General features: G+C 45.3%; 2 protein-coding genes across 2 annotated transcripts; both read left to right on the top strand.

Moving 5' to 3' along the window:
* Positions 1-31,297: 31,297 nt before the first annotated feature.
* On the top strand, positions 31,298-47,092 carry DYNLT1 (dynein light chain Tctex-type 1). Its single transcript, XM_068279504.1, has 5 exons — positions 31,298-31,415; positions 36,001-36,042; positions 36,177-36,300; positions 44,495-44,572; positions 46,737-47,092. The coding sequence occupies exons 1-5, from the start codon at positions 31,389-31,391 to the stop codon at positions 46,805-46,807; spliced, it is 342 nt and encodes a 113-aa protein (XP_068135605.1). The 5' UTR covers positions 31,298-31,388; the 3' UTR covers positions 46,808-47,092.
* Positions 47,093-80,954: 33,862 nt separating this feature from the next.
* Positions 80,955-143,664, top strand: LOC137503938 (low-density lipoprotein receptor-related protein 11-like). Its single transcript, XM_068231689.1, has 8 exons — positions 80,955-82,100; positions 83,830-83,987; positions 89,754-89,895; positions 101,175-101,309; positions 112,098-112,295; positions 118,407-118,463; positions 122,448-122,546; positions 143,405-143,664. Exons 1-8 carry the CDS (start codon positions 81,377-81,379, stop codon positions 143,557-143,559), a joined length of 1,668 nt encoding a protein of 555 aa, XP_068087790.1. The 5' UTR covers positions 80,955-81,376; the 3' UTR covers positions 143,560-143,664.
* The last annotated feature ends 515 nt before the right edge of the window (positions 143,665-144,179 follow it).

Genomic DNA, 144,179 nt, shown 5'->3' with positions numbered 1-144,179 from the left:
GCAGCATCTGCCAGTACCACCACCAGCCGCACCCAACCTCCCCCCCCCCAACCACCACAGGGAGACAGGCAGCAGCGGCTCCAGGCCGTAGGGGGTTGTTCTTGTCACCAATCTGGCGATTTTTCACAATGCCCACAGTGTACAGCAAGTACGCCACTTGCAACCACTGTCAGCGGAAGTTGAGCCGAGGTGCAGACCCCTTAAAGTTCAGCACCAGCTCGCTCATCAACCACCTTGCTGCTAAACATTTCCACCAGCATGAGGAGTTCCAGAGGCTGAAGGCATCTGGTGCTGGCAGTGGCACCACACCCATCACTGCACAGCCTTCAGCAGCAGCAGCAGCAACAGCAACAGCAGCCACCCGCCCTCCTGCTCCTCCAGCAGCACCAGCAGGAGTGCGGAAACGCACTGCTCCTCCCCCCTCTGCAACTCCTGCCGCCGACACTGAGGCCTGTTCTGGCAGCCAGTCCTCAGTGTCCTCTTCTGCTGTGTCCCCTGATTCCCGTGCTAGCAAAAGGCCACGCCAGAGCCTTTTGAGCGAGTACTTCCAGGGGGTGGTTAGGGCTCTGCCTCCCAGCAGCCGTTGCGTGCGGCAGCTGAACGGCTTGCTGGCACGGGCCATGTGCTCCCAACTCCTGCCGTACACGCTCGTGCAGGAGGGGAGCGACATGCGTGCGCTGCTTGCTTGTGCAGCCCCAGACTGGCAGCTCCCCAGCAGACACTTCTTTGCCCGCAAGGCCATTCCTGCACTGCACCGCTTTGTGATGGCCAATGTGGAGCGAGGGCTGGAGCACGTGGTTGGTGAAAGGGTCCACGTCACCATGGACTCCTGGAGCAGCCGCTTCGGGACAGGCCGCTACCTGTCCTTCACTGTCCACTGGGTCAGCTTGGTGGAAGGGGGTGAGGATGGGAGAGCAGCAACGGGTACAGCAGCAGCAGCAACACAGTGGGTGGTGCCACCCCGCAGGGTCAGGGAACTGCAGCAGGTTCCTCCGATCCTCTGCATCCTCCGGCACACCTGGCCAAACCCCCCGCCTCAGCAGCAGCGTGAAGGCCCGCCACTGCCAAGCGCTGCTGCAGTTGGTCAGCCTTGGGAAGACCAAACTGACGGCAACCCATGTGTTGGCCAAACTCCAGGAGCAGGAGAGGATTTGGCTGACTCCAGAGGCCTCAGAGTCGGAGAGGTGGTGGCCGACAATGGGGCCAATCTGGTTGCCGCAATTGACAGGGGAAACCTGACCCACATCCCCTGTCTTGCCCACGTGCTGAACCTGGTGGTGCAGAAGTTCTTGCGCACCTACCAGGGGATGGGCGAACTGCTGGAAACGGCAAGGAACGTTGTGCGTCACTTCCGGCGCTCGGCTGCAGCCTGTGCGAGCCTGGAAGACGTGCAAAAGGAGCTGGAGCTGCCACGCCATCGGCTGATCCTTGACGTTCCAACTCGCTGGAACTCCACCCCCGCGATGTTGGAGCATCTGGTTGAACAGAAGCACGCTGTCAACCAGTACCTTGCCCTGGCCACTGTTTCCGCCGCTCAGAAAAGGGACAAGACCAGCAACATCCCGTCCATTGTCCCCGATGACGACTGGAGGCACATGCAGCAGGTGTGCTTAGTGCTGGCTCCCTTTCTGCAGGCCACTAACATGGTTAGCAGGGACCATGCTATGGTCTGCGAGTGGGTGCCCCTGGTTTGTCTGCTGAACAGGGCCCTCGATGCTTTGCTGGAACAGGGAGCAGCAGCCTTGGACCAGCAGGAGCGGCAAGCAGCTGCACAGTCCACCTCTGAGGGGGAGGAGGAGGAGGACTTGGTGGAGGTCCCTGACCTTGCTGCTGATGAGGGGGATCAGCACAGCGCAGCTGAGTTGGTGCAGGGGTGGAGAGAGGATGAGGCTGAGGAGGCAGAGGAGGAGGATGAGGACAGCACTGCCGTCGATGTGCCAGCACACGTGGCCCACCTCTTCCCAATGGCAGCGCACATGCTGACGTGCCTGCGCAAGGACCCCAGGGTGATCCAGATGAAGCAGAGGGAGGACATCTGGATCAGCATGATGTTGGACCCACGCCTCAAGGGGAAGTTGAGCCAGTTCCTGCCGCCTGCAGCAGGAGACCCAGCGCAACAAATAAGGAGCTTGCAGCAGGCCCTTGTTGAGCGCTTGGAGGAAGCCTTCCCCCAGCCTTCCACCCCCACTGTCCAGCCACAGCCAACACAGAGGCAGCAGCAGGTGCCTGCATCCAGCAGCAAGCGCCCCACAGACCTGCTGTCTCTCAGCAACGAGCTCTACAGGACTGTAGAGGCTCCGGCAGCAGTGACTAGAGAGGAGGTGCATGCAGCAGCATCCTCCTCCGGTCACAGCCAGCGCCTGACCCGCATGGTGGCTGACTACATGGGGTCCTACAGCGGGCTTGACAGCGATGCCCCTGTTGATCCCATGGAGTATTGGGTCAAGCGCCTGGAGATCTGGAACGAGCTGGCGCAGTACGCCCTGGAAGTGCTGTCCTGCCCCCCTTCCAGCGTGCTGTCCGAGCGCTGCTTCAGTGCAGCTGGTGGCGTGGTCACCGAGAAACGCTCACGTCTGTCTCACAAGTCTGTGGACAGACTGACGTTTCTCAAGATGAACCAGGCGTGGGTGGAAGGCGAGTTCCTGGCCCCTGTTGTCGGCGAGAGGGGGACATGAACTGGCTGCCGGAAGAACCATCGTTAATGTGCGTTACCACCCTTTACCACCTCCTGGCTCCTGCTCACTAAGCCAGCCTGGTTCACTTTGACTATTACGTCGCCTGCAGCCACACATTTTACATCTACAGTGGGCTGCTGTGTACTGCCCTTCTGCTGTCTGTCTGTCTGTCTGTGTTTCCCACTGCCAGGGTACACAGATTTACCTTCTGCTGCCGCTCTGCCACCAGCTATTACGTCAAACAATAGCTGCCCCTGCTGCCTGTATTTACCTTTAAAAAAAAAAAAAAAAAAAAAAAAGGTTTAATTTTTCTGAGGTGCCCGGGTTGAAAACTGTGTTGTCCCAGTTGTGTATTGGACACGATGTGGGCTGCACGACCGCTGTCTGGGACCTCCTGTTGTGTTTATTTACATCCCTGGTATCAACGCTAGGTACCAGGGCTATTATGTCACGCTGCCTACCTACCTGCTGCCACACTCACACTACTCCTCCATTCCTCCTGCTGCTGCTGCTGCTGTCTGTCTGTGTTTCCCACTGCCAGGGTACACAGAATTACCTTCTGCTGCCACTCTGCCACCAGCTATTACGTCCAACAATAGCTACTCTCATTACTCCTCCATTCCTCCTGCTGCTGCTGCTGTTTGTCTGTGTTTCCCACTGCCAGGGTACACAGAATTACCTTCTGCTGCCACTCTGCCACCAGCTATTACGTCAAACAATAGCTATATCTGTGTAATTTGCTGTGAAAACAAAACAAAAAAAACATTAAAAAAAAAAAGGTTTAATTTTTCTGAGGTGCCCGGGTTGAAAACTGTGTTGTCCCAGTTGTGTATTGGACATGATGTGGGCTTCACGACCGCTGTCTGGAACCTCATGCTGTGTATTTACGGCCTGGTACCACCGCTAGGTACCACACAGCCTATTATGTCTCGCTGCCTGCCTCATTGACTGCCTGCTGCCACACAATCATCCTCCTCCTCCTGCTGCTGCTGCTGCTGAATTTACCTCCTGCTGTCTGTGTGTTTCCACTGCCAGGGAGCACATACAATGGCGCTTCCAACATGCGTGCGCCACCAGCTATTTATTACGCTCAAAAATAGCTGCATTTCTTTAAAAAAAAATATATAAAAGAGAAATAAGTGAAGAAGAAGAAGACGATATAGAAGAAGAAGACGAAATAGAAAAATAATAAGAAGAAGATGAAGAAAAAGAAGATGAAAAAGAAGATGAAGAAGATGAAGAAGAAGAAGATGAAGAAAAAGAAGATGAAAAAGAAGATGAAGAAGATGAAAAAGAAGATGAAGAAGATGAAAAAGAAGATGAAGAAGATGAAGAAGATGAAGATGAAGAAGATGAAGATGAAGAAGATGAAGAAGAAGAAGAAGAAGAAGAAGACGATATAGAAGAAGAAGAAGAAGATATAGAAGAAGAAGATATAGAAGAAGAAGAAGAAGAAAATATAGAAGAAGAAGATATAGAAGAAGAAGAAGAAGATAAAGAAGAAGAAGAAGTATATACACTACTGAACAGAATTTTGGACACAACTTCTCTTCTCCTTCCACCTTTTTTTTTTTTTTAAAGGAACATCCCCACATAATCACTTGCTTGTTGTTACTTGGAAAAAAAGATGTTTCTTGCATCATTCACCCTCAAAACAAGTGTTGGAAGCTATTTAAGGCCAATTCGAATAGTCAGCTCGAATAATGAGCTCGAATACCGACTCGAATAGTGAGCTCGAAGTCCGAGGTCGAATCGAATAGTAAAAAATATTCGACTCGAATATTCGACCGAATTCGAATAATTTACTATTCGAATTCGACCAAACTCGAATAATAAAAAGGGGTATCCGAGCATCACTGAAGCTAGTATGAACCGGGCTTAAGCTTGCTTATCTGTAGTTATTGGCAAAGGCAATCATTGCGGTCTGCCATTTTCTAGTCACTAAAGCTGAAATAGAGCAGGACAGACTGAAGGCATAGGGAGATTCTTGACTTTGCCAATGTCCATAGATAAATACATTTCTAATGCTATCTGTATTTAAAATGAACTATTTTAACTCGGAATACTGAGTCAAGTTTAAAATTTTTTTTTTCCTTACACGAGTATTTACTGAAGTGGTAATTTGTGTACTACAATCCCTCTTCAACTGCATTTTATATAGTACTGTTCACTTGAAGTCTACATTTACAGGTAGTCTTCGGTTAACGAACGAGATAGGGACTGTAGGTTCGTTCTTAACCTGAATCCGTACTTAAGTCGGGACGCTGTGCCAGCCACCTTTGCCCCATTCTTTAAGCAGAGTAGGTGCATCAGAAGCCATATAGGGGACATCTCACCTGTTCCATGGTGGTAGAATTTCCCAGCGTGCTGCCCAGAAGCTGCTCGGCCCGTCCTCTCTCTTCGTTCAATGTCCCTCTGGCGGCTTCTCATGCGTCGCATAAGGACGCAATCAGGAGAAGCCCCCTAGTGGCGGCTCCTCCTGACGAGTCATTATGCGACGCATGAGTAGCCGCCTGGGGCCAGTGAACAAAGAGAGGACGGGCCACGCAGCTTCCGGGCAGCGCGAAGGGACGTTACACCGGCATGGAACAGGTGAGATGTCTTCTATCTACCTTCCGCTGCGCCTATTATGCTTAAAGAAACGGCAGCAGAAGAGGTAGTCCCCGGTTGTGTGGCGTCATCGTGGCGGGTCGGGGGGGCCTTCGTATCGGCTTTTCGTTCGTAAGTCGGGCGTTCGTAAACCGGCTGCTACCTGTACTGTCAAATTTGTAAACATGTAATGAATTGACTACCTATCATTTTCAATAATACAGGAAAATTGTCGTAAACACCTTTTGTAACAGACAGTGATTGACTGGCAACCCCTCTTTAAAAAAAAATGTTGGGTGGCAGTGGTGCACCCCCCACTATGCAGCCACCAATTAGGCCAGGGATGATGAGTAAGAAGTGGGCAGTGGACACACAGGTGGCCATGGCCAGAGGCTTGAAAACTCATTGGGTATATTTACAGGGACAATTCTGCAAGTGGTCAAAGCAATCGCCTGCCTGAAGCGAGGAGGTTAGAATAGGGTGTATCCCCCCCCCCCCCCCCCACACCATATCTTCTAGCGTGTAGACATATCCTGTTGTGACAGGTATGAATTTTTTGTGCTCAAGGAACTCCATTGTTTTCTTCTTTATGATATTAGTAGTATTTTTAATTTTTTATGTTGAGCTATGAACTTTGTATATATTTTTCCTTTTTCTATTTTCTCTCTAGTTTGCAGAACATTATCTGAAAAAAAAAATTGATGGACATTCACACTGACGGTGCCAATATAGCAAAAGAGCGATTGACTATTGCCTGTTCACTGCTAAACTATGGAGGTAAGAGAGTTTTTAATGTGATTAATGCTATATGGATTCTGTGCATGTATTGTTAGGGAAGCATATCAAAACTTCAATATTAAAGTATTTGTGTTTCTTCCAGACGGAGCAACTGACTATTGTGTTGTGTGCAATTACTTGAAAGCAAAAAGGTCACGTGGCCCCATAAAGATGGTAAATGTATATAACATGGAAGCAGAATATTTTTTAATAATGATTTAATTTACTAAACACAGCGACAGTTTGCATGATATTGCATTTTATATTAAAAATGCACTATTAGATATAGTAAGCCCTGTTATGCCTTTTCCAATTTATTTAAATTGGTTTACTGTTGGACATTAGTATAATTAATCAAATCCATTTGCAACACTTTCACAATTGTTGAAAATGTATTTATATATGTCACATGGTTCTATGAACTTACATTTATAGGTAGGTTTATCACAGGGTTGAAAATTTGCTTTAACCATAAATGCTGTCCAAAAAATTATACAAAATTACTATTTGATGTTGGTCTTGTCAAAGAGCTGTAGGCCATGTTAAATACATTAAAAACATATTGGACTATATTTACTTTTCAATAACCCTTTTGAAGAACATGTATTAATATCCTGCACTCGGTAGCATCAATAACTAATTTTTGATTAAAGCAAGAAGTTTTAAATCAGGATGATACCATTTTTGGTTAATCACCATCTGATGTACAGAAGAATGTTTTAGACGTGGTCTAAAAATGTCCAGTAATTATGGGGTAATTAACTGCATTGAGTTCATGAGAGTGGCAGTGTTTGATCAGTATTTTCTTGCAAAGATTACAACAGCGGATCCCTGCCTGGAAGTCAGCAAGCTTGCAAGTATGGCACACAGGCACAGATAGTTTACTAAAGCAGAGGTAATTCCAGCTATTTACATCTGCCAAACCTTCATGCTACTACAAAGGGAGCTTCAGCAAAATGGTATTTGGTGTATAAAAAGCAGATGGTGAGTAAGAGTTGAAGATTTTGTAATTCAACTTAAGCTCCTTAGAGTAGATGGCAGCTGCTCAATCTTGTGTTTTGGGGATTTTTTTTTTCCTTTTCTTTTTGCACTTTGCTTGATAACGGCAAATGCCCCTCTTGATACTCGCAAAGTTTGGAAGGAGTGCCACCAGTTTCTTTGCTTCTTGAAGTACCCATCCTCTTACTAGAACACCCTTTATTGAATAGTTGATATTGTACTTCGATGCTTTGCCAACCCTGTTTGCCAACCCTGTACATAGGTGTGGATAATGAAAAGTGAGATTTTACAAATGAATATGCTATATTTAGTGTCGTAAATTAAATAGGAATACATTTCTTTTAATATATATATATATATATATATATATATATATATGTATATATATGTATATATATATATATGTATATATATATATATATATATATATATATATATATATATATATATATATATATATATATATAAATGTTCCCTACATTTCAGGTGCAATGTGATGGCTGCAACAGGTGGACACATTATCAGTGTGCAAAACTTTTCAAGGAAAATGAAGACTTTTTATGTGCGAAATGCATCAATAGTCAAATCAACATTTCCGGTGGCAAATCCTCCACTCCAAAAAAATGAACATCTTTGCTTGAAAACCCGATTAAGGCATACTTACTACTGTCGGCAGCACTGCACCAATTTTTGTTTCTACTGCTACTACGTGGGGTATCTCGCTCACAGAGATCAACCGGGCGGCCCACACAGGTAAAAGGCTCTGGGAAGAACACTGTTACTACTTTTTGGCTCCATTCTTAATCTGAAGCTCACTGTTGAGATATATATGTACATGTTCTGCTGTCTGCATTTACAGCTTGGAGATATATATATAATTGTTTTTTGAGTTTTATACTCTGTATGCTACCTGCTTACGTTCCTTTTCACAATAAAAAGCCTTTTGTAAACTAAAGTGTACCTGAGATGGTACACTGGCCCATATTACACTTACCTGGGGCTTCCTCATTACACTTACCTGGGGCTTCCTCCAGCACCATGAGCACTGTGGCATCCTCGTCTTCTTCAGCCTATCCATTCTGGCTCTACGACTCCTGGTATTCGTGCAAGTCTCTGACAGTCGTGTGCTTCTAAGCATGCGCAGCTAATCTGCTTGCACACCACCGCAACACTTCAGTCTCCTGGAGGGTGACGGGAGCGCAACAAAGGGTCTACGCGTGTCCAAGTTTCGCATGTGCAGAAGCTCTAGACTGGCCAGATTACCAAAAGTTGTAGCGTCAGAACGGAAACGCTGAAGAGGGAAATGAGGGAAGCCACAGTACTCATGGGGCTGGAGGAAGCCCCAGGCAAGTGTAAATATGGGCCAGTGTACTAACTCAGGCACATTTTTTAAGATATTCATACTGTCTTTAAAAAACATTTCTTATCCACTGTTTCTATGAAGAAGATAATGTAAAAGAATGTTAAGTGTTCAAATTTGTCTCAGTTTGTTATGTGTTTAAACTGTATATTTAATGCATTATGCCTTACATTCCAGTATACCAGACGCAGTTATTACAATTTTTTACTTTGTTAAAATAAAAAAAAATGTTGGCACATAGCCTAAACATTACATGTAACATTTGTACATTTATTTTTTAATTTACAGAAATATATTTTAAGAACTAAAAAGTATGAAGTTTCACTTATGTGACATTTCATTGTTGTGATTTATTTATTTAGTTTCAGTCTCTGGGTAAAGTGTGTTCATGTCTAACTCCCAAAAACCGTAAATATTAAAAAGATATCTAAAAGTAAGTAAAGATCATGCTACCATAATGCGAGCATGCTGCGCTTGCAAAATTAGTGGAAAGATGTCATGGTGACCAAAAGGTGGCACGAGGAACAGAGAGGGACAAAAGAGGCACGGGACAGAACAGGAACAGGAAACAGATGAGACCAAAAGAGGCACAAGAAACACAGGAGAACACAGGAGACATGATGAACAGAGGTGAGAGAGGGGGATAAGAGACACAGGTGTGACACTGTTCAGACTTAAGAACAGATTCAGACTAAGAACGGATCTACAGTCCCTATCTCATTTGTTAACCAGGGAATCCCTGTATTTCGCTAGTCGCTTTATTAGGTGTGTCTTGCTAGTATTGAATATGACCTTTTTTGCCATCAGAACTGCCTTAGTACATCATGGCATTCTTTAGAGATTTTTAGTCCATATAGACATGATAGCATTGCCCTTCTGAGAAGGTGCAGAATTATGTGCCGCTTGGGGGTCACAAAAATCCTAGCTGCGCCCCTGGGTTAGTTCACACGTTAGGCTTGATTCACTATACTGCGCTACTTTAAAGCAGCACAGCTTTGTTTGAGCAGAGTGGCTTACAATTCTCACCGCACGCTACAGGCTGTGTAACGTGCACTGCTAACTTACGCACTCTTCCTTTGAATTTATAGCCCGCTCCTTTACTCCCTCTCTTAGCTCTATTACGCTCTCTCGTTGTATAGGATGTGATCCCTGTACTTAGATTGGCCCAATAGGCTGCCTGATCTTGTCCCAAAAAACTACAGGATGCTATAGGGCTAAGGGCTGAAGTAAAAGAGAGGCCTTGTAATGATCTGCTCAGCTGCCTGTGCAGGCAGGCAGCTTTTTGGCCATTGTTTAGGTTTGCATGCTGCAGGACTCTGGAAAGAAGAGCTTCTGTCAGTTTTGCAGCTTGTGCTTGCTGAGGAATTTGCATACGTTGTCATGCAAATTGCCTGGCCACATTCATTGGAGGCGTGTACTATAAGTACTATGTGTTTCCCACAATGCTTGGCTGATCATAAGGATTTAGTCCTGTGTAACACTCCTGGAGGAGTGTCAGCCTTACTCTCTGTTTGAAGATCAGCTTAGAGTAATTCCTGGAAAACTGCACTAGGCAGGTTTCCTTAGTGCAGTTAAGATTGCTTATCTGTTTGTTTGTTCTGTTGCTGTTGTCCTGTCCCAGCGGTGGTCGACAGGAAATGGTTCTGATCTCTGTTCTTGGAGTGTAGCTGGTGCAGCGGTTGCTACCAGCTATCCCTTCTGTTCTGTCTCCTTGGATCGCGCTAGCCACTTTCCGCTAGTGCTGTGAATCCTTCTGTTCTGCTACTCTGTACCTGGATCGCGCTAGCTACTTTCACTAGTGCTGTGGATCCTTCTGTTCTGCTACTCTGTCTGCCTGGATCGCACTCGCCTAGCGCTAGTGCTGTGGATCCTTCTGTTCTGTCTTCCCGGATCGCGCTAGCCACTTTCGCTAGTGCTGTGGATCCTATCTCTCGCTTGTCCCTGTTTTCGTGTGTCTGTCTTGTCTGATACGAACACTTGCTGGAGGCTCGGTGAGGTAACCGTTAAGCAAGCGCTCGCGTCCTCTGTTACATGTTTGTCTGTCGGTGGTTAGTTAGGCGTGCTTGTCTCTATTGTGCTTATCACGTGGAGACCGCGTATGAACGCGTGCACTGTTGCGAATGAGTGCGGTGTTCGCGTTCAGTTAGCGTTTGTTATTTTCCGTATCTCCTCATTGTATGATTTGCTGTGCCTTTGCTATCCTCGTACTCTGTTCTGATCTGCCTTGTGTCACTTTTGGCAATCGCCTTTCTTGCGGTTGCGTTTCTGTTTCGTATCTGCTGTTGTGTGTGCGCTGTCGCGGGGTGGCGACTAGATTGGCGCACACACATACAACCTGTCCCTTTGCTCGTTCTCATTCGCAATTGCTTCTCTTGCGATTGCGTTCTGCGCTTCGTACAATTCCTGTCTGGCATTTGTGGAGGTACAGAGGATTGGTTCCTCTGCACTCCTCAGCGCCATCTGCCGACAGGGATTTCCCTCTACGGGTGCGTAGCACCTTTTGCTGGGTTCCTGCAATTATACGCTTGTGGAGGATTTCCGCCGTATCAGCGCATGCGTTGTGCGCTGATCACGGAGAAAGTTCCACAATCATTACAGGGCTCGAAATTGAAAGGGGATGTGTGTAAGGTAGCAGGCTGTGTAGCATGCGGTGAGGATTTTAAATCGCACTGCTCAAACTAAGCAGCTTCGTGAGTCAAGCGCTATATGCATTGTACCTAAAAGCTTCTCACTATGCACCAATATGTAAGAAGTGACCTGTTAAAACACATCCATCTTTCTGGATTTAGTGTGAAAGGGACCTTAATAATAAGGTAATCTGCCAGAAAAGAAGGCTACAAATTGAGTAATGTATGTCCACGTTAAAGGGAATCAGAGGTACCTGAGCCTGGAAAATGAAAAAGATGGTATGCATACCTGGGGCTTCCTCCAGCCCCATATGCTCTGATCGATCCCAAGCCGCCGTCCTCTGCTGCATGGATCTACAAGAACCGGGTCCCGTCACTGACGTAATTGGAGCCAGCCACGCAGGAGAAGTGCGCCCACTATGTATCTCTCCAGCGGCTGCTGCAGAGATATGCAAATAGCGCACTTCCCTTACGCTTAGACTGGCTCCGACTGACAGAACAACGGGGAGCCGTTTATCATAGCTGCGGGCAGAGGAGGATGGTGTTGTGGGATCGATTAGAGCGTATGGGACTGGAGGAAGCCCCAGGTATGTATAAAATCTGTATTTTCATCTCTGGTTCCCATTTAAATATGAGAGGTCATTTTGATAATCTAAACATCTATCTTGAACTGTGATAATGCACTAAAAGGGGAGGACACTGAAGGGAAATGGCAAGCTTTTAAACTTATTCTCAATCAATATTGTGGTATGTATATCCCATATGGAAACAAAATGTCTAGGAATAAAAAAAGGCCTCTATGGATGATTCGAAAGGTTAGAGGTAAAAAGGAGGGGGAAAATAATGCCTATAAGGTTCTAAAACAGGAGGGGACCGAGGCTGCATTAAGCAATTATAAGGATTGCAATAAAAGTAGTAAAAAAGAAATTAGGCTGGCAAAGATTAAAGCTGAAAATCAAATCGCTAGAGATATCAAATCTAACCCAAAGAAGTTTTACAAGTACATCAACTCTAAAAAAAATCAAGGTTGACTGAATTGGACTCCTAAAGGATGAGAGTCGGAACTCAATGGTGGATGACCAAGGTAAGGCAGAGTTATTAAATGCTTTCTTTGCTTCTCTCTTCACAAGGGAAACATCACTGTTGCAAATTACAGATGCAGAAGAGTCTGACTTCTGACTGTAATATTAAACAATTAACGCAGGAAGACGTGAAGGCAAGACTAAATAAATTAAAAATAGACAAGGCACCTGGCCCGGATGGCATGCATCCTCGGGTCCTAAGGGAATTAAGTTCAGTTATAGATAAACCCCTTTATCTTATATTTTGTAACTCTCTTTCAACTGGCATAGTCCCAGTGGATTGGCGTACAGCCAACGTTTTCCCATTATTTAAGAAGGGCTAAAAATCAGATCCAGGAAATTATAGACCTGTAAGCTTAACATCAGTGGTAGGCAAATTATTTGAGGGGTTACTAAGAGATACTATACATGACTTCATAGTAGAAAATAATCTTATTTCTCAGCATCAACATGGGTTTACTAAAGACAGGTCCTGTTTGACTAACATGCTCAGCTTTTATGAGGTAGTTAACGCTAATGTGGATATTGGGAATGCTGTAGATGTGATATACTTGGACTTTCCAAAGGCCTTTGACACTGTTCCCCATAAAACTCTGGTGCAAAAGTTGAGGTTTCAAGAACTGGGGAAGAGTCTGTGTGCATGGATTGGGAACTGGCTAATGGACAGAAAACAAAGAGTTGTGGTCAATGGATCATACTCAAAATGGGTGACTGTTAGCAGTGGGGTCCCACAGGGGTCTGTACTGGGTCCAGTGCTCTTCAATTTATTTATTAATGACCTAGTAGATGCAGTAGTGAGCAATGTTGCTATTTTTAAAGATGATACAAAATTGTGCATAATCATCAACTCTCAGGAAGATAACGGAAAATTGAATACTCACCTATCGGTAATGTTCCTTTCCTGATGCATCCATGCCAGCACCTACGGTTAGCTGCTCCGCCCCTACCTCCCATAGGACACGTAACTAGATAAATCTAAAGCACGCATCCCCCCCCCCCCCCCCCCCCACACACCTAGCCTACTCCTTTCGGACTTGCCGAAGCATGGGTGGGTGCTATGTGCTGCCATGGATGCATCAGGAAAAGAAAATTACCGATAGGTGAGTATTCAATTTTCCGTTTTCCTAATGCCTCCATGGCAGCACCTACGGGATCTAACTAGTAATATAAATAAAAGGGAGGGACCAGATTTACTGCTGCACACAAAAACAGAAATTTATTTACAATAAGCCAAAAAAGTTTATTCAATCGATTGTACGCTGGATAGTTAACACTGCCTTGCCGAATGCCACCGTTGAATTCATGGCTGGGTCGACCTTATAGTGTTGCATGAAGGTATGGTGACACAAAGGTGACAGCCCTGTATGCTGCGACGATGGCCTTTACTATCCATGTCGAGATAGTTCTGGATGAAGCCGCCTCCCCTTTCATATACCCTGCCGGTATTAAAAATAGTCTGTCGGACTTCCAGAACGCTTTTGTAACAGTGTGATACTGTTTCAGAGGCCTTCCAACATCTCATTTGTGTGGACCCTGTGATTCCGCCTCATGGAAAGTTGGCAGCGTCCAGTCCTGGTTAAAGTGGTACACTGACGCCACTTTTTGTATGAAATGTTGTATAGGTCTTATTACCACTCTATCAGGAAAAAACGTGAGAGAGGGTTCCTTGATTCCGATTGCCTGTAGCTCCAAAACTCTTAGAGCCAAAGCAACCGCGGTGATACAAATTGTCTTCAAGGTAAGTTCCCATATGGAACATGATTCCAATGGCTCGAATGGGGGACCTTGTACAGCATTGAGTACCGTTGGTAAGTCCCAAGTGGGGAACACTGACTTTGTTGGTGGTCCAAGCTTCATTACACGCTTCATAAATTGCGCTACCAGCGGATTGTGTGCCCAGCTGACCTCTGTCAATGCTGATATGGCCTTAACTTGGACCTTTAATGAAGAGTAGCTGAGCTGCTTATCCAGTCCTGTGTGGAGGAAACCTAGGATGTGACAAGGCTGAGGTTTACTAGAATTAAAGTTTTCTATTTTTGCGAATTCCATGTATCTGTTCCATATTCTGTGAGATGTTTTATTTGTTGACGTTTTCCTATACTGTAACAGCGTCTTAATCACCTCTTCTGAACATCCCACTTGTCTGAACCTTTCCCCCTCAACAGCCATGCCGTCAAATTCAGTCTGTCTGGGTTCGTATGAAATCTGGGCCCTTGTTGCAACCTGTTCTGTGACTTCGTGAGCGTCCACGGCGGTTGTATCTTCATCTCCCATAGAAGTGGAAACCAAGGACTGTGTGCCCAGAAAGGGATTATTGCTATCATCGTAACAGACTTTCTACGTAGTCGCCTCAATAGTCTGGTAATCATCGGTATAGGGGGAAAAACATACCCCAGGCTGAAGTTCCAGGGGGGACGTAATCGCGTCCACTGTTTCCGCCAGATGGTGCGGATATCTGGATATTAATCTTGTGCATTTGCTGTTGTGGAGAGATGCCATCACATCTATCTCTGGAACTCCCCATCTCCTGCAAATCTCGAGATAGGTGTTCTGGTTGAGTGTCCACCCGTTGTTGTCTATCGATTGTCATCTTAGGAAGTCCGCTGTCATGTTCTGTTTCCCTGGTATATAACAGGTTGTCAGGCTCTGTAAATGTGTCTCCGCCAAAGCCATGATCTGGGCTGTTTCCTGAAGAAGTGTCAAACGCCTTGTTCCGCCCTGCCTGTTTATGTACACCACTGCCGTCCGGTTGTCCAGTCTTATCACTATGGACCTGTTCTTTAATTCAGGTACTAACTCTCTCAACGCCATGTAAACTGCTCTTATTTCCAACCGGTTTGTGGGTAAATGGCTGTATTTGTTCTCCCAAATACCCTGCACTACTTGTGTCCACATCTGAGCTCCCCAGCCCCTGTGGCTGGCATCCGTCGTGATGACCACTTCCTTGTGTTCCACTATAGGTAAGTATCTGTTCAACTTGACTGGATCTGTCCACCATGTAAGGCTGTCCCTCATGCGCTCTGAGATGTAAATTTTCTGTTGTAGATTGCAGTTGTTGTATTGGTTTTGGAACCCCCACTAAAACGCTCTTGTGTGCCACTGAGCCCATTTCACCATGGGTATGGTGGATGTTAGGGTAACTAATAGGCTCATGCAATCCCTGGCTATCATATATTCCTTCGGAATCACTTCCTGTACTGTTCTGATAATATTCTCTATTTTCTCCTCTGGAAGTCTTACTGCATTCAACTTAGTTTGGAATCTTGCACCCAGAAATACCATGTCTTGAGATGGCTGTAGTTGGGAGTTTTTCCAGCTTTTCCGCCAAACGAAATCTTGCAATCTTTGTAGGAGAATCTTCTTCTGATGCTGTATCACTTGACGACTCTGTGCTAGAAGGATAAAGTCGTCCAGATAGTGATGAAGTCTTAGGCCTTGTAGGCGAAGCAAAGCTACTATCTGAACCAGACCCTTGGTAAACGTTCTGGGGGCGGTATTTATGCCGAAAGGTAGACAGGTAAATTGGAGGTGTAAGTCTCCTATTGCAAAGCGAAGGAATTGCTGGAAACTTTCTGTGGATAGGAATATGTAAATATGCGTCTTCCAGATCTATGGATAACATCCAGTCCGACAACTGTGTGGCTAAAATCACTGTTTGTAGGGATTCCATTTTGAAGTGTTGGAGCTTTATGTGTCGATTCAGTTTCTCTGAGATCCAGTACTGGCCTTAATTCTGCTGTCTTCTTCTTTACAAAGAAAAGGGGTGAGCAAACTCCATTTCTCTCTTCCGCCTTGGGTACCCTTATTACTGCCTTCTTCAGTATTAGGTCTTGCACATAATTTACTAAGATCTGCTGTTTTTCCAAAGAGCGTGGTATTGTTGTTGGCACAAAGTGATTGTGCGGAGGATGATCCCGAAAGCTACAGCGATGTCCCTTGGTGACTGTCCGCAGCACCCAGGGATTGTGGATGTGTTCCGCCCAAATATGTCTGAAAAAACGTAATCTTCCTCCCACCGGACACACCTGGGCAGACGCACCCTCAAAAGCCCTTAGGCGCATTGGAAGTAGCGGATGTGGATCTTTGTTTAGTTTCTGCAGTGTAGCCTGACTACCCTGCCAGTTCTTTCTGAAATCCTTTGCAGGTCTATAGCTTGTTGTGTTGCGGAATCTATTTTGTTGGAATCTTGGTTGTTGACTATTGTACTTTTTTTGGTTCTTCTGTCCTGGGGGATGAGGCCAGATATACTGCCCGTAACCCTAGAAACGGCAGAATCCATTTTTTCTCCAAATATTTTTTTTCCGTCAAACGGTATTTTACACCAGGTTTGTTTTGATGTGGGATCAGCAGACCATGATTTCAGCCATAATGTGCGACGAGTTGTAACTAAGTGTAGCATTGCTCTTGATGTAGACCTGAGGATATCGACGGCTGCTTCCCCTACAAAGTCTGCTGATAGTTTAAACTCCTGTAGGGATTTGATTAGTGTTTTTTATTGGTATCCGCTGTAATGGCGTTCTCGAGATTTTCCGTCCAGGCCTGTATTGCCCTACTTACTGAAGTTAGGGCTATGGCTGGTTTTAGAGCGCTTCCGGATAGTGTATAGTTCTTTTTAAGATCTTGATCCATTGTCCTCTCGATTGGATCCCTGAAGGCTACCGCATCCTCCAGCGGTAATGTCACATGCTTCGCCAGTCTCATGACTGACGCGTCCACTACAGGTACCGTATCAAATGGCCTCGCCTTTTCCTCTGTTAGTGGGTACAGCTTCGCAATGCGATTGTTGAGAGTCAGTAGTAAGGCCACATCTGGAATATGGAATTCAGTTCTGGCCACCACATTATAGGAAAGATATTGAAGTTTTAGAGCAGGTGCAGAGACGAACAAAAAAATTGATACGTGGAAGGTATCACTTACAAAGAAAGGTTAGATAAACTAGGTTTATTTAGTCTACAGAAATGACGCCTTAGAGGGTATCTAATTAACATGTATAAATACATCAGAGGGAAATATAATAGCTTGGCGGATGAGCTTTTTGTCCCTAGGCTTTCTCAAAGGACTAGAGGACATGATCTGCGCATTGAAGAAAAATGTTTTAGCCATTTATTTAGGAAAAGGTTCTTTACAGTAAGAGTGGAATGCATTGCCAAAGGAAGTAGTTATGGAAAATTCGATAACTGCATTTAAAGGGGGCTTAGATGCTTTCCTTGCGTTGAGGGACATCCATGGCTACAATTACTAGGTAATGCCCAATGATGTTGATCCAGGGATTTTATTTGATTGCCATCTGGAGTCGGGAAGGAATTTTTTCCCTTTTGGGGCTAATTGGACAATGCCTTGTAAGGCTTTTTCGCCTTCCTCTGAATCAACAGGGATATGTGAGGGAGCAGGCTGGTGTTGTACTTTGTTCTCTGGTTGAACTCGATGGACGTATGTCTTTTTTTCAACCCAAATAACTATGTGACTATGTAACATAGCCGTGCATAGTTAATGCACTGACCCACGGCAGCTAGTAGATTCCTCTGCATTTTGGAGACATAAGTGTGGAGAAGAAAATAAAAGCATTTTTCTTCCAAAGTGGGGAGCCAGGGTCTGTCCATTACACCCCCCACACACCTCCAAAGTGCAGAGTGAATCTAGCATATGCACTCCAAGTCCTCCATCACCAGCTGGATCACTCTTTCCTCGCCTTATGTCCCTTGCTGGTTTACTGATGCAAAATCACTGTCTACCCCCAACGTGCCAGGAAGAGACAGAGGAGGAGATGGTGATTCAAAGCGCAATGGCTGCATAGGTGCTGGTTTCCACTGCACTTTGCACTTGTAGTTACAGTAGCGGTTGGGGGGTGGTTATTGTAGCTGTGGAAAGTAGTCTAGCTAGTGAAGCCAGTAGGGGTTAGTGTAGCTAGGCAGTGTAGCTTTGATAGACAAGCCTGCACCATGGACACATAAAGTGTTTTATATATATATATATATATATATATATATATAGCCGGATTTACCATAAGGCACTGTGTTCACGTGCCTACAGGCGCCTGATGATGGAAAGGCAGCTCTCTCCTCTCCCCGAGTGCCTCCCTCCTTCCATATGCAGAGTCCTGATGAGAGTGTAAATGAGAAATTACTCAACCTGCTCTCATCATTCCACTGAAGAAGACTTCAGTCAGGGGCACCTCTAGCTACCTAATATTGAGGTTCCTCTAGCAACCTTCTTGGGGGGCACCTCTAGCTACTTAATACTGAGGGTACTTCTGGCTACCTAATGCTAAGGGGCACCTGTAGCTGCCTATGATGGGCAAATGAAGAAGTGACAGCCAGGGCAGCCAGCACTCTTGTGGTGCGGTTTGGTGGGGGTTATTATTATTATTTAGTATATATATGTAGCACCGACATCTTCCGCAGCGCTGTACAGAGTACGTTGTCTTGTCACTAACTGCCCCTCAGAGGGGATCACAATCTAATCCTACCATAGTCACATGTCTAGTGTAGTGTATGTATCGTAGTCTAGGGACAATTTTTTGGGAGAAGCCAATTAACCTATCTGTATGTTTTTGGGGATGTGTGAGGAAACCGGAGTACCTGGAGGAAACCAACGAAGACACGGGGATAACATACAAACTCCTTGCAGATGTTGACCTGGCAGGGATTCAAACCGGGGACCCAGCGCTTGCAAGGCAAGAGCGCTAACCACTACGCCACTGTGCTGCCCGGGTTTGTAGGTTCATGGAGGGTGAAGTCTAAGGTGCCAGGATATCTGTGCCTATAGGCTCCTGTTAATATGTGTGTATGTATATATAGTGGGTTGCAAAAGTATTTGGCCCCCTTGAAGTTTTCCACATTTTGTCACATTACTGCCACAAACATGCATCAATTTTATTGGAATTCCACGTAAAAGACCAATACAAAGTGGTGTACATGTGAGAAGTGGATCGAAAATCATACATCATTCCAAACATTTTTTTTACAAATAATTAACTGCAAAGTGGGGTGTGCGTAATTATTCGGCCCCGAGTCAATACTTTGTAGAACCACCTTTTTGCTGCAATTACAGCTGCCAGTCTTTTAGGGTATGTCTCTACCAGTTTTGCACATCTAGAGACTGAAATCCTTGCCCATTCTTCTTTGCAAAACAGCTCCAGCTCAGTCAGATTAGATGGACAGCGTTTGTGAACAGCAGTTTTCAGATCTTGCCACAGATTCTCGATTGGATTTAGATCTGGACTTTGACTGGGCCATTCTAATACAAAGATATGTTTTGTTTTAAACCATTCCATTGTTGCCCTAGCTTTATGTTTAGGGTCATTGTCCTGCTGGAAGGTGAACCTCCACCCCAGTCTCAAGTCTTTTGCAGTCTCCAAGAGGTTTTCTTCCAAGTTTGCCCTGTATTTGGCTCCATCCATCTTCCCATCAACTCTGACCAGCTTCCCTGTCCCTGCTGAAGAGATGCACCCCCTGAGCATGATGCTGCCACCATCATATTTGACAGTGGGGATGGTGTGTTCAGAGTGATGTGCAGTGTTAGTTTTCCGCCACACATAGCGTTTTGCATTTTGGCCAAAAAGTTCCATTTTGGTCTCATCTGACCAGAGCACCTTCTTCCACATGGTTGCTGTGTCCCCCACATGGCTTGAGGCAAACTGAAAACGGGACTTCTTATGCTTTCTGTTAACAATGCCTTTCTTCTTGCCACTCTTCCATAAAGGCCAACTTTGTACAGTGCATGACTAATAGTTGTCCTATGGACAGAGTCTCCCATCTGAGCTGTAGATCTCTGCAGCTCGTCCAGAGTCACCATGGGCCTCTTGACTGCATTTCTGATCAGCGCTCTCCTTGTTCGGCTTGTGAGTTTAGGTGGATGGCTTTGTCTTGGTAGGTTTACAGTTGTGCCATACTCCTTCCATTTCTGAATGATCGCTTGAACAGTGCTCAGTGGGATGTTCAAGGCTTTGGAAATCTTTTTGTAGCCTACGTCTGCTTTAAATTTCTCAATAACTCGATCCCTGACCTGTCTTGTGTGTTCTTTGGACTTCACGGTGTTGTTGCTCCCAATATTCTCTTAGACAACCTCTGAGGCCCTCACAGAGCAGCTGTATTTGTACTGACATTAGATTACACACAGGTGCACTCTATTTAGTCATTAGCACTCATCAGGCAATGTCTATAGGCAACTGACTGCACTCAGATCAAAGGGGGCCGAATAATTATGCACACACCACTTTGCAGTTATTTATGTGTAAAAATGTTTGGAATCATGTATGATTTTCGTTCCACTTCTCACATGTACACCACTTTGTGTTGGTCTTTCTTGTGGAATTCCAATAAAATTGATTCATGTTTGTGGCAGTAATGTGACAAAATGTGGAAAACTTCAAGGGGGCCGAATACTTTTGCAACCCACTGTATGTATATATATATATATAGAGAGAGAGAGAGAGAGAGAGAGAGAGAGAGAGAGAGAGAGAGAGAGAGAGATAGATAGAGAGAGAGAGAGAGTTAATGTGCTCACCCGATGCTCAGGCATTCAAATTTCCTCTGTGGTGACTGTCCAGCTGCTCCTGGCCTCAAACGCAGCTTTATAATGAGCCCCACCCTCACACGCAGCCACTATGTAATGGATGGCGGAGACACCGCCGCGCGGTCTGACAGTGAGGTGGCTGTTTCCGCGTTCAGACCGGCGGTTTCTCCGCAACAGCATGCGTCTGGTTTGTCTGAACCTAGTAGTGCACACAGATGGAGAGCTACACGCGCGCGCACTGCAAGACAGGCTCTTTATGCCAATAGGAGAGGGGTCAGCTGATCGGGACGATCAGCTGATCCCAGCATGGCAGAGGATTGGCTGAAGGGAACTGGGCGGCGCTGAGGAGCGCTTTGCTATATATACTCCTTGCCTGTCAGTTGCTAGTTGTCTGGCGTTGCGAATGCTTATTTGTTAGCACTCAGACCTTAGTCAGATCTTTCAGTGTGGTTGAACCAGGAGGACCTGGGAATCCACACTTAGCCAGATTACGGTGTTACTATTGTGTTATACTTCAGACTAGTTCCAGGGTGTTGAGACCACGGACCTCACACCCAAGACTAGGCCTTGTTTGATATCTGTTATGACCTATCGCTTTCCTGACTCTCCTTCTGCTTTCTGATTCGGTACCTACGCCTTTCTGATTACCTGTTGCCAACCTTGCTTGTCCCTGGTTACGAATCAGCCTTCTGTCTCTGTACTTTATCTGCTCATGTGTTGCCGACCCGATCTGGCCGACCCTTCTGGCTGTCACCCACCCCCTGGGTGTTCAGTCCATCTGCAGGGACCCCCTGTCTCTCAGAGGGACCTCTCTGCAAACCAGTTAGGGACTCATCCTCTAGGAGTCCTTTGACTGCAGTAGAGTCTGACTCTCCTGGGTCAGAGTCATCTGCTCCTCAGGTGATTCTACTCATTACTGTTGCACCAAACACTTACACGTTTTCAGGTGTCCAGAGGTTAGCTATACTTGTATTATCGGTGATTCTGCAGATCATCAATAATCAGGTATATATCTGTATTGTTGGTGATACTGCAGATCACCAATAATCAGATTCTCTCTGTGTGCTGACACCGATCGTTACAGAACGCCAGACCACAAAACAAAATGGACGCACTTAACAGTCGTCTTGATACACTCACCACTTCGGTGGAAAATCTCATCAGAGTGATGGAAGGTCAGCAGGCACAGATCTCTGCTTTATCTGGGTCTCTACAGGTCCTTCAGACGACTGTAAATTCAGTGCGATCTCCTCCAGTTACAGACCTGCGGATGTCTGTACCCGAAAGGTTTTCTGGTCATAGATCTGACTTTCAGAATTTTAAGAATCGTGTAATGTCATATTTTGAACTGAGACCTAACTTGTCAGGAACAGAGGCACAGAGGATTACATTTATTAAGACCCTACTCTCAGGAGATGCTCAAACCTGGGCATATAGCGGTAGACAGGTCATGTGTGTGCTCAGTGTGTACTTTATCCCATTAGTGGGGCTTGCACACTTTTGCAGGTAAGCATATATCTGTTTTTAAGTAGCGCTGCTCAGCTCTTTACCATGTTTTAATTTATTTCCGGCCAGCTGCTCCCACTTAACAGTTTTGCTTTTGGTGTATATGCAGAGCTTCTGTTTGGTTCAAGGTGCGTTTGCAGTCTCTGGGGGGGCTCAGCGCATCTCTGAGTTGAGGCCAATCGGTGGCGGCCTGGTGATGCGCTGATCCCACTTTTTTTACGCAATTTTCAATTTTACTTGGTAGTGCGCCCAGGCTATGCATATGCATAGGTATAATTTAGTTAGTGTTAGGTCCCCTCCCATGGAGGAAAGACTTCTACGACAGTGGGAGGGACGAGTACCTAACAAGTTGCATGCAAGCTGTTAGAGGAAACCAACATCCTCCAAGCGGTAGACAGGTCATGTGTGTGCTCAGTGTGTACTTTATCCCATTAGTGGGGCTTGCACACTTTTGCAGGTAAGCATATATCTGTTTTTAAGTAGCGCTGCTCAGCTCTTTACCATGTTTTAATTTATTTCCGGCCAGCTGCTCCCACTTAACAGTTTTGCTTTTGGTGTATATGCAGAGCTTCTGTTTGGTTCAAGGTGCGTTTGCAGTCTCTGGGGGGGCTCAGCGCATCTCTGAGTTGAGGCCAATCGGTGGCGGCCTGGTGATGCGCTGATCCCACTTTTTTTACGCAATTTTCAATTTTACTTGGTAGCGCGCCCAGGCTATGCATATGCATAGGTATAATTTAGTTAGTGTTAGGTCCCCTCCCATGGAGGAAAGACTTCTACGACAGTGGGAGGGACGAGTACCTAACAAGTTGCATGCAAGCTGTTAGAGGAAACCAACATCCTCCAAGCGGTAGACAGGTCATGTGTGTGCTCAGTGTGTACTTTATCCCATTAGTGGGGCTTGCACACTTTTGCAGGTAAGCATATATCTGTTTTTAAGTAGCGCTGCTCAGCTCTTTACCATGTTTTAATTTATTTCCGGCCAGCTGCTTCCACTTAACAGTTTTGCTTTTGGTGTATATGCAGAGCTTCTGTTTGGTTCAAGGTGCGTTTGCAGTCTCTGGGGGGGCTCAGCGCATCTCTGAGTTGAGGCCAATCGGTGGCGGCCTGGTGATGCGCTGATCCCACTTTTTTTACGCAATTTTCAATTTTACTTGGTAGCGCGCCCAGGCTATGCATATGCATAGGTATAATTTAGTTAGTGTTAGGTCCCCTCCCATGGAGGAAAGACTTCTACGACAGTGGGAGGGACGAGTACCTAACAAGTTGCATGCAAGCTGTTAGAGGAAACCAACATCCTCCAAGCGGTAGACAGGTCATGTGTGTGCTCAGTGTGTACTTTGTCCCATTAGTGGGGCTTGCACACTTTTGCAGGTAAGCATATATCTGTTTTTAAGTAGCGCTGCTCAGCTCTTTACCATGTTTTAATTTATTTCCGGCCAGCTGCTCCCACTTAACAGTTTTGCTTTTGGTGTATATGCAGAGCTTCTGTTTGGTTCAAGGTGCGTTTGCAGTCTCTGGGGGGGCTCAGCGCATCTCTGAGTTGAGGCCAATCGGTGGCGGCCTGGTGATGCGCTGATCCCACTTTTTTTACGCAATTTTCAATTTTACTTGGTAGCGCGCCCAGGCTATGCATATGCATAGGTATAATTTAGTTAGTGTTAGGTCCCCTCCCATGGAGGAAAGACTTCTACGACAGTGGGAGGGACGAGTACCTAACAAGTTGCATGCAAGCTGTTAGAGGAAACCAACATCCTCCAAGCGGTAGACAGGTCATGTGTGTGCTCAGTGTGTACTTTATCCCATTAGTGGGGCTTGCACACTTTTGCAGGTAAGCATATATCTGTTTTTAAGTAGCGCTGCTCAGCTCTTTACCATGGGCATATAGCCTGCAGACAGGGCACGAAGCGCTAACATCAGTAGAGGAATTTTTTAAGTCCATGGCCATAATTTATGATGATCCGGACATTGCCTCTACTGCTGAGCGGAAGTTAAAGACCTTGCGTCAAGGCAAGGATCCAGTAAAAGTCTATGCAGCTGAATTCAGAAAGTGGTCAGTGTCAGCTAGGTGGGGGGCTTTTGCATTGCTAGATTGTTTTTTATCAGGGCTGTCAGACGCAGTTTCAGAATTGATGTTGGGACACCCTGAACCAAAAACCATTGAGGAGGCAATCTCTTTAGCAGTACGGGTTGATCGCCGGTTGCGGTATCAAAAGCAAACCCGTGGTAGAAACATGGTCAAATATGTCTCTTATGCCTCTCCTCCACCCGCCTCGCCTCCGCCAGAACTAATGCAAATTGGTCAGTCCAAGTTGACACGGATAGAGAGAAATCGCAGGAAAACAGAACAGCTCTGTTTATACTGTGCAGAGGAGGGCCATAGAGTGCAGAATTGCCCCAGGAAATCGGGAAACGCTGCCGCCTAGGTGTAGTCAGAGGTAATACCCTAGGCGCGCAGTCTTTACCTCTAGATAACAATCGTCTGCTCCTTCCCTGTTCTGTCACATGGGAGGGTCAGACTGTTCCAAAAAAAGAAATGATCCCGGCAGAACTCGACCCTTTAAAGTACATATCAGTTATTTATTGCATCTTAGTAGCAGCTGTACAACAGCAATGCAACAGCATGACGTTTCGGGCAAGAGCCCTTTATCAAATGCTCTTGCCCGAAACGTCATGCTGTTGCATTGCTGTTGTACAGCTGCTACTAAGATGCAATAAATAACTGATATGTACTTTAAAGGGTCGAGTTCTGCCGGGATCATTTCTTTTTTTGGATCATTCAGCTGAGGAGTGATGGACCTCTAACCTGGATAGGACTCCCCAAAAAATATACACTAGTATATCCAGAGGCGGGCAGATATTATACAGATTGCGATAGGGTCAGACTGTTACCACTGAAGCTTTCATTGACTCTGGTTCAGCGGCTAATTTTATAGATTACGAGTTTGCAAAGAGATTAGAAATTCCCATGCTCACATTGGATCAGCCGATTCTTGTCACTGCTGTAGATGACTCTCCTCTGCAGAGTAGACATCCCTTGTCCCGTACTCCAAATTAGAGATTCAGTGTTGGGGTACTGCATGGGGAAGATCTGCAATTTCTGGTCTTGCATATGGCAACCTCTACCATCATTCTTGGTATGCCCTGGTTACAACTCCACTCCCCTCAGATAGACTGGGTTTCAGGTCAGCTAACGAGCTGGTCATCCCATTGTTATCATCATTGTTTGGCGAAGGTAACCATGGGTCATACCAACATTCAGGTTGAAGGGGTGCCAAGACAATACTCAGAATTTGCTGACGTTTTCTGTCCCAAGACAGCAGATAAACTCCCCCCCCCCACCATGCCTTCAATTGTCCCATCGATTTGAGATCTGGTTGTATGCCACCCAGGGATCACCTCTATAACCTGTCTGGGCCTGAGAAAACTTGGCTAAAGGGTTCATCCGTCCCTCCCGTTCTTTACTTTTTTGTAAAGAAAAAAGACGGAGGCCTCCGTCCTTGCATTGATTATCGAGGCCTAAATAAGATCACAGTGAAAAATCGTTACCCTTTACCCTTGATTGACGATTTATTCACACAGGTGACCAACGCCAAGATTTTCTCAAAGCTAGATCTAAGAGGTGCATACAACCTAGTGCGTATTAGGGATGGTGCCGAATGGAAGACGGCCTCCAACACGCCCGACGGGCATTATGAGTACCTGGTGATGCCCTTCGGGTTGTGTAATGCTCCGGCCGTCTTCCAGGAGTTAATTAACGAGGTGTTCAGGGAAGTGTTGGGGAAGTTTGTCCTGGTCTATTTGGACGATATACTGATCTTTTCGTCCAATCTCACTGAACATCGCAGGCATGTCAGGTTTGTGCTAGAAAAGCTAAGACAGAATCAGCTTTATGCCAAACTGGAGAAATGCCTCTTCGAAGTAACCTCGGTTGCCTTCTTGGGGTAAATCATCTCCACCTCTGGTCTTTCAATGGACCCAGGGAAGGTTTCTGCTGTCCTGGAGTGGCCTCAGTCTTTTGGACTGAAAGCACTCCAGAGATTTCTGGGGTTTGCCAACTATTACAGAAGGTTCATTAAGGGGTACTCTACCATCATCTCTCCCCTCACCAGTCTCACCAAAAAAGGGGCTGACACTCATCACTGGTCAGCAGAGGCTCATGCAGCCTTTTCCACCCTAAAGAAACTGTTCTTTTCTGCACCTATACTGAGACATGTTGACGTCACCTTTCCCTCTATTGTAGAAGTTGATGCTTAAGAGGTGGGGGTGGGAGCTGTATTATCTCAGAGATCAGGCTTGCAGTTCAAGCTCCACCCATGTGCCTACTTTTCCCGTAGATTTTCACCCGCAGAGAAAAACTACGACATAGGCAACCGGGAGCTCTTAGCCATTAAGTTAGCTTTTGAGGAATAGCGACACTGGCTAGAGGGTGCAGAACACACTATCACAGTTTATACAGATCATAAGATTTGGGAGTATATAGAGGGTGCTAAGAGACTTAGCCCTCGCCAGGCCCGGTGGTCCCTGTTCTTTGCAAAATTTAGATTTATAATTACATATACTCCTGGTAGTTAGAACATCAAGGCCGATGCCTTAGCCAGGTGTTTCGAACCTGAGACAGTGCATCCTGCAGCCCCTGAGACCATCCTACCTCAGAAGGTAGTTCTGGCAGCCACTGAGACCTGGAAGGATTGGACAGTCACTTTGAGTCCTTACCAACAAGATATCCCAGAGGGGATGCCTGATGGGGTCATGTTTGTGCCACTGCCTTTCCATTTACAACTCCTACAACTGTTTCATTCACACAAAAATGCTGGTCATCCTGGGGCCACCAGAACTCAGGATCTACTGGCTAGATGTGCCTGGTGGCCTACATTGGCAACAGATTGTAAGGAGTTTGTAAGAGAGTGTGCCGTGTGTGCAAGGAGTAAACCCTCTCGTCAGGCCCCTGTTGGCACTTTACAGTCCTTGCCAGTTCCCAGCGAACCATGGACCCATATCTCCATGGATTTCATGGGTGAGCTCCCTCGGTCTGAGGGCAAGCCGGTCATTTGGGTGGTAGTGGACAGATTCAGTAAGATGGCTCATTTTGTCCCTCTGAAAGGACTCCCCTCGGCCCAGGAATTGGCTGATCTCTTCATCCAGCACATTTTCCGGCTGCATGGCATTCCGGAGAATGTAGTGTCAGATCGGGGAGTCCAATTTGTTTCAAAGTTTTGGAGGGCCTTCTGCCATCAATTAGACATGGATCTCGCATCTTCATTAGGCTACCACCCACAGACCAACGGCCAGACCGAGAGAGTTAACCAATCCTTGGAACAGTTCCTCAGGTGTTATGTTGCAGATGCGCAATCCGAATGGGTAAAATTTTTGCCGTTTGCGGAATTTGCGCACAACAACCTAAAAAGCCCCTCTTCTGGGTTTTCCCCATTTCAGGTGGTGTCGGGAAGATCACCCAAGTTTGCTCCCTTGCCGGTCGCATCTACACCCTTTTTGGCTCTGGAGAATTGGCAAAGGGCCCTGAGGGAGATTTGGGGAATGGTTAAGAGGAACCTGGGGAAAGCTTTTCAAACCCAGAAAAGACAGGCAGATAAAAGACGGTCTGTAGAGTGGAAATTCTCTCCAGGAGATTTGGAATGGGTGTCCACTCGTTATTTGGCCCTGAAGCAACTGTCACCCAAGCTGGGCCCTAGATTGGTGGCTGATCAACCAGAGTATGAGATTGAAAAGATCCTGGATTCTCGTCTGGTGCAGAATTCTGTGCAATACCTGGTCCACTGGAAGGGATATGGCATAGAGGAGAGATCTTGGGTGCCAGATTGTCGCATGCATGCGGAGGAATTAAAGAAGGAGTTTCATGACTTACATCCTGGGAAGCCTGGTGGAAAGTGTCCGGAGTCCACTCCTCGGGGGGGGGGGGGGGGGGTACTGTAATGGATGGCGGAGACACCGCCACGAGGTCTGACAGTGAGGCGGCTGTTTCCGCGTTCAGACCGGCGGTTTCTCTGCAGCAGCATGCGTCTGATTTGTCTGAACCTAGTAGTGCACACAGATGGAGAGCTATGCGCGCGTGCGCTGCAAGACAGGCTCTTTATGCCAATAGGAGAGGGGTCAGCTGATCGGGATGATCAGCTGATCCCAGCGTGGCAGAGGATTGGCTGAAGGGAACTGGGCGGCGCTGAGGAGCGCTTTGCTATATATACTCCTTGCCTGTCAGTTGCTAGTTGTCTGGCGTTGCGAATGCTTATGTGTTAGCACTCAGACCTTAGTCAGATCTTTCAGTGTGGTTGAACCAGGAGGACTTGGGAATCCACACTTAGCCAGATTACTGTGTTACTATTTTGTTATACTTCAGACTAGTTCCAGGGTGTTGAGACCACAGACCTCACACCCAAGATTAGGGATTACGGTGTTACTATTGTGTTATACTTCAGACTAGTTCCAGGGTGTTGAGACCACGGACCTCACACCCAAGACTAGGGATACTGTGTTATACTTCAGACTAGTTCCAGGGTGTTGAGACCACGGACCTCACACCCAAGACTAGGCCTTGTTTGATATCTGTTATGACCTATCGCTTTCCTGACTCTCCTTCTGCTTTCTGATTCGGTACCTACGCATATCTGATTACCTGTTGCCAACCTTGCTTGTCCCTGGTTACCGAATCAGCCTTCTGTCTCTGTACTTTATCTGCTCGTGTGTTGCCCACCCGATCTGGCCGACCCTTCTGGCTGTCACCCACCCCCTGGGTGTTCAGTCCATCTGCAGGGACCCCCTGTCTCTCAGAGGGACCTCTCTGCAAACCAGTCAGGGACACATCCTCTAGGAGTCCTTTGACTGCAGTAGAGTCTGACTCTCCTGGGTCAGAGTCATCTGCTCCTCAGGTGATTCTACTCATTACTGTTGCACCAAACACTTACACGTTTTCAGGTGTCCAGAGGTTAGCTATACTTGTATTATCGGTGATTCTGCAGATCATTAATAATCAGGTATATATCTGTATTGTTGGTGATACTGCAGATCACCAATAATCAGATTCTCTCTGTGTGCTGACACCGATCGTTACACACTACATGGTAGTGCCTGTATAGCACGTAGCGTGTGTGATGTCCAAAACATGTTCCTGATGACTGAGAAGCAGTGAATGAGAACAGTTCAGCAGGTGAGATTTGTAGAAAGTGGTGGTGGGGGGTGGGGGGGGGGGGAGGGGGGGAGGGAGGGAATCATTACTGATTGGGCATTCTTGTTGTAATACCTATTTTCAAAAGATTTGATAAAATACTACAATTTGATGGTCAAATAAGACTGGTCACACTAAGTGCTAACAAAAAGAAAGCAGATCTGATGATGTATGCCAATTAGTTGGTACAGGTCATCAGGCTATAGAGTCTGATAATATTACAAACACAATGCTGCTGTCGTATGCAATTCTGTCAGCATACCTACATCATTGGTGTTGACCAACATAATAGCATACCTCAACACATTTTCATATTATTTTTTTTATGTATTATTTGTGTGTTTGTGTGTGTGTGTATGTATGTTTACATCTATCTATAGAGTCTTGCACACTGACACAATGTTATAGGAAATTCATGAAAAGCTGTCGGCATACCTACATTGTTGGCAGGGACTAACATTATGGCACTCCTCAACACAATGGCCTCGATTCATAAAGCATTTCCGCATGAGGAAATGCTGAAAACTGCTCACTTTACCGACCACACAGCCAAATCTGTATTCATAAAGGCTTTTTCCGCATGAAAAGCCGACATCCACGAGCAGAGTGATCAATCACCGCCTTGCGCGGTGATTATCACAGCAAAAGTAACAAATGTCAATTCATAAAGATTAGAGGTAGCGGTATGCGGACGGGTATTACCGCTACCTCTGATGTGGCAAGAAGCGTGCGGAATCCGTTGCAGTGAATGGGACAGACCTCCCAAGCAGCTGCAGAGAGAACACCGCACGGAGGGATTCCGCCTGCTTCTCCTGTTTCCGCATGCGTAGGACAGCCTAACGCCTGCCTACAGCGGAATATCTCCGCACGCCTGTCACAACTAGCTAAATTTTTATGAATTACCTCCCTGAAGGCGGAAATACCGACAGCGGTGTTTCCCCGCTCGACTTTCCCCACTCGCAGGCACTTTTATGAATCGAGGCCAATGGCTATCATTCATAAAGGGGTTGTCGGTAAAGTAAATACATGCGGGAAAACACCGCTGGCGGTATTTTAGACTTCTGGCTGCTGATTCATAAAAATGTATCCATTTGCGATAGCAGTGCGGAGATTCCCCGAACTAGGCTGGCGGTAGGCAGGCGGTAGGCTTGCGGAAGCACAGGAAGCTGCCGAGTTGATACATTTCTCCGTGTTCCGCTCTACTGCAGCTGCCTGGGAGGTCTGTGTCTCCATTCACTTAACATTGCTATCGCCACATGCAAGGGAGCGGTACTTCCCGACCTCACACCACTTGCGGTAATCTTTATGAATTAACATTTTGTTACATTTTTTACGATAATCACCGCACAAGGCGGTGATTTATCGTTCTGCTCGTTAATGTCAGCTTTTCATGCGGAAAGAGCCTTTATGAATGCAGATTTTGCCAAGTGGTTGGTAAAGTCAGCTGTTTTAAGCATTTCCGCATGCGGAAATGCTTTATGAATGATAGCCATTGACATACATTGAATTGAGCTTTAATAAGTTATGGTGTTATTTATGTTTTTATATAGATATATTTATAAATGTATGTATATCATTAGTAAATGAGGTATGCCATTGTGTTGGTCTCTGCCAACAATGAAGGTATGCCGACAAATCTTCATACTGTTGCTTTCCCATTGTGTTGTCCGTTAGAAAATGTTAACTGGAGTATATGACTACAATATTATATACATGTAATCATATACACATATACACGCACACGTGTGTGAGTGTATGCATGTGTTGATATGTATATAATATTAACGTAGTCTACCACTCCAGTTTGCATTTTCATTCGTTCGTTCGTCACTGTATGCTGATTTGTTAGGTATCCTTTATCGTTGGTCCAATGGTCTGAACTGACGCTAGCATACTATGTCACTTCCGTATGTTAGATTGTCGAGACATCCTATCTAGTTGGAGCAGGGTTATCACGTGACAGGGAAGGAGCGCATTGGGCGTGGTCGCTCGCGCGTCTGTGGCAACCGGCGGTAGGCGGGGCTAGCAGTGTTCGGAGTGCGCAGGGTTGCCGGTGTGCGGACGGACGCAGCTTGGGAGAACATGGACGACTTCCAGACGGCGGAGGAGGTGAGGGGGGCCCACAGTCACAGGACACACAGCTTCCGCTCATGTGGCGCTTGCCCCTTATTGGCTGTCTGCATGTGGGACAATTGTGCTGCCTGTCAAGGGCTCGGTGTGCTCCTTTCACTGGTACTATGGACCTAGGCTGAAAGATAACTGCAGCTGTTAAGGTGCCCATACATCAGGTGACTTGGCAGCCAACCGACCATCCAATTCGATTATTATAATTGAATTGGATGAAAATCAACAAAGCGACTAATTTGGGGACAGAAATTCGTCGCTTTGTCTATTGCTCATGCTGCAAGATGTCGGCCCGAAGTTGGTTGGTTGGGTGTACGTCGGCGATTTCCGAGTGAGTGATGAGACGAAACCCCCGCTGCAATGTATAAATGCGCTCCAGTGTGCATTTATATGTTACCTGTTCTGTTGCAGCCTCCGCGCGGCGTCCCGTAACCTCTGGGCGGCTCTCTGTACACGCTACTGGCACATATTGTCTGACGTCAGATGCTATGTGCCAGTAACGCATACAGAATACCACCCGGGGGTTACGCAATGCCGCAACAGGACAGGTAACGTATAAATGCACACGGGGGCACATTTATACATTGGCGGGGAGGGTGGGCAGTGGACTCAGGCGATTCCCTGAAGTGTATGGTCAGAATTGACAAGAGACAAATTTATCTCTAATCGGATTCGATTAAGAGATAAATTTGTCTCTTTGTCGAATCTGCCTATAATCTTAAGGTCTATGGGCACCTTAACCCCTTTGTCTTTTTATAGCTGAAACCGATGACCCCTTTGTCTTTTTATAGCTGAAACCGATATGGTTGCTCTGGGCAACTGCTGCAGTTTTCTCTGCAGGATGAGATGGCAGCTACCTATAGTAGCCTGTCCTTGTGGTTCTATGTGATTGCTTGAATATACTGTATATTATGCTAAATACACAGGATGCAATTTCCAGTCTGATTTGATGGGAATCAGGTGATTATTCCCCACATGTCTGACCTGCTCCTGTTTGATTACAGAATTGATTTTGCAAAGTTAACATGGGAAAAACGATCCCATTATTGAGTTCCTGTCAGATTACTTGTCAATTGGATGGGAAATCGTGTGTACCCAGCATTAGGAATAATCACTAGAGGCAGCTAAGTAGTCTGTTCTGCTCTGTGGTAAGGAGGGAGAACAAAGTGGTAAGTATATGCACTTCCTAATCATTTAAGGTTGCCACACACGATACAATAAAAATTTCAGATTTTACGGCAATTCGGCAAATATGATCAGACCCCCCTCCCCATCCCCCCCCCCCCCCCCCTGAAAAATCCAATCAGATTTCCCGGTTTTCCCCATTTTTATCGATCCGGAATAATGGAAATTTTTCTTAAATTTTTTTTTTAAACTGTCAATTTTTTGATGTACACACCTTAGCAATTTTCTCAGTTTCCAATCATTTTTAACATAATTGGGGAAAAATTGAACATAGGTGTGTGGTACATTGGTCATATTTTCGAAATGTTACAATCAGTCAGAAAAATTGATTGCAATTCTTAAATTGAACGGATATTTAAAAATAAATTGTATGGTGTGTGGCCACTTTACTGTATGTGATGATGGATTGCTAAATGTTGTGGGAGTGATATACAGACACTTCATGCTAGACAATCACAAATTGTCTCGCCTCATACAGAAAAACGAGGCGCCCAATCCCTTGGGTGACAAAGATGAGTTGCTAGCCTGCAGGCTTATGATGTTTTGTTCCTATACTAGAAACAAAATGGCGTGGGAGTGAAGTCAGATGGACGGAGGTTTGAGTGGGTAGAATAGTGCTCTTGGCTGTCACAAGCAAAGTGATCCCACAGGTGAATCGCTGGCCAAGAGGGGTCAGGCTTCTGTGCACACACTGGATTTTTGGGAGAGGCTGTCATTATCGCCCACCTCGTCTGAGTTTCGAGTGTGAACCTGAGATGGGTAGTGGGGAAAAAAATATACATACGTGGGGCTTCCAACAGCCTGCTTCAGGCTAATTGCTCCCTTTAAGCTGTCCTTTGCCATCTGGATCTTTGGCAATTTGCCCCGGTCAGTCCTCAGGTCTGGGGTGTACTGCGCATGGGTGGCCTGGCCACGCGCCCCTATCGTGCTCCCATAGCTGTGAGTGTTCTTCGCTTGCGCAGTATTACTGTGCAAGCCCTGACCACTCGCAGCCATGGGAGCATGTGCAGTAGCACAGATCTGACATGCTTGGTTTTTCTGCCAAATCCCGAGCGGGTCTTTGCTTCCATTTCCCAAGCTACATATCAAACTTTTTCATTTGAAACCCGGAGCTTTGCCAAGCACAAGAGTTGGAGGACAGACAGCGTTGGACTCGTGCGGATGTCCTATGCTGCGGGCCTCAAGCGCCGGGACTTTTGGGTAAGTTTGAAGCCGCTTCTTCAAACTTCCCCATGTGGAAATGACGTGATCACGATAATTGCCGCTTTGACGATTCCGAAATTGTGATCTTGGTGATCACGATTTCGGTTTAAATTCGATTTATCTTTCAGGCCTACCGTGTACTCTGTAAAGTAATGCACACTTGTAATAATAGTGATATTCCACTCCCCTGAGTAGGAATTTTGCACAGGATTAATCAGTTCTGTAATTCTGATTTGTATCAGCTTGACTGATGAATTAACTGCCAGATAATTAATTATTCAATTGTTTTTTAACCTGATTAGTCCCGTGGAAAGGTTAAGTTTGCACCACAGGAACCGTGCTTCCTTTGGAGCAAGAAAATTACATCAATTTGAATTTTACAAATAAAAAAATAACATTCAGTCAGGTTTTCTGGGCACCAAATATCAGGCTCACTATTTCTCCTGGCTGAGAGATACGCATATTGAAGGACTGCATCTTCCAGAATGCATTGTGGCAGCCATGAATACGAGCCATGGTCACGGGCAATTCAGACTGCAGCACCTGCAGTAATGCTAGGTACACACTGAGATTTTCTGGCAGACTTGCTGTCAGATCGATTATTTCCAATATGTCCGATCTGATTTCTGATCATTTTTTGACTGTTTTCTGCTTGCTCCTATCGAAACACGGTCGGAAATCAGATCGAACATGTTAGAAATAATCGATCTGACAGAAAATCTCAGTGTGTATCTAGCATAAAGTAAGTAATGCTTGTCATGTGCAAGAGCATGGCTATATTGCGTATCAGTTTCAATAAGGTGGAAATATGTCAGAGCAGGAAACTTTTACCTGGAGGGAACCACAAGGACTGGGAAAATTGATGAGCTGGCTGAAAAACTGACTGTAGTAAACTTTTCTGGCCTCCAACATTGTAAACCAAGTGGTTGGAGATATTACTTCAGCCACATGCCATTTATCTTACTATTGCTGTGTTTCTTTCTCTCTCCTTATTGCCTTTCTGGATAAGAGAAATTAAGTGACCCGATTTCATAAGATAGATTTGTATTAATTCACAAAGTTAATCATCCAAAACACAGCACAAGAGTTTCTCAGATTATAGTCCTCTTCATAAGATGAAGTGTTAGAAAAGGTGAAGCGTCATACGTTTATATTACGGTCGATGCCAACAAATTTGTGTTTCAAATCATTTAAATGCCAAGTATGTGAGGTGCTGGCATTAAACGAACTCCGAGCACCTCTCATGGGCATGCCTTTAAGACTCAGACCAGTACTGCAAAGTACTTAAAGATTCATACCTTTATGTAGCTTGTGCTCTCCTCTTTCATTTGAAGCCTGAATCGCCATTCTACATCAAATAGTTTTCGTTCAATTTCAATTTAAAATCGTGGCTGCCTTCTTGGCTATGTTATAACTTCCAGGTCACCCCTGTCTTTTCAGTTATGCTGGGTACACACTATGAGATTTTCTGGTCGATTTACTGTCAGATGGATTATTTCCAACATGTCCGATTTGCTTTTCGATCGTTTTCCGAGCATTTTCCGATCGATTTCCGTGCACTTTAATAGGACTCGATCGGAAAGCAAATCGAACATGTTGGAAATAATCCATCTGACAGTAAATCGACCAGAAAATCTCATAGTGTGTACCCAGCATTAGAGAAGTGCATCACTGAATGAAGCAGGAAGAGGAAGTGACACGCATGGCCATTGCAAGAGGCTCCTCCAGAGGGGTCATGGCACGACTGGAAGTCGTCTGTCTTTAAGTCTGTCTTTATGAGAGGTGCTCAGAGTCCCTTTAAGAAGTCACAAATTGTTGGCAGCAATTTGTTATCAAACTCCCCAGTCTGATTGCACAACGTTGTCCCCCACATGGGGGTTGAAGGAATTTGGAATTCACCTCCCTTTCAGTGCTAGTATCATCTGTCATTTGTACAGAAGCAAAAGCTTCCCAACCCAGTATACACACACAGCATGAAGTCGGTAGAAAATTAGTATGCACTGTCTGCCAGGTCTCGTAAGCGCTGTTTGCTGCATTGATTTCTAGCAGCTTCAAATAAATGATCAATTTGGCTGGATATCGTCGAAAAATGACTAGTGTATGGCCTCCTTTAAAACTTAGACAAAGAAAGATAGGTGTTTTTTTTTTTAACTGTATTTAATGTTTTGCTTTATTCTTGCAGTCATCGTTTGTTGTAGATGAAGTAAGCAACATCATCAAAGAGGTGAGCATTACTACTAAATACTACATTACAATGAACTGTATTTAAAGTAAGATTTGTAATACTGTACATATATTGTGTAATTGTGAACTTAATCTAAAACCATTGGCCACAATTTTCTTTCTTTCTTGTTTTAGTCAATAGAAAGTGCGATTGGTGGTAATGCTTATCAGCACAACAAAGTCAACCAGTGGACAACAAATGTTGTGGAACAGACTCTGAGCCAACTGACCAAACTTGGCAAACCATTCAAGTACATTGGTATGCAGCCTTATTGAATCCATTTTATTTGGTTACATTTTCAAAGTAGACTCCAGAAGTAACTTTGGCTTGTAATGTTGCTTAGGTTTCTAGTGTTGGCTGTCATGACACTCTTACCCTGAGATGTCATACTGTGAGGCAGCAGAGAGTCTAAAGAATTATTAGCACACCTCTGTCCTGTGTTGGAGGATTCTGTACTGCATTAGCACAAAGAAAGATCTATTGGTAATAAAGGCTTAGCTACTAGATGGAGGTACCTCCTCCCATAGGTGGTTGTTTACAACAGGGTATCAGTGTGTGCGCAGCAATTGTAATCTATTTCTTCAGTAGTGCCTGGATTCTATACAGTTATTGCAACAAGTATGTAGCAGTCAGAGTCAAGACCTATTAGAATGAGGACCAGCACAACAGGCATTATTAAAGGAATCCATCTCCATTCAAGTTTATTTAATGTAAAACAAAAAGAACAATCGAACAGCCAATAGTGTATTACTGATGGTGACACTTAGATAATTTAGTAGCAAAGGGTGTATACTCACAAGTATGGGTTGCCGAGATTAGGCAACCACTATTTGCGCTTGGGGGAAATTAGACCTGTCCTGACTCAGGCTAAGAAGTCGCTCTCCGTAGTATGAGGGAAAAAAGGGTGGTCACAACCATTCACCAGGTGGATAACCATTATTATTACTATACAGAGGTGTCAAAAAGGATTAAATACTCTAAACACATAAAATGGGGGGCAAGGGTGGGTTACCTCCCCAGGAACACACACAAAACTTGTGTATTATCAAAACATTTATTCCTACTCCACATGACGGCAACGTGTTTCACGGGTACCAAGCCTGCTTCCTCAGGCAAAAATATAGCAAGGAGTAACTGAAAAGTTGTGTACGGCGCGTACAAAACTTTAGTTACACCTTGCTATATTTTTGCCTGAGGAAGCTGGCTTGGGACTCAGAAAACACGTTGCCGTCATTTGGAGTAGGAATAAATGTTTTTTGATAATACACAAGTGTTGTGTGTGTGTGTGTGTGTGTGTGTGTGTGTGTTCCTGGGGAGGTAAGCCCACCCTTGCCCCCCATTTTATGTTGTTTTTAGAGTATTTTATCCTTTTTGGCGCCTCTGTATTGTAATAACAAGCTTATTTAATATCTGTGATCTTTAAAGGGGTTATTTCGCGGAAAAAGTAGCCAGTTAAAAAATGTGACAGATGACAGGTTTTGGGCCAGTCCATCTTTTTAAGGGGGATTCTTTAGGGCTTTCTTTGTTTTCAACAGCATTTCCTCAACAACAGTTGCAAAATCTAACTGACAAAATAGTGTGCAAGTGATTAGGAGGAGGCTGGCTGGTATCTTGCTATTTTGGCAGTTAAACTGTTGTTCAGGAAATGCTGTTGAAAACAAAGAAAGCCCTGAGAATCCCCCTTAAAGAGAACCTGTACTGAGTAAAATTATTTAAAATAAACACATGAGGTAACTTCAAATGAACATTACATAGTTACCTTGCCATCAGTTCCTCTCAGAAACTCACCATTTTCTACTGACCGTGATCCCTTCCAGTTCTGACAACATTTTGTCAGAACTGAAATATATCAGTTGCTGTCGGTTATATATCAGTTGCTGTCAGTTACAGCTGAGAGGAGAACTGATGTGTCCATGTTTCCCTATGGCTCAAGTGGGCGATGTTACAGTTTAACTGTGTGCTGACCAGAAAGCTGTTATTGTGTAATGGCCATTTTCCAAATGGAGGACGGAGAAATCCATTGATCACAGTGGACAAACAGGATGCAGGAGAGGAAAAAGAGATTGAGGAGTAGACTACACAGGAGGTAAGTATGACTTGTGTATGCTTATTTTGACTTTTAATTTTCAGTTCAGGTTTTCTTTAAAAAGATGGACTGGCCCAAAACCTGTCATCTGTCACATTTTTTAACTGCCTACTTTTTTCGCGAAAGAACCCCTTTAAGTGGAAGAGTAATGTTGAGGGTGAGTGGGTTGTGTTATGGATCTGCTTAAAGGGACCCCGAGCAGTAAAAATAAACAAAATTGGTACTTTACCTGGGGCTTTCTCTAGCCCACCGTAGGTCTGTAGGTCCTCCAGCGTCCTCCTGACTCCTCTCCCGGTCCCTCCGCCGTATACCGCATCGGCGACACCTGGGTCGGGCGTCGGGCTCCCACTTCCTTATTGGTGACGCTCTTCGTCATCACGCCGGTCGACGTGGCTACTGCGCATGCGCAATTAAAACGCGCATGTGCAGTACTGTCACGCCGGCCGGCGTGATGACGAAGAGCGTCACCGATAAGAAAGTGGGAGCCTGGGTGTCGCCGGTGTGGTATGCGGTGGAGGGACCGGGAGAGGATCCAGGAGGACGCCGGGGGACCTCTGACCTACGGTGGGCTGGAGAAAGCCCCAGGTAAGTACCGATTTCATTTATTTTTACTGCTCAGTGTCCCTTTAAAGGACTACTGTACGGGGAAAAATAGTCTAACTTACCTGGGGCTTCTAACAGTCCCCCGCAGGCGTCCTGTGCCCGCACAGCCACTCACCGATGCGGGGGACCATTAGAAGCCCCAGGTAAGTTCTTATACCTGCAGTGGATTTTGAAATAAAAAAATACTTACCTTGGGTAGAGGGAAGGCTCTGTATAAACCAGATGCTTCCCAGATCATCTGTGAGACCACTGGTCCCACAAAGGGCCCTCGGAACATATCCAACAAGAGCTTGTGGTCCTGTCCATGTACTGCGCATGTTCCAGTACAGTCTGCGCTGTAGCATGAAGCTGCTCCTGCTACTGTGCAGGCACAAGCTGTACTGTACATGCTGTATATTTGCACGGATGGGAGTGTTCAAACAAGAGGGTTCCTGGCAGCAGAAATTTGGAGGACGATATGTGAAGCCCTTGGAGTATTCAGAGGCTTCCCACTAGGTTTTTTCTTTTTTTTATTTCCCTTAGGCAGGGAACAAAGTTGGCTTTTTTTGTGCGCGTTTTCTGCACAGAAAAACTGAGAACTCATGTTAAGCAATGGGCTAGTTCACACTTAATATGTTGTTCGCGCAGAGAAAAAATACTGACATTCTGCATAATGGTTCTGCACTTTTTGTCACTTTTCTTTATCAGTTACATTAGCTGCTGTGAAAAAACGCGCATTTTACTGCATAGAAACACACTTGGTGTGCAGAAAAAGTACGCAGAAAAACGCGCGCAGAAAACTGAAAGACAAGTGTGTTCCCTGCCTTACAGGTTTCTTAAAACTGGCAAAATGTGGTGCCTTAAAGAAAAAATTAGAGAATGTAATTTTCTGTCATTGAGCAAATCTGCCAGAAGCATTTCAGTACATTCAGCATGTACTGTATATTTAATGTTTTATGAGCAAGTTACATTTCTTTGGTGTTTTATGCAGACGATCATTGTAATTCACATCAGTAATTAGGAATATGAATACTAAGGCGTTAGTCAGTAACTGGTTAGGTTAAATAGCTGGCTTGGCATAAGACAAACTGCACACTGTTGTAAAAGCATTTTTCCCACAGTGAAGCAGCATGGTGGCAGCATTATGCTTTTGGGGTACTATTGAATAAATGTATTCGTTTGATTCGATGACAGACCTTGGTGTCTTATTGAGGGGAAGTCCACCACTTTCCCTCCCGGCAATTCTTAATAATTTTATATTAATTTTATTCTGCTGGCGCCTCTGATCACCTACCAGTATATTATGCTTTAGGGATTCTTCTCAGGAGAAGGCCCTGAAAGCCTTGTAAGGATAGATAGTAAAATGTAAATCCTGGAAGAAAACCTAATGCAAGAAATCTGACAATTGGTAAAAGATTTATGGTCCAGCAAGAAAATACCTAGTGGAAACAAGTTTAATTAGATACAGCATTGTTAATCACCTTGGTGGTATGATTATTTCTGGATTTTAGAGTCTAAAAGTGGTTATTTACAGGTTCACGTTAAACAAGACAGCATTTATATTACGCTTTTCTCCTGGCGGACGCAAAGCACTTGAGCTACAGCCACTAGGGTACGCTCAGTAGTCAGCTGGGGAGTCTAGCCCAAAGACTCCTTGCTGAATAGGTGCTGGATTACTGAACAGGACGATCCAAGATTTGAACCCAGCCCTCCTGTGCCAGAGGCAGAGCCCTTAACCATTACACTGTCTAACAGTGGCTGGATAGTGTAATAATAATGGTTAAGGGCTCTGCCTCTGACACCGGAGACCAGGGTTCGAATCTCCTCTCCTCCTTCCTGTTCAGTAAGCCAGCACCTATTCAGTAGGAGACCTTGGGCAAGTCTCCCTAACACTGCTACTGCCTACAGAGCGCGTCCTAGTGGCTGCAGTTCTGGCACTTTGAGTCCACCAGAAGAAGAACACAGTATAAATGTTATTTGTCTTATTTGCGTTTGTAGCCACTGCCTATAACCTACCTGCGGTATGATTCTTTCCTGATTTTAGGGTCTAAAAGCGGTACAATAAAAAAGGAAAAACATACTGTAGAGAGATCTGCAGCAGCCTCTGCACAGACTCGCCTCCCCGGGATTACCGCTCCCAGCAACGTTTTTTCTTTTATGCTCCGTCTACACGGAGTGATGTGACTTATCAATCGAAAAGCTGATGCGGCTCGATTGATAAGATCCGACAGGTCGGATCTCGCCACCGCCGATTCCCTGCTCGTTCCCCACGAGGGGACAATGGCAGAGAATCGAGCGGAAGATGAGCGGCGCCGCGCGGGGATGAGGGGGGATCAAATCCGACGCGCGGTCGAGCGGGGCCACTGCGGGTACACGGCAGAGGCGATCCGGCGGCTAATCGAGCCGCTGGATCGCTTCGTGTAGACTGGGCTTTATTCCAAGCCTGACTAAGGTTACTGCTAAGGACCAGCTGACATAATCAGCAGATTGGCTCAGTTTCTTCCTCTCCCTGCCTGGAAATTTGCAGGAGAGTGTTCATGTTGCTGGGGATCGTGAGAACTGTATTCCTGAGACCATGAACCGTTTACCTTGAAGGCAGCAACACTCACCCTCTTTAAGAAAATGCAGTTGGGCTATAATGATGATGATATGAAGTATCTGCTAAATTATTTTGTAAAAATATGAACCCAATTGGAGGATGAGATAAGTGTACAGGAGTAAGGTGTATATAATTATATTTTGGAGACTGTAGTTCATATTCCTTACATAAAAGGCTGACTAGAGTTGTCCTTTCCCTTTTGTACACAGTGATTACTGTGATTGGCTCACAGTAATCACCAGGTCATGACCGAGACACAGAAGCTCTGCTGTCACTGTGACAGCAGAGAAAGCGGACGGCAGTGTCGTTGGATCGGCAAGAACGACTGTAACAGCGGGAGTGCCCTAACAGGCTTAAAGAGAATCTGTACTCTAAAATTCTTACAATAAAAAGCATACCATTCTATTCATTATGTTCTCCTGGGCCCCTCTGTGCTGTTTCTGCCACTCCCTGCTGCAATCCTGGCTTGTAATTGCCAGTTTTAGGCCGTGTTTACAAACAAAAAACATGGCTGCTAACCAGCATGTGATAGGCTGAGAGAAGCTCAGTCTGTGACTCATACAGAGCCTGGAGGGGGCGTGGAGAGGGTGTGTATAGCTTCTGCCTATCACAAGCTGAGCAGCACATTCCTGCCTGAGTGCCTGAGCTGACAAAGGAAAGACAATTAGATTCTATAACAGCAGGGGAGGACTGGGACCTTTTAGGCCTGGGGGGAAACACAAACCAGAGGCCCATTATCATGGCAGCCCCAGCCCAAATGATGTCACACACGCACCCCACGTCGTATATGCCAGTAGTCACGTGGAGCACCAATAGTAGAAATACAGGCAACGGGTGCACATAATACATTTTGAGGGAAAACAGCCGGGGTTTACGTCGTGTCTATCATTCGTGGTTATTGCATGCCGTGATTATCGCACCTGACAACCAGATTGGCCTGAGATTTCCCAACATCTCAGATTGATACATTCAACCAATTTCCAACCAAAATTGTTATCTGATAACATCAAATGGATGGTCGATCGGCTGTCAAATCAACAGATGTATGGCCACTTTAATTACCCAAAGCTCATTCCCCGACCCCCCCCACCACCCCACACACTTATGTCCTCCCCTTCGCCACCATCTCTACTTATCCCTCAAATATGCCCCTCTTCCACTTTGGATATCCCCTTTACCAGACACATCCTTACTAACCTTCCTGCTGGCACCATGATCCTTGCCTCCTTAATGCTAATTTCCAAAGTTTTCACTCCACATCATCCATGCCTTGGTTACCTGCTTTTTATTGGTGGTCAGTGGCAGTGAATCACTGCCTGCCCACGACCCACTTTACTATAGTATGAAACCCTATAGGCCACATCCATACTCAGTACTGACAGGTGGAAAAGCCATTATGATTCGATCATAGTGAAAGAATCTGTCCGTAACAATTGATGCAAGTATGGCCAGCTTTAGATTATGGTTTCTAATAACAAGATTGGAGAGAGAGGAGAGAGAAGGCAAAGCAGGTGGTTTTGGGGCACGGCGCTCAGCTCCGGTTACCCAAACTAGGAGACCCATAGCAGCAATAATATGCTGCGCGGGGCGCGTAAGGGAAATTCGGGGCTCCGGTGATCCCGTACCCCAAATTACACCTCCCTCAGAGTTGCAACGACTCGGAGGGGGGATAGTATTTAACACCGCCAGGGAGTTTAGTGGCAGCAAGTAGAGCCATCATTCAGCGCTCCTGGCGCCCAACTTACCCGCAGCATACAAATACTAAGGGCTCAGACACACTATAAGTGCCATTGACTTACATTAAAATCATTATAGCGGTAAAATCGCTCAGAAAAGCGCTTATAGTGTGTCTGAGACCTTATGCAGAGAAGGGGAGAAACATTGAGGAGAGAAAAGCTGAAAGAGAAGGAAGAAGATAGTTAAGTGACAAGACAATATGTTCTGTACAGCGCTGCAGAAGATGGCGGTACTATATAAATACTAAATAATATCAATAAATTGCCTCACCAGGATTGCACTTTTATTTAGCTTTCCTGTATAAGAAGACACAGCCAGCCAGCACTAGGGGAAGAGGGTAACAAAGGTGAATGAGGGAGGGCTGGTGCACACCAAGAGTGCTTCTGAGCGTTTTTCAAATCGACAGTGATTTGAAAAGCACTTGGCTAATGTTACCCTATGACGTTGTTCTCACAGCAGCGTTGTGATTTTTTTAAAAATCGCAAACACGTTGCATGTAGCATTTTTTGGAGTGATTCATTCAAAAATCGCTTCACAAAATCGCACTCGCAAATTGCTAGTGATTGCTATTGTGATTTTGGTGTTGCACTAGCCCAGAGAGAGGAGGAGTGGAGAGAGACTGAGAATAGCCTGAGATAGAGCAGAGCTGTATTGCAGTCCCACATCACACAGAGGCTACTTGCTTGTAATTTGACTTCTGTCCCTGCCAGCCTCTCATACAAGTCAGAAAGCAGCCCTCCTGGAGTCTAGGGACTGTCGAAAACTTTCAACTTGTTTAACGCCTTATCCACACATGCAGTCATTATAACAATGAGGAGAGACAAGACAGATGTTTGCCCACAGACTCTCCAGGCAAGCTCTGCATCATGCTGTGTATATTTAGGAGCTTGCCTGCCCTCTAATTGCACTTTTATCAGCTAGCCTAGTGTTTCACATTCATTGCCTTACAACAACAAACCTGAATACACCAGACACTGGACCGGCCCTAAATCACTGAATGAAAGGCGGCCTGGGGGGAGATTGCCCCCCTTCCCCCCTGGCCAGTACGCCCCTGTATAACAGAGATAATACAGCCACTGTTCAACTAGAAAAGGCTGCAGTAAGACAGACCACATTAGAACAGGTATAGGAACTTATAGGATAGAAGAAATAAGGCTGAAAATTTTGTTAGAGAGTCTCTTTAAGAAGATATAAACGGGCATAGATTTCTGCAGTGGCTGTCCAAAATTAGTTAATGACCTTCATATCTAGGGGCATATAAGTTGCACCTGGCTGTTGACATAAAAAAATAATGTGTGTGTGTGTAAAGTCCTAGTATTTTAGCATTGCTAAAATTGCATTCATTTCATTTATAGGAACAGCAAATCTTGTTGTTTCTACTACTAGAATGTTTGCTTTATCTGTGTATACCGGTAATCTTTTATTTAATGAATACCTATTATTGGCAGTTACCTGTGTTATCATGCAAAAGAATGGTGCAGGCCTCCATACAGCAAGCTCTTGTTTCTGGGACAACTCGACGGATGGTAAGAGCTAATTTTGTAATGTACTGTAACTTCAAAGAATTTGTTGTTGTTTGAAAGCTGCCTAGTTGAAGGAGTAAATGGCAAGCCCTATGGGTGTTGCTCCATTTTTTTTTTTTGGGGGGGGGGATTGCAGCTTAGCAGATCAGCAGATCAGGGCTGCATCACATGGTTAGCGAAGGGACTTCCGACTGTGTACTTTAAACATTTATTTTCCATCAACAAACTGTGGTGTCATACTTGGATAAAAATAAGTTCTTTCTTTACGTGCTGCAGAGGACTAATAAAATGGGTCAAGTGTCAGGCTTTAAAGGATCATTTCCCTGCCCTTCCTGGGTTAAGTATTTAACAGCACCTTGCAATGGAGCTAGTTGATAAAACCAGATACTTAACTATAGAGAGGGAAGCCTCAGGATGCTATTGAGGCTTCCCTCTCTATCCTAATGTCCCCCGTCGCTGAGCACAGCCCCCCAGAAGACAAGCAACAATGCTTTGTCACTAATCTGATTGGGGCTGCGCAGCTCCTTTTCCTTGTACATGGCTGCACAATAAATGACTGAGCCCGCCTGCGTATGCACAGTAAGCCAGAGCGCGGGTTAGCAAGGCTACAGCGCGGCCATTAATACAGAAGTGAAGCTGCCCGGCCCTGATTTGGAGGGGGGCCATGCTCTGCAACGCGGGGCTGTGGACTAGAGGGAAGCCTCAATAGGATCCTGAGGCTTCTCTCTCTGCAGGGTAAGAGCTTGTTTTAAACCTGAGCTTTGGCTCGGGTTCACTTTAAGGGGGAACGGGTTGTTCGCCAATAAATGCAGGTATTTTTTTCCTTAAGTCGCAACATTTTTTTTATTTTTTTTTAAATGTTTTGTCATATTTATAAAAGTGCCAATCAGCTGAAAAGATTGTCCCTTTCCGTGGCGTCACTACTTTTATTACACTTTTGTGCCGATCACCTCATTTATATGTTTGTGAACCCACCTGATTACTACTTTAGTACCTAAAATTTTCATAGTGTTGAGCCAAAAAATGACAAAACCATATAGACCTTAAAGTAAATGGATTACAGCATCCACAAACCTGCACACATCAAGGTTACACTGACGCCTATAATAAGGACAAACCATTGCATAGTCTTTATAATAGGATAAGAAATGAAGAAAAGATAAGGGGAGAAAGATTTATATAGCAATGTAAAATAATACAGTAGCGGCCGCGAGTGACGTATCGCGGTGGTGATACTTCACAGAAGCAGGGCCACCCGCAGTTAATGTTATGCGCATTGCTGAGGAAAAAAAATCTACTTACCTGGGGCTTCCTCCAGTCCCTGGCAGCCTATCTGTCCCTCGCTGCAGCTCTGCTCCCACCCACCTCCGTCACAGATGGCGCAGTAGCTCCAGGCTTTGTGAGCGCTCGCGCAGGCGCATGTGGTGATGCAGACTCAGTGTTCTCCCCAGGAATTTTTTTCCAGCCTGGTGGCATGAGAAAATAGCCGGGTGGGGTGAGATGAGAGAATGGAAGGCCAGCGCTTCTCTGCACAACTCTGCTTACAGCAGAGGAGGAGATGAGCCGATGACAGCCGGGTGCTCATCAAAACTCGCCAGGTGGAGCACCCGGCTAAAAGAGCCTGGGGAGAACACTGCCGACTTGGCGAGGTCGGCATCTGCAACGGAGGGGACTCTGGGACACGGGCTGGAAGTGCAGCTGCGTCGAGGGACAGATAGGCTGCCGGGGGCTGGAGGAAGCCCCAGATAAGTAGATTCGTCGTCGTCGTCTTCGTCTTCTTCTTCTCTCTTTTTTTTTTTTTTTTCCCCTCGGATCTGTCCTTTAACTTTTTGTACGAAGAGGAAATTATCCCCTTCTTAGTGGATCAAAACTTGCTCTCACTTTTACAAATTGAGTGGTAATAAGGATTTTACTCGGAGAACAAAAGACAAGACATTTTCTATTGGATTGCTTTTTTTTTTTAAAAGGATACCTGAAGATTTGTAAGTTGAAGGACTGAAATAAATTTGTAATTGTACTCATCGCATACATTCTGTTATTATTGCAGTCTATGCTTTTTAAACTGATTGGATCAGCTCCTGATTGATATAAGTAAACCTAATGCATATAAATTGATTGGCAAATGTCATGCAATGCTGATGGTGCCATTTTATTGTTGTCTTTGCAGGGAGCTGTACTGTAAGATGGGAGAACAAGACCATGTACTGTATAGTTAGTGCCTTTGGACTTGCAATATAGTCACATCACTCTCTGCCTTTCCAAAGCTTCATTGCTGTAATGTTTTCATTCTTAGTTTTGTAGGCATCTTTCAACACTTGAAGTTTTTAATTTACTGCACAAAATGTACTGCACTCCCTGTGCGGAGTATCGGTCTTCTGACTTTCCAGAGGCTGTGTATAAATACAAGGTGCTGTAACCTATAAGTGCCACCATAAACTTTATTTTCTGTTCATACATTTGATACACTAATGATATCTTTTCATATTTTAGCTAGAACAAAATAAATTATTGTTTGGAAACTTATTACATTTATTTTTTTCTATATCTTTTCTGCAAAGTTTTATTTTCCTTCATTGCTTTTAACTTTTTCAAATGCATATCTTAGTTATATTTACCCCATTCATTTGGCGGCAGCATTCGCATCAGTCAGTCCAAGCTAGAATTAAAAATGATTATGCTAGTATGAGGTTCATAAATATTTTTGCAGAATTTTTTTCTAAAGGATAAAGTCCATATGGATATTATCCTACATTTTAAAGGGAATGTATAGTTTCATATATTTGTGTTCATTATGTTTAATAATGAAAAATATTAAGGCCATTCAAAAATTTAAAATTTAAAATTCAAAAATTCAAAAATTTAAAATTTAGCTTTTTCGCTACATCTGCTGGTTTGTCTGCTGTTTTGTTAGAAGGGGTGTTTGTAAAGCTGTTCTTGCGAATTAGCTCTCCTTATCCATTTTTCACCTTATCTGTGGGCCATATGCAATTCACTTTTTCTCCTAAGTTTTCTCCTAGGAGATCATTTTTCATCTATGGTTTAAAATAACTTTTAAACACTTTGGAATGGAAAAAGCACCAAAAAGTAAGTGAAAATGTACTGCCAAAATTATTTTGAGTATTTGTTTGCTTGCTGGTGGTTTAAAAAGTATGTTATTTACAAGTTGTGAGAATATCGCCTAGGAGAAAGCTCAGGTGAAAAGGTGAATTGCATATGGCCCTGTATTATCCAACAAGCAAAAAAAAAAATAAAACCAAAACATAAGATGGAAAAGTATTAGCAAAGTGAAATCAATTAGGATCAACTTACATTGATTGCACAACCTTATATTTTTTTTTTTTGTTTATATATTTTTTATTTTTTTTTTTGCAGTTGGGTCCCGATGTTTCAGCATCTGTAACATTTATGTGTTGCTGAAAAGTGGCCACAGCTGCATTAGGACAGGTTCAGACGGACGTCTTCCAATGTCCCATTCTGTGGCGTCTCCTTCGGGGGCTTGCGCAGGCTTTCAGCGGTGTCCCGTCACGATCAGCGTTTTTGTCCCCGCAAGAGGACATGAAGACGCAGTGGTTAATCGACCCTGGGTCGCTTAGAGCAACGGGGATAATCTGGATCGGAACGCTGTGTCAGCGACGTTAAACAGCTGATATAAACGTTACCATTTCACGTGAACGGGAGCGTTTATATCGTCTGTTTACCGTCACGTGAACGCGGCGTTCCGATCCCGATTTTCCCCCGTCATTCTAGCCAAGAGCAACGTGGAAAATTGGGATCGGAGTGCTGCGTTAGCGAGGGTAAACAGCTGATATAAACGCTCCCATTCAAGTTCCTATCCCGATTTTTTTTTATTTTCTATTCCCCCCCCCCCCCCCCCCCCGTCTTTCTAGGCGACCCTGGAATCGGACACCCACGCTAATCGCCGCCAAGCATCCGTGTGAACTGGCCCTACGTGGGCTCTGGCCCCAAAGATTGTGCTTGGTCCTCAAGGTGGCCATACACTTATATATTTACAGCAGATTCGACCATCTATGTGATGAATGCCACACACTGGGAGCAGATTTCCAATAGATTTAAGAATGAAATTATTGAAAATCGATCGAAATGCATTATTGTACCATTCGATCCAATGCAACTCTATGGGCCAACGATCTGCTGCCAGCAGATGATCGACCTAGATTTTCCACCTGGACCGATCAAGCAAATCAATCACGAAACAAATCGATCACGCTTCCTGCTGCATTGATTTCTAGACGATTCAATCAGAGCGGTCGAATCGATCTTCGATCGATGGCTGAAATCCACCAGTGTATGGGCAACTTAAGTGAGAGACTGCAGGCAACAAGTTTTATACAGACAAATCACTTGAATGTAGATGAGCGACTTCGACTGTTTCTATGGAGAGGGGAGTATAGGAAGTAGGGCAGTGCATGATAAAGTGGCATCTGGCATGCAAGGTAAGTTTGAGAACAATGCCCGCAGCAGAAGGGGATGATTTCCTCTTGGTACAAGAGGTTAAAGTGCATTGTCTCAGCATGAAAAATATTGGCCAATCAAAGAGGAGCAGAGGTGTGGGAGAGAAAAATAGGAGGGAAAGAGGCTGAAGCCTATCAGGTTGCATTAGTTAAGTCTGAGGGGAAATAAAGAAGCAAAAAAAGACAACCCACCATGCCCTGCAACTTCCTTTTGTGTTCGGCAATGTACCAAATAAGAATCAGGTAAACTGGGGAATGATCATTTATCAACAAGAAAAGTAATAGTGAGTTTTAACTTTTTGGATTGCCTGGTTAGCATTATTACTTTTTTACCAAATAAAAATAATTGATTTTTGATTTTATGCCCGACAGTTACACTTTAAATGGTTAACTCCATCACTTGCTATTAAACAGGAGCTACATTTGCAGTTCTTTGCAAGTTAAAAAAAAAAAAAACATGAGTTGTCAGCTACAAAAGTTTTACTATTCTTTAAACTCCTTCTGTAGCCACTTGTTGGGTTTGTGCCATTTGACTGAGTTTGAGAGATGTCAAAAAACAGGTTGCTTAGTTACCAGCTCCAGGAATTAGTCACTGTCACAGACCGCGAGCCGGTCTGCGGGTGGGGTAAATCGATCAGCGTCAGAAATCCTCTTACACGGTCATTTGTTCATCACGAAGGGTAACCCGCATTCGCAATTTGATGAACTGACTCGCGAAGGGAGCGTTCTGATACCAACCGAATCACTCCACACACATATACAATTCAAAGATCTGCCACCAAGCGAGTTACACAGCCCGCTACTGTAATTTTACTAGGACTTCGAGAACGCTATATTAACCCTTAGCAGTATACAAGAATCTGGGCCAGATCGTTATGTCTGGGCCGGGTTCTCGCATACGGGTTATAAATGTATACTTCTATTAAACACAGGGTAGCGAGTTCAGGAGAATAGGTACGATTGTGTATGTTCAGCAACAGGTCATAACCGCTAAACGATTTTTAAACGTTTAATAACACAAATGCATTACATACAGTTATATACACCTATTAACATATAAAACACAGAGCTTAAAAATAAAAGGAATAAAACAGAAAGTTCTTACTTAGTTAGCTGAGCAGTCCATTTGAAGCATGAAGAAAATAGTCCAGTTTAAACGTAGGCATTCAGCTTAAAAGTCCTTTGTACACAACATGCGCCCGGTTCTTCCGTGAGCACATGTCTGGACTTCCCTAGTCGATGTAAATTGAAGAACTGGGTGGAGTTCCTTGCAAACGCTTTTTACTGACCAGAGTTTTGGGGCGGTCACTACCTGGAAAATAGGTGTGTTTGAGGCAGGGTTACCTCCTAGCAGTCCGGTTACCACCCACAGACTTGGAGCAAGGAATGTACCAATTATTAATAATTTGTGTAATTCCGCCCCAGATGGGTGCATCGCAGATCCGAGACCATATTCATAAGCAGCATGCGACTCTGTATTAAATGAGACTATACACGCCTAGTCTAACGAATTTGCTCTACGCATGCCGGATAAAGCGGTTTCTCAATTGATTCCTGATAGCTAGAGAATTATAAATCATGTGAGTGATAGAACTGATTTCTGGGTATCAGGAAATGTGTTTGTTGTCTTTCTGTGCCAAACCCATCTTGAATTATTAATAAAGTAAAGGTTCTCATTGTGTGAAGCTATGAGCTTGGAGGGAAATGTGAGTCTCAACCAGTTTGAGCTGGTTTGGTGGAACATGAGCTATGTGACCAAATGTCTGCTGTCCAGGTGGTCTGGCCACGTGTGAATTCTTTCCTGACCTGAACAGGATGTGGGGGGAAGGTTACTGTACTCAGTAAGAGAGAGAGAAATTGACATCTGTTGTGCACTTACCCAAGACTGACAGGAACTGTGCACGATTATGCGAAAGTCGATGGCGCTAGCGCACGGCTTTTCCGTAATGTTCGTCACATCTCCCTCCTACCAGCCGGACGCACAGAGTGGGTCTGCATGACCCGCTCTACGCGGCGCTTAGCTACTGACCGGGTTCTCGACTTCTTATCTGACTGCCCGTTAGACAACTCACCAGAAGCATAAGGCCTCATGGTCCGGTGTGTCCCAGTGTCCGCTTTGCGGACGGTGCGATGCACACCAACAGGCTTACCTCTAAAGGCCTGGCTGGGTTTGCATAGCGCTTCCTGTAAGGGAGAGAGTCGTTGGCTGACATCCGGGTCACTTCCTGACTCTCGGGTGTCAGCCTGCGAATCTGGAAGCAGCGTAGCATACCCCTGCTCTAACTGACTACACCTTGGCACAACATTTTGGTCAGCACAACCTAGGTGAACATTAGAGCACAATTTTAAAAACGAATTTGCCTTCACCTGGGTGGCGAGGCTTGCCCCTTCTCCAGGAAGGATAGAGGGTGGACCTGTGGGCAGTTTTGCACTGGGTTGCTTCTGCAAGGGGAAGACATGCAAGGGTGAGACAAGGAAGGAACGGCCTGTCTCCACCAGCTGTTTGTTAACAGCAGACAATGGTGGAGCACTCTGGCTGTCATAGCAGGAGGGGAGGTCTAGGCCCCCAGCTGCCTGCTCTGACACCTGGCCTGCTTCCACTGCCCTGGACGGATATGACCCAGGCAAAACAAGACTGTTACCTCTTAGATTAGAGACTGTCACATTTAAACATACATCATTTTTAGCACTGTGAGATTCAGCATGAAAGCTATTAGCAACATCTGGTACAACATTAACATCACAGTTACGTTCATTTTTCACATGTACACAGGTATCTGGAACAACAGTGACAGGTTTAGAGTCAGACAAACCGTGACTAGACAGCTGTCCATTAGAAACCGGTACCGCTTCCTTCCCTCCTTCCCTAGGAGGGCTAGGTACCATTACCCTGGCTGCCTCCCTCTGTCCCACCCCAAGCTTGTACAGTACCTGAGTGGGTCCAGACTGGCAATCCGGGGTGTTGATCACAGGTTCATAAAAGGATCGTAGGGTGCCAAGATCGGTGCCCAACAGCACAGGCACTGGGATGTCATCTGTCACCCCCACAACTTTTGACTGGCGGCCCCTTCCCCAATCGAGAACAACACGAGCTTTGGCGATGCGTGCGTGTGTGCCACCAACTCCCAAAAGTGTGACACGCTCATTAGGCAGGAAATTCTCCCTGGCTACAAGATGAGAGCGAACCAAGGTAAGCTCTGCGCCTGTGTCGCGGAAACCAACAGCGATCTGGTCGTTAACTTCCACGACTTGATGATTTCCGGAAAGTCGAGGATTTGCTGCTCCCATGACGAGGTAGGCGTGTGCAGTAGAGGATGCGCTAGCCACTTCTGCGCTAGGCTCTGGAGACGGCGTCCTCACCTCGGGGCAGGCAGACTTGAGGTGTCCTCGCTGTCCACAGTGGTAACACTTCGGAACATATGTGGCATCAGGCGGATGAGTAGCAGGTGCAGCATCCGGCCTCTGTGGCTGTGGGACCCGATTCCCACGGTTAGCAGGGGGAGGAGAGCTGGGTTGCATAGGTCTCCCCCCTCTCCAGCTCTGGGCTGGAGGTTTGCGGCTGTCCGGCACACGGGTGGCCACAAAAGTGTCTGCAAGTTCTGCGGCAGCTTTGGCGGATTCAGGCTTCCGCTCCAAGACAAACTGCCGGACATCTGGAGTGCAGCAGTTCAGCAACTGCTCCTGCACGATGAGGTCCTCCAGACCTTGGTGAGAGTCTTTTTTGAGGCCCCGTGACCACTGCCTGAACACAGTCAGCAGGCGACTCTCCAGGTCGGTGTAAGAGTCGGTGGGGCCTTTCTGCAGGGAGCGAAACTTTTTGCGATAGACCTCTGGGGTCAACTGGTATTTGGCGATAATTGCAGCTTTTATCGCCTCATAGTCATTGTCTTTCTCAGCGGGTAAGTCCACAAACGCCTCAAGCGCTTTGTCCCGCAAGTTGGGTGTTAGATATCTCGCCCACTGCTCCTGGGGCAGATGATGCTGACGACAAGTCTTTTCAAATGAGTGTAAATAAGTGTCCGGGTCGGTTCCCTTCTCCATTTCTGGGAATTTAAACTTTGGAGTCCCAAACGGGCCTGCTGTGGGCCGGGGTTCCGGAGCACTTTGTGAGGGATTTTGGCCTTGCCCTCGCAGTTTGGCCATGTTAAGGTCGTGTCGGCGGGCGGATTCTCTCTCTGCCGCCTCTTTCTCAGCAAGCCACCGGCGCTCTGCACGGTCCGCTTCCCGTTCCGCCTGGCGTTCTGCGCGGTCAGCATTCTCTCTGACAATCTGCATGTACAGCTCAGGATTTGTCTCCAACAGCCTTTGTAATCCAGGTTGCATTCCAGCATCAGGAACACAGAAAGGGTTTGCATGGACGGGCTCCTGCCGGCCACCATGCTCCTCAGCAGTTACAGCGACCGGTTCAGACGCGGTCCCGTTTTCCTCTGGGTCTGGAAGTGGGTTGCTTTGCTCCAACCGCTCACTTTCCTCTGCCCCAGTTACAGCACCGTCTGAACCAGGAGTGTGCTCTCCCAGCATCTGCTCCGGCTGGGTATTCAGTCGCAACAAGTCCTCAATCAATTGCGCTTTCTTTTTTCTATAAGTCACAATGCCTTTTTCTTCACACAAGTTCACTAGGTCTGCCACTGCCATTTTCTTGTATCTTGCTGCAGCCATTTTTGCTAAATAAAAGATAGGATAGGAAAAGAGATTGGGGGGGAACTCTGTGCTACACGTTTAGTCTATATAAATGGTAATGCACCGGTTATCAACCACAGATTTTTGATCTGTTCTGGCAGGTTAATCAAATAACGTTGCCGTTGATGTTCTTAACATACACAAATCCCAAAAAGCTGCCAAACAAATGTCACAGACCGCGAGCCGGTCTGCGGGTGGGGTAAATCGATCAGCGTCAGAAATCCTCTTACACGGTCATTTGTTCATCACGAAGGGTAACCCGCATTCGCAATTTGATGAACTGACTCGCGAAGGGAGCGTTCTGATACCAACCGAATCACTCCACACACATATACAATTCAAAGATCTGCCACCAAGCGAGTTACACAGCCCGCTACTGTAATTTTACTAGGACTTCGAGAACGCTATATTAACCCTTAGCAGTATACAAGAATCTGGGCCAGATCGTTATGTCTGGGCCGGGTTCTCGCATACGGGTTATAAATGTATACTTCTATTAAACACAGGGTAGCGAGTTCAGGAGAATAGGTACGATTGTGTATGTTCAGCAACAGGTCATAACCGCTAAACGATTTTTAAACGTTTAATAACACAAATGCATTACATACAGTTATATACACCTATTAACATATAAAACACAGAGCTTAAAAATAAAAGGAATAAAACAGAAAGTTCTTACTTAGTTAGCTGAGCAGTCCATTTGAAGCATGAAGAAAATAGTCCAGTTTAAACGTAGGCATTCAGCTTAAAAGTCCTTTGTACACAACATGCGCCCGGTTCTTCCGTGAGCACATGTCTGGACTTCCCTAGTCGATGTAAATTGAAGAACTGGGTGGAGTTCCTTGCAAACGCTTTTTACTGACCAGAGTTTTGGGGCGGTCACTACCTGGAAAATAGGTGTGTTTGAGGCAGGGTTACCTCCTAGCAGTCCGGTTACCACCCACAGACTTGGAGCAAGGAATGTACCAATTATTAATAATTTGTGTAATTCCGCCCCAGATGGGTGCATCGCAGATCCGAGACCATATTCATAAGCAGCATGCGACTCTGTATTAAATGAGACTATACACGCCTAGTCTAACGAATTTGCTCTACGCATGCCGGATAAAGCGGTTTCTCAATTGATTCCTGATAGCTAGAGAATTATAAATCATGTGAGTGATAGAACTGATTTCTGGGTATCAGGAAATGTGTTTGTTGTCTTTCTGTGCCAAACCCATCTTGAATTATTAATAAAGTAAAGGTTCTCATTGTGTGAAGCTATGAGCTTGGAGGGAAATGTGAGTCTCAACCAGTTTGAGCTGGTTTGGTGGAACATGAGCTATGTGACCAAATGTCTGCTGTCCAGGTGGTCTGGCCACGTGTGAATTCTTTCCTGACCTGAACAGGATGTGGGGGGAAGGTTACTGTACTCAGTAAGAGAGAGAGAAATTGACATCTGTTGTGCACTTACCCAAGACTGACAGGAACTGTGCACGATTATGCGAAAGTCGATGGCGCTAGCGCACGGCTTTTCCGTAATGTTCGTCACAGTCACCTATAAAGACAAGAGTATCTGGAATCTCAAGCGGGAACACAGTGGCTAAAAGGCTTGTTTGTTTAGGCCCTGTCATTTAATACCTATGTAAATTAATACCAAGCAGTAAAACAAGATTTTAATTTTTTTTTTAGATACATTTGCCAGTGAAACCATCTGGTGTAGTATAGTATAGTTTAATCAAGTTTAAAGCACACCTGAAATGTACTAAAACTTTCAATGTAAAGACATGTTGGGCTGTAGTACTCCCTACTTCATCGTCCAGCTAGTTGATGTCTTTGGGGTTCCTGCAGTCCCCTGTTTCAGGACCTCCTCCAGCTTCCTACCCTACCCTTCCTACCCTACTTCCTACTTTCCAATGTGCACAAGCACATTTTTACGAGGCATGCATGTTTTGGAACTCTCTTATGCCCAGTTCACATTCACTTGTGCAAGGGCACTTATGCCACTGAAGAGCCAGTTGAATATTAAACATATGGGAAACAGAAGGGACCCTGAAGACCATGAACAGCATGAGAAATGTCACCAGCAGGTAATCTAGCACACCATGGGCTTAAAGCGGATCCGAGATGAAAAACTAACTATAACAAGTAACTTGTCTATATATCTTATCTAAAGTTTAGATGGTTTACACAGCAAATCTAGCTGCAAACAGCTTCAATCAAATATGATTATTTCTTCCTGTGATACAATGACAGCAGCCATGTTGTTTTGTAAATATTACAAACAGGCAAGCTTATCTGCATCTTGAGCACTCAGCCTGTGAAAAAAAAAAAAACGAATCCCCCCCCCCTCCCCCTTGCCTCTGAAATCTCTGGCTAGTAATACCTCCCCCTGCCCAGACTGAGCTCCCATGAGCCCTTACTACTGTCTGAAAATGCCTTGGCTCTCTGAAAACCTGTGGGCGTGGCTTGTTTAGTTTATGGGGAATTAGAGTATTAAAAAAAAAAAAAAGTATTTGGCTTAAGGAATGCCCTATAAACAATAGGAAAGGAACACAATTATGCAATGAATAAAAGTTCATCTCTGATCCACTTTAATTCACTTTTTTTTTTCCACTTCGGTGCTACTTTACACACTAAACTTAATAAAACAAAAATGAGTGTAGAACTATAGATTCCCTTTATGCTTCTTTTGCTAGTCTAAAATTAAAGGACTACCTATGTGCCTGATAGATTAAAGGACTGTTATCATGAATCTACTATGTTAGACCTTCCATTTTTCTCATATTCTGTGCTGCAGTGCATCAAAGGGACCTCTGCAGCAATAAAGGCTAAAGTTCACAGGCCTTTAAAGGACAGCTGAAGCTAGGGGGATATGGAGACTGCCATATTTACTTCCTTATAAGCAATACCAGTTTCCTGACTGCCCTGCTGATCCTCTCCCTCTAATACTTTTAGCCATAGACCCTGAACAAGCATGCAGATTAGGTGTTTCTGACTGGCAGATCTGACAGGGCTGCCAGGCAACTTGTATTGTTTAAGAGGAAATAAATATGGCAGCCTCCATATTCTTCTCTATACAGTTGTCCTTTAACTTTAGTCCATCTTTCATTATGACGTTAGTTTTTACGCAGGCCAGCTGTACTTTGTGGTTAGTTGCTCAATTTCCTGGTGTACATGCACCTTTTTTTTTCTTTGAGTTTAGGATGATGAGAAAAAGTAGGATGAACTGTATGTTAAAGGCTACCTGAACTGATGCAACGTGAGATAAACCTCTATGTAAAATGCCATACCTTCATAGAACTAGGGTGTGTCCCTTATTCTCCCTGTAAGGGTTAACATTAAAGTATGTAAATGAGTGTATCTCCAGTTGCACCTAGCTGGACAATACTGACTGATTAATTACAGCCATAAAAATCTATTTAAGGGTGGCCATACATGGCACAATTTTTCATTTTTTTTCGATTAGATAATTTGGTTTGATTATTCGAATATACAGATTTTTCCAGCATGTCCGATCTGATTTTTCTCGAAAAAACGGGATAATTGTTTGAATTTCTTGATCGGAAAAAAAAAAAATATTTTCAACTTTCATTCGATTTGAACATTTAGATCGAATAAACGGGATAATGAAACGTTTTTATTGTACCATGTATGGCCACCATAACTTTTGAGTGCTTTGAATAGATGAGTCAATAGTTCCTAGGTTGTGGCTTGTCAGAATGCAGTACAGCTTCCGTAATTTCCTGCTCTCTGAAGATTTATCTGGTGGGTGGGGCAATCAATGTGACCAAAGTAACTCCAAAAGAAGGAAGATCTCTGGAGGCCAGAATACATTTTCCAGCATTATGGGAGGAAATCTGGCTGGAGGAGGTGGCATAGAATGGTGACATGGGCAAATGACTAGGGTAGAACAAGGAAATAAATTGCACATTTGTTTCTTTTGCTGCACAGTTCAGTTCACAGCATACCTCATCTATATTCAGTTTAAAAAGGACCATTATCGCAAAAATCGTAAAATTTCAAATACACGTAACATATGAATTGTGTTTCTTCCATGGTCAAAATGAGCTATAAATTACTTTTCTTCTATGTTGTCTCTTACAGTATGTAGTAGAAATCTGACAGGTCTTGGACTAGCCCATATCCTTATGGGGGTTCTCGGGTTTTCTTTATTTTCAAAAGCACATAGTAAATGGCAGTTACTCTTTCCAAAAAAAAGTGACCAGCTTTTTTAAAATCCTTTTTAGGGAGTGTCTTTATAAAGAATAAAGGCCATGCTGAGAATGTCCATGAAGAGATGGACTAGCCCAAATCCTGCCCGTTTTGTCAAATTTTTACTACCTACTGTAAGGGACAGCAGCATTGGAGAAAAGTAATTTATTGTTCATTTTACTCTGGAAGAAATCTACTTCTTATTTGTATGTGTTCACATATTTTACAATTATTTGCTTTAAATGCATTACAGTGGCTCCAAAAATGCAGGTAGGTTGCTGACCTCATGTCTTTGTTGATGCTACAGCAACTGAACTGGTCGGAAAGTCTGCCTGCCCTGCTCCCCCAGGGAGGGACGATGCCTGCTAGTTTTGTTTAGTAGATTTTTGTTATATTTGTTTAGAAAAAAAAATTGAATGCATGATCTATTAAATATGCCCTATTTTATTGTCCCCCCTCCTTATCACAGTTACCTTGTGATTTCCAGGAGCGAGCTTTCTTTGTTTTATGGGCCCTTTCCTAATTTACTATGGCAGTAGGGTTGACAAGTGTTTGTTTTTAACTTTTTGTGTTTGTGCCTTGGACAGAATAAGTTAATTATATCTAAGGCCTGTGCAGGCAATAACGCTTGGTACACTCCATGCAATGGTTACTTCAGATCCTATCTGAGCGAGTGATCAGATTGATATTCAGATCTGACCTAGAAGAAAGTATTTCCATCAGACATGCTGGAAAATATTGATCTGCTTCCAGTCAAGAAAGAGGTCCATTATGAGCTCAAGATCGGTCGCTGGCAATCGGTAGGCTGTGTATTTTTCTCTCAGATATGATCATTTTCTCAATCGGAATAGATTCTGAAGTTAACATTGCACGGTGTGTACTAGCCTTTAATATTTTTCTCTGGAAGTAGCAGTTACGCTGGGTTAATGGCAATTGGCCAAGTTCAGATTTTTTTTTTTTCTTTCAATCTGATTTCTGTTTTCGCCCACAGCAAGCCTTGTGCTCCTCAATCTCATCTCTTACCATTGGGATAGAATGTCACTTGGCTGCATGTGCATGTCTTTCAGAGATGGCTAGGGCACAATGTCACATGAAATGTCTCTATAGGGCATAGAATAATGAGATCATGTAGCCTGTTATGCTTACATCTATTGTCAGTAGAGCGGAAAAAAGATATCTCACAAGAGTGACATTTCACAGTATGTTATTTTGCAGTTACCTAATTACACAGGCATTATAAAGGATGCCAGGCTCACAGTAACGTTAAAGTACAACTGTAGTGAGAGGTATACGGAGGCTGCCATATTTATTACTTTTTAAACAATATCAATTGCATGGCTGTGCCTGCTGATCCTCTGCCTCTAATACTTTTAGCCATAGACCCTGAACAAGCATGCAGCAGATCAGGTGTCTGACGTTGTCAGATCTGACAGATTAGCTGCATGCTTGTTTCTGATGTTATTCAGACCCCGCTGCGGACAAATAGATCAGCAGGGCTGCCAAGCAACTGGTATTGTTTAAAAGGAAATAAATATGGCAGCCTCCATATACCATTCACTACAGTTGTCCTTTAAGTACAATTACAGCATTCTTAGTTGTCATACCATTCACCAAATGAAATGTAGCGAAGGAGACAGATCTCTTTTTATTGATATTTGGTTTCTGGATGGTGCATCTCATTCTATGGAATATGGCTTTGTGTTTAATGGGCAGAGATACAGTTTTTGCTTTTACCTCCCTACCCCCTCCACCCCAATACACCAAATAATTTTGTTAAATATAAAGGAATGGCCTCACTAATCCACAAAATAATATGAGCACATGCAAGACAGGAGTGCATGTTAGGACAAGATAGCAAATAGTGTACCTTTAGCACTAGTTCACGCTGGAGCGCTTTTTCAGTGATTTTGGGAGTGCTGCTGATGGTTGGTGTTTAGAAGAGCAATCCTGTCATGTAAAATCATAATAAAATTGACTTGTTAAAAAAAAGAAAAGCGCTCCTGCATTGTCACTCAATGGAAGTGTTCACCTATATTGCACTGATCTACAACTAGGTTCTTTTCACAGAAATTCAAGACAACTTTTAAAAAAAAATTAAATTCTAGTCACTTATGAGCGTCCCCAGTTTTTGCACTGAATATGCATGCGCAGCTCGACTCTGTCAACCAGTATATGAATATCTGCTTCAGTTTTGTCAGAATTCCACAATTTCACTTGTCAGAATTCCACCACCTTTGTGCCAAAGGAAAAAAAAAATAAATAAAAGCTGCTGTTGCCTAACATATTTTGTGTTGTAATTTTGTACTTATTTGGACACTAACTTCATGTAGCAAGTTACTTAGACCTGAAGGCTTATTTCATACTAGTGACCTAAGCCCATTTTAAAAACAGGCTCTAGGTCTCTTGCTGCACGCGAGCGCACCTGACCACTGCACGCACCTGCTGCGTGTGCACGCCCGCCTGCCTCCTGGCCCCTGCATCCTGTCCCAACAGCTGTGTCAGTGCAGGAAATGCGCAGTAGCACAAAAGCACTGACACACAGACATGGGTCGCAGGGACACTTGTACTTTATTAGGTAGGATAGTAATGCATATTACAGAAGCCATTAAGGCTACTCTCACACTGGGGAGTTGCATCAGACAATGCAATCACATTGCTATCCCTTGGCAAAGCACAATGCATGTGATGCGGTAATGTGCATGTTAATAGTTGAAGTGAAGCATACTTTGTATGTACTGTACGCTTCCCTGTATGTGTCGCATTACACTCATAACAGGAAAATGAGACTTTTCCCCTCCATTGTGATCCTGGTTTTGCAGGATGTGCAATGCCACACTGTGGAAGCAGACTAATGCTAGGTAAACACCACACGTTTTTTCGGCAGATAGATGGTTCGATAGATAAATTCCGTCAAGTCCGATATTATTTCTGATTGTTTTTCTGGTCGATTTCTCATAGAAGTGAATGAAAATTGACAAGAAAAGATAATTAAGCGGAGAATCGATCGGACGAAGAATCGACCGAAAAAAACGTATCGTGTGTATCTAGCATTAAAGGAAAAGTCAGAGCACTTTAAAAATAAAACGTCCACTTACCTGGTGCTTCCTCTAGCCCTCTGCATCAATCTTGTGCCCTCTCCGCAGCTCTGATGGCTCCCGGTCCCTTCCAGTGGAGATGCTGACCTCGCCAGGTCAGCTTCTCCTGCGCTCCAGCATGCGGCTCACTGGTCGCGCTGATGTCATCCAGACTGTACTGCGCAGGCGGCGAACTACTGCGCTTGCACAATACAGTCTGGATGATGTCAGTGCGACTCTGAGAGCTGCTCGCGCAGGTGCAGTGGACATCCTGCGCCGGAGGGGACCCTGGGCCACCGACGGTGAGCAGAGCTGTGGCGAGGGCACAGGACGGGGGCTGGAGGAAGCCCCAGGTAAGTGGATCTTTTTATTTTAATAGCGCTTGGATGTGTCCTTTTAAAAAGGTTTGAACTTTATTCTAATCAGTTGCTGATACAGTATAATCTTATTATAGTAAACTCCAAGGGACGGGGAAGAGTGGTTTACTATATCAGAAATTGTCCTAGAAATAGTCCAGTATGCAGCTGTGAATGTACCAGGGCAAAGGACCAACTTTGTCCTCCCATTGGAGGTAAACTACAATCACTTGCACATTTGGTGGACTACAAGGTTAAGTAAACCTTAGGGCTGTATAGCTAGGCTGGAAAATTGCTGGTACAATGCATTTGAAATCGGTGCCAGGAGACTTGGGCGTAGGATACAGCCGGTATATGGCTGATCCTGCTTCTGCACAAGTCCGGGCAGTGTTAATTACTATCCCCCTCCTGGCTGCCATGGCTAGTGGGGAATGATATAATTCAATTATTGTGTTTTAAAAGCAACTTCAGCTCCGTCTTCTGACGGCGCCGACGTTACTCACTGAGCGCCGCTAAAGCTGTAATTCCTATTAGTTTATGGTGGCGCCGGCTGCGCCCAAATCTACCTGTGCTGAAAAGCACTGTTCCGGGTACAATACCCAGGGATTCTTAAAAATTGCAGCCATCACTGAATAGAGGCAGCCACTCTTATCATGCAATACCTGTGCGTGTGGAACTTGCAGCACATGTCCTGCAAAACTTACTGCTCACATTGCAGCCAATCATGATAAGCCACTCACATCTGTAATTTGAGTGGCTCTGATACCCCGGCACTCTCCATAATTGTCCAGCGAGTAGGCCAGCTTCGATCTGCACTACAGGTGAAAGTAGCCTCCTGTACTGTGCTCCACTCACTACCAGGAGTGTCTGCGAATAAGGTAAGATATACCTGGGAGTGCGTACAATCCCATGGGAGGACTGGCGATACAGTACTTTTATCAGTGGTTGCAACATGGAAGTGGTAACGCTGCAGCCTCTTGTTTATATTTACATTATTCCTCATTTTCCCCGGCTGCTTATTTGCACATCACTATATCCAGTGCCAGAGCCTTACTTCTTGTCTTACAAATGTTATTAGACAGCCACTCACTTGCAACCAGCCTGATGAGAGCAGCAGACCATGGCCTTCACGCTGACAAATTACGCATGCATCGGTCACTTTTTACTATTTACCATTTTCCAGCGTCACGTAGGGGCCAAAAATTAGGTTCACTATAACAAGTTTTAATATTTAATATATCAGTTTACTATACCAGGCGTTGTTCCCATAGACTTATAATGGAGACAAGATTATACTGTACTCCCCTTCCCATAAGAAATCTTTACCTTTCCTTAAATAGATCATCAGGGGCTCTGTATGGCTGATGTTGAGTGAAACATCTCCCATAGTGTGATGTCATGGCAATGGTCCTAACAGTTTTCTGTCTGTGAACCTATTGCATTGTGGGAAATAACAGCTTTTTCCAACTGCCAAGCGAGCAATGTCTTTCTGTGCATAGAACTCTCAGTTTTGAACATTCCGTACAGATCCCCTGGCAGAACTAAAGATGTCACCACAAGTGATAGATTTCAGAATGTAAATCAAGGAGAGGAGAGATTTTACAAATGGGCAAACACTGCATTTCCTCTTTAAGTGTGACTCATCTAATCCATTTTGGAATGTAGGGCTGATTCACACAGCCTTGTGCACATTGGTAAATGCAAGGTTATCAGCGGGCAACAAAGGTGACATTTACAAGTGATCAACTGTTGTTCCAGTCAAATGGATAAAAGCATTTTTTTGCGATAGTGGAAACGGGCCCTGAGACGAGTGTAGCAAAAGCTGCCAAGTACTTTCCGCCTGCAAAGCAGCGGTATGACAACATTTGTAACCCCATGCGCAAGGGCACAACTAGAAATCACTGGACCCCCCTCGTGAAACTTTGGATGCCCCCCCCCACCCAGCTCTCATTGCTGGAGGGGGAAGTACTGATAGTGGCCGAAGTGAGGGGGAGGAGAATCGGGTCCTTCTCCCCACTTCTGTTTATGTATGCTGCTCCCCTTTACTGTACTGCCCCCCCCCCCCCCCCCCCTCAGTCTTCTTCCCCTAAAGGGCCCCCTGCAGCTGCATCCCTTGCAAGGGCTATTGTTAAGCCCCTGCGTGTCATTGTTTGATGCATGATGCAGTTACTTGGCAGTGAGAAATCACATCATGTTGCTTCTGAGTGCGGCTGTGCTCATATGTGACCAACATTAGCATTTCTCCGCGTTGACACGCACTATATCAATGAAGGGGCAAATTGAAGTACTTGCACATGTGCATTTGTGGACCTTAAACTTGCATTTATAACTCTCCAATTTCCGCTGCGTGCATTACATTGGATGCCACAAATAATGATTTATGTTGCATTATGTGCATGTCATAACGTATTGCAACACACCAATTTAAACATTTGCAAAGTACATTTAAAGGACAACTGAACTGAGTAGAATATGGAGGCTGCCATATTTATTTCCTTTTAAACAATAACATTTGCCTGGTAGCCCTGCTGATCTACTGATCTATTTGGCTGCAGTAGTGTCTGAATAACACCAGAAACAAGCATGCAGCTAATCTTGTCAGATCTGACAATTATACCTACTCTGCTGCATGCTTGTTCAGGGTCGATGGCTAAATGTATTAGGCAGAAGGCAGAAGATTTACAGCCAGGCAACTAGTATTGTGTAAAAGGAAATAAGTATGGCCACCTCCATATCCCTCTGACTTCAGTTGTTCCTGAGATGGTACACAGTGCAGTATTTATACTTACCTGGGGCTTCCTCCAGCCCCAGGAGGTCTGTAGGCTCCCTCCTCAGCCACTCTGTTGTTCCATGGTCACCTACAATAATTTGGTCACAGCAAATTGTGCTCTTCTGCGCATGCGCAGCCCGGCCATGTGCCCCCCTCCTTCCCTTTTGCATTGGAGCATGTTGTGCCTGTACAGCAGTATGGTGCAGGCATGCGTGTGGCTGGGCTGCACATGTGCAGAAGAGCACAACTGGCCAAATTATCAGAGGTCTATTAAGTGTCTCAAAACTAAAATACAAACAAAACACACACAGAACATTTATATCACGCTTTTCTCCTGGCGGACTCAAAGCGCCAGAGCTGCAGCCACTGGGATGCGCTCTATAGGCAGTACCAGTGTTTACTGAACAGCCAGTGCTGAGATTCAAACCCAGGTCTCCTGTGACAGAGACAGAGCCCTTAACCATTATACTATCCAGCTACAACTTACACTATCCCGCCACAACAAAATACATAAACTATTGACCTTTTTTTTTTTTTATCTCTCTCCTACTCTCATAAGCTGTTCTCTGCAGGGAAAGTTTTATGGCTGTAATTCCTTATCAGTGAGGGTTATGCTATAATCCGAAAAGGATCTGACAAGAAAGAGGATGTCACTTGCATGCCTTACGGTTAACTCGGCTGGATTTATTATAAGGCACTGTAGGCACGTGCTTACAGGCGCCTGATGATGGAAAGGCTCTCACTCTTCTCCCCTAGTGCCTCCCTCCTTCCCTATCTATCCAGAGTCCCGTCCCGTGCAGAGTGTAAATGAGAGGCTACTCAACTGGGTCTCAGCATTCCACGGATCAGATCTTCCTTCAGTTGGGGGCACCTCTAACTAACTAATACCTGGGGGCACCTCTAGCTACTCAATACTGAGGATAGCTCTAAGTACCTAATACTAAGGGACACCTGTAGCTACCTATGACAGGCAAGGGAATAAAGGCAGAAGCAGTGTTGCCAACTCATCCCTTTATTTACTGACACATATGAATTATACAGGTTTTGTGACTAGGTAGATACAGTTAAGGCACTGTTTTTGTGCAAATAGCCCCAGAACCTGTATAACTTAGATGTGTCAGTAATTAAAGGGATGAGTATGTTATGGAGAAAAGAAAACACGTGCACCTTCTGTCCTCTGTAGCCGTGTTTATTTCAGCAATGTTGAATCCATCATAGATCCTTACAGTGGTCCTGGTAGTGACAAACCAGCTGATGAGGCAGCGGTGGTGGAGGAGGTGGGGTGGCGGATCAGAACGGCGGGGAGCGACGGCCGTTTCGTGTCACACAGACACTTGGTCACGCTGAGTTCCGCTTTGTTCAGGAGGGCGGCCAATTCCGGGTTAAGACGGAGACAAGCTCTGCCCCTTCCGGATTGGCCGCACACTCCGTGATTGGAGCATTAGGTATGGCCGGATCGAGCGGCGCCTGACGTCATACGCCTATTCTGTGCGTCTTAGTGGACGTCTCAGAAAGAACTACATTACCCATAAACGCAGCCAGCAATGACGTTTATGTATATACGTTGCCTCAGCAACGGCGTGGGTAAAGATAATCCGTATTGCTCTAAAAAAGGGACAAGAGCAGGAATAGTCAGTAATTAAAGGGATGAGTTAGCAACACTGGGCAGAAGTGACAACTGGGACTGCCAGCACACTTGTGGTGCAGTTCGGTGGGTGTATATAAGTTTATGGAAAGTGTAGTCTAGGGTGCCAGGACATCTGTGCCTAAAGGCTCCTGTGATGTAAATCGGGGCCTGGGTTAACTCATGCATGCAGTAAAAGAAAAAAAGAAGCAGCCTTGTTATTAATATGTTTGGTACTGTACATCCGCAAGTTTATTTCATCATGTCGCTTTGACTTCACTTTAACATTAGTGACATGATGTCACCTTGGGTACACTTCAACAGTAGAAAAAGCTGGTCTGCACACAAAAAATGGAGCATGCAAGGGCAAAGGAGAAGGGACTATAAAAAAAAAAAACCAAGGATTGCCCCAAACATTTCAGCACCATTACAGGTATAACAATTACTACAATACTGGCCAACTCCCTCCCTTATAAAGTTCTCTGGTGTCTAAGGACTCACTCTCTCTCCCCTATACAGTCCCCTGGTGTCTAGTGGCTCCTCCCTGCCCTATACAGTATCCTGGTGTCTAGTGCTTTCCCCTCCCCATATGGCTTCCCTGGTAATCTAGGGCTTCACCTCCAATATAGCTTCCCTGGTGGTCCAGAGTGGGTGAAACATAATGGCTCTGCGGGCTAAAGTTTAACATGTATGATCTAAACAAAAATCCCCTAAAACAAGTCCCCATATATCATACAAATCACTACAGATAGAGAAATAGGTGCTAAAAAAACAATAAATAAATACATTTATACAGCTCAAACTCTGTTCTAATTGAACTCATTTGATAGAAACTGGGTTCTAATACATAAAGTGCAGCGCAGAAAAAGTTATGCATGCCATCTACAGTGGATCAATCACAAGTTGAACCAGCAAGAGTTAAATCAAATTCAAAAAGAAAAAGTGTAACCGTGTACAAAAAAATTATTTATATAAATGTCAATCCATTTACATTACATAAAATACAACATATTATAGTGACCCTGGTGCCAATTAAGGTACAATATGAGTAGTGCATCATATATGTGTGGAAGACAGAGAAAATAATTGTCAAAAAGAAGATGGTATGCAATACATCACCTGGGAAAGACAGCAGAACCAAGCACCCTAGCATCAGTAAGCCTTCTGGAAGTAGTGACGAGGTATGGATGTCTCCCCCCTGTAACCCCCACTACCTCCATGGCTTTTCAACCGCTTTTTCAAGACAAGGGACTCTAGTATGGAGATTACATTTTGGGTGATATCCCAGGAGGAGGGTGGAAATATCTACCCCCACGCCTGTGGGTGTAGGCCCTGGGGGTTCATGGTGGCATCTGGGAGTCCCCTTTAACAAGGTGACCTTCAGATGCCCCCCCAGGTGAAATGAGTATAGGGATACTGAAGTACCCCTTACCCATTTCCACAAATAATTAAAAAAAGAAATGAAAACACAACTACAAGAATTGTATTTTATGTGTTTTAATTAACCATAAATACTTACCTTTAGTTTAACCCACACCTATATCCTTGGAAGAAAGCCCTGGCAAAGCATCTTTTTTGAAAGTGCTCCTTTAACATCCCCTGATGAAGGCTGTGGGCCGAAATCCGGATCGGGAACATGTTTTATGAAATGCAATAAATACAAAAATGTGTCCGTTAGTGTTACTTTATGTGCAGTTTGTCAACACTGGGCGCAGTCTGCACAATTGTGGTGTCCCCTCTGTGTCTCCATACCCAGGAACTAGCCGACAAACGCCTGAAACGCACTTGGAGCGCAGGCGGTGACGTCACTACCAGCCAGTGGCGGCTCCAGGAATTTTTTTTAGGGGGTGCCATGCAGGTGCTGGACCAATTTCCGGGGGAGCTGACGACGCGCCGCAGTAAAAAATGGGTGTGGCTACAACCTGCGGCGCTGTGGAAAAATGGGCGTGGTCATGACCGGATGAGGGCGGGGCTAACTGTAATTTAACCTCTTGCCGCCCGCGTCACACCAATGGGCGTGGCCGCGTCGGCAGCCCCAGGACCGCCTAACGCCGATTGGCGTAAAGTCCTGGGGCTCTGTGTTGCAGGAGATCGCGCGCAGGCTGCGCGCGCATCTCCTGCTTGGGGGGCGGAGTTCAGCCCCGCCTTCAGACACTGTTAGACGGCGTGATCGCCCACTATTTAGCCTGTGCAGCGCTGCGATCAGCAGCAGCGCTGCACTGGGGACAGCCGTGTAACACAGCTGTCCCCCTGGGGGACAAGAGAGCGATCGGCTCTCATGGGCAGAAGCCTATGACAGCCGATCGCCGTAATTGGCTGGCTGTGGGGAGGGAGGGAGGGATGGGGTTTAAAGAAACAGCCTTTTTTTTTAAAAAAAAACACAAACGAAAATATTGATGGAAAAAAAAATAAACATCGGGGAGCGATCAGACCCCACCAACAGGGAGCTCTGTTGGTGGGGAGAAAAGGGGGGGGGGATCACTTGTGTGCAGTGTTGTGCGGCCCTGCAGCTTGGCCTTAAAGCTGCAGTGGCCAATTTTACTCAAAATGGCCTGGTCACTAGGGAGGTTTAGCCCTGCAGTCCTCAAGAGGTTAAAGTGAACCCAGGGTGAGAGTGATATGGTGGCTGCCATATTTATTTCCTTTTAAACAATTCTAGTTGCCTGGCAGCCCTGCTGATCTATTGGCTGCAGTAGTGAACTGAATCACACCAGAAACAAGCATGCAGCTAATCTTGTCAGTTCTGACAATATTGTCAGAAACCCCTGACCTGCTGCATGCTTATTCAGGGTCTATGGTTGAAAGAATTAGAGGGAGAGGACCAACACGGCAGCCAGGCAGCTGGTATTACTTAAAAGGCGATAAATATGGCAGCCTCAATATTATTCTCACCTCGGGTTCCCTTTAAAAGTGCAACGCAAAGACAGAGGGCCCAAGTTTTGGTGACCCTTTCCCCCCGAAAATTCACATAATTGTGCAGGTTTTCTCAAGAAAATACACGTAATGTGAGCAGATTTGAACAAAAAACACGTTCAATGACCCCAATATGCACAATCGTTATCAGATATGACCCCAATATGCACAACCGTTATCAGATATGACCCCAATATGCACAACCGTTATCAGATATGACCCCAATATGCACAACCGTTATCAGATATGATCCCAATATGCACAATTGTTATCAGATATGACCCCAATATGCACAACCGTTATCAGATATGACCCCAATATGCACAACCGTTATCAGATATGACCCCAATATGCACAACCGTTATCAGATATGACCCCAATATGCACAACCGTTATGAGATATGACCCCAATATGCACAATCGTTATCAGATATGACCCCAATATGCACAACCGTTATCAGATATGACCCCAATATGCACAACCGTTATCAGATATGTCCCCAATATGCACAACCGTTATCAGATATGACCCCAATATGCACAATCCTTATCAGATCTGACCCCAATATGCACAATCCTTATCAGATCTGACCCCAATATGCACAATCCTTATCAGATCTGACCCCAATCAGCAGCACCACCTGAAAAAGAAAAGAAAAACCCATTTACTCACCTAGTCAGAAGACCTCCTGTTCCGACCTCCTCCTCTTCCGACCTCCTTGTGGCGTGCAACTCAGCTCCCACGATCCTCTTCCTTCCTGCAGCAGCCTGCATCCGGCGAGCAGGGCTACGGGAAAATGGCCGCCCGAAGCCCTGCACTGCAGACTCCAAGTCTGCAGAGCAGGGCTTCGGGCGGCCATCTTACCGTAGCCCTGCCTGCTGCTCCGGGCTGCTGCTGTGAACTGACTCTGCGTCTCTTAGACGCCTGAAGTCAGTTCACGCCAGGGGGTGCTTTGGGGTTGCTTGGACAAATTTAGGGGGTGCTCCGGGATTGACCGGACAGCAATACGGAAGACATTATCCCACATTGGGGAGGTATCTTTATACATCCCATAGAGGTACTGTGTTTTGGAAAATAAAATTTTAGCACGAGCGACCAGCTCCCACTTTGATTGTGGTGGAATAGTATTGCTACCACATACGATTCCTGCAAGAGACATTCTGTGGGACTTTGCTGTCTAATCATTTTGATCTGTATCATGGTATCATATAGTAATTGAGCGCCAGGTGCTCTAGTTTTTATTTCTGATTACTTTCTAGGGGCTTGAGGACTGGCCCTGAGACCCGGGCTGCTCATATTGTCTATCAGTGTGCTACTGCTTTGCTTTATTGTACTCCTTTAACACAAGGCTTTTCAACCTGTGGTACGTGTACCACCAGTGGTACTTTGCTGTTGGCCAGGTGGTACACACCAGGTTTGCCTGCCACTTTATTGCCCACATGCCTCTTGTCCTGGTCCTGTCCTGCCTCCGCAAAGTTTGGCTCCCCCTCCCTCGCTCCTTGCTGTGCTGCTCTGCGACATACTTCAGACCTCAGATCAGTGGTGAAGAGACAGTCAGGCAAAGTGACATCACTGCTCACTTCCTGTATTTGAAGTATACACGCCATCACCGTGCACCCAGTGGTGTAACAATAGGGTCTGCAGCCCCTGCACCCATAGGGTGGCTTGGGGCCTGATCAGGGCCGTTTTGGGGGGCAGGAGAAGTTGGAGCATGAGGAGAGAGCATGGCCACACATCGGCGGGGAGGGGGGACAGTCCCCCTCTCCCTCACCTCAGGCTCTCCCCTCAGCGATCCCCTCCAGCATCAATCAGTGGCAGCAGGCAGCGGGCAGGAACACATACCTTCATGCGTTCCACACGCCGGAGGTTCCACTCTCTAAGTGTCTTGTTTAAACAGGAAGTAGTGTGAGGCACTTAAAGATCGGACCCCTCCACAGTGGAACACGGAGGTATGTGTTCCTGCCTGCCACCTGCTGCCAGTGATTGATGCTGGAGGGGAGCACTGAGGGGAGAGCCCGAGGTGAGGGACTGTCCTCCCTCCCTGACGATGTAGGGGCTACTGTGAGAGAACGCGGAAAAGCCGCCGCGTCTGTGGATGAGGAGGCGGCTGTTTCCGCGTCCAATGCGGCGGTTTGCGGTGGTAGGGCAGAACGCGGAAGGGCCGCCGCTTGTGACAGCAGTAAGGCGGCTGATTCCGCATCCAGCGCGGCGGTTTGTGCGGAGCAGCGTGGGTCTGGTGTGGCTGGGTCTGTTAGTGCACACAGGCTTAGGAACACGCGCGCGCGCTGAGAGGCAGAACTCTTATGCTAAACAGGAGAAGGTCAGCTGATGGCGCTGATCAGCTGATGCCAGGGCAAGATTCTATATGTTGATCATTCAGGGGTGGTGCTGGAGAGCACTGCTCCATATATACTTGCTGCTGGCCAGTCTCAAGTTGTCTGCCGTTGCGATCACTATGTGGAAGCACTCAGACCTTAGTCAGATCCCACAGTGTGTTTGAACCAGGTGGACCTGGGAATTCACACTGAGCCAGAAATTTTGTATTATTGTTCCGTTTATGCGTAGACTAGTTCCAGGGTGTAGAGACCATGGACCTCACACCCAGATTAGGGAACTGTATTGTCATCTGTGTTATAATCCAGTCTAGTTCCAGGGTGCTGTGACCACGGACCTCGCAACCAAGATTAGGGAACCGTATTGTCATCTGTGTTATACTCCAGACTAGTTCCAGGGTGCTGAGACCACGGACCTCGCACCCAAGATTAGGGAACTGTATTATCATAGTGTTATACTCCAGTCTAGTTCCAGGGTGCTGAGACCATGGACTTCGCACCTAGACTAGGAAACTTGTGCACACCATTCTGTTATATTTCAGACTAGTTCCGGGGTGTAGAGACCAAGGACCTCACACCCAGACTAGGCATTGTTTGATATCTGTTATGACTTCTTGTTTGTCTGACTACTCCTCTGTCATCTGATTCGGTACCTCGCATATCTGATACTCTGTTGCCAAACCCTGCTAGCCTTGGATACCGAATCAGCCTTCTGTCTATGTACTTTATCTGACCGTGTGTTGCCGACCTGGCTTGCCCGACCTCGAGAGCTATCTCTCCCTTTAAGAGATAGTCTCCAGATCAGATAGTGAAATCCACCTTCAGGTGTCACTCACCTTCTGATCCTTCCTACCTCCAGTCTGACTCCACCCCTTGGGGAGCCTCAGGCTGCTGGAAGGCTCTGTGTTCTTCAGAGCAGTATTTCCTTACTGTTTATCCTCACCTGCTCAGCAGGTGCACTACTCAAAGTATTACTGTTACACCAAACACTCACATACCATAGGTGTCCAGAGGTTAGCAATATATCTGTATTATCGGTGATTCTGCAGATCATCAATAATCAGGTATATATCTGCATTCTTGGTGATACTGCAGATTACCAATAATCAGATACTCTCTGCGTGCTGACACCAATCGTTACAGCTACGCTCTCCCCTCTTGCTGGGACCCCTCCTGCCCCCCAAAATGGCCCTGACCGGGCCCAGGGGGCCCATCCAAACTTTTGAAGGGGAGCCCGGTGATTTCTAGTTTCCCCCCTGCGTGCACCGTTTGCCTGGCTGTCTCTTCACTGCGGCTGCCTTACAGATGATAAGGTGTGAACTATATCGCAGGGCAGCACCAAGGAGTGAGCAAGGGGGAGCCGAACTTTGTGGTGAGTCACTTCCTAGCTCTCAGCTCTCTGGTGGTGGGACCAGGCTACCTATAATTAAGCAGGGGGGGGGGGGGGATGGGGAGAGGAACTTGCAAGGCTACCTATATTGGCAATCTACCTCCAGATTGCCAATACTGACGATCTGTAGGCTAGCAATCTAGTTGTAGTCTTTTTCCCCACCAATGCCTCCTACTTTTCCCCTCCCATATGCCGTTCTTTGTGTGTACCTGTAAGTAAAAAGTGCCCCTGGAGGGTACTTACCTCAGGGAGGGGAAGGCCTTTGTATCCTAAACAGATTTTCCCCCTCCTCCTCAGTAGATGGGATCCAGCGCTGGGAGCCCCAAAGTACTCGTCGGTGTGTGCGCATGCGCAGTAGCTGGTCTCCGTTCAGGCTCCAGCAGAAACAGCCAAGCCCAATTACGTCCAATCTACTGCGCAGGCACACTGGTGGTACTTTTTAGGTGATAAAAGTGGTAGAATTAGTGAAGAGGTTGAAAAGTCCTGCTCTAGACACGCACGCACGCACACACGTTCTCAGCAACTATATTTGTTTTTCTTGACTGCAGTGCTTGAGTTTAGGTCTTCTTTAAAGAGAACCCGAGGTGGGTTTGAAGAATATTATCTGCATACAGAGGATGGATCTGCCTATACAGCCCAGCCTCTGGTGCTATCCCAAACCCCCCTAAGGTCCCCCTGCACTCTGCAATCCCTCATAAATCACAGCCACGCTGCTGACAAACAGCTTGTCAGAGCTGGCTATGTTTATCTCTATAGTGTCAGTCTGCTGCTCTCCCCGCCTCCTGCAGAACTCCGGTCCCCGCCTGCATCCCTTCCCTCCCTGCTGATTGGAGGGAAGGGACAGGGGCAGGGACCGGAGCTATGCAGGAGGCGGGGGAGCAGCTGAGACTGACACTACAGATGTAAACACAGCCTCACAGCACGGCTGTGATTTATGAGGGATTGCAGAGTGCAGGGGGACCTTAGTGGGGTTTGGGATAGCAACAGAGGCTGGGCTGTATAGGCAGATCCAGCCTCTGTATGTAGATAACATTCTTTAAACACACCTCGGGTTCTCTTTAATGGGGAAATGAAGAATATGGTGACTGCCACATTTATTTCCTTTTAACCTCCTTAGCGGTATGCCCGACACTGTGTCGAGCATACCGCCGGCTGTCCCCAGGAGTCCTCCAATATCATTTTTTGAGATCGCATATTTGTAATAGCTTCAATAGCACTAGGCTAGCTAGCAGTGGTGGCCGTCATCCCCTGATTACTTTTGATCCCCCCCCGATCGCTGCTAAATACATTACCCCCCCTGGATCCAGCGATCGCGCAGCCTCCCTGTACATTGCCGGTCCTCTCTATGGGGAGGATCGGGTCTGCGCATGACATCATGCGGAGCTGTCCGGGGAGGCTGCGCGATCGCTGGATCCAGGGGGGGGGTAATGTATTTAGCAGCGATCCGGGGGGATCAAAAGTAATCAGGGGATGACGGCCACCACTGCTCGCTAGCTTAGTGCTAGCTGAAGCTACTACAACTATGCGATCTCAAAAAATTATACTGGGGGACTCTCGTCTGCAAACCCTCCTGAGCGGCGTAACGCTCAGGAGGTTAAACTATACGAGTCAGCCCTGCTGATCTAAGTCTCTGCAGAAGTGTCTGAACCACACCAGAAACAAGCATGCAGCTAATCTTGTCAGATCTGACAATAATGTCAGAAACACATGATCTGCATGTGCTTGTTCAGGAGCTATGGCTAAAAGTATTAGAGGCAGAGGTTCAGCATAATAGCCAGGTAACTGGCATTGCTTAAAGAGAATCTGTATTGTTAAAATCGCACAAAAGTAAACATACCAGTGCGTTAGGGGACATCTCCTATTACCCTCTGTCACAATTTCACCGCTCCCCGCCGCATTAAAAGTAGTCAAAAACAGTTTTAAAAAGTTTGTTTATAAACAAACAAAATGGCCACCAAAACAGGAAGTAGGTTGATGTACAGTATGTCCACACATAGAAAATACATCCATACACAAGCAGGCTGTATACAGCTTTCCTTTTGAATCTCAAGAGATCATTTGTGTGTTTCTTTCCCCCTGTTCTCATGCACTGAAGTTTCAGGCTGCTCTTTTCTTCCTGCAAACAGCTTTGCCCTTGTCTGTAATTCCTGAGTATGTGAAAGCCCAGCCAGCTCAGAGGACGATTTATCCAGCTTGTAAAAGATGAGAGAGAAGAGAGAAGCTGCCCTAATCTAAATAACACACAGGCAGTGTGCAGAGAGGGGCCTGGAAGGGTGAGTTCATAGCAGAACCACAACACTGAAGAACTTGGCAGCCTTCCAGACACAGGCCGACAAGTCTGACAGGGGAAAGATACATTGATTTATTACAGAGACAGTGATAGTATAAAGTGCTGCAGTAAAGCCAGAAGAGATTAGAATAGCTTTTTGAACTTGTAGGATGATAAAAAACAGGATGCAATTTTTGTTACGGAGTCTCTTTAAAAGGAAATAAATATGGCAGCCTCAAAATCACTCTCACTTCAATTCTCCTTTAACTGCTCACTTTTTTCACTGTAGTGGTCCTTAAACAGTTGAAATTTGACAGTTGAAAAATTACAGTTTAAAAAAGACAGTTAGAAAATGGCAGCTGAAAAACTGATTACATTTGGCAGTTGAAAAATGACAGTTGAAATTCGGCAGTTGAAAAATTACAGTTGAAAAACAGCAGCTTAAATTTGGCAGTTGAAAAACAACAGTTGAACTGTCGTTTTCAACTGTCATTTTCCAGCTGCCATTCTCCAACTGTTGTTTTTCAACTGTTGTTTTCCAACTGCCATTTTTCAACTGCCATTTTCCAACTGTCATTTTCTAACTGCCATTTTTCCAACTGCCATTTTCCAACTGTCATTTTCCAACTGCCATTTTCCAACTGCCATTTTCCAACTGTCATTTTTCAACTGACATTTTCCAACTGTCATTTTTCAACTGCCATTTTTAAACTGCCATTTTCAAATGTCATTTTCCAACTGTCATTTTTTTACTTCCATTTTCCAACTGTCATTTTTCAGCTGTCATTTTCCAACTGCCATTTTCCAACTGACATTTTCCAACTGTCATTTTTCAACTGACATTTTCCAACTGTCATTTTTCAACTGCCATTTTCCAACTGCAATTTTTAAACTGCCATTTTTCAACTGTCATTTTCCAACTGTCATTTTTTAACTGCCATTTTCCAACTGTCATTTTTCAGCTTTCATTTTCCAACTGCCATTTTCCAACTGTCATTTTTCAACTGCCATTTTCCAACCGCCATTTTCAACTGTCATTTTACAACTGTCATTGTTCAACTGTCATTTTTCAACTGTCATTTTCTAACCGTAATTTTTCAACTGCCATTTTCCAACTGTCATCTGCTGTTTACTTGCTGATAAGGCCTAACTAGAAAGGCTAATCTCTCTAGACCAGGGCTTTTCACCTGTGGTACATGTACCACCGGTGGTACTTTTCTGTTGGCCAGGTGGTACACACCAGGTTTGGCTGCCACTTTGTTGTCCACCTGCCACTTGTCCTGGTCCTGTCCTGCCTCCACAAAGTTTGGCTCCCCCTCACTAGCTCCTTGCTGTGCTGCTCTGCGACATACTTCAGACCTCAGATCAGTGGGGAAGAGACAACCAGGCAACCGGTGCACAGTGATGGCGTAGATACAGAAAGTGACATCACTGCTCACTTCCTGTATTTGAAGTATACATGCCATCACTGTGCACCGTTTCCCTGGCTGTCTCTTCACTGCGGCTGGCTAACCGATGATGAGGTGTGAACTATATTGCAGGGCAGCACAGCAAGGAGTGAGCAGAACTTTGTGGTGAGTCACTGCCCAGCTCTCAGCTCTCTGGTGGTGGGGCCAGGCTGCCTATAGTTAATCAGGGGTGTGTGTGTGTGTGGGGGGGGGGGGGGGAGAGGAACTTGCAAGGCTACCTATATTGGCAATCTACCTCCAGATTGCCAATACTGACAATCTGTAGGCTAGCAATCTAATTGTAAGCTTTTCTCCACCAATACCTTCTACTTTTCCCCTCCCATATGCCCTTTTTTCTTAAAGTGTACCTGTAAAAAAAAAGTGCCCCCAGGGGTACTTACCTCAGGGAGGGGGAAACCTTTGTATCCTAAAGAGGCTTCCCCCTTCCTCCTCAGTAGAGGGGATCCAGCGCTGGGAGCCCCAAAGTTCTCCTCGTTGGTGTGTGCGTATGCGCAGTAGCTGCTCTCCGTTCAGGCTCCAGCAGAAACAGCCAAGCCCGATCACGTCCAATCTACTGCGCAGGCACACTGGTGGTACTTTTTTTTTAAGGCGATAAAAGTGGTACAATTAGTGAAAAGGTTGAAAAGCCCTGCTTTAACAGACCAATGGGAATTCTCCCTGAGGATTCCTATTGGTCTCTTAAGGGACCTATGAGGAGCCCAAGAAGCAAGATACCTTGCCAGGGCTTTCTATACTTTAGTATATTACCACTGAAAAAAGGAAAAGCATGCAGTGAGGATAGCCAATAAAAGGATTTATTAGTAATAAGTGTACTTATGCTTATGAATACTGTTTCAAGTATGCACCATGCCAACAAATTACAAAATATATAATATAATTATAAAAGAAGTGCTTCATTTTTAATTGTACTAGAATGAACCTCTTTTATACATGGGATTTTTGACGTGATATTATTTAGATTTATAGTTTTGATATATTAAAGACAGTTTTTTGTATGCACCCAAGAGCCAATTTTTCTTCTGTATGTATATTTTTTCTATACTTTAGTATAGCAAGCCCGACCCTGTGACTGCTGCCGGCATCCGCCTCTCTCTCCAGTCCCACGGAAAAACATAGCATTCCCCAGTGGCACCCACAGCACCCTGCCCTACATATACCGCATGCTAGCCCCTGCTCACTCACTGCCCAGCAGGAGTAAGCATAGGGCAGTGTGGCCTGTGTAGGGACCGCCAGGGGATGTCAGGACAGGGTGCTGTGGGTGGAAACGCCAGCAGGGGTGGGTGCTATATGTTGGGGGGAGGGTAGAGACAGAGCACCTTTGAAAGTGCTGCTGGGGCTCCCCACTGGTCCCTTACTACACCAAACACGATTCTCCTAAAGGTGACCACTAACCAGGGCTGTGGAGTCGGTCCAAAAATCCACCGACTTCGACTCCTCAGTTTAGGATTCCACCGACTCCGACTCCTCGACTCCGACTCCTCTAATTTGCATACTACAATTTTGTTGATTAAAAGTATGTAACATGAAATTCGTCTCTTAAGTGCCAACGCTTAGGAATTTTACAAGACAACTGAAGTGAGAAGTATATGTAGACTACTATATTTATTCCCTTTAGACTAAAACTAGTCCTTGGTAAGAGTACTTGTAAAAGGTACAAACCGGAACAAAGAACATCTATCAGGCCCTAGGCAATGTAAGTGTGGGTACATGTAAGAATGATGTGCAGGTACTCTGCAGGGGAATGAGGAGATTGTAAACAGACAACACTTCTGTGTTCAATGTGCACAGCATTCTCAGTGGATTCCCTGCAGCTCTGTGGGGAGTGCATATGTAGAGTATAGTACTACTGTGTAACAAAGTAAACCTGAGACAGATGAAATTAAAGTTGTCCTCCTCCACCACCTGGATCTTCTGCTATGAGTCCAGGTACTTGAGCCAGTCGGGCGTAGTGCGCATGCACACACTCCGCCGCCAGGAGCGTACTACACCTGTGCAGCACTATTGCGCAGGTGCAGAATTTTCCTGGCTGTGGGAGCGGCATGCGGCCGGACAGCGCTGACTGGCTGAAGTACCAGGACTCATAGCAGAAGATCCGGGTGGTGGAGGACAGCGAGGGACTGATTAGCCTGAAGGGGGCTGGAGGAAGCTCTTCTTTTCATCCGTCTCAGGTACCCTTTAATTTGTAGTCACCAAACCAAATTTTAACAACATATCAAATTTATTTGATTTCATCAGCAAAGGGAGTGCATACATTTGCATAAATCGGCATCAACGCAGAATTATTTCCATCTCATTGACCATCTCTATTAGTGACACGGCTACACATCAGGCTTTATACTTACAGCACAGATGTTATTTTGTATATATAAGAGATTCCTGTGTACACATCATATATACAGTCACAATCAGATATGTATATCTGACCTTAAAAATACGGGGATTGCTTTATTGAAGCAGCACAAGTAACTAATTTTGATTGGTTTATTTCATTTTTGTGGACTAAGCACAGCTATTACTGTATATATACTGTATATATACATTATTTTTAATGACTATTATCTGAGAAATAGAACATTTTATCATATTTTCTATTTTAATTACAGTTACAAATTCATTAGGAGTCGGAGTCGGTGCATTTTTTCCCGACTCCGACTCCAGGCACCCAAAATTGCCCGACTCCACGACTCCGACTCCACGACTCCGACTCCACAGCCCTGCCACTAACAATCCAATTTCTAGCAAAAAATTGTTCAAGCAATCAGATAATTATGATCGGAAGTGAAATATCGTAATACATTGTTCACTACACCATCTACACCACTACACCATCAACCAACCAATCTTTGTTTCCTATCTTTGTTTCCTATCTATCTCAAACCAACAAGAAAATCCAAATTTTGGTTTGATGATAATCCAATCAAACGACTGTTTTTATAATCGTTCATAATAGATTGTGCCCATCAATGGAGGTTACTTACAACCAATCCGATCAGAATTATCTGATTGCTCGAACGATTTTCACTAGAAATTGGACCGTTAGTGGCTATCTTTAGGAAGGGATGCCCAACTTTAGTCCTCAAGGGCCGAGATCCTCACACATTTTTGGCACAGCTGAATTTTATAGAGGGGACTGAATAAAGAAAAGGTGTGGATCAGTAGAATACATTTGGTGATTTTAGCATGTATTACAGCATGTGTTTGCTATTAATCGCTAAAGAAATTCCACCCTGAAAACTTCTGGTGAATTTGGAGAAAAGTGTAAAGGTAAAAATGAATGCCAAAATGCGCCATTATCATGGAAAAGTTAGAGAAAATAAGCTAATTTGCGCTAGAAAAATTTGCCCACTCATCCCTACCTGAGAGTTCTGGATAACGGAGTCTAGTGTTTAAGGCAGGGGTCCCCAAAGTTTTTCGGTCAATATACTTTATGCTGCTGGGGGGCCGGAGTGTACATGAAATGTAGAAAACATTACATTGACCCTACGTAGTGTAAACTATTACCTGTAACATGTGCAGCCCTTAGGTCTCCCATTTAACCAAATCCAATAGTATGCCCACCCAACACAGTATGTGCAGATAGTATGTGCTGGAACACAGAGAAGAACTCCTACGGAGGAGAAGCAACCATTTATGTGGTGCCAGAAGAACATCTTTGCTACAGACAGTGAAGCATACCCAGGTGACAACCTGCAGTCCAAATGGACCCATGTGGATGGGTGGTGCTATTCTATATATGGGCCACAGACATTTAAAGATGCAGTTGACCGCATCTATAAATAATAGATTTTGAGAGTGGGGGGCCGGTGAAAAAACCTCAGGGGGCCGCATTCGGCCCGCGGGTCTTAGTTTGAGGACCACTGGTTTAAGGGCTCGTTCACACCAGAGGCACTTTTGGACTTTTTTAAGAGCTGACAATTTTTCAAAAGCGCCCTAAAAGCGGCTACACCATGCTTTCCTATGGTGTAGTTCAGATTGGGGCGTTCCGTGCGCTGTCAGTTGACATAAGCGCTGCATGGACCATTTTCAGGGCAATTTGCCCTGAATGGAAGGTATAGGAAAACCGCTCACAAAATCGCTTTGTGCAGTGATTGTGATGGCTTTTTTTAAGAATAAATACATTGTAGTTATTTTTTTCCGGGTCAAAGAGTTCACTTCCTGGCTTGCGTCAGGGAGTGGATTAAAAAAAACGCTCTGGAAAAGCACCTGGAAAAGTGCTTTTAACAAAAACGCATCGCCCTCCCAAGCGCTGGGAAAGGAAAAAAAATGTCTCAAAAAAACTGCCAACGCGAATGGACACGCTATCAGAACGCCTTGGGAATGAGGCCTTAGGAACTGAAGTATTTGTCTTGTAGCAATTCATGTGGAAGGGAGATATTTTGAAAGAAACATTCTTTATGGGCATCATTTATATATCAGTATAAGGATCTCTGTTATTTACATCAAATTACAAGTTCTAGCAGTACCAGTAGCAGCCTGGCTGTGAACTGTCCCAGCTAAGTGAAACAAGTTCAAGCAAAATCTGCTGTCATGTATGTATTATGTAAATTAGAAATTCCAGTGTCACATTTCCTCAGTTTTCTTTAATGTGTACAAATTATAGCACTCTGTAACCTGTTGGTCAGACTGCCCCCCAAAGAAACCTCTGTATTCAAGAAAATATTTGGCTCACCATCACACAAACCTTCTATTCAAGACCTGGAAGAATACTGAATTTTCTTGGATAAACTGAGATTAATTCATCATATAGGATCCATGTTTGTAGGTCAGCTGCCCTAATCTATTTTAGTCAAATGCAGGAAAGAGAATTGCTGTGCAAACTCATCTCCCAGAAGCTGAGAAGCTGCATGTGATGTCATTGGGATGGAGGGTTAGTAAGGGGCGGTGGAGCTAGGGAGCTGTCACTTCTATAGGGTGCTGATTAGTTTGGATGTGAGACATACACCTGGCATAGGCAGCTCTCCCTCACCCCCACCACTTCCCGGATTACCAGTTGTCTGCTATCTGGGGGATGGAAGGCTACACACGGCTCAAGAGAGGCGGGGAAGGTTGATCCATCAGCAACATGCTCTGGCCCTGGGCTGTTTGCTGCTTCCCTGCAACCTTTAGCAGATGCAGTCATCTTGTTTATGGAATCCTAACCGTCCACATCCTCTCCCGGCCATGATGATGAAGCATACAGGTTTGTTGTAATAGTCCTGGCTGTCGGGTTTGGAATCACAAGGGGTGAAACCACTGAACACTGATTCTTTGGCACAGGGCAGCATGATTTATCCCTTCCCCGGCTTTCACAACCCAGCTGTGGGCATCAAGCCTGTGGTCTCCTGTTTCTGCTTGCTGTGCCTGCTCTTGTGCAGTGAGCTGGGGAGATGCAGGAGGGGGTCGCCGGGTTCCCCCGCTCCACAGCTCACAGACCTGAAATCTCAGATCTCCGGGGTGGAAGAGCTGCTGGAAGAATTCAGAAAGCAGCTCCAGCAGCAGAGGCAACAGCAGCAGCAGCAGGGATCCGAGCAGGAGGAGGGGGGATGGCAGCCGGACACACACAGGCAGCACAGCAGCAGCGGTGGCAGAGACGCAGCGCACACCACGGAGGAGGAGAAGGCCATGCAGCAGCAGCTGCAGGAGGTGGCTGTGCGACCCACCGGGGATGCGGGAGCGGATCTCTGTAACTTCAGCCAGCTGGAGGACTACATCATCCGCACCAAGGACTCGCTGGAGGCCGGAGCCACTTTCCTGAAGGCACCCAGCGAGGTGTACAGCTGGAAGCAGTGCCTGGAGGTGTGCTGCTCGGAGCCCGGCTGCTCTGCGGCGGTTCTGGAGACGTCGGCCCGAGGCTTCAGCTGCTTTCTCTTTGATTGCACACACCGGGGGCGTAATGTCTGCCAATTCTCCCCGCATAGAGACTACACCAGCTTCACTCTCACCGGCCGCAATACCACCTCTGGCTGGAATGGATGGACACCCCTGCACACTTCATCCAATAATAAGGGTAACTTATCGGAGCTAGTCTACTTTAGGGGACCCACCGCAAATCCCCATAGACACTTTCAGCTGGGCTGCAGAAACGGAACAAATGTCCGCTTTCACCTTGTTTAAACCCCCACAAGCCTTATACCCATGGATAGGTAAGCATATCCTCTAACGAATTGTGAGGTTTTCGATCCAAAAAAAGTTGAAATTGGCTGTGTAGGAGCCGCCGAACGGCCTTAATCTCGGTTCCGTCGGCCATCTTCATTCTGCTGTGCAGGTCCTTTCTTCCTCCTCATTGGAGGGTTTGTTAGCTGCTGACAGAAGCTGGCACGCCCCCACCGAACAATTCCCTCCAATGAGGAGGAAGAAACGACCTGCAAAGCAGAACCAAGATGGCTAACGGACCCGAAACTGCGGCCGTTTGGTGGCTCCTGTACAGTCAGTTACCACTTTTTTTGGACCGAAACCCGCCAAATTCGTTAGAGGACATGCTTAGCTACCAGAGGATATAAGGCTTGTGGAGCTTTAAACAAGCAAACGGAAGACATTTGTTCCGTTTTGCAGCCCAGCTGAAATTGTCTATGGGGATTTGCGGTGGGTCCCCTAAAGTAGACTAGCTCCAACTTATCTATCTATCTATCTATCTATCTATCTATCTTTTCTGCTTAAAGCAAAATTACAGTTTTTAGGAAAGTAAACCCATTTCCCCCCAACTCCTAATGCCCTGTTGCACATGCTCAGTAAAACTAGTGTGTGTACATTGGCCTCCAATTTTCCTGACTTCTCGGTCAGTGAGGTGAATTAATTCAGCCAACCGCCTTGGCCTTGCAATGTCGCCGGGATCAGGTGCTGATTCCTGTCGGGCGACATACCTCCTGTGTGTTGTACAAAGCTAACGGGCTTATAGGAAATATCAGGGAAATGGTAAAAAAACAGATATACTTACCTGGGGCTTCCTCCAGCCCCTGAAAACGTATGTGTTCCTCGCCGCAGCTCCGCTCTCAGCGGGTCGCCTGGGGTCCCTCCGTAGCAGATTCCGCTGTGGAGACGGACACATAAGCTTCCAGGGGCTGGAGGAAGCCCCAGGTAAGTAAATCTGTTTTTTTACCATTTTCCCTGATATTTCCTTTAATGCTAAGTTCACACTATGGCCCTTACTCAATTCTCTTTTTCTGTTAAGTTTTCTCCTAGGTGATATTTTCACATCTTATCAATAAAATTCTTTTTAGACCACCAGTAAGCAAGAAAATATCTGTTCCCCCTACTTTTTGGTACTTTTTGGACTAAGCACTGAGAAATTATTTTTAAAAGAAGATGAGAAATTATCTCATGGGAGAAAACTTGGGAGAAAAAGTTAATTGCATATGGGCCATGGTATTGGGTAATGGAAGAGTATTTTTCACCTGTTAAAATGCATGTAATTTTCATAGCATGAGCAAGTGCTGTGCAACATGCTCATTTTCATGCACATTATCCAGAAATTGCCTGTTAGCACTGTGTGTTCCGTTATGCATAGATGCAAATATCACTATACAATTTTATGGGCAGTGTGTTCACATTTGGTAATGCAGTGCAGCACAATGCATAGGAACTTGCCCATTAACACCTCAGTAACAGGGAATTATAGAATGGGGGTTTAGCTACTGACTTTGGGAGAATCTGGGAAGCTGAGATTCATGGTACTACCTGGAGCAGATATTTAACGCCACATTGATCATAAATACAATCCTAACTGATTTGTTCCACAGAGACTGACAAGCCGCCTGTGAGCAGTGCAGGACAAGACGTGGTGCTCCAGCTGCCTGTTGACTGGGCCATATTGGATGGACGGGAAAGCACTGATGACCATGCCATTATTCGCTATGACTGGACACTGCTTCGGGGAGACCCACTAGTTGACATGAAGGTACTTTTGTATAAGTTGATTTTATCCTTGATATTTAAAGTGTACCTGAGGGGGCATGCGACATTATGAGAAAAATGTGTATGTACAGTGCAAAAAATATAAATAACCAGGCTGTTTTACCTGCTTTATTTCGCTGCCTGAAAGAGGTAATTAAGCATGGAAGTGACAGCCTCTGTCTTGTCGGTAGAATGTCGAGAATATAGTAAACATCACTGATAAGCAAGATACAGCCATAAAAGTTTTCCTGCCTAAATACAACTTCTGTGAGCAGAGGGAGATACGAAAAGGTCAATAGTTCATGTATTTTCACTCAGGGACATTTAATAGGCTGTCATTGAGCAGAGACAACAAAACATTAAATCTACTTTGTAAATGTTTAAATATGAAATAATACCTTGGTATCTAAAAAAGTCATTTTTAGGAGTAGGAGGATTAATAGAATGGTTTATCTCAGTGTTTCTCCACATTTTATTGGTATGAACCCCCTTTAAAACCCACATACTCACCAAGTACCCCCTAGCATAGTAACCATTATGACAAGTACCCCTTAACAAATATATATTGAATCGTAGTGCATGATAATGGTTCTAAACAACTTCCAAGTATTTACTATTGCTTTTAATTAGCTAAAATACTAATTTGGTGGTTGTTTAAATAAGATTTATAATTTTCTAAAACTCTAAATTGGTTATTCTTGGTTAAGTGTATGAAGCCCGAGTACCCCCTGGAACCAAAAACGACAGAAGTGGAGGAGCACCCATGCAAAAGGATATGGGGTGTGCCGTAGCTTTAAGACCACTGTACCAATGATCCAAAGATGCAGATCCAGACGAAGCAGGCACCACCTTCAGTAAATAATTAGCTCTTTATTGAAAAAGTCATAAAAAATGACAAGTCATCGATAAAAAATGGCTTTAGCGGCTGACAGCCCGCTGTTTCAAGCTCAGTAGCTCTTTTTCAAAGCCAGAAGCCATACAAACAAGTAGAGGAACAACTCCTCCTTAAATAGGAACTATACAAGTAATTAGCCAATCAATTTAAAATCTGGCTGGCCAATGAGAGCACTCAGGAGGGCTGTGGACCTGATGGGGAACTGAAAAAAATGACATCACCAAAAACACACCTCCCAAACTTGCCAACGCTTAGCGCATGCGTATACAGCCGTCCGCATGCGGAAAAACGTACGCATTATACGCGGAAAATCATCCAGACGACAAAAAAACGTACGTGCGGTTAAGAAGGTCCGCATGCGTAAAATTGTACGCGTCTAACGCGTAAAAACCGTACGCGTTTAACGCTGAAAATTTCACTAACATGCGTCAATATAGCCGCAAAGAAGATAGTAAGTAAAATTTAAAGATATACCCCCTGGAACCATCAGAAGTACCCCCTGGGGTACGCATACCGCATGTTGAGAACCTAGGGTTTATCTCATCAATTTTCAGCTCGGGTTCACTTTAAAAGAAATGTTGACTGTGAAATTCTTATTAATGACAACTTGTAACAAAAAAAAAATTTCCCCTGGCGGGTACTCACCTCGGTAGGGGCAAGCCTCAGGGTCCCAATGAGGCTTCCCCCTCCGCTATAGCTGCAGGCAATCCATCGCTGGCTCCTCCGAAGTCTCCGGCAATCCTGGCTCGACAAGCCTGACCAGCTACATTTATTTACCTTCCCTGGTTCCAGCCCGGGGCGTTGTTGCGGCTATCAGCACGGAGATAGGCGGAAATACCCGATCTCCGTCGGGTCCGCTCTACTACGCAGGTGCAGGAGACTTGCGCCTGTGCAGTAGAGCGGCCCAACAGCGATCGGCTTTTTCCACCTATCTCTGAGCGGAGAGCCAATACTGCGCCTGCGCTGAAGCCGGGCAGGTAAATATTTACATCCCCGCCAGAGTAGGGACGCCGTGGGACACAGGAGGATGGAAAGCCTCGATAGGATCTGGAGGCTTTCCCCTACTGAGGTGACTACCCCCCAGGGGAACTTTTTGTCGTTACAGGTTTTTTTTAAGCGGATTTAAATCAGAATGTCCTCTCTGCTCTAAAAGATACACAACAGTATAACAACCTTTAAACAAAAACATTTCTTTGTTACAGCTGATACAAAACCTAAAATAAATCTGCACAGTTTCTATTTCCTGATTCGTGGAAGCAGATGTATTGTTTACAGCCTGTGCTTTCAAATGGGCATATCTGCTTATCTGCCCTATGCAGTCATGTGACACAGGGGAGGGATCAAATTACAACTAGTGATTAGACACAAATGAGGGGGATTAGACAGGCTAAACTCTCTGAATACATATAGGGTGCATTTATCTTTGTTTTCCTTTTGTCCAGTGCAAGAGTTCAGGTCCGCATTATCTCGTAGTGTTGAGCAAAAATTTCTTCAAAAAATTAAACTGGAGGGGAATTTTCAACTATCAAATCATGGAACAGTTTGCACGGCTGCTGGATAACTGGTTCATCTGCTAGGAGCCGTGATTTTCTAATCCTAACTACTGCCTCCTTGGGGGAATATTCAGCTACATGACCCCAGCAAGTGCACGTTACTATGTAAACGGCGCGTAACTAAGGAAGCCACGCTATGCAGCACGATCGCACGTAGTATCCAGCCCTAGATTTAGCGCACGCTGGGGTCATGGAGCTCACACTTCAATAGCAGTGTAGCTTCATGAATCTGCCCCTTTGATTACATTTCTAAACTAAGCATTTAACTAAAATGTATGAGAACTTTTCCAAATGATTTTCCAGAGCACGTCAGTCAGAATATCCTTTCAGGACATATATTATGTGTGATTGATAGATCTAGGAAGTGTTTTTCAGTAATCATACACCACAATATTGCATATGTCTGGTTACTGCCGACACAAAAGCCATGTTGTTATGACCATTGGGAGAACTCAGGGGGCGGGTCTGTCTGAATGGCCATCAAGTCGATGTGCAGCCTATACCTGATTTCCCACATTAACAAAGGAAATAAGGATGATCACATTCTGAGGTCTTTGGACCATGAAAAGGCAGAGAATTCATGGCTTTGTGGAACTGCTCTGCTACAGGTAACAATGCTTCTTTGTTTTGTTCCCAAAGACATCAGTGAGACATTAATCTTTTGCTTTCTGAGGTAAAGGTTGTTATATCCTTTTCCCATAATGTTTCAAATGGCTGTCCCACTGATCATGTGACTTGCGTTAGAGAAAAAAAAGAACAAATAAATACTTAATGCTGTCTGAATAAAATAATGCCATGATAATAAAGACTTGTGGAGGCAGTTCAGTCTCCTTTACTTTATAATTAAGTTTCAGGTGAAGGACCCATGTCAAGAGAAACCCTGGAGGCAATAAGTAGATTTTATATTAACCACTTAGCAACTTCTGCCACGCTTTTCTACGTCCTTGTTTACAATTACCTATCAACACATGTAAATATTTGGTTCTGTTTTCTATTTTTAGAAAACTGAGTACGTATAGCACCATCTTGTGGCCAAAAAGTAAAACTACTTCCAAATACACCATTACCGTATATACTCGCATACAAGCTGAATTTTTGCCCCCCAAAAAGGGGGTAAAAAGTTGGGGGGTCGGCTTGTATGCGAGTCTTTTTTACTGGTGGTCGGTGGTCCGCGCTCCCCGCTCCCCCCGCGGCCGCCGCTGCTATTACCTGCTTTAGGCAGCGGCTTCCTCTAATCCGGGTTCCCGTCTCATGTTCCGTATAAGTGATACACATCGCCATTACAGGAAGCCGCGCTCTTTCCTGCCCCCTGCATCGTCACAGCAGCAGCGCCGAGCGCGCTGCTGTGATCACTTATACGGAACATGAGACGGGAACCCGGATTAGAGGAAGCTGCTGCCTAAAGCAGGTAATAGCAGCGGCAGGGAGGGGGGAGCGGGGAGGGGAGGACAGGACCACCGACCACTACTGGGTACTATACTAGCTATACTGGACACTACCTACCTATACTGGGCACTATACTAGCTATACTGGGGCACTATGCTAGCTATACTGGGGCACTATACTAGCTATACTGGGGCACTATGCTAGCTATACTGGGGCACTATACTAGCTATACTGGGGCACTATGCTAGCTATACTGGGGCACTATACTAGCTATACTGGGGCACTATACTAGCTATACTGGGGCACTATACTAGCTATACTGGGGCACTATACTAGCTATACTGGGCACTATGCTAGCTATACTGGGCACTATGCTAGCTATACTGGGCACTATGCTAGCTATACTGGGCACTATACTAGCTATACTGGGCACTATACTAGCTATACTGGGCACTTTACTAGCTAAACTGGGCACTATACTAGCTATACTGGGACATACTGGGGGGAATCACGCGCCTTCACCAATCCAGCATTTCCTACCTATGGGGGGTCAATAATTTTTCCCTGGTTTTTCAGGGAAAAGTTGGGGGGGGGGGGGCTTATATGCGGGTCGGCTTATATGCGAGTATATACGGTATTCACTTACCAAAGAACAATTAAATACATTTTCATTATTTTTGAAACTCCTTCACCCCTAACCCAAAATAAAATATTATCGCCATACTTTGTACTAGGGACACAATTTAAACATTGTAATAACTGGGACAAATAGGCAAATAAAATGTGTCTGTTTTATCTACAATAGCACATTTTATTTTTAAACTACAATGGCTGAAAGCTGAGAAATGGTGATTTTTTTTTCATTTTTTTCTTCTTCTTCCCTGTCAAATGCATATAAAATAATATAATTATTAGCATAAAGTACTGCCTAAAGAAAGCCTAGTTTTTCCTGCAAAAAATAATGTATAGATCATTTCAGTGTGATAATTAGTGATAAAGTTATTACCGAATGAATGGGAAGAGCTTTTGAAGGGGAAAAAAACCTGTGGTAGAGAAGTGGTTAAAGGAGCACTCCAAGTGTTATTTTCAGACTGCTGGGAGGTAGCTTTAATGTGCAATATCAGTCTTTCTGTTTTGTAGTCAACCAGAGGGCAGGCTGTTTGAAGGTGAGCTTATAGTGGAGGGACACCTCTGACTTATATGGGATTGTTGTAACAGAGCCCATCATCCAGGAGGATGCTAGTGAAACACTGCCTTGAAAGTTAGATGTGCTCCATAGTCGAAGAGAAACTACAGCAACCCATTTGCCATTTTCTGAATGGCTACAATACAGGTTATGAGTCTAGCATAGCTATCCTGTTTAGTGTATTATTCTTTTAAAAGGTGATAATCAGTGAAAGTTAGCTTGTTTACCTGTCCATTATACCGCATCCAGGTCTTGCTCTGCAAACGATAAGGAAGGCTGAGGTCCAAGTTAGTTTTCTTGCATACTTTTCTGTGTGTGTTTATTGATATAAATATTACAACTGTAAAGTGTTCAGGGTCAAGTTTCAGAATCAAATTGTACTTAGATGATCAGAAGCAGCGGTGTGATAGAGGCTTCTGGGCATGTGCAGCTACTTTGATTGCATTATCCCACTGTTAAATACTGCAAAGGGGAAGGGCACAGTCTGAATCTCAAAGAGAGGCTAGCAGCCTATAGAAGTGGCAGCTTGTGATGCTAGAAGTGCCCAGTGTCTTGACTCCTGGCCAGATACTGATCAGAGATTTATTAGACACCATCTAATGAAGGAACCTCAGCAGAGACAAAACAAACTCTTCAAATGAGTGCCTATACAGATCTTGGAATGCATTTGTGGCTAGTGGGGCTTTAATGGTATCCACTACTTGTGTTATTAGTTGATGTACCATAAATTACTTCTGATCTCCTCAACAGGTTCCTCAGCCTGGGACTTTAAAGCTCTCTCACTTGCAAGAAGGAGTTTACACCCTGCAGTTGACTGTGACTGACACATCTGGCCAGAAGAGCTCAGACAATGTCTCTGTCAGTGTTCTCCCGGCTGAGCATCATGTACCAGGTACCTCACAAACAGATTTTGTTACTTAGCAAACTGAAGTACTTTTAGAAAGTATTCTTCATACACATGTAATACTGTATGTAGCTGCTCAAAATAACTAGAGAAGAGTGGATAAGTTAGCATGAAAAAGGATTTGCAGTAGACCAATCCAATAGCAGCAATTGCGCAATCAATGTGGTCCAGCGGTCTACATTTCACAGAACTAGGCTTTGGTTGTCCACTTCACTAATGACAAGTCTGGGCTCCCTCTCAGAGTGCAGGCTTTCCCTACTCGCGTATTCGTCTGTGACACCAAGTGGGTTGTTTTGGCAGGACCAGATTTCTGGAAAGGCCACAAAGGCCTGCGCCTTGGGCGCCTGCTGGTCAAAGAGTGGCTGGACATGGGAAAGGAGTTTCTGAATATGTAAGAAATGCCTGCAAATGGAAAGGAAAACCTGTAAATGGGGAGCAACATGTGGAAGAAGGGAGATGCTGCTCAACGGAGCTGTACATGAAATACAGGGATTGTGGTACACGGATGTTACACATGAATGGGGGGGCTGCACAAGGAATGGGAGGAATGCTGTAGCATGTGAATAAGAAACAACAATAAGTTGGACTAACGGCGGAAAAAGTATAAATCTGCCAGTTGCCTGCCAGTCCAGCTGATCTCTTTGGCTGCAGTAGTGTCTAAATCAGTGTCTGAATCACACACCTGTAACCAGTATGCAGCTAATCAACACCTGATCTGTATGCTTGTTTAGGGTCTATGAATAAAAGTATTAGATGCAGTGGGATACTTACCTATGGAGAGCGAAGGCTTTGGATCATAAAGAGATTTCCAGTTCCTCCCTTGGTCCCCTTGTTTCAGTGCTGTCACCTCCGTTAGAGCTATTTCACCAACTGGTCAAATACACCTCCATGAGCCCTTGGAAGTCTTCATATTGGGAGCGCTTGGAGACACGAGTGCTCCTGATGTCTTACGAGGGGGCTTATGGAGGTGGCAAATTTAAACGGGTGACATCGTTGGAATCAGGACACCGAGGAAGAAACGGGGAAGCTCCTTAAAATCCAGAGCCTTCCCTCTCTATAGGTAAGTATCTGACTTTTTAAATTCCAGAGTATTTATGAGCAGATTTGCTGTGATAAAAATGTTGTATTTAATTGGAGATCTTAACATAGAGTAAGCTTGTAACATAATCTAGACAGGTGTAAGTCACATGCAAAATCTCCGCACACCAACAGCTGAGCGCCCAGATCTCACAACACGTTCTACCAAAATACACAGCACCGAAGTAAGATGACCTACATCACAGAGTTTCACATAAGCTTGAGGTTGTTCAGTACTCACACAATTACTAGTTATAAGGTGGAAATCTGTGTCCTCAATTATGGAATCAAATTTTCAATTATGGTATCAAATGAAAACAGAAGTTCTGTAAACTTACAAGGTATGGTAAAGAATAACTGTATATGTACAGTGGCTTGCAAAAGTATTCGGCCCCCTTGAAGTTTTCCACATTTTGTCATATTACTGCCACAAACATGAATTAATTTCATTGGAATTCCAAGTGAAAGACCGATACAAAGCGGTGTACACGTGAGAAGTGGAACGAAAATCATACATGATTCCAAACATTTTTTTACAAATAAATAACTGCAAAGTGGGGTGTGCGTAATTATTCAGCCCCCTGAGTCAATACTTGGTAGAACCACCTTTTGCTGCAATTACAGCTGCCAGTCTTTTAGGGTATGTCTCTACCAGCTTTGCACATCTAGAGACTGAAATCCTTGCCTATTCTTCTTTGCAAAGCAGCTCCAGCTCAGTCAGATTAGATGGACAGCGTTTGTGAACAGCAGTTTTCAGATCTTGCCACAGATTCTCAATTGGATTTACATCTGGACTTTGACTGGGCCATTCTAAAACATGGATGGGTTTTGTTTTAAACCATCCCATTGTTGCCCTGGCTTTATGTTTATGGTCGCTGTTCTGCTGGAAGGTGAACCTCCACCCCAGTCTCAAGTCCAAGAGGTTTTCTTCCAAGATTGCCCTGTATTTGGCTCTATCCATCTTCCCATCAATTCTGACCAGCTTCCCTGTCCCTGCTGAGGAGAAGCACCCCCAGAGCATGATGCTGCCACCACCACCATATTTGAAAGTGGGGATGGTGTGTTCAGAGTGAAGTGCAGTGTAGGTTTTCCGCCACACATAGCGTTTTGCATTTTGGCCAAAAAGTTCAATTTTGTTCTCATCTGACCAGAGCACCTTCTTCCACATGTTTGCTGTGTCCCCCACATGGCTTGTGGCAAACTGCAAACGGGACTTCTTATGATTTTCTGTTAACAATGGCTTTCTTCTTGCCACTCTTCCATAAAGGCCAACTTTGTGCAGTGCACGACTAAAAGTTGTCCTATGGACAGATTCCCCCACTTGAGCTGTATATCTCTGCAGCTCGTCCGTAGTCACCATGGGCCTCTTGACTGCATTTCTGATCAGCGCTATCCTTGTTCGGCCTGTGAGTTTAGGTGGACGGCCTTGTCTTGGTAGGTTTACAGTTGTGCCATACTCCTTCCATTTCTGAATGATCGCTTGAACAGTGCTCCGTGGGATGTTCAAGGCTTTGGAAATCTTTTTGTAGTCTAAGCCTGCTTTAAATTTCTTAATAACTTTATCCCTGACCTGTCTGGTGTGTTCTTTGGACTTCATGGTGTTGTTGCTCCCAATATTCTCTTAGACAACCTCTGAGGCCGTCACAGAGCAGCTGTATTTGTACTGACATTAGATTACACACAGGTGCACTCTATTTAGTCATTAGCACTCATCAGGCAATGTCTATGGGCAACTGACTGCACTCAGACCAAAGGGGGCTGAATAATTACGCACACCCCACTTTGCAGTTATTTATTTGTAAAAAATGTTAGGAATCATGTATGATTTTCGTTCCACTTCTCACGTGTACACCACTTTGTATTGGTCTTTCATGTGGAATTCCAGTAAAATTAATTCATGTTTGTGGCAGTAATATGACAAAATGTGGAAAACTTCAAAGGGGCCGAATACTTTTGCAACCCACTGTATATGTACAGTCACCCCCCACCCCGAGCGCATTATAAATATAATTCTTACCTAGGATATCTGGATACAGAGATATGAACACTCAAATCCACTCTTGCAGTTGTAAGCAATAGTTATCTCCTGTTAATCCAAGATGGACATAGAGCAGGAAGCAGGGCTTTTGACATCACAGTCATAAATGGACAAAGCTCTGCACTCCACAACCAGAAGCCCACCTATTGGTCCATGTCTATACATCTCTGGGTAGACAAAAGATGATGCCATGTTGTTTACAGTTGTAAGAAAGGAGTGAGAGCTTTAGTGGTCAGACCTCTGTATCTGGCCACCCTAGGTCCAGTTACTGGTCCAGTTTAAATATTTGATGCACTTTGAGGCAAACAGGTAAATGTACGTATATACAGGAGTTGGACAAAATAATGGAAACACCTTGAAAATCAACGAAATATAATTAATAATTTTAATATGGTGTAGGTCCACTTTTTGCGGCAATTACAGCCTCAATTCTTCGAGGTATTGATACATACAAATTGTGAATTGTTTCCAAAGGAATTTTAGCCCATTCTTCACTTAAAGGAATTCTATCAAACTTTCTATATTTCTGTAAGCATTATAAATCAATTTGCCAACAAAAGTAAGAATAAGCACAGCATATATTTTTGCTGTGCAGCGTGTCTTTGTTTTTATTTAACTTACTGTAGGTGTCCCCTGAAAACTGACGGCGACGGGGAATTGGGGCAGTTCATTTTTGCAAGAGGGGAATCCTCTTGCTGAGTATAGCTGTTGTTTACTCTATTCTGATACACAGCACTGAGTTATGAAGCACACGATCGGCTCATAAAGTTACTGAGGAGCCCTCTCTCACTCCTAGTCTGAAGGAGACTGTGCTGAGCTGCGTGATTGTTTCTACACAACGTAAACATATGAGCTGGAGGAGGGCGCCGTCATTGCTCTGAAGAGAAGCCGTAGAGGAAGATTTATTATCATAATAAATCTTCCTCTACGGCTTCTCTTCAGAGCAATGACGGCGCCCTCCTGCAGGTCATATGTTTACGTTGTGTAGAAACAATCACGCAGCTCAGCACAGTCTCCTTCAGACTTGAGTGAGAGAGGGCTCCTCTCAGTAACTTTATGAGCCGATCTTGTGCTTCATAACTCACTGCTGTGTGGGGAGCATCGATCAGAATAGAGTAAACTACAGCTATACTCAGCAAGAGGATTCCCCTCTTGCAAAAATGAACTGCCCCAATTCCATGTCGCCGTCAGTTCTCAGGGGACACCTACAGTAAGTTAAATAAAGACAAAGACAGGCTGCACAGCAAAAATATATGCTGTGCTTATTCTTACTTTTGTTGGCAAATTGATTTATAATGCTTACAAAAATAGAGAAAGTTTGATAGAATTCCTTTAAAACACCCTCCAGTCCTTTTAGAGACGATGGCAGTGGAAATCGACTTCTTACTTGAATCACTAATAACGACCATAAATGCTCAATAATGTTGAGGACTGGGGATTGTGGTGGCCAGATGAGATGCTCAACTTTATCAGAATGTTTCTCATGCCATTCTTTAACAATTCTAGCTGGATGGATTGGGGCATTATCATCTTGAAAGATGGCATTCCCCTCCGGAAACAGTTCTTTAACCCATAGGATGAACTTGGTCGCCCAAAATTCCAAAATAGTATCGGCTGTTAATTCTTCCATGAAGGGAAATCATTGGCACAGCGGATTTCCCAGAAATAGCAACCCAGATCATCACAGAACCCTCGTCATGTTTTACGGTTGGGAGAAGGCAGTCTGGATGAAATGCTTCTTTTGGAAGTCTTCAAACATACACTCGGCCTGAGGTCGCAAATAAGGCAAACGATGATTCGTCAGAGAAAATCACATTTTTTCCCCTGCTGGAGAGACCAATTCTGGTGGTTTCTACACCACTTTAAACGTTTTGATACATTTATCTTTGAGAACAGAGGTTTTCTAATTGCAGTTCTTCCATGGAATCCAGATTTGTGCAGCTCCCGTGAACAGTTTTTGTGGAAACTTGGTTCTGTAGGTGTTCATTCAGGTCTGCAGTGATTTTAGGAGCCATGATCTTGCGAGCTTTTCTAACAATTCGATTTAGAGTCCGACGGTCTCTCTCAGACAACTTTGACTTTCGCCCACAACTGTGCTTTGCTGAGGACGTTTTTCCTTCTCTTTCAAAGGTAGCCATTACTTTTGAGACAGTAACTCTTGAAATTTCAAGCATTCAGGCAGTTTCTGTTACAGTAGCGCCTGCCATACGAGCACCAACAATTTGGCCTCTTTGAAAGTCTGAGAGATCTGCCATTTTTATAAATTATAAAATTATAACCAACTTTGGTTTAAATATCTATCTGTAAAAAACAATTATTTTAATTAAACATATCAAATAACAAAAATAATAAACAATATGTCAAGTTTTGATTTCTTAAAACATGTTCAAAGATTATGATGCCATGTTAGTTGTTTCCATTATTTTGTCCAACACCTGTATATATATGGAGTTAACGTTTTAAGCAAAGACTGCCCAAAGAGGGATATGGAAGTTTGCATCCTCTTTTTTGGAAATGTGACTTGGCTAAGGTACCTGGCATCAGTGCATTCTGGGCCACTTAGCCAGCCTGTAACCATGGCTCGGGAGAAAATGTTAGAGATTTAGAGAGAAGCCTCTGGATAGTTCATAGGCTTCCCAACTGATCCTCGACACCACTGTTGCCGCGCTCAGATCCTCTGAACATATCCGACAACAGCGGCTCCGTGCTGCTGCGCAGGTGCCATACGGCTAGGCGAGTACACATAGAGGAGCATGTCCCCAAACTGTCAGATGTCTCCTCCAGAGCCTTTCCTCTCAGGTAATTATGGTATCTAACCTCAGGTTTGCTTTAAAAACCAGGTTAGTATTCAAAGCAGCATTAACAAGAGATAGCTAACATGACATTCGAAAAAGTGACATCTATAAGGCAGGAAAAAGTGTTTTCATATTTTTTTTACCCAATCCATGTGTAACGATCGGTGTCAGCACACAGAGAAAATCTGATTATTGGCAGATTCACCAACAATACAAGTATAACTAACCTCTGGACACCTGATAGAGTGTAAGTGTTTTGGTGCAACAGTAGGCTGTCTCCCATGGGGCGGGAGACGCAGATAACAATGAGCATGGACCACCTGAGGAGCAGGTGGCCCTTGGCTGTATGAGGACTATCTCCTAGCCGAGGGGATGGAGATAACCTGAGAGCCAGTGATTCCCTGTAATGCTGGGAATCAGACTATACTGCAGCCAAAGGACTCCTAAGGAATAGAGCCCCTGACTGGACTGCAGAGAGGCCCCTCTGAGGAACAGGGAGTCTCTGCAGCTAACTGACACTTGGTGGAATAGTGTCACGGGTAGTACAGACAGACTGAACACTCGAGAGATGAGTGACAGTCAGAAGGGTCGGGCAGGCCAGGTCGGCAACACCCGAGCAATGGTCATAACAGATATAAATCACAATCCTAGTCTGGGGTGTGAGGACCTTGGTCTAGACACCCAGGAACTAGTCTAAAGAATAACACAGTATCCTATGCTTGGGTGTGAGGTTCTTGGTCACAACACCCTGGAACTGGTCTAAAGTATAACACAGTAATGACACAGTAATCTTAAGCTTGGGTGTGAGGTCCGTGGTCACAACACCCTGGAACTGGTCTAAAGTATAACACAGTAATGACACAGTAATCCTAAGCTTGGGTGTGAGGTCCGTGGTCACAACACCCTGGAACTGGTGTAAAGTATAACACAGTAATGACACAGTAATCCTAAGCTTGGGTGTGAGGTCCGTGGTCACAACACCCTGGAACTGGTCTAAAGTATAACACAAGCGTAATCTGGCTAAGTGTGAATTCCCAGGTCCACCTGGTTCTAACACACTGTGGGATCTGACTATGGTCTGAGTGCTCACACATATGTATTCGCAATGGCAGACAACCAGAGACTGACCAGCAAGATCTATATATACTTGCAGTGCTGTGCAGCTCCGCCCGAACCACTCAGCCAATCCAGAGTCCAGCTGAGATCAGCTGATCAGCCTGATCAGCTGATTCCTCTTCTGCTGGTATAAATGTCCTGTCGCCTGGCGCGCGCACGCGTAGCTCTCCATCTGTGTGAACTAGAAGGTCCAGCCAAGCCAGACGCACGTCGCTGCGCGGAAACTGCCGGTCTGAACGCGGAGATAGCCGCCCCGTCACTTGACCACGCGGCGACATCTCCGCTGTTCATTACACCATGTCACCATGTCAATGCCTTTACCACATCAATGTAGATGAATGGAGAACAGTATAAAAGAACAAGTAATAATGCATGACATATTGCAGATATACACATGCTCTTTTGATGTAATTTCTAGGTAGAACAATATCGTGTGGGCAAAAAATTAGACGTCCCGTGTTACTTGATGGAGTAAATGAATAGCTGCATCAAACACAACAAATATGTACCACAAAAGTGCAATTTATTAGTAACTTCCTGCTTCTGCTCACATTACAACAGTAGAAAAGCCTTTCATTTAGTTATGTTGCACTGCCATCTAGTGATACCAGAGGGGTAATGTTCTCTATGCATTTGAGGATACACCATTAGAACAAGCGTTTGCAGCCTGTGTTGTTAAACTTTTTTTTTTTTTTTTTTGGGATTCAATCTAAAATTTCATCTTAAATCCCATTGCTTCAGATTAAGTAATTTGCGTTAATCATACATTCCTGCAGTGAGAACTCATCAACAGCCCCAGCTCTTAATTTTTTCCAATCTTCTCTTCATTTAGTTCACTAGACCAGTGGTTCCCAACCTTTTCCGGCCCGGGGAACACTTTCTGACCATATTTTTCTCCGGGGAACGGCGGGGGGCGCGCGGGTGTTTGCGCGACCTAGTGGACAGTGCCGTGTGTAGCAGGCTATGGGGGGGGCTGGGGTGCGGCTGCATAGCTAGCATAGTTGCCCCAGTATAGGGAGTTTAGTTGCCCCAGTATGGTTAGTATAGTTACCCCAGTATAGCTAGTATAGTCCCAGTATGGATAGGTAGTGCCCCAGTATAGGTAGGTAGTGCCCGGTATAGCTACTATAGTGCCCAGATAGCTAGTATAGTGCCCAGATAGCTAGTATGGTGCCCAGTATAGCTAGTATAGTGCCCAGCATAGCTAGCATAGTGCCCAGTATAGGTAGGTAGTGCCCCAGTATAGCTAGTATAGTTGCCCCCAGTGTAGCTAGTTTAGTTGCCCCCAGTGTAGCTAGTTTAGTTGCCCCCAGTATAGCTAGTTTAATTGCCCCCAGTATAGCTAGTTTAATTGCCCCCAGTATAGCTAGTTTAGTTGCCCCCAGTGTAGCTAGTTTAGTTGCCCCCAGTGTAGCTAGTTTAGTTGCCCCCAGTGTAGCTAGTTTAGTTGCCCCCAGTGTAGCTAGTTTAGTTGCCCCCAGTGTAGCTAGTTTAGTTGCCCCCAGTATAGCTAGTTTAATTGCCCCCAGTATAGCTAGTTTAATTGCCCCAGTATAGCTAGTTTAGTTGCCCCCAGTATAACTAGTTTAGTTGCCCCCAGTATAGCTAGTACAGTTGCCCCCAGTATAGATGCCCAGGAGGGGGGAAGTAGCGCTAGAAGGAGGGGCAGTGGAGGCAGCGGTGGGGAGGGGGGAAATATCCCCCCCCTCCCTTACCTGGGACCCCTCCTTCTGCCTCTCTCCCCCTCCATTTATCGGTGGCAAGTGCGGGGCGGCTCGGCGGCGGGGAGACATGCGCAGACTTACCACTTCTGCGTTCCAAGCGCCGGCAGCGTCATGTCGTCAGATCTCCGCCTTCAATGCCGCCCACTGTGCTTCCTGATTAGCGGAAGCACAGTGGGCGGCATTGAAGGCGGAGATCTGACGACATGACGCTGCCGGCGCTTGGAACGCGGAAGTGGTGAGTAATTCTCCGCGTGCCTCCCCGCCGCCGACCCCGCACTTGCCACCCATAAATGGAGGGGGAGAGAGGCAGAAGGAGGGGTCCCAGGTGAGGGAGGGGGGGGATATTTCCCCCCTCCCCACCGCTGCCTCCACTGCCCCTCCTTCTAGCGCTGCTTTCCCCCTCCTGCGTTCTACATACAGTAGGAACGCACGGCACACCAGGCAACATGCCGCGGCACACTAGTGTGCCGCGGCACAGCGGTTGGGAAACGCTGCACTAGACTATAGGGTGTCTTACTTAAGCGTGCCCTTAGTGGTTGCAGAAGAAAAACACAGAATGGCGGCGATCCCCGGCAGCTGATTGGCCGGGGATCGCCGATCTGCCTTACGGCGCTGCTGCGCTGCGCAGCAGCGCCGTACAATGTAAACAAAGCGGATTATTTCCGCTTGTGTTTACATTTAGCCTGCGAGCCGCCATCGGCGGCCCGCAGGCTATTCACGGAGCCCCCCGCCGTGAATTGACAGGAAGCAGCCGCTCGCACGAGCGGCTGCTTCCTGATTAATCAGCCTGCAGCTGGCGACGCAATACTGCGTCGCTGGTCCTGCAGCTGCCGGTTTGCCGACGCACGGTATAAGCGTGCGGTCGGCAAGTGGTTAAACTGAAAATAAAATAGGACATTTAGACGTTACTAATATTCTATTTACTATTAGTAATACACATACAATTTATTATCTCAGTTTACTTTCAGGTAAGATTTAGCGATGGTCGTGTCTAGGAGATCTCATGGAGAAGCATGTGATTTGTTTGATCAGCTGATAGATTTGCAGGGCTCTGATTTGCTGTGATCATATCCTGCTTAAGCACATAACCATGACTAGCAAATCAGAGACTTACCTATCTATCACCTGACAAAACTGATCACATGCTTTTCCATGAGTTCTCCTAGACGTGACCATCACTATTCAGGGTTGCTTTAGAGTGTACTTGAAGTGACATGTGACATGATGAGATAAACATGTATATGTACAGTGCCAAATATATTACCGGTTATAACACAGGCTTTTTTTTTCCTTTCCTGCCTGTTGTAAGAGTTAACCATCAGGCATGCAAGTGACAGTTTCTTTCGTGTCAGAATTTGTTGAATTATAGCATAACCTTCGCTGATAAGTAACTACAGCTATAAAACGTTTTCCTACAGAAAACAACTTTTGAGTGCAGGGGATTGATAAAAAGGTCAATAATTCATGTATAATGCAAGACAGAAAATAGAGCACACTCAGGGAGCAGTATATAACAGATCAAGTAAGGCTGGATAATCTCACCTTGTATAGTAGCTGACAAGCCCCTGTAGGTTTGTCCATCAGCAGGGCTTTTATCCCTCTAGCCAGGGACTGGGCTTGGCAATTTAGTTGATCCTCCTCTGTCGTAGATAAAACAAGGATCGGATGGTACTCGTCTGTGAATATCTGCCTATTCTGTGTTCTCAAATCTGCTATAGGCAGCTGCACTACAGACTGTGGCAATGAGGCTGACAGGCAGCGCTGTTTGAGTGGAGTGCTATAAAGAAACTCCTGGGTTGCTCTGCAAAGCTATGGAAAAAGCTCACAGGCAATTCGGAGTATGAGTGGATATGCTGTGTAGCATGCATGCGAGAAAGATAGGCGGCTGCCGTGTAATGATAAAAGGTTTTAATATGCCATATTAAAAACTTGGCATATTAAAACCTGTTCACTCCTCCTGTTCACAGAAGTTATTCACAACACTATCTCACTAATTCATGTAGTTTAGCTCTGGGACAGCCATTTTTAAGAGTAGGCGGATAGATACAATTGTTTATCTGTTTATTTTCTCTCATGATCATCTTGAGTGACAATATAGCGAGAGTCCAGGTGTATCCTGTCCCCATCGTCTTTCATTACCAACTGGGCATTTTAGTTCATTTCCTCTCCTGTTGTTTTATAAGCACATTCTGCTTTTCCTCCCCTCACCCCTCGGTAGCACAGAACAGGCTGCTTAGCATATATAGCTGAGCAGACATGCTTCTCAGCATACGGCTGAGCAGCATGTCTGTGCAGCAATTGTTTGTCAGCTGGAATGATAACAAATGTTAATTTTTGATGATCGTTTATTTTCAGGCCGTACCTAGCTATCGTTATAGAGTTATTTTTTGGCATATCTGTGAAATGTCTGCATACTGCTTCTGCATACTGCTTCTGAGCTGCCAAATGCCCAGTAATGTTTTGTGTTTGCAGGCCAGCAATCTGTATTTTCTGTTTTTCTTTCTTTTCCTGTTTTAGCTTCTACAATGTGCAGTGGCGTTTGCTCCCGTTACCAGTTTATCTGTGATGATGGCTGCTGTATAGATATCACATTGGCATGTGACAGAGTGGTACAATGTCCAGATGGCTCTGATGAAGCTTTCTGCCAGAACTGTAAGTCAACACAAGCCTGAGCATTTTTGTGGGGTTAAGGGATCAACTATAATGCATGCAAACTGGAAGAGGGAAACTAATGAATATATAAATTCCTACATGCATACCTTCTGATTCATCCAACAGTGCAAAGTGCAGGAGACCATAGCAGTTCACCATGCTTTGTACTTCTTATCTAAAAATTCCAAAGATATAATGATTTATTCATATCTGTGCTTGAGTTCAAGATGTATCCGGATATTGTACGATATTTATGTATTGGTGGCAGCAGTCCTCAGGCTGCAGTGATGTCAAGAATAACAGAAACCGGTCATAACATTTTTATGTCAATGAGCAGACTGATTATTTGCTCATTTTTAGAAAAGAAAGTAAAAATGCTTCCAGGTACTCTTATGTAGAAGCATAACTTCATTAAAAGGAATACAGAAATGAGTACCCCAAAAAACGCAGGCACTGAGCTTACAAGGCTGGACTGTATCTAAGTCTCAACTGCTTTCATGTCAGCAAAGGACCTTTTTTCATACAGTGTTCTTCTTTTGCATTATTGGACTTCTACTGAATGCACATATTTTGAGGGCTTAAAGGGACACTTAAGTCAAACAAAAAAAATGAGTTTTACTCACCAATGGCTTCCAATAGCTCCCTGCGGCTGTCCGGTGCCCTCGCTGTCTCCCTCCAATCCTCCTGGCCCCGCCAGCAGCCACTTCCTGTTTCGGTGACAGGAGCTGACAGGCTGGGGACGCGAGTGATTCTTCGCGTTCCCAGACACATTAGCACCCTTTATGCTGCTATATGGTATATCAGGGGTCCCCAACCACCGGGCCGTGGCCCACTGCCGGTCCGTGGGCAGTTGCCAGCTGGGCCGCGGCGGGTCTGGCCTCTCGCCCCCCTCCTCCCACGGCCGCCGCTCCTGTCACCTTATGAGCTGGCGGCCGCTTCCTGTCACAGATTGCCCGTAGCCGCTCTGAGGAATGCAGCATCTCCTATTGCAGCAGCGCTTCCTGCGCAGCTGCTGTAAGGAGGGAAGAAAGCGGGGCAGCGGCTTCCTGTAGCGGCGATCGCCGTTACCATGGAAACCGGCGCTGTCTCACTTCCTTCCCTCCTTACAGCAGCTGCGCAGGAAGCGCTGCTGTAATAGGAGATGCTGCATTCCTCAGAGCGGCTACGGGAATCTGTGACAGGAAGCGGCCGCCAGCTCATAACAGGTAACAGAAGCGGCGGCCGCGGGGGGAGGGGGGCTACACTGGGGCACTATACTAGCTATCCTGGGGCACTATACTAGCTGCACATGGGGCACTATGCTAGCTATACTGGGGCACACTGGGCAGTATACTAGCTATACTGGGCACTATACTAGCTGCACATGGGGCACTATACTAGCTATACTGGGGCACACTGGGCACTATACTGGGGCACACTGGGCACTATACTGGTGCACACTAGGCACTATACTAGCTATCCTGGGGCACACTGGTCACTATACTAGCTATCCTGGGGCACACTGGGCACTATACTAGCTATCCTGGGGCACTATACTAGCTATCCTGGGGCACACTGGGCACTATACTAGCTATCCTGGGGCACTATACTAGCTATCCTGGGGCACACTGGGCACTATACTAGCTATACTGGGGCACACTGGGCACTATACTGGTGCACACTAGGCACTATATTAGCTATCCTGGGGCACACTGGGCACTATACTAGCTATCCTGGGGCACTATACTAGCTATCCTGGGGCACACTGGGCACTATACTAGCTATCCTGGGGCACTATACTAGCTATCCTGGGGCACACTGGGCACTATACTAGCTATCCTGGGGCACTATACTAGCTATCCTGGGGCACATGGGGCACTATACTAGATATACTGGGGCACACTGGGCACTATACTAGCTATACTGGGGCACACTGGGCACTATACTAGCTATCCTGGGGCACTATACTAGCTATCCTGGGGCACACTGGGTACTATACTAGCTATCCTGGGGCACACTGGGCACTGTACTGGTGCACACTAGGCACTATACTAGCTATCCTGGGGCACACTGGGCACTATACTAGCTATCCTGGGGCACACTGGGCACTATACTAGCTATCCTGGGGCACACTGGGCACTATACTAGCTATCCTGGGGCACTATACTAGCTATCCTGGGGCACATGGGGCACTATACTAGATATCCTGGGGCACACTGGGCACTATACTAGCTATCCTGGGGCACACTGGGCACTATACTAGCTATCCTGGGGCACATGGGGCACTATATTAGCTATCTTGGGGCACATGGGGCACTATACTAGCTATCATGGGGCACTATACTAGCTATACTGGGGCACACTGGGCACTATACTAGCTATACTGGGGCAGTATACTAGCCGCACCGGGGTACCTAGACTCCCTATACTGGGGCAACTGTGCTTGCTGTGCCGCCGCGAGTGGGTCGTCTTATATGCCGAGTGTCAGGCTGCCGGGTGTCAGCACATGTGCTAGGCTGAAATATAAATTGTGGTACCGGGTCCTGCTGTCATCAGGGAAACGTTGCAGGCTTCGGGCTCTCAGTTTTGAGTTAAAGTTTCCAGCAATCCAGAAGGCATATTGCGAACAGCCACTCGCGTGGGTAATAGAGCAGCAACCTTGTTCGGGAGTCACCTGACTGGTGATGTGTGCGCTCCACTGGTGACGTGTGCTCACACCGGAAGAGATTGCCAGCGGAACACACTATCGTGGCACGCACATGTCACCGGTCAGGTGACCCGCAACCAGGAAGTAGAGATGTAGCGAACGGTTCGTCGGCGAACGGTTCCAGGCGTTTGCCTGCACCAGGCGAACTTTTGCGGAAGTTCGATTCGCCCCATAATGCACTATGAGGGTCAACTTTGACCCTCTGCATCACAGTCAGCAGGCACATTGTAGCCATTCAGGCTACACTAAGCCCTGGAGCCCCACCCCCCCTTATATAAGGCAGGGTCCGGCGGCCATTAGCCTCACTCGTGTGCCTGCTAGAGAGAGAGGAAAGGGACAGCTGCTGCAGACTTTTTCTCCTAGGTACAGATTAGTTAGGTTCTAGGCTGCTTTGCTTGCTCCTGACTGATTATTATTGCTTTTAAAGCACCCAGCAACAGCTCTTTTCTGAGCTCATCCTGAACATATTTTTTTTTTCTGTGTATCAAACTGACACTTTTGTTGCATGCACAGCCTTGCTAATTGATAATGTGTGTGCCACTGCCAGCAGCCCAGCACATTCAGTGACTACCTGTGTGTGTGACAGGGAGCTGCACATTGTACTACCCAGTACTGCATATACCCCCTTACCTGTTGTGTTTACTTAACCCACCTCATCACTGCATATACCTAGCTTTGTGTTGAGTGAACCCAGCTCACTGCATCTAACTACCCAGTACCTGTTGTGTTTACTTAACCCACCTCATCACTGCATATACCTAGCGTTGTGTTGAGTGAACCCAGCTCACTGCATATAACTACCTGTTGTGTTGAGTGAGAACCCACCTTACTGCATCTTAAGTACCTTTACTGTTCAGTGAACCCAGCTCACTGCATCTAACTACCCAGTACCTGTTGTGTTTACTTAACCCACCTCATCACTGCATATACCTAGCGTTGTGTTGAGTGAACCCAGCTCACTGCATAGAACTACTTGTTGTGTTGAGTGAGAACCCACCTGGCCACCTCACTGCATCTAACTACCTGTTGTGTTGAGTGAGAACCCACCTCACTGCATCTTAAGTACCTTTACTGTTCAGTGAACCCAGCTCACTGCATCTAACTACCTGTTGTGTTGAGTGAGAACCCACCTCACTGCATATAGCTAGCATACCCCCGAGATGGACAAAATGGACAAACCAGGTAGAGGAAGAGGTAGAGGCAGACCCAGAGGAAGGCCACCAGGCACTGGCAGGTCTGTGGCTGTGCGAGGTGGTGTTGCTGTGATTTCGTGCGGACCTGCCCCAAAATACAGTGCTCAGAAGAAGGCACGTGCCATCACTTCCCAAAATCGTGAGGAGGTGCTTGAGTATTTAACACAGAACACCATATCTCCCGCAGCCACCAGCGCTACAACAAGCACCACATCCGCTGCATTTGACACTTCGCAGGAGTTATTTGCTGGTGGTGGTGAAATCACTGATTCCCAGCCACTACTGCAACAACAACAAGAAGGCGCAGGTACACCACCTCATACGTCTGAGGTAGGTGGCGATAGTATGGACGTAACGTGTGTGGATGGGGATGATGGTGGACCACTTGAAGCTGGTGCACTTGAGGAGGTGTATGAGGAAAGCGCAGCTGGCCAGGAGGATTATGATGACGATTATATGGATACCACATATGTTCCCGGTAGAGGAGATGACCAGGGGGACAGTTCAGAGGAGGAGTCAGAGAGGAGTAGGAGGAGACGACTCCATGATAGAAGCAGAGGGAGCTCGTCCTCATAAAAAGCTGGGGGCAGTGTCCGGCGCCATGTATCACCAGCTATGGCCAGCCAGCCAACATGCCCTTCAACGTCAGCTGCTGATGCCACCGTAGCGCCATCACCCCAGGGGGGTTCAGCGGTTTGGAAATTTTTTCACGTGTGTGTCTCAGATCGGAGCAAAGCCATCTGTTGTCTCTGCCAGCAAAAATTGAGCCGTGGAAAGGCCAACTCTCACGTAGGGACAAGTGCCTTACGAAGGCACCTGGAGAGAAGGCACAAACAGCTATGGCAAGAACACCTGAGGAAAAGCAGCACCCCTCAATAGACAAGCCACCCTCCTTCTTCTCTTCCTCCTTCAGGTGCATCGTCTTCATCCACTTTCTCCCTTGCACCTTCACAGCCACCCTCCTCCACACCGCCTCTTCCCTTCAGCGGTTCCTTCTCCTCTGCCCACAGCAGTACCCAGCTGTCCGTGAAGGAAGTATTTGAGCGTAAGAAGCAAATGTCTGCCAGTCACCCTCTTGCCTGGCGTCTGACAGCTGGCGTGGCGGAACTATTAGCTCGCCAGCTATTACCATACAAGCTGGTGGAGTCGGAGGCTTTCCGTAAGTTTGTGGCCATTGGTACACCGCAGTGGAAGATACCAGGCCGCAATTATTTTTCACAAAAGGCCATACCCAACCTGTACCGTGCAGTTGAAAGGCAAGTGGTGTCATCTCTGGCACACAGCGTTGGGTCAAGGGTCCACCTGACCACGGATGCCTGGTCTGCCAAGCACGGGCAGGGCCACTACATTACATGCACAGCCCATTGGGTCAACCTGGTGACCGATGGCAGCAAGCAGGGAGTACGTGGCTGCGCAGCGGACCGACTTGTCACACCTCCACGGCTTGCAGGCAGGCCTCCAGCCACCTCCTCTCCACCTGCTACCACCGCTTCGCTGTCGTCATCCTCCTCCTCCTCCTTGGCTGGTGCCGCGATCTCCTCTCCAGCTACACAGCCCCAGCACCCTAGGGCCTATGCTGCATGCCAGGTACGACGGTGTCACGCAATGTTAGACATGTCTTGCCTGAAAGCGGAGAGTCACACTGGAGCAGCTCTCCTGGCTGCTCTTAACAAACAGGTGGAGCAATGGCTGACCCCGCACAAGCTTGAGATCGGCAACGTGGTGTGTGACAACGGCAGCAATCTCATTGCTGCGTTGAATTTGGGAAAGCTGACACACATACCCTGCATGGCACATGTGCTGAATCTGGTCGTGCAAACATTTGTGTCCAAGTACCCAGGCTTAGAGGACGTCCTGAAGCAGGCCAGGAAGTTGTGTGGGCATTTTAGGCGCTCTTACAAGGCCATGGCACGCTTTGCGGACATTCAGCGTAGAAACAACTTGCCGGTGAGACGCCTGATTTGCGATAGCCCGACTCGCTGGAATTCCACCCTGCTGATGTTCTCTCGCCTGCTAGACCAGGAGAAAGCCGTCACCCAGTACCTGTATCATTACAGTACAAGGACACAATCTGGGAGGATGGGGATGTTGTGGCCCAACAACTGGACACTGATGCGAAATGCATGCAGGGTCATGGAGCCCTTTGAGGAGGTGACCAAACTGGTGAGTCGCGATGAGGGCACCATCAGCGACTTGATCCCCTACGCCTACTTCCTGGAGCGTGCCGTGCGTAGAGTGGTGGATACAGCTGTGGAGGAGCGTGAACGAGAAGAGTTAGGGCAGCAGGAGTCATGGGAGCCATTTACACCCGAACCCGATGTTCCCACAACACCTGCGGCAGCACAGAGGGGGGACGAGGAGGAGGAAGAAGAGGAGTCGTGTGGGGAAGGAGAGGAGTCAGACTCTGATGATGGTGATGATGAGTAAGGTGTTTCTGTGGAGGAGGAAGAGGCGGCGGAAGAAGAACAACCGCGGCAGCCGTCACAGGGGGCTTCTGCTGCTCCACGTTCCCGTGGTATTGTTCGTGGCTGGGGGGAGGAAGAGGAGTTGCATCCCGTCACTGAGGAAGAGCAAGAGGAGATGGAGAGTACGTCTGCATCCAGCTTTGTGCAGATGTCCTCTTTCATGTTGTCCAGCCTGTTGAGGGACCCCCGTATCAAAAAAAAAACTTAAGACGTATGACCTGTACTGGGTGGCCACGCTACTAGACCCTCGGTACAGGCACAAAGTGGCGGACCTGTTACCAAGTCAACACAAGGCGGAAAGGATGCAGCACTTGCAGAACAAGCTGTCGATGATGCTTTACAATGCGTTTAAGGGTGATGTGGCTGCACAACGCAATCAAGGTACCACTGGCAGTAACCCGCCTCCTCCCAAGTCCACACAGGCAAGGACAGGACGCTCCAGCGATCTCAGGGTGATGTCGGACATGCGGACGTTCTTTAGTCCAACTCCTCGCCATAGTCCTTCCGGATCCACCCTCCACCAACGCCTGGACCGGCAGGTAGCCGACTACCTGGCCTTGAGTGTGGATATAGACCCCCCTCGAAAACCGACGATGAACCCTTGGACTACTGGTTGCGCAGGCTTGACCTGTGGCCAGAGCTGTCCCAATTTGCCACACAACTTCTCTCTTGCCCTGCCGCAAGCGTCCTGTCAGAAAGGACCTTCAGTGCAGCTGGAGGCATAGTTACTGAGAAGAGAAGTCGCCTAAGTCACGACAGTGTTCAGTACCTGACCTTTATCAAAATGAATGAGGAATGGATCACGGAGGGCTACTGCACGACCGAAGACTAAGTCAGTCCCCACACACAGCATCTCTGCCTGCAGGCCGCTTGACTGCCTTCTCCGCCACCACCAACAGGGTCCAGGACTCTAGGCGGATTCCTGAATTTTTAAGGCCGCTGCTAGCAGCGGCCGCTACACAAATTTTTCTGGTGCGTGTACATGCCTGCCTAATTTTTCTAGCTGCACTGCGGGCGGCTGCAACAAAAAAACAAAAGGCATGTACATGTGCCCATCCCCCTTCGTGATCATTACCTTGCCGCGGTGAAGGGGCTTGCGCATCACAATGAAGCAATGACCGCCGGCTATTTGAGTGTCTCGGGTGGGGGTGGCACACAAAAGATAATAAGGTCGTTGCTTCATTGTGGTCAGACCAAATTTGATCAGCTGGACAGTCACTGTTGTTCTATCATTGAGCTACCACAGCCCGGCGACCATATGGGCTTGAAAAACGCCACGGCCTACACTCTGGCCACGGTGCGCACCAGTCCAGCACGGCCGTCACTACGCAAACAGCTGTTTGCGGTGCGTTACACAGTGAGATTGGTGTGTCAGTGTGAAGCAGAACTCTAATTACACTCCCTAATTGATGTATACCCATGCAAGATGTTTAAAAGCACTTTAGGCCTGCAATTTAGCATTCAATGTGATTTCTGCCCTTAAAACGCTGCTGTGCGTCAAATCCAGATTTTTCCCCGGGACTTTGGGCATGTATCCCACTCCGCTATGCCCCCCTCCAGGTGTTAGACCCCTTGAGACATCTTTTCCATCACTTTTCTGGCCAGCATAATTTTTTCTATTTTTCAAAGTTCGCCTCCCCATTGAAGTATATTGCGGTTCGCGAACTTTTACGCGAACCGAACCTTTCGCGGAAGTTCGCAAACCGAAAATCAGAGGTTCGCGACATCTCTATTGCCCACGCGAGCGGCTGTTTGCAATATGCCATCTGGATTGCTGGAAACTTTACCTCAAAATGGAGAGCCCGAAGCCTACAACAATTCTCTGATGACTCCAGCACATGGTACAGGGAAGGAGTCATCGGTCCCCGCATGGCCAGCACATGTCTGTTTCCCCCTCCAGATGACTGCAACACCTGGTAATGCCAGTTGCTACTACTGCTATCTTTTATTCAGTATTTATGATGTATATTTATTTACTTATGATGTCCTATGATACAATCATTTTTATGTGAGGTGCAAAGGGGTTGGTATACAGGGGTGTGACAGGTGGATGGAGGATGCAGAGAGGGGGTAGTCTTATACGGCGACTGTATCTTAAACTCCTTATTTTAACTGTAAAAGTTGGGGGGTCGTCTTATATGCCCAGTCCTTTTATATGCCGGAATATACGGTAGATCCTCCTTTTGCAGAAATTACAGCCTCTAAATGCTTCCTGTAGGTTCCAATGAGAGTCTGGTTTCTGGTTGAAGGTATTTTGGACCATTCCTCCTTACAAAACATCTCTAGTACATTCAGGTTTGATGGCTTCTGAGCATGGACAGCTCTCTTTAACTCACACCACATTTTTCCAATTATATTCAGGTCTGGGGACTGAGATGGCCATTCCAGAACATTGTACTTGTTCCTCTGCATGAATGCCCTAGTGGATTTTGAGCAGTGTTTAGGGTCGTTGTCTTGTTGAAAGATCCAGCCCGGGGGCAGCTTCAGCTTTATCACAGATTCCTGAACATTGGTCTCCAGAATCTGCTGATACTGAGTAGAATCCATGCGTCCCTCAACTTTGACAAGATTCCCAGTCCCTGCACTAGCCACACAGCCCCACAGCACGATGGAACCACCACCATATTTTACTGTAGGTAGCAGGTGTTTTTCTTGGCATGCTGTGTTCTTTTTCCTTCATGCATAACACCCCTTGTTATGCCCAAATAACTCAATTTTAGTTTCATCAGTCCACAGCACCTTATTCCAAAATGAAGCTGGCTTGTCCAAATGTGCTTTAGCTTACCTCTGTTTGTGCTGTGGGTGGAGAAAAGGCTTCCTCTGCATCACTCTCGCATACAGCATCTCCTTGTGTAAAGTGCGCCGGATGGTTGAACAGTGCATAGTGACTCCAGCAAGATGAGGTTGTAGGTCTTTGGTGCTGGTCTGTGGATTGACTCTGATTGTTCTCACCATTCGTCGCTTCTGTTTATCCGAGATTTTTCTTGGTCTGCCACTTCGAGCCTTAACTTGAACTTAGTATGTGGTCTTCCATTTCCTCAATATGTTCCTAACTGTGGAAACAGGCAGCTGAAATCTCGGAGACAGCTTTCTGTATCCTTCCCCTAAACCATGATGGTAAACAATCTTTGTCTTCGGGTCATTTGAGAGTTGTTTTGAGACCCCATATTGCTACTCTTCATAGAAAATTAAGAGGAGGGAAATTTACAATTGACCCCTTAAATACTTTTTCTCATAATTGGATTCACCTGTGTATGTAGGGCAGGGGTCACTGAGCTTACCAAGCCAATTTGAGTTCCAATAATTAGCTCTAAAGGTTTTGGAATCAATAAAATGACAACAGTGGCCAAATTTATGCACCTGCCTAATTTTGTTTAAACAATTATTGCACACTTTCTGTAAATCCAATAAACGTCATTTCACTTCTCAAATATCACTGTGTGTGTCTCCTATATGATATATTTAACTGCCATTTTATATTGTAACAACCAACGATTTATACAGGAAAATCATGATGATTAACAAGGTTGCCCAAACTTTCGCATCCCACTGTAGATACTGGAGTTGTTTCTGAGTTTCTGATGCTGAAACTGGGAAAATTACCATAAAAGTGGGTAACCTGATTAATTTACTGCATTCTGCTATATTTCACTATAGTGCCTCAATAATTTAAAGCCAATGGGTACCGCTTAAAAAATAAAAAAGTCAGATACTCACCTAAGGAGAGGGAAGGCTCGGTCCTAATGAGCCTTCCCTCTCCTCTCCCGGTGCCCTCGGTGGTGCGCTGGCTCCCCCGTTCGCGTCCGCCGCCGCAGGGACTTCGGAGGTCTTTGGGAGCACTCAGGCTTCCGAAGACGGGCCGCTCCATACTACGCACGCGCGAGTGCGTCATAGAGGGCGCTCGCGCATGCGTAGTATGGAGCGGCCCGTCTTCGGGAGCCCGAGTGCTCCCGAAGGCTTCCGGAACCTCCCTTCGGTGGCGGAAGTGGCAGTATTTGACCGAACTGGTTGAATACTGCTACGGGGGATCCTGCGCGGGACCGGGCACCGGGAGAGGAGAGGGAAGGCTCATTAGGACCGAGCCTTCCCTCTCCTTAGGTGAGTATCTGACTTTTTTATTTTTTAAGTGGTAAACATTCACTTTAAGCAAAATAAAATTTAAGGAGAACCAGTATAGTATCCTTTTAAAGAACATTTGGAACGTTAAAATATTTACTCTTGTTTATAAAATCCTCTCTGCTATGGTATAGGGTGCATACACACATGCAATTTTGATCGATCAATCACTGACCAATTTTGAAACCAGATTCAAACAGATTTTGAATACTATGAACAGATTGCGTAAGTAAGCTCTCATACTACATGCAAGTGGTAGAATTGGGCAATCATCAGCCAATCAAAATTGGATGTGTGTATCAGCTTAAGTTGTTTTTGTTTTATGTAGTTAATGCTGGCCGGAAGACTGTGATCCATATCACTGACAAAGCAGAGAGGCATCCAGACACAGGATCTGTGGCAAGGACCGAAGAGGATTCTGCATCAGAAAAATCGAGGGTCATTGGGAAGATTTCTGTGCCCACAAACACAGAAAGGAACCAGCCACCTCCTCAGGAACTAGCTCACAACAGCGTGCAGAATACAGGTAGAACATTCTGTTTTTGCATTCACATGAACAGATATATTAAGTTCTAATAAGGGTAGCCCTTTGTTTTAAAGCCCATGTACTGGATTTTAAAACACTACCCCCCCTCCACCTCAAGTATCAATAGGGAATAGACTTGATTAATGAGATACTAACAATTAGAAGCTAATGCAGGTTTTTTACAGATGTATGCAGCTTGGTATAAATGCAATCAGAATCATCAGCTACTACATTTAATTGGTCAGATTCCAAGTTGCATAGATTTGAATAAAATGTATACAATTTGCATCAGCTCAAGCTTAGCACCAAACCAACCATCTCTAATAGGGCTGTATGTTCCCATATTCCCTTAGCATTATGAGACCCCTGAAGTTGCAACAAGGATCTCCCTGTCACCTCCTGGAGAAAGTCAAATGACATTCGTAATACTTCCTGCCTTTACTACTGATTGGACGGGAAGCATGGCTGTTATAGCAGTGGTCCTTCATACAGTTTACCGAGCAATGGGTATTATGGTTTTGAGTGATACGTCAAGACAAGACACAGAATATTTATATTGCCCTTTTCTCCTGGCGGACACACTCTAGTGTAGTAGCAGTGTTAGGGAGTGATGCAGGCTCCTTTGATGCAGCATACAGTATTATGGAAGGGGACAGAAGACAGAACAAAAGCTGACTGAGGCTCATGGCTGTCCGGATAGATGTAGTCAAAGGCGTAACTACAAATCATGGGGCCCCCAGAAAAAACATTGATGAGGCCCCACAAATGTTCATACCCTTTTTCTTTCTGGATCGTGGTGACCCCTCTCAGTCTGGGGCCCATTTTGCAAGGGTCATAAATACGTTTGGATATCATAATCTTCACACCCATAGCAAATGTAGCCACAAAAACTCCTGATGTGAAGGATGGACCCTACATTTGAGGGAGTGAAGTAGTAGTTTGGGCCCCTTCACAGCTCTGCACCACTGCGGTCACAGTAGCTGGCCCCCTGTAGTTACGCCCCTGGATGTGGTGTTATGTCAGCCTTACATAGTTACATAGTTATTTTGGTTGAAAAAAGACATACGTCCATCGAGTTCAACCAGTATAAAGTACAACACCAGCCTGCTCCCTCACATATCCCTGTTGATCCAGAGGAAGGCGAAAAAACCCTTACAAGGCATGGTCCAATTAGCCCCTAAAGGGAAAAATTCCTTCCCGACTCCAGATGGCAATCAGATAAAATCCCTGGATCAACATCATTAGGCATTACCTAGTAATTGTAGCCATGGATGTCTTTCAACGCAAGGAAAGCATCTAAGCCCCCTTTAAATGCAGGTATAGAGTTTGCCATAACGACTTCCTGTGGCAATGCATTCCACATCTTAATCACTCTAACTGTAAGGAACCCTTTCCTAAATAAATGGCTAAAACGTTTTTCCTCCATGCGCAGATCATGTCCTCTAGTCCTTTGAGAAGGCCTAGGGACAAAAAGCTCATCCGCCAAGGTATTATATTGCCCTCTGATGTATTTATACATGTTAATTAGATCCCCTCTAAGGCGTCTTTTCTCTAGACTAAATAAACCCAGTTTATCTAACCTTTCTCGATAAGTGAGACCTTCCATCCCACGCATCAATTTTGTTGCTCGTCTCTGCACCTGCTCTAAAACTGCAATATATTTTTTGTAATGTGGTGCCCAGAACTGAATTCCATATTCCAGATGTGGCCTTACTAGAGAGTTAAACAGGGGCAATATTATGCTAGCATCTCAAGTTTTTATTTCCCTTTTAATGCATCCCAAAATTTTGTTAGCTTTAGCTGCAGCTGCTTGGCATTGAGTACGATTATTTAACTTGTTGTCAATGAGTACTCCTAAGTCCTTCTCCAAGTTTGATGTCCCCAACTGTATCCCATTTATTTTGTATGGTGCTAGTCCATTAGTACGTCCAAAATGCATGACCTTACATTTGTCAACATTGAATTTCATCTGCCATGTATGTGCCCATATAGCCATCCTATCCAGATCCTGTTGCAATATGACACTATCTTCCTGAGAGTTGATGATTCTGCACAATTTTGTATCATCTGCAAAAATAGCAACATTGCTCACTACTGCATCTACTAGGTCATTAATAAATAAATTGAAGAGCACTGGACCCAGAACAGACCCCTGTGGGACCCCACTGCTAACAGTCTCCCATTTTGAGTACGATCCATTGACCACAACTCTTTGTTTTCTGTCCATTAGCCAGTTCCCTATCCATGAACACAGACTCTTCCCCAGTCCTTGCATGCTCAACTTTTGCACCAGACTTTTGTGGGGAACAGTGTCGAAGGCCTTTGCAAAGTCCAAGTATATCACATCTACAGCATTCCCAATATCCATATTAGCATTCACTACCTCATAAAAGCTGAGCATGTTAGTCTGGACCTGTCTTTAGTAAACCCATGTTGATGCTGAGAAATAAGATTATTTTCTACTATGAAGTCATGTATAGTATCTCTTAGTAACCCCTCAAATAGTTTGTATACAACTGATGTTAAACTTACAGGTCTATAATTTCCTGGATCAGATTTTTTGCCCTTCTTAAATAATGGGAAAACGTGGGCTGTACGCCAATCCACTGGGACTCTGCCAGTTGCAAGAGAGTCACAAAAGATAAGATAAAGGGGTTTATCTATAACTGAACTTAATTCCCTTAGGACCCGAGGATGCATGCCATCCGGGCCACGTGCCTTGTCTATTTTTAATTTATTTAGTCTTGCCTTCACTTCTTCCTGCGTTAAGTATTTAATATTACAGTTAGAAGATTGAGACTCTTCCGCCTCTGTAGTTTGCAACAGTGCTGTTTCTTTTGTGAAGACAGAAGCAAAGAAAGCATTTAATAACTCTGCCTTACCTTGGTCATCCACCATTGAGTTCCCACCCTCATCCTTTAGGAGTCCTATACAGTCAACCTTTCTTTTTTTAGAGTTAATGTACTTGTAAAACTTTTTTGGGTTAGATTTGATATCCTTAGCGATTTGTTTTTCAGCTTCAATCTTTGCCTGCCTAATTTCTTTTTTACAATTTTTATTGCACTCCTTATAATTGCTTAGTGCAGCCTCGGTCCCCTCCTGTTTTAAGACCTTATAGGCATTCTTTTTCCTCTTCATTTTATCTTTAACCTTTCTATTCATCCATAGAGGCCTTTTTTATTCCTAGACATTTTGTTTCCATATGGGATATACATACTACAGTATTGATTGAGTATAAGTTTAAAAGCTTGCCATTTCCCTTCAGTGTCTTCCCCTTGTAGTACATTATCCCAGTTCACCAAACTTAGTGCCTGCCTAATTTGAGTGAACTTTGCTTTTCTAAAATTCATAGTTTTAGTGGTCCTGCTGCCCCGTGGCCTATCAGTCACCAGATCAAACGCTATCATGTTGTGATAACTATTTCCCAAATGTTCTTGAACCTGCACATTTGATACATTATCTGGTCTATTAGAAATGATCAGATCCAGTAACGCATTCCCCCTAGTTGGTTCAGTTACCATTTGAGTCAAGTAATTGTCCTGTAGTGCTGCCGCCAGAAATCTGCTGCTTTTACCAGAATGGGTAGCCTCAATACTCCAGTCAATGTCTGGAAAGTTGAAGTCGCCCATAATTATGACCTCATTTTTACCTGCAGCTTTTTCAATCTGCTGTAGTAATCGCAGTTCTGCAGCTTCATTAATAAGAGGTGGCCTGTAGCATACCCCAATAAGCAATTGGCAACTTTTATTTCCACCATGAATATTTACCCAAACGGACTCCACATCTTCGCAATCTTCCTCCATCTCATCGTTGAGGACAGCTGTAAGAGAATTCTTAACAAAGAGACAAACCCCTCCACCTTTTTTCCCTGTTCTATCCCTCCTAAACACATTGTATCCTTTTAAATTAGCTATCCAGTCATGGCTTTCATCATCCATGTCTCGGTTATTCCCACAATGTCATAGCCTTTGTCATTCAGAATGAACTCTAGTTCGTCTATTTTATTTGCAAGGCTCCGAGCATTGGTTACCATGCACTTTATATTTTTACCACCACATTTACCAATTTTGTTTACATGAAATGGGCTACTTGAATTTTTACCAACCTCCTTAATCTTTACACTGTCCCCACCCCCCTCTCCACCCTCTATAATGATAGGTTCCCACTGTCTTTTTACCTCATCTTGTCTACGTATTGAGACTTTATCCTCCCGCCTCCCCCCAGATCCTAGTTTAAAATCTCCTCCAACCGTTTAGCCATCTTCTCCCCCAATGCAGCTGCACCCTCCCCATTAAGGTGCAGCCCATCCCTGCTGTAGAACCTGTAGCCGACTGCAAAGTCTGCCCAGTTCTCCAGGAACCCAAACCCTTCCTTCCTACACCAATTTCTCAGCCACTTATTTAACTCCCTAAGCTCCCTCTGTCTCTCAGATGTAGCACGTGGCACTGGCAGTATTTCAGAAAACACCACCTTGGAGGTCCTTGCTTTAAGTTTATCTCCAAGTACCTGAAAATCATTTTTGAGGACCTTCCATCTCCCACTAACTTTGTCATTGGTGCCAATGTGTACCATGACAGCCGGGTCTTCCCCAGCCCCACCCAGTAATCTGTCAATTCTTTCCGCTACATGCCGAACCCGAGCACCCGGGAGGCAACAGACTGTACGGCATTCGCGGTTTCTTCGACAGATTACCCTATCTGTGCGCCTAATAATTGAATCCCCTACCACCAGTACCTGTCTAGCCTTAGCTGCACTCCTATTCCCTTTCTCGTTACAGCAGTCTGCCCCTTGGTTGCTAAGGAGCACATCCTGCTGCAGCATTGCTACTCCTGAATCATCCTCCCCAATATTACGCAAACAAGCATACTTATTAGTGAGGGACAACTTGGGACTAGCCTCCCTGCCACTTTTTCCCCTACCCCTTCTAACTGTGACCCAACTAGCGGCTGCCTCTGCTTTTTGGTCCGGCTGTACTCCACCCTCCTCATCTTCAACGGTTCCATCCAGTGTCTGGATCGTGAGATCCAAGCTCTTCTCCATGTTGTGTATGCGTCTCAGTGTTGCGAGATGCTTATTTAGCTCTGCGACTTCCGCCTCTAACTGAGCAACACGCACACACCCAGGGCAACAGTAAACACCCTCAATCCGCTGATCAAGGCATGCATACATGTTACAGGATGTACACTGTACAGCATAGTCCAACATGATGACTTTTGTGTGGGGAAAAATTATTTAAAGTAAACTGTGGCGGTAAAAGATGAAACGGGAGATGAGTGTAGCTGGGGAGGAGGAAAGGAAGAGTAAGTAAAGTTGGGGAGTGTGGGGAGTGAGGGGAGGAGAAGGGGGGGAGGGGGTGGGAGGAGGGGAGGAGGAGGGGCGGGAGGGGTGGAGGAGTGGAGGTGGAGTGAGTGAAGTTGGGGTTGAGTCCTCAAAATTTAAAGACTACACCACAACGTGCCTAGCACATTCTAACCAATGCAAAAACCGCAATATTGATTGAAGTTTTTTTTTTTTTTTTTTTTTTTTAGTCCTTACCTACTTCCTCTCACCACTCTCTTTGTGCCTGTGTTGTAACGCCTGTTTTTAACGCCTATGCCACTTGTGTCGCAGCCACTTAGTGAGCAAGCCACATACTGAGCAAGCTCAGTACTGAGTCCTGAAGCTGACCAAATACCTCCTGTTGCAGCTAGTCCCTCCCCCTAGCCTGAAGTTGTTGACCCTCTGAGGTGAGTATGGGGGCAGGAGGCTGTTGGGGGAGGTATGGTTCAACAGGATAGTTAGGAGATGGAGATATTTAAAATGAAAAATCTGATAAAATGCCTTTAAAATCCATCAGGCCACACATGGCAAGATATTTTTCTTGTAATTTCTGTACCTCCCCAGGGTCCTGATGTACCTTGCCTATTGTGGTATAGGTAGTCTTATTTAATACAGGCACGAAACATGCAAAATACAGCCACTACAGATTGAGATCAGATGCTTTGAATGATCTCTAACAAATCTGTTTGTATTAAATAATATTTCATCTTGTCACACAAATCTCACAAAAACACCATGAAAGTAAGCATACTATACTAATGCTGAAATATTTCTTCCATATTACTTTCATAGGAACCGTGGTACAACATTCAACATTGGACCCTAGAGGACATCCTAAAGAAGCTCCAGGTTAAATGCTTCGCTTTTTGTACTTGCATAGCTGCTGTCCACCTTTTTGTTTTTCTTTTGCTCTGTTCATGTAGCATGACATGTAGTCCTTCAGTCAGGGAAAGGTTATTGCAGGTCTGCACTGGCAAATGGTTGCCAAAGGTTCGAGTAATGGGGGTAGTTCTCGCTTCAGTGTTTGGTGGTAACTTGAGCAAGTAATGAGGGGCAGTGGCGGACACAGCCAGCAGTGGGCCCCTGTGCAAAATTGCAATTGCGGGCCCCTAAGACCAAAAAATGGGTGTGGACAGAACCGGCAAAAATGGGCGTGGCAATGACCAGATGAGGGCGGGGCTAACTGTAATTTAAAGCGAACCTGGGGTGAGGGTTTATTTCCTTTTAAACAATACTAGTTGCCTGGCGGCCCTGCTGATCTATTTGGCTGCAGTAATAAACTGAATTACACCAGCAACAAGCATGCAGCTAATCTTCTCAGTTCTGACAATATTGTCAGAAACCCCTGACCTGCTGCATGCTTGTTCAGGGTCTATGGTTGAAAGAATAAGAGGCAGAGGACCAGCACGGCAGCCAGGCAACTGGTATTGCTTTAAAGGAGAAAAATATGGCAGCCTCAATATTATTCTCACCTCAGGTTCCCTTGAAAAGTGCAACACAAAGACAGTGGGCCCAAGTTTTGGTGACCCTTTCCCAGAGCAGGGACAAGGTCCTCCAGCACCCAAGGCTGAGACACCAAAGTGCGCCCCTCCATCTCTCCCACCCCAGCCGTTACACACTGATTGCTATTAGACTAAGAGGTGCCACAGGGCCCACAACCTCCCCAACACCTTAATATCTAGTTATATGGCTTGCAGTCACTGCTATGTATCCCCTTTTCTTATTTCTTTCTGCTTCATACACAATTAGGAATGACAGCTGAATGAATTGTGCGCCCCCTCCTACACTGCGCCCTGAGGCTGGAGCCTCTCCAGCCTATGCCTCGGCCCGGCCCTGCCCTTTCCCCAAAAAATTCACATAATTGTGCAGGTTTTCTCAAGAAAATACACATAATGTGAGCAGATTTGCCCAGAAAATACATTCAATCATGTCGGCAGATATGCCCAGAAAATACATTCAATCATGTCGGCAGATATGCCCAGAAAATACATTCAATCATGTTGGCAGATATGCCCAGAAAATACATTCAATCATGTTGGCAGATATGCCCAGAAAATACGTGCAATCATGTCGGCAGATATGCCCAGAAAATACGTGCAATTATGTCGGCAGATTTGCCCAGAAAATACATGCAATCATGTAGCAGATTTGCCCAGAAAATACATGCAATCATGTGGCAGACCTGCCCAGAACATACACCTGCTAATATAAATTAAAAAAAAAAAACATTTACTCACCTGCAGCAGCAGACCTCCTGTCCCAGCCTCCATCCGGCGCGCAGCTCCCATGGGTGGTTGGGTGGATAGGTAGCCTGGTGGATGAGTGGGTAGGTAGGTAGCCTGGTGGGTAGGTAGGTAGCCTGGTGGGTGGGTAGGTAGGTAGCCCTTAGCCGGGTGGGTAGGTAGCCTGGTGGGTGGGTAGGTAGCCAGGTGGGTAGGTAGGTAGCCAGGTGGGTAGGTAGCCGGGTGGTTAGGTAGCCTGGTGGGTTGGTGGTTAGGTAGGTAGCCGGGTGGGTGGGTAGGTAGCCTGCTGGGTGGGTAGGTAGCCGGGTGGGTAGGTAGGTAGCCTGGTGGGTAGGTAGGTAGGTAGCCTGGTGGGTCTTTAGGTAGGTATCCTGGTGGGTGGGTGGGTAGCCGGGTGGGTAGGTTGCCTGGTGGGTGGGTGGGTGGGTAGGTAGCCAGGTGGGTGGGTAGTCGGGTGGGTGGATAGCCTGGTTTAGGTAGCCTGGTGGGTGGATAGGTAGCCAGGTGGGTAGGTAGGTGGGTGGGTAGGTAGCCGGGTGGTTAGGTAGCCTGGTTGGTGGGTTGGTAACTTGCCCAGTAGGTAGGTAGGTAGGTAGTCGGGTGGGTGGGTGTTTAGGGAAGGTAGCCGGGTGGGTGGGTAGGTTGCCAGGTGGGTGGGTAGGTAGCCTGGTGGGTTGGTAGGTAGCCGGGTGGGTAGGTAGCCTAGTGGGTTGGTAGGTAGCCGGGTGGGTAGGTAGCCGGATGGGTGGGTAGGTAGGTAGCCTGGTGGGTCTTTAGGTAGGTAGCCTGGTGGGTGGGTAGGAAGCCGGGTGGGTAGGTAGCCGGGTGGGTGGTTAGGAAGCCGGGTAGGTAGCCGGGTGGGTGAGTAGGTAGCCGGGTGGGTAGCTATCCGGGTGGGGGGCCCGACTCCTATCCTCCCTCCCTCCCTCACCTCGGGGGGCCCCCCTCCCGGTATGCGCGGTGGGAGAGCGGCAAATACAGGAAGTCTCTGGGGCTCCAGCAGGCGCTAGAAGCTCAGCCGCTTGGTCTCCCAGATGTCTCCAACTCTGTATACTGCTCGCTACTTCCTGGTTTAGTAGCGAGCGATATACAGAGTTGGAGACGGGAGACCAAGCGGCTGAGCCTGTACCGCCTGCTGGAGCCCCGGAGACTTCCTGTATTTGGCGCTCTCCCGCCGCATGAGGGGGGGCCCCGAGGTAAGGGGGGGAGGACAGGAGTCGGGCCCCCCAGGTAAAAAAAAAACAAAAAACAGCAATACTTAATGGGCCCCTGAAGCAACGGAACTTCAGGGGCCCTCGTGCAGCGGCACGGCCTGCACGGTCGTATGTCCGCCACTGATGAGGGGATATTTCTCCAATGAGGACATAGGCAATAATAGGTAAAGCATAGTGGAGATTAGAGGAGATAGAGGACCTGTCAGGTTCCTTTTGCTTACCTGTCTGTGTTTCTGTTGCAGAAATTTCTCATTATTACTTGTTCTCTGACTTTAACAGTTTACAGACAGTTTGCAACTGATTGTTAAAAGGGTTTATGTGCCAAAATTCGCACGTTAAGGCCTCTTGCACACTACATGCAATTCCGATTTTGATTTTTAATCGATTTTCACATGCGATTCTGATTTTTAATTGGTACTGCATGCTTTGTTTTTTCTGAGTTTTTCTTTTGATAGCATCCATTGAAAATCGGAATTGCAGATCGGAATCGCAAATCGGATTTGCAGTGTGCAGGGAGCCTAAAGGTCCGTACACAGGCCGGACTGCAGGCAACGACGGGTCCGCCCGGCGGATCGCTCAGAAACAGCCTTATCAGTCTGCCGACAGACTGTACACACGCCGGACTGTCTGCTGAAAACACGCCCAGCAGGAGGTGACGACAGACCCAATGTTGCCTGCAATCCGGCGTGTGTACGGACCTTTACAGTGGTTACCTGACCTTTTCCCAGCTTTTTACACTAGGTGTAGACTACTGCTGAAATGCATCAGCACTGCAGTAGGGCACAGAAAGACACTGCAAGATGCATCTCCCATTCATGCATAATAAGTCTCTTTTCCACAGACTTGTTTGCTGCTAGCTCATAGCTAATTCCAGAGGGAGCCTAGCCATGCTGAAATTTTTATTGATTTTACATTTTAATGTACTAAGCTCGGTATATGAGGTACAAAGTCCTCTGAAGTATCCCTCTCTTTTTCTGAGCAGACAAAATTCCAACATTACCACACACAGTTATTGGCTCCATGTGCACCTTGGAGTATACCTGGGTATTATCTGGGACTGGAGTCATTGAATCTAAACATTTGTGCAATACACTCACTGGTTTGGCAATTTCCTAAGAGTTCTGGTTTACTGTGAGCTTGCTGTGCAATCTGTAGCTCCGGTTTCCCAATATGGCTGATGGACGGATCAGGGTTTAAAGAGATTTGTGCTTGCTAAAATAAACGGAAAAATTAAAAATGTGGGAGTACTTTAGCCAAACATCAGATTTTGCAGATCTTTATAAAGTTATTGACCTTATTCTTTATTTTTATTAATGAATATATATTTGTATGTTTCTTTCTTCTTCTAAAATAATGGAAATCTATGTCTCTTACAGGCACTGTTTCACCAAACACTGACAAAGATACAGAGGAAAAGAACTTCTTCATATCAAAAGACATGCCACAAGGAAGTGGGCATCCCGCCCCAGAGACAGGTATTTATATAGGGACATCAGAACTGGACGTATTAGGTATTTACTTTTATATTAGGAGTGTGTGTGTGTGTGTGTGTGTGTGTGTGTGTGTGTGTGTGTGTGTGTGTGTGTGTGTGTGTGTGTGTGTGTGTGTGTGTGTGTGTGTGTGTGTGTGTGTGTGTGTGTGTGTGTGTGTGTGTGTGTGTGTGTGTGTGTGTGTGTGTGTGTGTGTGTGTGTGTGTGGTGGTGGTGGTGGTGGTGGTGGTGGTGGTGGGGGGTGTTTCAATACATTGCAAAGTAAGAACAAGAAATGATTGATACTTGCAGTGGAATTTTTTTAAGTTTCATCCACCATGAGACTGCAGGTACCAGTAATTATCTTTACTACTGGCAGACATGAAGAAAAGGAACCAACTGCCATTGTCTATAAACACACCCACTAACAATGTGATAGGCTAAAATGTTGTTTTTTATTGCTTGCTTGTCAGTTGGAAACAGCCGTTATTTCCCATAATGCAACAAAGTTTGCAGACAGGTATCTGTCATGGCCACAGCCCTGACATCACACTCTGTGAGGGGTTTTCACCTCAATATCAGCCACACAGATCCTCCTGATGATCTCTTTGAGAAAAGGTAAAGATGTCTAGTGGGAAAGGTGGTATTGACTACAGATTGGCATGGCGTTAAATCCTTGGTTAAAGTTACCCTTTACAGTGAACCTAATCAGAAAATGAACTGACCAAATAAACAATTTTATCCAGAGAATAAATACTAAATATGACCTTCCTGGAGATCCATATTCTTATTTTTTAAGATTTAAAAATCTGAGATTGAGAATTGACTGAAATTCTTAATGCTTATTCAATCTGCATACACAGTAATAATAAGCTACTGAACCTTTTCCTCTGTTATGCTATTAGAAGTGTTAATGCCAGCTACAGGTATGGCCAGTAAGATGCTTATAATCTGCAGTTGATGAAAACTTTAAGCTAATATTACTTAAGTTTATGAAGCTTGGAAATGGAAACGTTAAATGCAGTAGCTTTTGCATCTGATTGGTCCATTTCCAGTCTGCATAATGTAAGCACACGATTTGCTTGAATTCAGTATGCTAAGCATCTTATTGGCCATCCCTACTGACACACATTTTTTATGACCTCTAGTTATTTATAAGGGTTAGTATAACCCTGGGCCCATATGCAATTAGCGTTTTCTCCTAAGTGACATTTTCAAACTTGTCAATAAAATGCCTTTGCAATTACCAGAAAGCAAGAAAATACTTCAAATATTTTTGATAGAACTTTTACACCTAATTTTTGGTGATTTTTTTTTTTTTAAATTGCAAAGTACTGAAAAGTTATACTGAATAGAAGAAAAAGTATCTCCTAGGAGAAAAAGTGAATTGCATATGGTCCCTGGTTTTTAACCTTAAAGAGAACCCGAGGTGGATTTGAAGAATATTATCTGCATACAGAGGCTCGATCTGCCTATACAGCCCAGCCTCTGTTGCTATCCCAAACTCCCCTAAGGTCCCCCTGCACTCTGCAATCCCTCAAACAGCTTGTCAGAGCTGGCTGTGTTTATCTCTATAGTGTCAGTCTGCTACTCTCCCCTCCTCCTGCAGAATTCCAGTCCCCGCCTGCATCCCTTCCCTCCCTGCTGATTGGAGGGAAGGGACGGGGGCAGGGACCGGAGCTATGCAGGAGGCGGGGGAGCAGCTGAGACTGACACTACAGATGTAAACACAGCCTCACAGCACGGCTGTGATTTAGGAGGGGTTGCAGAGTGCAGGGGGACCTTAGGGGGGTTTGGGATAGCAACAGAGGCTGGGCTGTATAGGCAGATCCAGCCTCTGTATGCAGATAACATTCTTTAAACACACCTCGTGTTCTCTTTAACGGTGTACAAAAAAAGAGCTTCATGCTACATGTCACTTGTCACAGTTATATGTGAAAATATAATTTGCAAAGGAGTTATTGCAGCTGAGAGACAGTAACATAATTTAGCTTTTTAATGGTCTGATTAATGTCATACTATTTGTTTTCTATAGAATTCTGAAAATGTAGAGTTAAAGTGTCCATTAATGGTACAATCTTGATTGCACAATCTTACAATTTTTATGTTCTATGAGGCACTACCTAAAGTATCCATTTAAAGTACAGGGAGTGCAGAACTATTAGGCAAGTGGTATTTTTGAGGAATAATTTTATTATTGAACAACAACCATGTTCTCAATGAACCCAAAAAACTCATTCATATCAAAACTGAATATTTTTGAAAGTAGTTTTTAGTTTGTTTTTAGTTTTAGCTATTTTAGGGGGATATCTGTGTGTGCAGGTGAATATTACTGTGCATAATTATTAGGCAACTTAACAAAAAACAAATATCTCTACCCATTTCAATTACTTATTTTTACTAGTGAAACTAATATAACTCCTCAACATTCACAAATATACATTTCTGACATTCAAAAACAAAACAAAAACAAATCAGTGACCAATATAGCCACCTTTCTTTGCAAGGACACTCAAAAGCCTGCCATCCATGGATTCTGTCAGTGTTTTGATCTGTTCACCATCAACATTGCGTGCAGCAGCAACCACAGCCTCCCAGACACTGTTCAGAGAGGTGTACTGTTTTCCCTCCTTGTAAATCTCACATTTTATGATGGACCACAGGTTCTCAATGAGGTTCAGATCAGGTGAACAAGGAGGCCATGTCATTAGTTTTTCTTCTTTTATACCCTTTCTTGCCAGCCACGCTGTGGAGTACTTGGACGTGTGTGATGGAGCATTGTCCTGCATGAAAATCATGTTTTTCTTGAAGGATGCAGACTTCTTCCTGTACCACTGCTTGAAGAAGGTGTCTTCCAGAAACTGGCAGTAGGACTGGGAGTTGAGCTTGACTCCATCCTCAACCCGAAAAGGCCCTACAAGCTCATCTTTGATGATACCAGCCCAAACCAGTACTCCACCTCCACCTTGCTGGCGTCTGAGTCGGACTGGAGCTCTCTGCCCTTTACCAATCCAGCCATGGGTCCATCCATCTGGCCCATCAAGACTCACTCTCATTTCATCAGTCCATAAAACCTTAGAAAAATCAGTCTTGAGATATTTCTTGGCCCAGTCTTGACGTTTCAGCTTGTGTGTCTTGTTCAGTGGTGGTCGTCTTTCAGCCTTTCTTACCTTGGCCATGTCTCTGAGTATTGCACACCTTGTGCTTTTGGGCACTCCAGTGATGTTGCAGCTCTGAAATATGGCCAAACTGGTGGCATCTTGGCAGCTGCATGCTTGACTTTTCTCAGTTCATGGGCAGTTATTTTGCGCCTTGGGTTTTCCACACGCTTCTTGCGACCCTGTTGACTATTTTGAATGAAACGCTTGATTGTTCAATGATCACGCTTCAGAAGCTTTGCAATTTTAAAGAGGAACTGTAACGACAAAACGGCCCCTGGGGGGTACTCACCTCGGGTGGGGGAAGCCTCAGGATCCTAATGAGGCTTCCCACGCCGTCCTGCGTCCCTCGGGGGTCTCGCTGTAGCCCTCCGTACAGCCGTGACGCAATATTTACCTTCCTGGCTCCTGCGCAGGCGCTCTGATGGCTGTCAGCGCCGAAGTAGGCGGAAATACCCGATCGCCGTCGGGTCTGCTCTACTGCGCAGGCGCAAGTTTCCGGCGCCTGCGCAGTAGAGCGGACCCGACGGAGATCGGGTATTTCCGTCTATTTCCGTGCCGAAAGTCACCACAGCGCCCCCGCTGGAGCCAGCAAAGGTAAATATTGAAGCTACAGTCGGCTCTGTCGCCGGCTGTTCGGAGGGCTGCAGCGAGACCCCCGTGGGACAGAGGACGGCGTGGGAAGCCTCATTAGGATCCGGAGGCTTCCCCCACCCGAGGTGAGTACCCCCCAGGGGAGGTTTTTGTTGTTAGAGTCTCTTTAAGAGTGCTGCATCCCTTTGCAAGATATCTCACTATTTTTGACTTTTCTGAGCCTGTCAAGTCCTTCTTTTGACCCATTTTGCCAAAGGAAAGGAAGTTGCCTAATAATTATGCACACCTGATATAGGGTGTTGATGTCATTAGACCACACCCCTTCTCATTACAGAGATGCACATCACCTAATATGCTTAATTGGTAGTAGGCTTTCGAGCCTATACAGCTTGGACTTAAGACAACATGCATAAAGAGGATGATGTGGTCAAAATACTCATTTGCCTAATAATTCTGCACTCCCTGTATATTCACTCAGTTTACCCTTTTAATACATGTGGTAAGATTGACCAATCAAGTCATTCAAGTGTATCATTGATGGACACCTTAAAAGGATTTATTTTATTGGCAAACTTAATAGATTATGGTTGCAAACTTGTGTTTGTGTCAGGGCTCTGTTGATTTTGACACTGGTGGTTTGTGTGGGCACTCCCAGGGTGTGGAGTCTTAAATTACCACGAGTCTTCACTCAAGCACCTCCCATGGAGTGATGAGCTACCACTTTTAGCAGGTGAAAGGCTGTGTGCTGCCTAGTGGACACCAGGTCACAACCCCTGAGATTTCCCAACCCATGACGGGAAGAACAGAAGGACGCAAGGGAAGCGCGCGTATCTCTCCGGTGGCTGCCAGAGAGATATGTAGAGAGTGCACTTCTCTTGCACAGACTGGCCGCAACTGGTTGAAGTTAGAAGACCAGGTACCGAAGCTGGAGAAGACTGAGGACGACGGCATGGGAGCGATCCGTGTGCATGGGGCTGGAGGAAACCCCAGATATGTATATATTTTTTTATTTTATCGTCTCCTTTAACTACCTGAAGACCGCTCCACGCCCATAGGCGTGGCTGGGGCGGCAGCCCCAGAACCGCCTAACGCCGATTGGCGTCAAGTCCTGGGGCTGCATTTTGCAGGAGATCACACGCAGGCTGTGCGTGCATCTCCCGCCCCACCTTCAGTCTCCGAGAGGCTATTGCCGCTTTCCAATTTCGCCGTCTTTACAGTTAGTACAGCGCTGCGATCAGCAGCAGCGCTGTACTGGGACATGAGAGCGATCGGCTCTCATAGGCAGAAGCCTGTGACAGACGATCACCAGGATTGGCTGGCTGGGGGGGAGGGAGGAGATTGAAAAATGAATAAATAAAAAAATTGTCAAAAACAGTAAAAAAAACAAACATAAATATTTATATAAAAAAAAATAAAATATATATATATATATATATATATATATATATATATATATATATATATATATATACAACTTGGGGGCGATCAGACCCCACCAACAGAGAGCTCTGTTGATGGGGGAAAAGGGGAGGGGGGAATCACTTGTGTGCTGTGTTGTGCGGCCGAGCAGCTTGGCCTTAAGCTGCAGTGGCCATTTTAGTAAAAATGTGCCCGGTCTTTAGGGGGGTTTACCACTGTGGTCCTCAAGTGATTAAAGGATACATTCAGGAAGAATAAAAATAAAAAATACACTTACCTGGGGCTTCCTCCAGCCCCTTGCAGCCATCCTGTGCCCTCGCCGCAGCTCCGCTCCCCGCCGGTGGCCTGGGGTCCCTCCAGTATACGAGGCCTACTTGCGCTCCAGCGTGCGGCTCATGTAGTCGCGCTGACATAATCTGGACTATACTACGCAGGCACAGTAGTTCTGCGCCTGTGCAGTACAGTGCGGGTGACATCAGTGCGACTCTGTGAGCCACACACTGGAGCCCAAGTAGATGCCGAACTGGCGAGGTCGGCATCTGCACTGGAGGGAAACGGGAGCCACCTGAGCTGCGACGAGGGCACAGGGCGGCTGCCAAGGGCTGGTGGAAGCCCCAGGTAAGTGGATTTTTTTTTATTTTGATTCTTCCTGGACCTTCCTTTTAAGTGCACGAGGGAGCAGGAGGGGTGAGGAGAACAGTGCACTCGCCCATGATGATCTGGAACTCCAAAGCAATGCATCAGGATAGAATGGGTATACTATACAAATGCTGGATACAAGATCACCTGAGAACCACCTGCCATATTTACGAGGCTTAAAGTGTAACTGTGGGGTTTAGTGAGTTTAAAAAGTGCAAAAGTTGAATATTTTTCTCAGTAGAGGGAAGCCTATGGATAATTCAGAGGCTTCCGCTGTCCCCCTCAAGCTCACCGTTACAGAGCTGAGACCCTCTGAACCTATATGAAAAGGGCTTGTTGAATATGTTAGTGTGGCCATGCTACTGCCAATGTACAAGTGCAGCCACACTGTGCAGGAGCATGGATGGCCTGCATCTGTGCAGTAGCATAGGGCCACTCCTGCAAGGCTTTTTCTTCCATGCATGAGCTGCTTCATGATACTGCGCAGGTACGGGTCATCATCACGTCTGTGCAGTATGGCTGCACTTGTACGCTAACAGGAGCACAGCCATAAAGAAGATGATGGTCCTGGATAGAAGCGGTGGGCTGCAGAAGGATCAGAGAAGTCTCTGGGTCAATCAGAGGCTTCCTGCTACTTAGGTTAGTGTCTAACTTGTGCCTTTTTTCCCCCTCAAAGGTTTACTTTAAAAGAAACCGAGCAACTGGACCTGAAAAATTATAAAATGAACCTCCCCATAAGGGTGGTTCATAGTACAGTAGCGGGTTGGGGGGAGCATCATTACCTAACTACGGGCAGCTTTTCCTCTAGCACACTGTCCATATGTAGCTCCCCATGTTCCCCAAGGAGAGACCGCAGTTTGAAGCTTCCATCGTTGATGCCTGCTCCTGGCCACCGCAATGTATGTTGGGAGATGTAGCATGTAGATGCGAGTACATATCCCCAGCCGGCAAGGTGTTCAGTGATAACATGTAGCACAGCTGTGCTTTTGTTATGTAAAAAAATATCTCACCTGAGCTTAAACTAAGTAAAACTTAAATCGATTAAAAATCTGTGTACAGTGTGTGAAAGGATTCGATCCCTCTTTGATGGTTGAACCTGGTTTCCAACTTAAGAGTAGGAAAACAAGTTTTTGTAGTATGTCGTGCCAGACTGTAAATTCACTTTAAATTGTAGTATTATTATTGCCGCAGCATAGTAAATATATTTAAAAAAATTTTTTTTAACATAATTCATGTAATATCACATTTAGCCAGAAAACTCAGGTATCATGAATATATACAATCTTGCATTCAAATGTTTTTTATAACAATAGAGAAAAGAAAGCTGTTGGCACTGCAGCTATTCTGATCACGGGAGGGTGGCTGCTGCATTGATTCAGGAGCAGCACGCTCACTGGTGGTAATATCGCATGCTTTGATCAGTAAGGGCCTGTTTACACTACATGCGGATTCTGGATGCAGAAAACTGACTCCAATGAATGTCTATTAGCCCGTTTCCACTAAACGCGATTTAGGATGGCATGTTGCAGATTTCTGCATCAGGGCCTGTTTCCACTTGCAAAGTGAGGCAAGTGCAGCTACCTAGCCGCATCGCATTACTTCCGCTTGTAGTCGCGTCACTTCCGCATCACCTGATGCAGAAGTGACTGGAAGAGATGGGATGTCGATGTGGCAATGCGAGAATCTGCAGCATGCTGCAGATTCTCGGATCGCTCCGCATAACCAGCACGCAATGGAAACTGTTCAGTTCGCCGTGAATTGGTTGCAGTTCGGCTGCGGTGCGATTTTGGCTATGTAGCCACATTGCACTGCGTACAGTGGAAACAGGCCCTCAGATTCTGAATGCAGATAAACTGACTCCAATGAATGCCTATGGGACTGTGTCCACTAATGTTTTCATTGTATGCGAAAACGGGTGCATGATGCAGAAATCTGCATCAGAAAAATTGCGTTTAGTGGAGAAAGCCCATAGGCATTCATTGGAGTCAGTTTTTCTGCATCCAGAATCCCCGTGTAGTGGAAATAGCCACATCTGGATGAAGAAAAACTGATGCAGAACTAGTGGAAATAGGCCCTAAAAGCTGTGTTTATTGTGTGAGGTTAGCAATATACATGCAGTGAATGGTAGTCGTGAGCAAGAGTGGCAAACAAGCAGGAATGCACGTACCGGTCGTGATGGGCAGTCTGTGGATGGGTAGGTGCAGGGCAAAGGTAGCCTGATGGCTGTTTTGTGCCAACAAGCGCTTCTACGTAGGCGCATGTACAGGATCTTCTCAAAAAATTAGCATATTGTGATAAAGTTCATTATTTTCTGCAATGTACTGATAAACATTAGACTTTCATATATTTTAGATTCAAATACACACAACTGAAGTAGTTCAAGCCTTTTATTGTTTTAATATTTATGATTTTGGCATACAGCTCATGAAACCCCAAATTTCCTATCTCAAAATATTAGCATATTTCATCCGACCAATAAATGAAAAGTGTTTTTAAAACAAAAAAAGTCAACCTTCAAATAATTATGTTCAGTTATGCACTCAATACTTGGTCGGGAATGTTTTTGCAGAAATGACTGCTTCAATGCGGCGTGGTATGGAGGCAATCAGCCTGTGGCACTGCTCAGGTATTATGGAGGCCCAGGATGCTTCGATAGCGGCTTTAAGCTCATCCAGAGTGTTGGGTCTTGCATCTCTGAACTTTATCTTCACTATATCCCACAGATTCTCTATGGGGTTCAGGTCAGGAGAGTTGGCAGGCCAATTGAGCACAGTAATACCATGGTCAGTAAACCATTTACCAGTGGTTTTGGCACTGTGAGCAGGTGCCAGGTCGTGCTGAAAAATGAAATCTTCATCTCCATAAAGCTTTTCAGCAGATGGAAGCATGAAGTGCTCCAAAATCTCCTGATAGCTATCTGCAATGTCTGCATTGACCCTGCCCTTGATAAAATACAGTGGACCAACACCAGCAGCTGACATGGCACCCCAGACCATCACTGACTGTGGGTACTTGACACTGGACTTCAGGCATTTTGGCATTACCCTCTCCCCAGTCTTCCTCCAGACTCTGGCACCTTGGTTTTCAAATGACATGTAAAAGTTGCTTTCATCCGAAAAAAAAGTACTTTGGACCACTGAGCAACAGTCCAGTGCTGCTTCTGTGTAGCCCAGGTCAGGCGCCTCTGCCGCTGTTTCTGGTTCAAAAGTGGGTTCATGCTTCCATCTGCTGAAAAGCTTTATGTAGATGAAGATTTCGCTTTTCAGCACAACCTGGCACCTGCTCACAGTACCAAAACCACTGGTAAATGGTTTACTGACCATGGTATTACTGTGCTCAATTGGCCTGCCAACTCTCCTGACCTGAACCCCATAGAGAATCTGTGGGATATTGTGAAGAGAAAGTTGAGACGCAAGACCCAACACTCTGGATGAGCTTAAGGCCGCTATCGAAGCATCCTGGGCCTCCATAACACCTGAGCAGTGCCACAGGCTGATTGCCTCCATGCCACGCCGCAATGAAGCATTCATTACTGCAAAAGGATTCCCGATCAAGTATTGAGTGCATAACTGAACATAATTATTTGAAGGTTTACTTTTTTTGTTTTAAAAACACTTTTCTTTTATTGGTCGGATGAAATATGCTAATATTTTGAGATAGGAAATTTGGGTTTTCATGAGCTGTATGCCAAAATCATCAATATTAAAACAATAAAAGGCTTGAACTACTTCAGTTGTGTGTAAAGAATCTAAAATATAAGAAAGTCTAATGTTTATCAGTACATTACAGAAAATAATGAACTTTATCACAATATGCTAATTTTTTTAGAAGATCCTGTATATTGCTAACCTACCTAAATAAACATAGAAGACTGCAATGCCGAACTTCATCTCTTTTCTTTATTGGATACAAATGTTTTTTATTTAGGCCCCTTTTACACATGCAGGCTAAGCTTGCGTTGCGTCACCCTATTTTGCCCCAAGGGGCTGCAAAAGCAATAAAAGTCTATGGAGACTTTCACACGCCAGAAGTGTCTGATCTGACGCAAAGGCAACAGCGCATTACTGCACAGTGTTTAGGGTAATGGTAGTCTATGAGTGATGTGTGTAGTGTAAACGATGGCGCGCAGTGTGTCATGGGGCACATGCAGGGACGGTCGGGAATCCTAGTGTCATACTTCCTGCCCAGAAAGGGAGTATGTCACTGAGCAGGGGGCGGTGCTATGCATATGACCATGTCGGCGAACTCTGCCACAGGGTCATATGGTCAAAGGGGCATGGCATCCCCACTGCAACTCAAAAAATAGATGTAAAACCTGCCTCAATCTTTTGAAGTCAGGATGTACAGTATGAATCAGGCGAAGATCATAATACTTGATGCATTTTTTGTCTTTGCCACATCTGTATGCAAATACAGATGTGGCAAATCAAACGCTAGGCAATGCTTTATTGATGCTATTATTTCAGAGGTTGGCGCTTACAGTAATTCACAATCCACCAGATTATGGGTTTAAACTACACCACATAGATTTGCTTATCTCTTCACAACACAAGTGATAAAGTCCATATATAGTCCCTCAGAGTTCATACAAAGACGTCAGCAACTAGATATCTCTCTCCACACCAAACTCTGGTTGCTTCCTAATTCATCAGTTGTCACATCAGAAAATAGACATAATTAGTGAAGCCGTCACCACACCCCAGTGAGATGCACTCACCGTGTGTTGAGACCGACTCACGGGTCAGAAGGCACCTTGGGACTGTTGCAGGTCGTCCCCCACCACCATTAAGGCAATATCCCTTTCACCTCCAGCAGATCCACACCTTCCGCATATGTACCTCAATAAAAACGCCTCAACATAGCGTAATACTGTATCTTTAATTAAAACTTATAAAAACATGTTGCACTTACAATCTTCTCAGTAAATCAATGGCATAGAGTATTCTCACAGGCTCTCCGCCGCGAGTGGGTCTCAACACACGGTGAGTGCATCTCACTGGGGTGTGGTGATGACTGCACTATCCATATGTCTATTTTCTGATGTGACAAATGATGAATTAGGAAGCAACTGGAGTTTGGTGTGGGGAGAGATATCTAGTTGCTGAAGTCTTTGTATGAACTCTGAGGGACTATATATGGACTTTATCACTTGTGTTGTGAAGGGATATGGAAATCTATGTGGCGTAGTTTAACCACTTGAGGACCCACCCTTTACCCCCCCTTAAGGACCAGCGCTGTTTTAGGTGATCTGTGCTGGGTGGGCTGTGCAGCCCCCAGCACAGATCAATGGGCACTCAGAGCGATCAGATCGCCCCCCTTTTTTCCCCACTAGGGGGATGATGTGCAGGGGGGGTCTGATCGCTCCTCCTGGCTGGCATTTTGCGGGGGGGGGCACCTCAAAGCCCCCCTCCGCGGCGAAATCCTCCCCCTCCCTCTCCTACCTGCTCCCCCGGGAGATCTGGGCTGCACAGGACGCTATCCGTCCTGTGCAGCCAGTGACAGGACGTCCCCTGTCACATGGAGGCGATCCCCGGCCGCTGATTGGCCGGGGATCGCCGGTCTGCCTTACGGCGCTGCTGCGCAGCAGCGCCGTACAAATGTAAACAAAGCGGATTATTTCCGCTTGTGTTTACATCTAGCCTGCGAGCCGCCATCGGCGGCCCGCAGGCTATTCACGGAGCCCCCCGCCGTGAATTGACAGGAAGCAGCCGCTCGTACGAGCGGCTGCTTCCTGATTAATTAGGCTGCAGCTGGTGACGCAGTACTGCGTCGCTGGTCCTGCAGCTGCCACTTTGCCGACGCACGTTATGAGTGTGCGGTCGGCAAGTGGTTAAACCCATAATCTGGTGGATTGTGGATTACTGTGAGCGCCAACCTCTGATATAATAGCTTTTACTGAATTGGAAGAAAGGGCGACCCAGTGGAAGATCGTGACTATAGTGTTACAACAAGCTTATCCATATCGGCACGAAGTGTGTTCACATAATGCTTTATTGATGTTTACCACGCATTTGACTTTAACAACAGATAAAATAAATTGTTCATTAAGTGCCAGAAGATGCCCAATGAAGAGCGAATACATTAACAAATTGCAATGCATTATGGTCAGGAGGGTTAGGCACAAGTGTGATGGAGTAAGTTTTCCAGCCATACAGCATGCTAGTTCAGATTGCTATAGTTGCCATGAACTGAACTCTCTCTATGTGCTGGAGCTTATTGTGAAGTGGAGTCCTTGCAAAATCACCAGTTTAGTAGAAAGACTTACGAGGGCCAAACCTATTAAAAGTCCTGAGGCAGATGCAATGAACATGTTTGCAGCACAGGCCCTCTTAAAGATTTACGAGGGCCAAACCCATGAAAGCTCCTGAGGCAGATGAAATTAACAGGTTTGCAGCACTTGCTTTCTCCCACTGCCAGGATGTTGGTACTGATGTGAAAAAATTAAGAAATGTGTGAAGGGCAGTTGATATTAGACAGAAGCGAAATATGTTTATGGGGCTGAAATGTTTGCAGATTGCTATTGGCCAAGAGTAAAGGATGGCTGGTCCTGCCTGTGAATCAGAGGTGCTTGGTACAGGCTATGAGTGGAAGGTGGTAGGTATGGGGCAGGAGTGGAGCATAGCACTGGGAGATTTGGGTGGGAAGCTAGTTGCAGTTAGTGGGAATAAAGTACTGGGAAACTGTGGGACCTTTTAGAGAGGTTTCTGGAAGACCTGTGGTAGTACCATTGGGAATAAGGCTGTGGTTGAGGAATTGGAGCTTGAGATGACAGTTTGGGAGCAATGGAATTTAGCAGCAGTTATTTTGAATCCCCCAAGTTACATCTTTTTCCATAGATTAACAGCAGTAGAGGGGTTCACACCAGTTTGTGCATTCAAACCAAGAAAAAAAGGACACCCTAATAGGTAGTGTTACCCCTCTTAGCTGAAATAAGTGCAGTGAGGGGCATCTTGTTGCCATATACCAGTATCTGACATTAGTCTGATAAAAGTTTTCCCCACTCCTCAATGCAGTATTCTTTAAGTTGTGAGATGTTTGAGAAATCACCCCACAACACTCAAGATTAAGATCTAGGCTTTAACGTGGCCACTCCAGGTCGCTCCATTTTTTAGTTTTCAGCTGGTGAAGTTACTGGTATGATTTGCTTTGGTGTCACATTGTAGGGCCCTATTCCACTTCAGCTTTCATTTTCTTACAGATAGTCTCACGTGTTTCTCAAGCACACTGTGAAACATGGTAATATTCATGGTGAATTCTATGATGTTGAGCTGGCCAGGTGCTGCTAAAGTAAAGCTTTGACAGACCATGACAGTTCCACTGCCATGCTTTACAGTTGGTTGGGGATTTTTTTTCTGGAACGCTGTATTTCAGTGGTTCTCCGAGCCTATGTCTTTACGTAAGCCTAAAGCGTATTTCATGTTATAAATGTTCTAAAATGGAAGGCGATGAGATATATACGCACAAAGAAAATCACACTACAAAAATACACATAAGTAGACAGCAGTTAACCCAAAAATACACATAATTGGCAGCATTTCACCCTAAACATACTCTTAATTAGACAGTGATTTCTCCCAGAATACAAATAATTTGGCAGCATTTCACCCCTAAAATACACATATGGTAATGTGGCAGAATTCCCCCCCCCCCTAAAAATTCACATATGGTAATGTGGCAGCACCCCCCCCCCCCCCCAAATAAAACACATAACTCAGTGGTAGCATTTTCCACAAAATATACATACTGAGGCAGCGGTTTGCACAAAATACACCCAAATTGTCCACTGGGCGCCGATGTAGCACCAATTAGTATTGTGGTCTATTGTGGCACCCCAATATCCAAGCCATCACTAAAAATTATTTGGGCACTCTGTAAAATACCCCTAGCTTACGAGTCCCACTATAGAGCCAAATCATGCATTCCAGCAAGCCAAACTGCCTAAAACAGTTGTCTTCGGGGTGGATTATAAACCTTTGTAAGTGAAATAGGCTTTAGGTGTGCTATAAAACCAGCAGTTCTAGACGTAAAACTGACTTTTCAGGGACCATAAAGGAATGATGATTGGCATTTCAGTTAACTTGAAATGTTGCATTATGGATGTAGCAGCTTTCTTATGTGTGCCAAATGCCTGGAAATCCTTTCTGTTTAGGGAATACAAAAATAACAGTAAAATGAGAATTTCACAAAGTTTCTTCAGGCTGTGAAATAACTAGGAATAAGATAACATTTATACCTGTTATTTTATTGTCCTGCAAAAGTTATGACATTATCAGCAGTAAAAAGTGAATAGTGTTAAAGAGACACTGAAGCGAAAAAAAAAATATGATATAGTGAATTGGTTGTGTACTATGAATAATTACTAGAAGATTAGCAGCAAAGAAACTATTCTCATACTTTTATTTTCAGGTATATAGTGTTTTTTCTAACATTGCATTATTCTATAATATGTGCAGATTGCACAACACTCAGCATTCAAAATGAGTCTTTCAGAGCAGTCTGTGAAGTAATGACCTCTCCTCTAGCAGAGGAAAAGTAAATAGTCCAGGAACAGTTGAGATAATAAAAGTCAGATAACAGCCCTCTCCAGGACTAACTTAGTCGGAGAGCTTAATGGCTTGTTTGCATAGAGATAACAACTGGAGTTTAACTGTTTTTGTACTGGAAACAATTAGACCGATGTATCTGATCTTAATGTTTTATTTCTTAGCTGTGCTACACATACAAATCATAATATCATCATTTTTTTTTTCGCTTCAGTGTCTCTTTAAGGCTCTGTTTTTAGTCAAAATTCAGACTTCTATCTGCAAATTAGACTGAAGAGACGATATTTTGACTTATCCAAAGATAAAAGAATCACTTTGAGACACAAAAGACTTCGCCATGGGAGTTTATCGTAGCACAGCAAGTAGTATATGAACACCTTCAGGCAGGTCACAGGTCATTTAAAAAGAGGCCAAGGCAAGATGGTTTTACATTGGCAAAATAAAAAAGCATGTTTTAGTGATCTTTCACAGTAGAATAAAAGTGAGAGAAAATGTGTTTCAGAAGCAATTGCAATAACTATTATAACACAGGGGATAGTTTTTTTAAATGTATTGTGGAATTCTTCCTTAGCCCTTTAGGGACCACGTGAAATTGGCTCCTGACCAGCGCATGGAGCTCAATGGCGATCACAGAGGGAGCTCACAATGGGATCTGGTGAAATCTACGTCCTGTCAGATACTGACAAGCACAAACAGGTTGAAGATTTTACCTTGGGCAGTACTGAAAGGGTTATCAGGACATTGTAACATTAGTCCAAACACAAGCCCTTGGCTTAGCAATGCGTTTTAACTCGTAGAGCTTGTGATTTGTTTTAGATACAAGTCCTCTTACCAGATCTGGAATAAGGAAAAAACAAGATAGGCACGTACCTGTGGCCTGGATGGGTTGCACGTGTTTTGGGATGGAAAACTGAGTAGTCTGAATGGAGGTTTTAGGAACCTATTAACTGTGGAGCAGCAACTAGGCAGCTGTTGGATTCGGTTGGATGCAGAGAAGACATAGCTAGGATCATAGTTGCAGCCTTCATGCAACTTCCCAGAGTTGCTCTAAGTGTTTCCTTAGATCTTGAGATCCCAGAAGCCACCCAACATAGGAGAGGTACTCATGCATTCAAGATCAGGAAGTCATTTCAGGCAGGAGGAGAATAGGCACTGGGAGCTGAAGGTCTGGCAGGACAGCAGTTTAGGATGGACAATTTCAGATAGGTTCATTAGAAACAGTGAAAAGGCAGTGAACTTGGGACAGTGGATCCTGGCTGTGCCCTCTCTTATCTACAGCTAGGTACACACACTGAATTAAACTTGACTGAGGAGGACGTTAAGGCCTATCATCTTGTCTGAGAATATAGTGCAGGAGCCCCCTTGTCATCACCTAACGATCTGGCAAGGTGGATCTTTAGAGACACTGACTCCCGAGCCACCCCCAGCTGGTTGTTTTCCTCCTCATCTGCCCAATGGAATCTGCTCTGTTGTGTTTCACGCATTATATTGTCAGCCTTATCATTCTGCTTGGAGGTACACTGTGCTCTTTAGAGGTGTTTTTTGTTGCAGTTTGAAGATTCCAGAGCCAAGTGGCCGACAGGGGTGTAACTACAGATCATTGGGACCCAGCAAAACAACTTTGATGTCAATCAGTTGGCCCTCCACCCCCCCCCCCCCAAAAAAAAAATATCCATGGTGAATTTTCGGTCATATAATGAGTGCGGCCACCGTCACCCTCTCCCAAAACAGAGCTTGTTTTATAGTTAAGTGTCTCAGTGTGTGTTGCAGTCCCCTTTTGTCCCCTCTACCTCACCTTCTAGCCTGCTCTTTTCAAGTTCACATACATCTGCATCTGGCTCTTGTAATGTCACAAGAGTACTGGCAGAGATGAATGCAAGAAAAGGTGAGCCAGAAAGCTAGGCAGGTGAGAAACAAGGAATGTAGCATGAGTCTAGCCAGGCAATCACAAAATTCCACCCTTGTCACTGGTGGCTACCACACTGTAAAAGAGCGTGGAAAGCCAGGCTTATGTATTGCTTGTTCAGGTTTGCAGTAGTGTTTCAACGCATGCCCCGTTGATCACTCTTAATTCCAATCTGTACCTTTAACACTAAATCACCATCTTGAGGCCCAACACCAACCTCAACTCCATTCCAGACACCCAACCTTACCCTCCCCCAAATCCTAACTTAAGCCATCCTTGCCCACCTTATCTACTACTACTGTTAACCCTTCCAATATAAATGCAGAGCATAACCGATACTAAAGATTCACTGACCACTTCTTCATGCTCCATAGCTGCTGATAACAGAGTAACAGGCCATAAGTACTTATTATCTTATCTGCAGACTATACATTACATCTGTGGCATAACATTGGAGTATTTTATGGATGCAGGGACCAAAGCTGCATGCCTAGGGCCTCATTTGGCCTCAATCTGACTCCGGCTCTTGCATGGAGGCAATAGCTCAGCCATTATCAAAATGAAGCACAAACTGAAATGCCCATACAAGCTAATTCAGTGACTAGTACTGGGATACTTTTCTTCTCTTTCTTTCTTTAATAGGTGCTGATATTATATGCTGCCCTTTGTGTGTCATTTTTGTGTAGTGTGTCATTGCTGCTGGGAAGAAGCCTTTTCCTTTTGAAGTAACGGCTTGACATAGCCACAGAACATAAGATTAAGATTCTCTCAGGTTTCAGAGGGATGATTTTGGTCATTTCTACAGACAGTAATTGCAGATGTCATAATCTGTAAATCAATAACCTTTGCTTCAGAAAATTACTGCAGAGTGATCTTGTGCTTACTGACAAGACTGTAATTTTCAGCCAACAGCATTATGAATGGAACTATTTGTAAGAAAAAAAAGGAGTAGAATTTAAAAAAAAAAATGCATTTTTTTTTTAAATATGATTTTCAATTTTATAATGTCATTTATATAAAGGGGCATTTATATTTTGGTCGCTGGGATTAGCGTTTGATTTCCAGTACTATAATTCAACTAAATTGGCACTCCACAGCTCTGTTCACTTGAATCGGGTAACAGATTGCCAGCTACTGCAATCATTATTTCTCTAAAAAGGTAATGCTACTCTTTGTGCTAATGCATTTTAAAGGGGGCAGTCTGCAGTGAATTCGCTAAGTGTTTGACCACCTGTTAACCACTGCAACCTATGACTATGACCGCTTTATAAATATGGGGATTGCCACTAACATACCATTAAATACTGGTACAATGGCAATAGCCAAAAAGCAGGGATCCATGACAAAAGTGGTAATCATTTTAGTAAAAATCTGGAGATCTGAAAGGTGCCATTTTCTTTGCAGAACTAATGACATGGCTCCTAAAGCAAACCTGAAGTGAAATAAACTGATGAGATAAATATATGTATCAATGGTCCTGAGCCTAAATATGACTTTTCTGGAATCCCAGTCTTATTTTGGATATAACTGTCTTAGTACATGGTTTATACAGTTGAACTACTGAATTTTGTATCTGTTCCTCACACTCAGAAGTATTTCTCATTGACCATCAACTTTGACCGAATTCCCTGTACCATTGTAGCTCCCCCAAAATAATGTCAGAGATCCATCTACATGCTTCACATTATGGATGGTGTACTTTTTATCTCAGGCCTTGTTGACTTCTTTTCAAACACAGCATCTACGGTTGCTATCATAAAGTTCAATTTTGGTCTCATCACTCCAAATGACTTCACCAGAGGTTGTGATGCATGTCTAGGTGCTGCTATGGATATTTCAAGCTCCCTATTTGGTGACATTGATGGATTTATGGCTTTCTTCTGGCAACTCAACCATGCAACCCACTTCTCTTCAAGTGCATCTTGAAACATCCAAACTTCTCTGTAGAGAAGTCTAGGGGCCTGACTCACAAAGCGGTGCAAACACTTTGCACGCCTGTGAAAAGCCCTTTATCACGCCTAAACTTAGTTTAGGCGTGATCTGAAGTAACTCGCGCAAAGTTTTGCACGCGCAATCGCACAGGCGCGCAGCGCCCATTAAGCCCTTTGGGACTTTGCGCGCGGGTGCTTCGAACGAGTTACAGCACAAAGCGGTGAGAACGTTGCTAGTGCAAAGGTTATCACGCCTAAAGTCTTTTAGGCGTGATAACTGAGTTATCACCACTTTGTGAATCAGGCCCACGATGTCAGTTTTTAGTTATTTATGGCCTTTTCGTTGTATCTTGAACAATTCTCCTCCTGGCAGTTCTGGCTGAAAATTGTTGTTGATTCACCTGACTGGGTCTTGGTATTAACATACCGTATTTTCTGCAGTATAAGACACACTTTTTCTCCCCAAAAATTGGGGCGAGAAAGTCCCTGCGTCTTATACGGCAAAGGCAGGGAATCCCCGCCGATACGAACCGCCGTCATCGGGGATTCCCTGCCTTGCCTGTGTCCCGCTGTGGCTGCGTTCCCCCTTCCCCCCGCTTGTCTCTACCCCCTCCTCGTGTCGCTGGGTCCCCCCCCTCCCATGTGAGAAGCAGCAAGATGGAGGAGGTAAGCTTCTGCTGCATCTCACACGGGGGTACCAGCGACACAAGGAGGGGGTAGAGACAAGCGGGGGGAACTCACAGCGGAACACATAGCTGACACAAAGAGTGGAGGAGGCACTTGGGGGAGAGAGGAGGACACATAGGGTTGACAGGGGGACACTTGGGGGAGACAGGAGGACACATGGACATTACAGAAGGACACATGGGGGAGAAAGCAGGACACCTGGACATGACAGAAGGACACCTGGGGGTGAGAGGGATGATACCTGAGGGTACAGGAATGACACCTGGGGGTGACAGGAGGACACTTGGGGAGACAGGAGGACACCATTTGGGGGGAGGTCATGTACAAGACGCTCCAGGTTTAGTCTAGATTTTTTTTCTTCTCTGGTTTTTGCCCTCTAAACCTAGGTGCGTCTTATATTCCGGAGCGTCTTATACGGCGAAAAATATGGTAACCCTTCAATTTTTACATCTTTAGGAGTTTGAACTCTGCTGATTAACATTCTCAACTATTTGGAAATATTTTTTATCTTTTCAGATTTCATACAGTTTAACAACCTTCTCTCTCAGGCCCTTTGACAGCACTTTTGTTTTCCCTACAGCTTAAATTAATCTCACTGAGTTTTTATATACTGACTACTTTAGCCACTTCAGGACGAGAGTGCTAAACAGGCCATTTTTTACTAAAAGGGCCACTGCAGCTTTAAGGGCTCGCTGCAGGGCTGCAAAACAAAGCACACAAGTGCTTCAGCCCATCACTGCCGATTGCTCCTGTGTCCCACAGGTGGACAGCCGTGTCACAAGGCTGTCCCCAGTACAGCGCTGCTGTATATTGCAGCTCTGTACTATGTTTATAGACGGCGGTGTTGCCGTATAACAGTTTTCGAGCGGCAACCGCCGCTGGGAGACTAAAGGCGGAGCAGAGCTCTGCCTTCCAAGCCGGAGATGCGTGCGTAGCCTGCGCAAGATCTCCTGCACAAGCCAGCTCCAGGACCTGACTATACTGCGTGTACTCTTATTTGTTATTGCCTGAGGAAGCCGGAATATACCTGCGAAACGCGTTGCATGGTTGTCTGGAGTATATAAATAAACCTGTTGTTGTTAAAAAGCTGACAGTATCTTGTCTACTTCAAGGAGGCGAGTCCACCACCACCTCCTGAGGAATTTTAAACTTTAGTACCTTTTATCCTGCGGGCGCCTCTGTTCACTCTTATATTACCCCTGGTGGAGGGGTCTTTTTTCCTGATCTAGACATCGACTTTTAATCCTGAGTGAGGACAGGTCTAATCTCCTCACCTGCCTGTACAGTGGATAACTAGGATACCCACTTTTGGGAGTATATACACTATATACTTTTCAATTCCAACCTATTGTTTTGCTTACTTACTACACTATATTGGGCTCTCAGTGTCCCCACTTTTGTTTATCTTTGTGTTGCAGCACCCACAAGAGAAGATGAAACTAGTTGCCATCATAGGTTTCACTAGTTTAAATTGAGAATTCTGAAATTATCAATATTGTGATTTCATAATTGCTGTTATAGTTGGTATTGGAATGCCACTGGGCTGTATTTTGTCAGTGCTTTATACAGAATATTGAGCAAGATCTTCACGAATGGTGCTAAATAGCTGTTATACTGTATGCTTATGTCATACATCTCACAGGAAGACTGGGGAGAGGATTCCAGGAGAACCGTCACATGGCATTATTGAGGCTATCACAGATTTCCTAAACCAGGCTTTGATGAGGGGAGAGACGCACCATGCTATTGGTTTCACTACTCTTAATACTGTAAATGAATTGACTACAAACCAAGCATGTTATTTATGTGGGGGAAGGGGAATTTACATTGCCTGTAACATTAAGGCATTAGGTTTCTTGAATAGCATAGTTTATAATCCATAATCACAGCTGAGCTACCTATGTGTGATGATGCAGGAAAGAGCTGAAGAAAAACATAATTACATATGTATGATTTTATATAACCGGCTATTTTGTGTTGTTTTCAGGAGCAGTCTTGCCATTAGCCCTTGGTTTGGCAATTACGTCATTGCTACTCTTGATGGTGGTTTGTCGTCTCCAGCTTGTGAGACAGAAGCTGAAAAAGGCTCGCCCATTAACTTCAGAGGAATCAGATTATCTCATTAATGGCATGTACCTGTAGCAGAATATGAAGTAACACCCCCAGTACCTTGTCCTGGCTATACATCATGTGTTCAGTTATCTCAAAACCAGGAAATAACTTGTGAAAATAAAATGTTTAACAATTTGTCTGGATTAATTTAGTACTTTTATTATGTAAGAGAAATGGATGAATCTTAAAGAGAACACTGCCCAAATGCAACATCTCCAAGGGCTTTTTTTTTCATTGCCATGTGCCATTTTCTCACACACACTTTCAGAGGTATATGGTGTAGTGGATAACATTCTAGCCACACAACACAAGGATCCCCAGGTTCAAATCTGGGCCAGGACAATATCGGCTTAGAGATTGTGTATTCTCGGTTGCTAAAGCATCCCATTACACACTGACACATGTAAGTTGCGCATGTTCTAGGTCTGCTTACACAGAATCCATATCTAAACTGCACCTTTCTTGCCACAAGACCTGTGCTATTCCTATGTGTCAGTAATTAAAGTAAACCTGATATAAATGGGAGAAACAGGAAAATTGTATACTCACCTACTGTAATTTTCCTTTCCTGATATACTCCATACTATGTCAGCATACAGATGGGCAGTTCTCCGCCTACAACTGCTAGATAGGACCTCATTTGAATAAAA

Source organism: Hyperolius riggenbachi, chromosome 4 (genome assembly GCF_040937935.1).
Source record: "Hyperolius riggenbachi isolate aHypRig1 chromosome 4, aHypRig1.pri, whole genome shotgun sequence".
Lineage (NCBI taxonomy): Eukaryota > Metazoa > Chordata > Amphibia > Anura > Hyperoliidae > Hyperolius > Hyperolius riggenbachi.
This window is presented reverse-complemented; position numbering and strand designations above follow the sequence as displayed.

Bases quoted from the DNA above. Each gene is read 5' to 3' on its own strand.
- DYNLT1 (XM_068279504.1), top strand. From the start codon at position 31,389: ATGGACGACTTCCAGACGGCGGAGGAG. The intron at 36,043-36,176 runs GTGAGCATTACT...TTCTTGTTTTAG, and splicing joins TAAGCAACATCATCAAAGAG to TCAATAGAAAGTGCGATTGG. The intron at 44,573-46,736 runs GTAAGAGCTAAT...TTGTCTTTGCAG, and splicing joins CTGGGACAACTCGACGGATG to GGAGCTGTACTGTAAGATGG.
- LOC137503938 (XM_068231689.1), top strand. From the start codon at position 81,377: ATGATTTATCCCTTCCCCGGCTTTCACAACCCAGCTGTGGGCATCAAG. The intron at 101,310-112,097 runs GTAAGTCAACAC...TGTTTTATGTAG, and splicing joins TGAAGCTTTCTGCCAGAACT to TTAATGCTGGCCGGAAGACT. The intron at 118,464-122,447 runs GTTAAATGCTTC...TGTCTCTTACAG, and splicing joins ACATCCTAAAGAAGCTCCAG to GCACTGTTTCACCAAACACT.